Source organism: Atractosteus spatula, chromosome 12, assembly GCF_055471065.1.
Source record: "Atractosteus spatula isolate fAtrSpa1 chromosome 12, fAtrSpa1.hap1, whole genome shotgun sequence".
Lineage (NCBI taxonomy): Eukaryota > Metazoa > Chordata > Actinopteri > Semionotiformes > Lepisosteidae > Atractosteus > Atractosteus spatula.
The window spans coordinates 35,732,253-35,876,431 of record NC_142717.1 but is presented as its reverse complement, the minus strand read 5'-3'; the positions used below and the strand labels follow the sequence as shown (position 1 = coordinate 35,876,431).

The 144,179-nt window shown below is 37.5% G+C and overlaps 7 protein-coding genes across 14 annotated transcripts in view; 4 read left to right on the top strand and 3 right to left on the bottom strand.

Moving 5' to 3' along the window:
• deptor (DEP domain containing MTOR interacting protein) overlaps positions 1-38,110 on the bottom strand; it is a 51,218-nt gene extending 13,108 nt beyond the window's left edge. For 2 of the 4 annotated variants that reach the window (XM_088928735.1, XM_088928733.1), the window contains exons 1-7: positions 32,471-33,173; positions 32,012-32,113; positions 25,484-25,662; positions 22,875-22,998; positions 16,030-16,208; positions 9,698-9,880; positions 794-931 (exon numbers count right to left, since the gene is read on the bottom strand). In XM_088928735.1, coding sequence (XP_088784861.1) covers positions 794-931; positions 9,698-9,880; positions 16,030-16,208; positions 22,875-22,998; positions 25,484-25,662; positions 32,012-32,113; positions 32,471-32,478 — 913 coding nt within the window. In that variant the 5' untranslated portion in view covers positions 32,479-33,173. Of the gene's footprint in view, positions 1-793; positions 932-9,697; positions 9,881-16,029; positions 16,209-22,874; positions 22,999-25,483; positions 25,663-32,011; positions 32,114-32,470; positions 33,174-38,079 lie in introns of those variants that run through there. The other 2 variants (XM_088928737.1, XM_088928736.1) reach the window with 2 other exon arrangements.
• dscc1 (DNA replication and sister chromatid cohesion 1) lies at positions 34,896-47,593 on the top strand. Its single transcript, XM_088928738.1, has 9 exons — positions 34,896-35,065; positions 35,387-35,555; positions 37,504-37,638; positions 39,065-39,155; positions 39,609-39,747; positions 41,206-41,258; positions 43,778-43,935; positions 45,028-45,176; positions 47,365-47,593. Exons 1-9 carry the CDS (start codon positions 34,896-34,898, stop codon positions 47,474-47,476), a joined length of 1,176 nt encoding a protein of 391 aa, XP_088784864.1. The 3' UTR covers positions 47,477-47,593.
• Positions 47,594-50,158: 2,565 nt separating this feature from the next.
• Positions 50,159-80,423, top strand: taf2 (TAF2 RNA polymerase II, TATA box binding protein (TBP)-associated factor). 2 transcript variants are annotated; one of them, XM_088928732.1, is made up of 26 exons: positions 50,159-50,316; positions 50,553-50,606; positions 51,084-51,244; positions 51,513-51,631; positions 53,120-53,261; positions 54,443-54,674; positions 58,840-59,024; positions 59,557-59,670; positions 60,917-61,016; positions 61,117-61,202; positions 62,266-62,401; positions 62,626-62,780; positions 63,856-63,970; positions 64,069-64,178; positions 65,690-65,755; positions 66,744-66,996; positions 69,537-69,677; positions 69,934-70,044; positions 70,525-70,718; positions 71,973-72,112; positions 73,852-73,921; positions 74,186-74,295; positions 76,205-76,434; positions 76,791-76,907; positions 78,425-78,530; positions 78,971-80,423. In XM_088928732.1, exons 1-26 carry the CDS (start codon positions 50,263-50,265, stop codon positions 79,267-79,269), a joined length of 3,600 nt encoding a protein of 1,199 aa, XP_088784858.1. In that variant the 5' UTR covers positions 50,159-50,262; the 3' UTR covers positions 79,270-80,423. The 2 variants fall into 2 exon arrangements, with proteins under 2 accessions (XP_088784858.1, XP_088784857.1); XM_088928731.1 differs by having other exon boundaries at positions 76,791-76,955.
• A 4,886-nt stretch (positions 80,424-85,309) lies between these two features.
• On the top strand, positions 85,310-115,425 carry LOC148822963 (autotaxin-like). 4 transcript variants are annotated; one of them, XM_088928728.1, is made up of 26 exons: positions 85,310-85,485; positions 87,162-87,273; positions 88,547-88,702; positions 89,173-89,298; positions 89,791-89,851; positions 91,774-91,871; positions 92,322-92,401; positions 92,604-92,723; positions 93,317-93,372; positions 94,730-94,795; positions 95,847-95,919; positions 97,956-98,064; positions 98,440-98,565; positions 98,751-98,819; positions 99,505-99,536; positions 99,857-99,984; positions 103,279-103,363; positions 103,439-103,526; positions 103,641-103,810; positions 104,237-104,285; positions 106,062-106,201; positions 107,418-107,553; positions 108,714-108,791; positions 110,473-110,605; positions 112,765-112,918; positions 114,833-115,425. In XM_088928728.1, the coding sequence occupies exons 1-26, from the start codon at positions 85,468-85,470 to the stop codon at positions 115,001-115,003; spliced, it is 2,634 nt and encodes an 877-aa protein (XP_088784854.1). In that variant the 5' UTR covers positions 85,310-85,467; the 3' UTR covers positions 115,004-115,425. The 4 variants fall into 4 exon arrangements, with proteins under 4 accessions (XP_088784854.1, XP_088784856.1, XP_088784853.1 ...); XM_088928727.1 differs by lacking the exon at positions 85,310-85,485 and adding an exon at positions 86,838-86,916; XM_088928730.1 differs by lacking the exon at positions 98,751-98,819.
• Positions 115,426-117,468: 2,043 nt separating this feature from the next.
• Positions 117,469-138,556, top strand: LOC148822962 (venom phosphodiesterase CdcPDE). The gene is made up of 25 exons (XM_088929061.1): positions 117,469-117,553; positions 119,354-119,441; positions 121,358-121,498; positions 122,408-122,533; positions 123,001-123,061; positions 123,687-123,784; positions 125,010-125,089; positions 125,953-126,072; positions 126,770-126,879; positions 127,522-127,587; positions 128,332-128,404; positions 128,807-128,915; positions 130,424-130,546; positions 131,495-131,526; positions 131,643-131,770; positions 132,165-132,234; positions 132,515-132,602; positions 133,146-133,318; positions 133,675-133,720; positions 133,822-133,976; positions 135,697-135,832; positions 136,063-136,140; positions 136,911-137,043; positions 137,214-137,370; positions 137,535-138,556. The coding sequence occupies exons 1-25, from the start codon at positions 117,500-117,502 to the stop codon at positions 137,721-137,723; spliced, it is 2,634 nt and encodes an 877-aa protein (XP_088785187.1). The 5' UTR covers positions 117,469-117,499; the 3' UTR covers positions 137,724-138,556.
• A 1,466-nt stretch (positions 138,557-140,022) lies between these two features.
• LOC148822961 (uncharacterized) lies at positions 140,023-140,985 on the bottom strand. Its single transcript, XM_088928596.1, has one exon. The coding sequence runs from the start codon at positions 140,983-140,985 to the stop codon at positions 140,023-140,025; it is 963 nt and encodes a 320-aa protein (XP_088784722.1).
• Positions 140,986-142,168: 1,183 nt separating this feature from the next.
• LOC148822960 (CCN family member 3-like) overlaps positions 142,169-144,179 on the bottom strand; it is a 3,854-nt gene continuing 1,843 nt past the window's right edge. Inside the window, exons 4-5 of the mRNA XM_088929435.1 lie at positions 143,295-143,509; positions 142,169-142,462 (exon numbers count right to left, since the gene is read on the bottom strand). Coding sequence (XP_088785561.1) covers positions 142,169-142,462; positions 143,295-143,509 — 509 coding nt within the window. The remainder of the gene's footprint in view (positions 142,463-143,294; positions 143,510-144,179) is intronic.

Here is a 144,179-nt window from a genome sequence, read left to right as displayed (position 1 = left end):
TTGTTCTCCTTGACATTATTATACACATTTTTAGCTTGAAAAACAATGTTGTGCTAGAAACGGAACACTGGAAGATCTCCACAAGAGTTAAAGCCAGATCAGGGTATGTTTACAGGCCAGTGGTCTGCTTGGAAGAGGTAATGAGAAGCAGTGTGACAAAAAAAGGACACCTGCTCAAACAGTTAAGACTTTCATGGCAGCTACAAGTGATTTCTGAGAAGAACTTCAAGGGAAAAGAATATCTGTGTTTCTTCCCTTTTTTACTTATATCTTCCGTAGGAAGCCCAAAACTCCATGCCTGTTTTTTTTATTAGATCATACACACACTGGAGCTGCAATCCATTCTATGCAATGACTTTCTTGGTTGCATACGAGGCGCTGTACTTTTACTGCCAATGCTGTCTCTTTCTGGTAACGCAGCACGCAGGGGAATAAGATTTTTTTATTTATTTAAAATCACTTTATTGGCCAAATACAATTTCTTGTGTTAGGAATTTGTCTTTTCGCCTACCCCAACTTGCTCTCCATGAGACACACAGACAGGGAGAGAAGAGCTTGGGGTCAGAGCAAAGGGTCAGCCATTTATACGGCGCCCCTGGAGCAGTTGGGGTTAAGGGGCTGGCTCAGGGCCCCGCAGTAGGATTCCTCTGCCGTCTGCGGGATACGAACCAGCAACCTTCCAGCCACAGACGCAGATCCTTAGCCACAGTGCCACCGCTCCACCATAATGTCACTTCATAATGTCGCTTCAGCACAGCTCAAGAGACGGCAGCGGACCGGACGTGACTCGTACCTGACTTGGGATTGCAGAGCACAGGGGGGCTGCTGCTCAGGGTGGGGCTGCTGCTGTAATAGCCACTGCTGCCACAGCTGCTGCTCATGCTGCTCCTGCGCACGGCAGACACGATCTTGATCTCCTTGGTGGGGCTGACTGCCGGAGAAGGAACACTGCCATGGTTAGCGGTTTCCCCTTACGCATCATTTCTTGTGATTGGCGGATAAAGCCAGTTCTGGCTACAGCACTTATCCTGTTCATTGAGTACTTATGTCATTCACGGTTTTCATCTGTTAGGTTATGATTGCACAACATTACATTACTATTTAATTAATTCGAATAATTTCATTTATAGGGAGCTTTCCACCACCAAAGATCCAAAAGAGCTTTACATATAAAAAGGGACCCAACATCCATCAATGAAGAGCAGCACCTACCTGGGTGTCATATGGCAGCTATTACTATGTTTTCCAGCAGTCTCACTACATAGTAGATCAGGCTATGAAATGAGCATTTGCTTCACCAATTCAAGAGATTCAAAGGGGAACTCCAGACGCAATTTCTAAGACCTATTATTAAATCTTGGCAACAAAATGTATTCATTGATGATACAGAAAAAATATAAAAATTTTGCATTAAGCACAAATTTAAGAACTTTGTGAAAGTACTGTAAATCGGCATGTTGTCGCAAACTTGAATTCGGGTTCCCATTAATTGCGACGTGAAGTGGCCCTTCCTGCTCACTAGTTACTGTAATGACTAATGTATTTCTATGTAAGAGCAAATAATTACAGGTTGTGCGGCAGACATTTCTCCGCAGAAATGTTCCAATGTGATCTGCACACAGAGTTAACAAGTAAGTTGTATTTGTCAACAAAACCACCTTGAAATCAAATAAAAGTCATGCTCACAAGTCTGCTTGTTTACAATGTAACAAGGCTGCAAAACTTCACTGGAAGCTCTGTTGCTGAATAATTTGGAAATTTTGAAATGTAAATTTAACAATAAGGTTTACAAGTTACTGTGTACATTTTACTTTCATTGTGGTTTGAAATGCACTCATCAATGCTGATTCTTTCTAACCCCGAAATATAAAAATAACTTTGCAGTTCCCATTTAAGAGGATAAAGAGATCAATTTAGGTAGACAGTAGCCACGATCTACTTAATGATTCTGTCAAAGAAATGCAGAGCACAGTGTTCCTGGTCACCATACAGTGGGGCTTGTTTTAATAATAATAATAATAATAATAATTGCTTACACTTATATAGCGCTTTTCTGGACACTCCACTCAAAGCCCTTAAGATTCTGGGCCAGTAGGAAGAGTGCCACTACTACTGGTCCACCCACCAGTAGTAGTGCAGCAGTAACATAGCTTTCCTTATAAGTGACTCCAGTATTAACCAGGCACAGTCATGTTTAGCTTTTGAGATCTGTCGACACCTTGATTTTTTTTCATAAAAACTCCTTAATTTGCTCCTGAGCTGCTTTTAGTGGTGCTGTCTTAATCCACATGTAGCTACAGTATGAGAAACACGGGGACAAAGTGTATTGTTTTGAATACATTAGAATCTGTTCAGAATTCTATCCCACTGACTTTCACAAAATCCTTCACAACTGGAAGATTCAAAGGCTTTCATAAAGAATTCAGATAATACTGCTGTATTTTTGCCATATTCCTTCTGAAACCACATTCTGTTCCCTTTCTGTCTGTGGGTCATTCTGCTGTTTACATTTCTTTTTTCATATTCTTATATTTTAAATTTTTTGTTTGTGAAACAATTCTGTGGATGTTTTATCAGCAGGTTGATTAATGAAGACTTTCCTCATTTAAATATCTGTTATAATGAGAATCCCTTTATTTCTCCAAAAACTCCCAAACAATTCAGTCTTGAATCTACTGTATATGAATCCATTTATAAAGAAGAATTAGTATTGTATGAAACAATGCAAAATGCAAAAACAAAGAATACACATACGCCTACTTCCCTGTCACCAAGGAGTACCCTTAAGTACTTTCTTCTGCACTTTCAAATGTTATATGCTGTTAGGCAGTGTGGACATCAGGCCAACTTTTCTATTTAAAAACCATTTGGCAAATTAACACCAGATATAATATGGAACATTGTAGAGAGGGCACATGGTGAATTGCCAAGGAAGTTGTCAAAATGAGATAAAACAGGCAGTTCTTCAGCACTTGCCCATGGCTGATAGGGTCTTTGCCAACAGCTTGAGAATTATAGCAACTGTCCAACTTTGGCATTGATCCGACACACAGACAGTGCCCCAGTCAAGAAACTGGATGACAAAATATGAGAAATACCTGAACCCATGTACTTTTAGCGATGCACACATTTTATGGACTGTAACCAAACATCTTTCACCTGAAAGTTAGCAACAAGAAAAAGGGCTCAAGCAATGACTTGAACTGCATACCATCCATAACTGTACAGTGTTTAAGACAAACTGAGTGACAGTAAAGAAAAGGTCTGTCCAGTGGTGCTGCAATTATTCAAATATGAGCATAATCAAGCACTGGATTCATTTCAAAATGCAAACCTCTTGTTTGCATTTGTGACATAAACAACCCTAGTGTACTGGGTTGTGACATTACAATCCCACCCTCAGGACTTCACAATGCTGTCAAGACGCAAAAATAAAAACAGATTGCACAAACAGCAAAGTACTTCTGTAAGACAGAGCTGGCAAGAGCCAGAACATTGCATGGCAAGTCAAGAATCTGTTCACTGGCTGATCAACGATGACCGACTCTGTCACTTGTAATTGTAGTCCATGGTTGATGCTATGAGGACAAAGATAATCCACTTGAAGATGGTGTATTAACAGTCCACTGTTTTAGGTGTGCTTATTCCCATGTAGAAACTTATCTTTCACTGTATTTAGTTATCTCAATATATGAATTATTTCTCTACAACATACCCCTTTGCTATTCCAGGGATACTTTCTCTTCTGGGACAGATTTGAAAGAGGCTGTCTTAATAAAACCATGACAGTTCAAACCAGACTTTTATCTCCTTCTTCTCAGATGCCATTCCTTATCAATTAGAGAACACCCCGAGACAAAATAACGCTATTTTTTCCAAGTGACTGACTTTGAATCAACACTTGGCTTTGTATTACCAGATACTTTTATCAGTGAATATGTCATCATATACTGTACTCTCAAAATAAGTCTTAGACGGAAAGGTATTAAAATCTACTCAATATCAATCAAATTTAGAATACAGTAATGTCTTACTGACATTCTGGTCTGTTTTGCATTGTTGAGAGAGGAATGTGAAATGTCTGCTGGGGAAAAAATGTGTAATCAGCAAATAACAGTTTATCAGACACTAGCCTTTAGCAAAAACATAGCAAACTGGCAGCAACTTTAGTAGTTACTTTACAACTATTCTAAAAATATCACACACTAAAATTCAATTACACTACAGTTACAATTCTTACTTTAAAATTTAAAATGTAAACGTACAGTATGATTAAAAGTGAAGAAGCACTTACGATCTGTGCAAGGCCCCATGTTTCACTTTCAGTGATTGTTACCTGAGACAGCACCAACAATTTTGTTCTGCTCTCAGAAGGTCATGGTTACCTTTACCTTGTGCTGTTATCTAATGTAAATGTTAAACCATAAAGCAAACATTTCTCATTACAGTGAGAAAGTGGGAGGTTCTTTTCATTACTGTGCGGATATTATAAAGTACAAGATAACATCCTGTTGAAGAACGGTCAACTTTAATTACAGAAATAAAGTGTTTTCTACTTCCACTGAGATGTTACCCACTAGAAACGGGAACAAAAAAATGTATTCACAAAATTATTGTAACGATAATAATTCCTTATACTTCTAAAGCACTTTTCTGGAAACTCCACTCAAAGCGCTTTAAAGGTAATGGGGACTCCCCTCCACCACCACCAGTGTGCAGCCCTACCTGGATGATGCCACGGCAGCCATAGTGCACCAGTACACCCACCACACACCAGCTATCAGTGGGGAGGAGAGCAGAGTAATGAAGCCAATTCATAGATGGGGATTATTAGGAAGCCATGATTGGTAAAGGCCGATGGGAAATTTGGCCAGGACACCGAGGTAACACCCCTACTCTTTTCGAGAAATACCCTGGGATTTTTAATGACCACAGAGAGTTGGGACCTCGGTTTTATATCTCATTCGAAGGACAGCACCTTTTTACAGTATAGTGGCCCCGTCAGTATACTGGGGCATTAGGACCTAAATAGACTGCAGGGTGAGCGCCCCCTACTGGCCCCTCTAGCATGTCTTCCTGCAGCAACCTTAGTTTTTCCCAGGAGGACTCCCACCCAGGGAGGCTCCCAGGCTCACATCTGATTAGCTTCAGTGGGCTGCCAGTTGTAAGTTGCAGGGAGATATGGCCGCTAGCATACAGCTAAAAACTGTAAACTAAAGACTTTTAGTTTATATCTGTGGTATTTTAAAAAGTTTACTTTACTTCTGACTTTCTATGAACGTGTAAATATATACCTGCAATACCCCATTCTTCATTCACAACTGTTTAAATCAGACAAGAGGGAATAATGCAAGTCAGGCAGTATGAAAGCTGGACTTCATACAGTAGATGTGTTCACAAATGGTATTTACAATATGTGATCAGGATCAAAAGCAATACTTAACTGGAGTTTTCTAATGTCCAGTCACAAATGTTTCAAGCAATTTTATTAATTCATCACAGAAGTCCTAATTACTATAAAAGACAAAGGATTACATTGGATTACATTTAATTGGCACAAAAAAAACACACTGGGAAAGACAGATTCCTTGGAAAGTCTTGGAAAGCACAATAAAAGAAGCTAACTGCAAGGAATGCTTTGAATGTGACATGGTTATGTTTATTTGATTTGTTACAGCCTGGATTTTTTTGTTCGGATGGTTTTTAATCGATGTTCCCACCACAAACATAACACAGATTGGCCCTTTCGGATCCACATACCATTGAATTCTACAGAGTGTGCGTGTAACAGACGGGCATTTTCCTGTAGGGCATATATTTGGAGGTTATAGAGAGTTAAAAGCATTTTTACAATATTGCCAACATTCTGTTTTGTCATACATGTATCTAACCTCCTGTGGTAACATTTCGTAGCAGGTATTGTATCTTTTTTCATATTTGCAATGACAACTTGTTCTCAGATAAATATTGTTAATCTGTTGTTCAAAACGGAAGCCAACCTTGAAACTTTAGACTGTTAAAATGTACTGTATTACTGTATTATCCTTTTTATGGTGAATGAACAAAACGTGTGGCTCTAACCGTAGTCTAATAATCCTGAGGATGTTAACATTCTCTTCTGAAATGTCCTGGTTCCCATGGCATCTGACAATAGCAGCTCCAGCTATTTTTAAGCATTACTTCCAGAGACTTGCATTATGTTAAAACTCTCTTTATTGGAGCCATTTAGTGAGCTGACACAGAAGTTTAAGACTCTGGTTTATAACTAAGATCCCAGTTCCTTGTGTTAAGTCTCCTGGATAATGTGAAGTCTTCAGTACAGGCTATCTCTTGTTACTTGAATACGAATGTGCTCCTTGGAGCCTGAGAAATTGCTTCATTAAATTCAGATTAGGACTGCACATTAAAATCTGACAAGCACCTGCCAAAGGAATGACCATAACCCAAGGGAGATGACAACAGCAAGAGACTTTTAAAATAAGGTTAATGACTTTTTAACTTTTTCGTTTCTAGTTAATCAACCCTCTTCAAAGTTCAGTTCACATTCTTGCCTATACAGAAAATTGCTGCTGGATGAGAACAGTCTTAGAGCACTCTCATTAGCTGTCCCCTTATTTCTTTGTTTAACAACACTGAGAATAAAATAACAAACAAGCAGGGCAATCCTGAATCTCATTCTGGACATCACACAGAACCCAATACAAAACACATGTATTAGTTATAAATCAGTCCTTAAAGTTCCAAACAACACCTTTTCCTAATCCCTTCAAAACCTTTGTTTTTACAATCACTTAAGTGATTGGCCAAAGCCAAGGAAGGCCACCACATGTTCAAGTAACAAGATATTACCTCAGATTTGGGTTTGCATGTATAAAGTTTTTAAACTCCTGCCCGCGTCCTTGTCAGAATCACAGGATACATGAAGAGAGTCGTTAATTTTTTACAGCCTGGATTTTTTTGTTCGGATGGTTTTTAATCGATGTTCCCACCACAAACATAACACAGATTGGCCCTTTCGGATCCACATACCATTGAATTCTACAGATTGTGTGTGTAACAGACGGGCATTTTCCTGTAGGGCATATATTTGGAGGTTATAGAGAGTTAAAAGCATTTTTACAATATTGCCAACATTCTGTTTTGTCATACATGTATCTAACCTCCTGTGGTAACATTTCGTAGCAGGTATTGTATCTTTTTTCATATTTACAATGACAACTTGTTCTCAGATAAATATTGTTAATCTGTTGTTCAAAACAGAAGCATGAAGTGAGTCATTACTTTTTTTGAGCACTCCAGAGATACTCCTTTTATATCATGTTCAGAGTTGTTTGATAACCCTGGATGGGAGACCTCCTGGGAAAAACTAAGGTTGCTGCTGGAAGAAGTGTTAGTGGGGCCAGCAGGGGGCGCTCACCCTGCGGTCCAGGTGGGTCCTAATGCCCCAGTATAGTGACGGGGACACTATACTGTAAATAAGCGCCATCCTTCGGATGAGACGTAAAACCGAGGTCCTGACTCTCTGTGGTCACTAAAAATCCCAGGGTGTTTCTCAAAAAGAGTAGGGGTGTAATCCCGGCGTCCTGGCCAAATTTCCCATGCCTCCTAATAATCCCCCTCTATGAATTGGCTACATTACTTTGTTCTCCTCCCCCCCCCCCCCCACACTCTGACGGCAGGCGGAGCGACGCGCCAGTTGGAGTAAGTTACTGGCAACGTCAGCTCAAAGATTTGGTTCAAACCACCAAATGGAGACTGGTGTGCCAACAAGCGAACCCTGCTGATGCGGGATTAACGCTAGGAAAGAGAGAGAGAGCTGTTTGATAACACCTTAATTTGGATGTCATCTCTACGGCACATACAACTTACTACTTTCTTACTGAAACAATTCATTGAGTACCAGTAAATTACTAATACATTACATCACTAATACTATTCACGACATATTAACAAAATATGTAGAGTACACATTCGTTTTTTGTTAGAGGAATAAGTACCTAATTTGCCTTTATACAAGAGCTGCCCATCATTTGTTAAATGTTAGCATATTCTTAATAAATAACCATGACTCAGAAGTGATACCTGAAATAATGTGCTTCCAGCTTATGCAGATTTTCTATCACCAACAGTACAATACTATAAATAATATAAGTTTAACCAAACTATTAAAGTCTTTCTGCTATGTCTGCACATTCAATTTCTGTTTTAATTAATTTTAAAAAATCAAAATTTGAGAACAGTACTCCTTAGACATCACCATTCTATTTCAGACAAGGCTAGTGTCCTACATGTACTAAAACATACATTCTGTTATTTAGATTAATAAAGGAGTCCTTGAAAATAGTTGTAACACTATCTCAATTGAAATCAAACCATAGTTGACATAAACTCAAAGCCCATCACTATCAAATTACAATACAATACAGTAATAATATGAGGAAAATGCAGTCAAACCAAATGTTTTGTAATCAGAAAGGTAGTTATTTTAGGGAATGACTGACTGAAAAAAACTTGAATATGAAAGTCCTGAATATGTGTGTACAGCTGTTCAAATAAAAGAAGCAGTAAGAAAAACAATAGTAGGAGAAATAATTTCTCAATACCTCCTTTTATTAAATAAAAAATATTTGTATACTTGATATTCCCATTACTTACAGGGTAGTGGATGTCTTTGCATTTAGATTTATTATATAAACAGAGATAAATCAACCCTTTTCAAACTGGCACAACACTGTGAAGTCTGATCTATGCAATCAGCATATTACGAACAAGGACAAAAGTGAAAAATAAATTCAAGGGCATATGTTGACTGAGATAAGCTTATTCTCTCTAGCTTCAAATCTGGACAGTCAAAAATGAAACTTAACACGGTTTGCTGGCAGTAAATATATTTCAGATAATATTAAATGCTATCAAGTCTTTAAGCAGATAACCTATAACATTCTTTCTTGAAGACTGGAGTCAGGACAACATTAATCAGATCTAAAACATACAAAATAAATCCTAAATGCTTTGATACATTAATCTATCCTGACTATAGTATATAAACAGCTTCATATCTTCAGCTTCATGCTAGGCTGTTCTCATGGAGAGTTTATGACGGTGTGATTCAGCATCCTAGCAGGGTATGCATTTCAGTGAAAGTTGGTTCTACTTGATGATGATAACACTCCACTCTGGACACTCCACTCAAAGCGCTTTACAGGTAATGGGGATCCCCTCCACCACCACCAATGTGTAGCCCCACCTGGATGTTGCAACGGCAGCTACAGTGCACAATGATTGGTAAGGGCCAATGGGAAATTTCTTTTCGAGAAATGCCCTGGGATTTTTAATGTCTACATAGAGCATGTCCACAGGACCTCAGTTTTACGTCTCATCCGAAGGACGGCGCCTTTTTACAGTATAGTCCCCGTGACTATACAGGGACATTAGGACCTACATAGACTGCAGGGTGAGTGCCCCCTGCTGGCCCCACTAACACCTCTTCCAGCAGCAACCTTAGTTTGTCCCAGGAGGTCTCCCATCCAGGTACCAACCGGGCTCACACCTGCTTAGCTTCAGTGGGCTGACAGCTGTGAGTTGCAGGGTGATATGGCTGCTGGTTGCACACTTTCTCATCCTTCAATCATTCATTCACTCCTTCCAGCACTCAGCTAGGGAGAGCTGCCATCCCTGCAGAGAGCCCAGGGGTTACCTGAGAGGAAGCTGTTGTTGCCTGTGTCTTGATTCTGTTTGCGCAGACAGAAGGGGCTGTCGTGGCTCTCGGGTATGGACCGGCAGCTCTCGCTGAGCAGTTCCATCAGCCTCCTCCTCCTCCTGAAGTTCATCTTGAACTGGTACAGGAGGCCGCTGTCCACAAAGTGATGCTTGTTGGTCACTGCGGGGGCAACCAAACCGGAGTTACTATGCAGAAATTACTGGGAGCCTTTCCTGTATGTCCAGATTTTATTGCATTCATCTAAAAACAATCTAATTGAAATGTCTGAATTGCCAAATGACACATTCTTCCATTTTTATTTTTCAGTACTGATCATTAACGAGGAAAAAAAAACCTTAATATCCATTGTCCTCATCGAAACACTGAAGGAAAATGAAAACAATGAACATACTGTACAAGACAGCACAGTGTTGGGATGTGTACAGAAAGGCTTAAAATGTTAGCAAAGACGTATTCAGTTAAAACCATCATATGCTCAACTAATACCACATTTAAAATGTTGTTTTCAGTTTCAATCACCATATTATTTTGTATTTCTCATCAGAAACGACTCAGAATGACAATCACACAGGTTAATGCGACTGCATTTTTAGACTTTTTCGAGGGATTTCACACAAGGTTTAATAATCCTCAAATCTCTAACCAAGGGTCACTAATGAAATGAGCAACCTGGATGACAAGTGGAAATCAGTAGCAGACACATTTATCACCTTACAACCTGATGTTTTCAGATCACAGGAGCTAAGCAAAGCTAGGCCTGGCCAGTGCTGGAATAGAGACCTCCAAGCAATGCCAGCAATAGCTGCTGCTGTAAATCCAGTTGGTGTACCACTATGTCTCACTAGCATTAGCATAGTGATGAATGACACTGTGTTGTAGGAGGTGCAGTCGTATGGATGAGACGTCTCGAGTGCCATAGAGCTGAAGGTGAGATTTAGAAAATCAATTAGTTACTATATCAAGTAAACAAAGAAGATGAACAGAGTTGCCTACTCTTGTTGTTAACCCGACATTTTAAGATGGTGATGTGTAATTCCTTGTGTGCTCCTTTGTGTTCCCTAGCTCCACAAAAAAAGTGTAAATGCACATAATCTCTGTCTTCCATTTGTAATACAAATCCAGTCAGAATTAATAATAATAATTATAATAATAATTGCTTATACTTATAAGGCCCTTTTCTGGACACTCCACTCAAAGTGCTTTACAGCACTCCCCTCCACCACCACCAATGTGCAGCATCCACCTGTACCACCAGAACGCTCACCACACATCAGCTATTAGTGTGGAGGAGAACAGAGTGATGAATCCAATTCTTAGATGGGGATTATTAGGAGGCCATGATTGGTAAGGGCCAATGGGAAATTTGGCCATGACGCCGGGGTTACACCCCTACTCTTTTCAAGAAACGCCCTGGGATTTTTAATGACCACACAGAGTCAGGACCTCAGTTTTACGTCTCATCCGAAGGACGGCGCCTGTTCACAGTACAGTGTCCCTGTCACTATACTGGGGCATTAGGACCCACATGGACCGCAGAATGAGCGCCCCACTAATTGTTTTGTTTTCCACTAGGTAAATTAATCAGAAATCTTCTCCCTAATCCACTAGCACATGTCTTCGTCCTACTTTTATACCACTTTAAATCCCTAAAACATGAAGAATACAGGGTATTCTTTCTTACAGTTTGTGGTAATGGGATTTTCAGAATTTAATCTGTGATTAACGTAATCACGGGAGAACACGCAGGATTTGTTTTTTCCCCTCATTCCTATCTTATTATCACTAGAACTACACTCTGCAATATTCTGGTTAAACACCATAGTGAGGCCTTTGTAATATAAAATCAGTATGAGAAAGAATTTGCAAGGTATTAATTATTTATGTTAACTGTCATCTAGCATTACACCTTTTCCACAGTAACACGTTTTGTGGCCTAATAGCCTGAAATCAAGACACATTAAATCAGAATGTATTTTTCCTTTATTTTACCTTTACAGTACGTGTGTGTGCCCTACGATAGACTGGCATCCTACCCAGGATGTATCCTGCCTTGTGCCCATTGTTTGCAGGGATGGGCTCTGGCCCTCCTCGTGACCTTGTACTGGATAAGCAGATAAGAAAATGGATGGATGGATCTGAAATATAGTTTTATCTACTAAAATATGTTTTACTTTGAAAACTAACACAAACAGTATTTCTGCCCTGCCACCATATGAATACTTCACAATCTCTTAGTAACCTGAGGCTCTCAGCAAGTTTTTTGCACTTCAAGGACTCCGCAGAGGAAGAGAGAGAAGCTGATAACGTTTGCTATCAGTAAGTTTTCTTTACATTGCCTATTTCCTGAAAAGTTATCAAAAAATCACCTTTAGCTTGAGGATGACGACTCAGCATAAAACAGATTCAAATGTGTCTGCATCATGGAATGAAATTGTTGAAGAGTCTACACTCTTTGTCACGAATGTTAGAAGGGCATGCCGTGGAATGGCCAGGAGAGCAGTAGAGACCCTATGTGTAGCGGTGAAAGGGGCAACACAGAGGTTAGCCCAGGCTCAGGGGGTCGGACAATGTCGGTATAGAAACCTATGCCCTCAGGCCACTGACGTGGGGTGACCTGGTACTAGGCGGGTCTCAGGACATTCGAATTGTCAATGCTGAGCCAGGAGCAGAGCAGACACAGGAAGTAAATAGGCTACACAACAAGACACACCGGAAAGATATGAATAATCACAGGGAACTAGGAACAGGACAGAAGCAGATGGCCCTCTAGGTATACAGGGCATGACACTCTTGCCCTGCCATCACTTTCAAAAGGAGCACCACTACAGGTGTATTAAGACAAAGCGCTTTTAAAGATTTTTAATTTATCATACAACAGACCACTCTGGAAAAGTCAATTGTTTCTTCATAGCTCAGCTCACATTACAACTCCTTTGCTTTCTCACATCATCACATCACTGTTAATAACAGCTAATCCAATTCAGGGTCATGGTGGCCAGGCGGGCCCAAAGGCCATTCCATTGCTGGGCACACACATATATGAAGTGGATCTACAGTATAGTTTAAGACTATGGATTTTTAAAAATATTCAAAAATAAAATAAAGATTAGATCTTATGTGAGTGGCAGATAGAGACAACAAAGAGAGACTGAGTTTGAAAGTGGTATTAACTCCCTATCTGTATTTTGATGTTTTTGTAGTAAATGTGTTTTCTGAAGAAACAAAACGTGTTACTGGAACCCAACTACATGAAATATAACATCATGCAAACTAGTACTTAAGGATGTGGCCATATACTTCTCAAGACAGTTATACACTGTATTCCTTCTTCACCTTTAAAGCTTCATAGCTACAAGCAATTTATACATTATTTGCCAGTATAATTTAAAGGAAAAGCCATAGTGAAAAGTAATATATACACTACACAAAATGCATACTTCCTTCATGATGGGGATGCTATTAGATTCTCAACAAAACAAAGAATTACAATTTTATTTTTTGTTTTTTAAAGTAGGGTATGTGCATAGGTATTTGTATCACACACATTGCAGTGTCTCTGGACATACTAAAACACCTCTGTATAAATACTGGGAAATAAAATGGCATAGGGCAGGAAGGATCTCATAAATCACTAGATGGCAGTATTCTGCATTCAATCCTTTAATCATGGGACCCTTCATCATTAAATACTCTGCAGCAACCTTTAATAAGGAGAGGAGGTATGCATATGTCACCTCTGAATTCTTCATCACATTACTCTGCAATTAGTAGTAAGGGAAAATGCATCTTATAGAATATCACCCATTTTTTACAATGAGTTTTCAATCATTCTCAGTAAAGATGTTCTGCTCTTTCACTGGAGGAATGAACCTTTTTTTCAATAGATGCACTTGAAGCACTTCAATGGCTAGAAAGCTTTTGGTTCATCTAAATGAAAGGCACATATTCCTCAGTGAATGGGTCGCATTAGCGGTAAAAGTGCAAAGTGAAACGAGCTAAAGTCCTCTTTCTTTAGGCAGCAGTGCACTAAGCTCTGCACTGCTACAGTATATAAGTATATAAGAATTAAGGTCAAAACAAGTTTCACTCTTCGCTTTACAGAGCTACACGTTTAACTCCGTATCCTCTCACTTTGCTGGCCTCATCGATTGTTTCCCTACTCCATCTAGGAGATGTACGTGACGACACAACATCCACACTCATACTTAAGTCCATGAAGACGGCAATAAGCTACCCCTCCATTGGTGCAAAAAGCACATTTAATCCTTACAAAAAATCCTTGGTTTTTAATAAAACATGACACACTGGACGCTCCTGGAGTTCCGTCAGCATGCCCACAGTAATTAAAAATAGGTTGGTTTTGCTTAAAGTAATTTTGTACAAAATGGTGAATTTTTTGCACTGTACTTTGCTGTTAGTCAAGTAACAACACATATTTAAGACTAATGTCTTAAGCAATCTGTCCTCCTATTTTCTCAGAGTTTTTTACATACATTTCTAGAACGTTCAAGTTTTGGCACTGTTAAGAGCCTCAGAATGCACTTTTTAAATTGGTACCTACACATTAATATCTTATTTTTATCTTTCAAATCTTACTTTTTATGCTGTTTGTGTCAGTTTCTAAAATGTTCAATGTTGTCAAGTGTAAATTCTCATACAAATGGTATACCTTACATCTATTCATCCATTTTCTAACCGTTTTACCCAACACAGGGTCACAGAAGAGCTGGAGCCTAGCCTGGAAAGCAATGAGTGCAAGGCAGGGTACACCCTGGATGGGACGCCAGTTCATCACAAGGCACACACACTCACACTTTGGTAGAGTGAAGAATATAATAAATACAAACTCCATGCAGAGAGCACCCCAGGAACTGAACCCAGGGCCTCAGTGCTGTGAAGCAGCAATGCTAAGCTGCACAACCATGTTGCCTCTATATCTTACATGTGTTATCTAAAACACTTCTTCTGCAAAATATATCATTCTGAGAAATAGTTTTCATTAAACGTCTATTGATCCATTGAACTTTAACTAAAAAACTAAGGAAGCAGAAATCTGAGAGGGATTAATGAGTTTAAAAACATTAATAATTACTGGGTGAGCAACATGGAAACCACCAGGGCTGAGCTCACGTTCTTCAAGGATTAATAGCTGATTAACCTTTGTGGAGGTGGCCCATAGCGTAAAAGGAGGATTTTGCACACATCATCACACATACCCTGGCCATGGCGTAACTGTTGCTACAAGGTGAAGTTTGAAACTGGCTTTCCAAAATAAAGGGCATCATGTGGAACATTTAAAAAAAATGAATGAATTAAAAAGTTATTATCAGGACGATGGTAAAATCTTTTTTGCAGAAGGTGGACTGATGTTTTGATGAATGGACATGTCATTATGCCCATTAACATTTGTCATCAAAAGAAGTTCTGCACTGAAAAGTCTGAAGCTAGTAGTGTATGCGGCTACTTCTGGAAGCAGTACCTCTGTTACACATATTTTGCATGTGTTTCCAGTTGTGTCTTGTGGGAGTCCCATTCTACTCATAGGGCCTGGACAAGTGAAAGCCTCATCCAGGGTCATCCCACAAATGTTCAATGAGACTCACGTCTGTTGAATAGATCATCCACAGCATAAGTGACATTCTCATTTCATAAGCCAATGGCATGAGAATGCATGTTCAATGCTTGCTTCAATGTCTAGTTGGCAGGTTAGGATGAGCACATAGGAAGGACACAGTGTCAGGCCCGTAAATTTGTTCTGTAAAAACTAGACTAAACTATAATTCCTAGGTCTCCCAATCAATCAGTCTGTTCCAGACAATAATTAGTGTAATCTTCTGAATCTCAGTGTCATGCTTAATGATGTGCACCACGGTGATCAACTCAAAAACTTGATACATCGCTTAAAAGAATTTGGCTTCCTTATACATTGACAGCAGCAGGACACCGTACTGTGAGATGTAATGGTGCTTTCCAGTGTTTTTCTTTCTTGATTTTTACCAGGCTTGACATTCAATAAGCTGAAACACCTCATCAGCCACACCCTGTCAACTCACTGATAAGGCGGTTCACTACGATAGGCAACAGTTAAAGTCACCTGAGTGTAGTGTATACTGGATTCAGTTAATACAGCCACGTATTATTTTTTCTAAAAACACATGCATAAGAAGGGAAGAGTTCTGTGATGCTCTGTATAGACATTTGTAGTTAAGGATCCTTTCACCTGACTAGACCAAGGGCTGTAAAGGGTGGTGCCCTTGCATTGTCAGATCCCTGTGTGAAGGGTGCCAGGTGCCCAGGGCTGGCCTCACCATGCTGAATGATGCCATGTTCCAGCAATCGCCGGCCCAGCTGCTCCGCCTCCTCCCGAGTGGACGCCTCTCCCTCCTGGACCAGCCAGTCCACAAACTCGGAGGCCACCAGCGTCCGCTCAAACTTCACTCCTTCCTCCTCCCTCGTCTGCACCAAAGAGCTGTCTGTGGTCATCAGCCTGCCAGTAAAGAGAAGAACATGTAACGTCTTGTTTAAAAGTGGCCTGGAACTTCAGTGAATGTTGTCACAGCACCTACAGCTTCTATCAAGAGATTACTAGATGTCTTTACGGAAACTGTCTTATCAATTTTAATGAATGTATAAAAACCTGTAACGACAGTTACATTATTCCAAAAAATTAGCAGAAAAAGTGCATAAAGTACTTCAGTATTCATTGTAATTTAACAAGTAAAGGTTTATTCCATGCTAAAAGGAGACACAACATTTTGGCTGTGGAGCCTTCCTCTTCTTCTTCACACCTGATGAAGGCTCCACAACCGACACGTTGTGTCACTTTTCTTCTCTTTCCAGCAGGGAATAAGCCTTCACCTGTTCCTTTGCACCCTGCACATGCTTGACGCAGCTACCGACTTGAAATGATCATTTAACATACAGTATTATTTACCATAGCAAACTAGCACATTTGTGCTTGTGACATTGAAATAAAAAATCAATGTAATCTTGCCAAATGTAATATACAGGAATATAAATTCAACAGGTTTTGCCAGACAAACTTCATGATGCAGTTTCGAGAGGCCTTTAAGACCCTATGCTCATTGTGCTTTTTTTTTCAAAATCCATTACTCGTACCTGTACAACATTTAGCAATTTCCACATAATGCTTTCAAAACTACACTACATTTTTGCATCTCTCTGTTTCTGACACACATTTAGTTAAAACTGAAATCCTTATCTTTTCTGGTCAATAAAGTCTGCATAACACAACTACAGCACTCGAGCCCAGTGAAAGTCAAATCTGAATAATCACACATTCGATCTTTACCCTTTATGTGACCAAAATGGGGAAATGCAGTTTTATCTAATCTGAGTTCGCCGACTTTCACCAACTCCAGAGCACTGGTGTGACCTACAATAATTTAACCCTTTTTCCTGGCTGAGAGTCTTGGCAACATTTTGTTCTTGTCCTATCAGCTATAATCCCCAAGTAAAGAAGGATATTATTAGAGGAACTTAGTTTCTTTTCTTCATTATACAAAATAAATAGGAACAAGTAAAGATGGTCAAGAAGGCTCACACATGAAATGCTGTGTTTCTTTTCAGCATGGAATAAACCTTTACTTGTTCCTTTGCAGCCTACAAATCCTGACACAGCTACTTAATTGAACTAATACAAAATAAATATGTCAGAACACTTCTTAGAAAATTATAAAACTAATCATTGTATTTATGCATGTGTGTTTTTTTAAAAATAAAAGTACATACAGGTAGCTAAAATGTTTCTGGTGTGCTTTTGATTAATTGATCTGAATTGATTGATTAAAAAAGGTCATAACCAATTCAATGTTATAATTCCAGTAAGTAACTTTCAAATGAAATTCACATTTCTCTTCGTATATTGTTTACACGATCACCACATTCCTCAAGTCAATGGCACAGGTATTAACACAGAACTCCTGGCAATTTGTGTCACAGTTTCTAAGTGCTTTGACAGTAAATTATATATTTATAGTAGTTAAAAACAATACATTACAAGGCATTCTTTCCTGCACTACACTCTGTTACAAGATTAAAAGTAACTTAAAATTTCAATTATCCACATTCATAAATCAAAGATGAAAAAGGTAAACATGGTAAAAGGTAAAGTTACAAACTGCAAAAGACAGAAGAACGTAATACTAATAAATATTTGCTTACATTCAGATTTAATCAATTAAATAACATGGGACATAAAAATTGCATCAAGTCAATCAGAGCGTCATTACTGTAACATTTTAATAGCTGCATTGCCACTCTAAAACCTGAGTTCCTCAGATTTGACTAGCTAGGAGAGCAAGCCCTGGTCAGAACAGGCCTGGGAAAAAGAAACAGCAGGTTGCTGCTGTAAGCAATGCTGGTGCACTGGTGGTCCAGTAAGGCAGCACACTTCACCCTGGATGATGGTGGCTAGGGGCAGTATGGTGACAGTGATGCCCATATTGAGGTAGAGGTGCTTCTGATTACTTTGTCATGGAAAAATGTGCATTAAGATTATGGGTGGCCTGACTAAATTCCACAATGTGGCCTATCGAAAGTCCCACCTTAATTCAATGGTGGATGGTGGAAGGAATTTTCCACTCCACGTTATCTGCTATGCAGTGGGTTGGCACACAATGGCTACCACATGTCACCCAGGTGGTGGGTGAAGAGAATCCTCTCCTATATGTAAAACACTTTGAGACCCCTTGAAATGAAATACACTTCCTGATGCATTGAATTATTATTATTTGTTAGCCAAGGATCGGGATCAGGTTGTCTTCATAAAATCCCACAACCCAACACAAAGATAAGGATGTAAAACAACAGGCCAAGGTGCAAGGGTGTGGTCAGCTGTGCTGTAGTTTCTGTGACGGCCCAAAGGATTCTTCTGCTGTGTGACAACAACTGCTTTCTGCTTCTCTGGAGTTTTTAACACCCAAGAAATACACTAACAGTGGCTTAGATCCAGAGTAAAAGGATAAACGTACATTTTAAATCAATTAAAAATATAACCCTTACTCAACTGAAAAATTGTTCTGTTAAAATGCAGTCCAGCTCCTGTTCTGTTAAAATGCAGTCTCTTTCTCTCAGTCTAGCTCTGGCTGCAACAGATTAGCTGGCTGGATAAAAGTATGAAAGTTTTAATTACGCTGGTGTTTTGGCAGGCATAAGAGCCGGCAGAGGCTAGACGAGGATGTTCAAGAAAAGCACATGGCATTGCCAATACTTTACAGCTGCTTCCACCTCATCTTCATGACAGACAGTGGCAAATTCCAAACTCCACAATGGGTGGTTTGCATTCTGGGAAACATTATTAGTGACAACCAGAGACAAGGTCTCTAATTCTTTACTGCTATCTTTAGAGACATCAGATAGGAATGACTGCAATGATGAGTGCAACATAAACAAAGGCTTTAAAATATTTCCAATGAAGAAGAAGCAGTTGATCATAAACTATGTCATTGATGGCCTACTTGATCTGTATATTTATATGTTTAATAACCGTGTAAATTTTCATCACTGAGCACCTCAATTTGATTATTCGCTCTTGGTCATGAATTCTCTATATAAAATTTTTTTTTAAATGTGGAAAAAGAATCTTGACAGCCGTGCACACTGGCATGCATTCTCAAGAGCAGGCTTTTTATTACCCTGTCCTTTGAAACAAAGGCTTCACAGTACAGCTAGTCATAAATCACCGAGCGAGTGTTAGCATGTCATGAACTAACACTAGTTGCTTAGAGACCGTCTCATAATAACACGGCTTCTAACTTTCTGCTATGGCACCAGAAACCTTCTAACCTTTATGACAAACAAAAATCGACTATCACCACGAATGTGTTGGGGCGGAGCGGTGGCTCTGTGGGGGGCGGAGCAGTGGCTAAGGATCTGCGCCTGTGACTGGAAGGCTGTCGGTTCGTATCCCGTGGCCGGCAGAGGAATCCAACTCCGTTGGGCTCCTGAGCAAGGCCCTTAACCCCAGCTGCTCCAGGGGCGCTGTACAATGGCTGACCCTGCGCTCTGACACCAAGCTTCTTTCTGTCTGTGTGCCTGTGTCTCATGGAGAGCAAGCTGGGGTATGCGAAAAAGACAAATTCCTAATGCAAGAAATTGTATGTGGCTAATAAAGTGATCTGACCTGATCTTGATAGACTTGTAGTGTCAAAAAGTAAAAACTTTTTGAATCTGGAAAGAACAAAAAAATGCATCAACTATATGTCCTGTGTAAAAAAAACAAAACAGAATGCAGCATGAACAAAGATACAAATCACTATCTTACACATTCATCAATGCATCTACAGTGCTAGTACGCTACTGAATACTGATAAAAAAGCAGGATCCCAAGCAACTGACAGTGCTTGTTAGCCACTCACATAGTCATAGTCAGCATCAATTGCTAAAATTTCCAGATTTGGGAAGGAGGGTAAAAAAACTACAATAATTAAACAATGGGAGTTTCAGAAAGTTCTCTTCCTTCAGAACTATGGACTCTTTTCTGTATTATTTATTTTCCATGTGTTTGGAAGTGCATATCACTCCTCGGAGGCTTTCAAACACATGGAAAATAAAGGAAAGTCTTGGAATTGACATGCTTCTTTGACATGAACCACCTGCAGAGTTGTTGGGCGTTTGATTCCTCACAAGTTTCAGAGTACACAAGACTGAAGCACCGGTGCATCTCTCACTGACAGCACTACAAGCCTTCAGGTACTCAAGAATTCTGGGGAGTCACTGTTCAATAGAATGCTGAGAGACCAGGGTAATTCAATTTAACCCTATATACAGTAGATGATGTTCAATCAACCATGCTTCACCACTTGAGGAATCTTATTCACAGTGCGTTAGTGTTCTGGCTTGAACCCAAGACGTACAGTACGTATTATAGCGCTCAACCTGTGGTCCGAATAAGCACCTCAGCCTCGGAAAACCCTACTGACTTGATGCCAATGTGCCTGCCAATGCAGTCAGCTCCTAATGTATGGGACACAGTGGCTAACATTTCAGCAAGATCCATATACGGAGTTCCACACTGGCACTCAAACACTGATAAAGAAGACAAAATTCACAAGTGGACAAGAACAACTATATTTAGCCAGTGGTCGATGTGTTGATTTCTCAGTTACATAGTAGATCAGTTTTAGTAGTTTTGCTTTGTTGATGCCTTGGGGTTTTAGACTGAAAACTGATGGTTGTACAAAGAAACATCTGGGCTTCACGAAGTCTTAATGATTACAGTGCACAGTAAGTGCTTCTGAATGCATTTAAAGGATATGTTTACCTAATTTCTAAATTCTCACTTTGACAATGTGGAAAACATAGAAAAACACTAACATTTGTCAAAGATGACTAACAGCCAGTGTGACCGTCTGGTGTACTAAGAATATAAGGAAGTCAGAGATGGAAGGATAAATATGTATATGAAGAAGATGCATTGCATTCTGAGAAACAGGAGCTATTGAGCTACAGCAGACTGTTGATATTTATCACTGATTCCTCTTCTAGATCCAAAACCAAACTGTTATTTCAGCACTGAAGGGATTTTAGTAATTTTAGAGAAAGGAGACATACTGTACTTCCCTTGTAGCTAGTAATGTTTCATTTTGTAAATCCACTAGGCAGCTTTTGTCATTTGTGTCTTTTGTTTATGTGGATGTATGATTGTTATGGACCAGAATTGTTTTATTTAAATCATCCATTTAAAGGGTAAGATCACCTTTGGATAATGTAGTTTATGAAAATGCTTAAATTTACTTTTAAAAACATTTATATCGAAATGTATTTAGTGCTATAAGGCAGCTGGGAGAGAGGATTGGATGTACAATGTTAGACTCTAAGAAAACATTTGTACTGTATATAATAGTTTCTGTTTTGTGAATGCTTGCAGTTTTGTTCAATAAATATTTTTATTTACATTTTTGCTAATTAAGAATCTGTGAACCAAATTGTTCACAGAAGATTAGAGAGGCCACAAAACCTTTCTTTATATTGCCCGAGTAGGTGAAGTGGTGTTATTATTTGACATTTTTGGAAATGACTGTACTGATGCTGTCAGGCCGGACTATCTAACTTAAATATTTAACTTCCTGTATTACCTCTTACACCCCCCCACTTTACTATAAGGATATGAACTAAAAAGTATCCTTTTATACTATGGACTCCATAGTATGAAGCTGAACCAAAACAAAAATGTCCATAAAACTGAATATAATACTTACAAATGAGAAAGTCACATCATAAAAATAATACTGACTTTAATAATAATTTAAAAGTCGAAAGATTAATCAAACATGATAGACATATAATATACAGTGCAAATGTTTATAACTTAGATTACAGTGTTCTGGGTTTCACTACAATAATTATCAATCACCCGACTAATGTTACATTTAAGTGGATTTGCTCTTAAGAAATTTAAGTCTCCCAAAACACTGTAAACAGAGCTTCTTTCTGAATAATGAATGAGGTTTAATTTTTCTCAGTCCACCTAGTTAATGTTATGAAAAAAAAAGACTGGTATAGACATTGATACCATATTATATGGTATGGTATTCCAAAAACTGATTAGTTGCCAATAATAAAAAAATGAGTGTTAGTAAAATAAATATGACCGACTTAAAAAATAAAGTCATTTCAGTCTGTACTTTATATATTTTAGAAGTGCATGAAGGAACTATGAAGGGAAGAGGGCACATTTTGAAAAGCAATGCAAGAAAAAAATAAAAGATTCCTCACTTCATAGTTTTTGCTAATCGTGACTGAGGAGTGGAAAATATGCAGGCTACTATACTATCGTATAGTACCTACTATAAAAGCAAAACTTGGAACAAAAAATATGTTGTCAGACACGGTTAATGGAAATGTTGATACAGAAAATCAGACTGATTCAATCTACATCATTACAATGTTGCCATTATCTGTGGCTTATATTAGACATTTACAATGGATTTCAGGAATTTCAATTCTCTATATGCAGCATACCTGAATGTATTCATTTTACCCAAGGATGCTGATGCTGATAATAATAATAAGCATTATTATTATTATTAATAATAATAATAATATGTTGTTATTATAGTTGTGGACCCCACCTATTATTTGTTTTGATAGTCATCTTTGTAGTTGGCATTGAAAACCGAATATAACATACTTTTCATATAACCTCTGCCCTCGCATGAAAATCTTGGCTTCATTATCCAATGGGAAGGTTCCATCATCTTTCCTGAAACGGTAGAAGAGCTTTGCATCTTTGAATTCTTTGTGTTCATCACAGACTGCAAAAGAAAAACAAGACAAACTGTTTACATACTAAACACTACAGAGATTTCACTCAATATCCCTAAAATAATATGTTCCACATATTGTATTACTAAAAATATATACAGTATCTGTGCTATGCTATACTATAGCTCCTTTAAAGAGCCCACATCAATATTTTTAGTTCAATCTATTGCTAGCTTCAAAGTATGGAGACATTTCCCTCTTCCACAAATTTAAGAGAGCATGTAAATTTAAAATGATTCATGTTTTTTTCCACTAGTCATTATTTTCTAACCAGACAGTTTTTTTTAAACTCTCATACCCAACCAATGTGGAATCACCAATTGTAAGTTGTTCAGCTATGTAGCTAAACATCCTGTACAACTGAGGAGAGAACGACACAGGAACATGCACTGTTCAGGAGAGAGCAGACATATCTTCCGGTAAATACACGCTGCACATACAGCACATGTTCTAAAGTGTTTTAATTGTAAGCAGGCCGACTGGAGGAGCAACACGTCTCTCATCGACGTCACTGCAAGCCTGCAGGTGCCTAGCAGGAGTCGCTGTTGCTAAAAAAATCAAATAAATCTGATAAGACTTATCCCAACCCTACCCCTGACAGCATGCAGACAATTCTGCATGGCTTGGGGGGATCCTTGTCACAGTCTGATATTGACTGACAAAGTGCTTTTACTACTGTTAGAAGCATTCAAAATCCAAAAGACACATTCACAATGGCAAGCCAGCAGATTTAGTCAAAATGAACAGTGAAACACAAACCAGAGGGCACAGAATTGAATATCGAATCAAGAACAGGAGCACCTGGTTTACTAGTAGGAAGTGTGGAAAAGTCACCCCAGCCATATTATTGTTGAACCCGATACCCTGGTTTCTTTCTAGAAACAGCTGGATGAGATCCTTGGTCTGCCAACTAACAAATGGGTTAGATAGACCAAATGGTCTCCTTTCGTTTGTAACCTTTCTTATGTTCCTAACCGGTAGAGTAATTTGAGAGCACTGGTAAATACAGGCAGCACAAAAAAAACTCAAAGCAAATTAGCTCAAAGCAAAAACGGATTAGTGGAGCCACTAATCAAAGAAACACTGTGAACGCACTTGTCCAGACTGACACAGAGGTCACTCTAGCACAAAACTGGCTGTAGAACTAGCTCTGCACATGAAAGCCTGAAAATGCAGTTCAAGGGTATCTTAGTCTTCACACAATCTTCCTGAAAACATTTTTGCTGTAGTTAGGCCCATCAGCTAAACAATTAAATAATTCCTTAAGACTGCTAGCAAGCTGGAAATCATCATTGAGTAGGAGCAGTTGAGTGCTCAATGGAACAGTTATACCTCTAAAATCCAAGATCACATCAGTCACATACACCCAGAAGTGTCCCATCACAGGACATTCCCAAAACGTGTAAGTCAAGTATCGGTCATGCGTGCTCTACATCTATGATGTTAAGATTGATCTTCATCTGCAAACCCAGGTATAGTGCAGCATATGTTCTATGTATAAGTTAAAAATGGAACAAGTGGCATGCTAACATTTTTATAGACAGAAAAAATATTTTTTTGATGAAGAGAAAGTATAATTTCATATAGCATTGAATACAGGACAATCATCAAACATTGGGTGTCTAACCCTGGTCCTGGAGAACCTCTGTAAATTTTGAGGTCACATGGTTTTAAAGATTGACAACAACTGTGAGCTACTGATTAAATAAACAAGTAATCGGTTCAATTAAGAGAGGCCCGATCCTTATAGTGCATATATTTTGCATACAGATCTCCAATAGTTGTTATTTTTATACTTAATATAAATATAATAGTGTTAACAAATCAATGTGTCCATTTCAACCAACGCAAGTATTACTTTTTTATGCAGCCAAACAATTTCCATATTAAAAAACAATAATATGTGAAACTTTCTTTTTTTACTAGGCCAGGGCTCAACTTTTCTTGTTCTTTAGTTATGTATGAACTACTAAGAAATGATTGAATGGTTTTAAACTCAGCAAAGAGAACCGTAGATTTTAAAAATAAGATGTGTGGAGTCAGAGGACGTGTAAATCATATTTCATTTGTTCTATATGCTTTCTTTCAAAACTACAGAAACATCTGTGAAAGAAACCCAGTGTGTTCATTATGAAAGTCCATTGTAAAATTTACATTATATACATAGAAACTGAAGACTAACATAAAGCAATTCAGAAAATCACTAAGCTGCTTTGAATGCCCCTGGATGGTACAGACATTATGGTTGTAGGTTATACATATAATAATAAGCATATTATGTGGTATTATAAGGTTCAATATTTCTGCACATACAACAATTGATGCTAACAATACTGTATATTGTGCATTAGTAAGGATACCATCACAGCAACTCCAAAAGAATGTAAAAACAATGAAGAATTTGTACGTTTCTAGAAAATGGCACATGCTAAGAGCATTGCAACAGCTTTTCACAAAACTGTGAAGAACGCCTACCATGATGAATGATGCTCTGGTCCAGTAGTTTCTGCAAAATCTTGATGGCCATTTCTCTGTCAGATGCTTCCTTATGCTCCATCAGCCAGTCAATCAGCTCTTTAGCTACGAAACAGTTGGGGTAGGTCCTGAGATGGTGCCTGCGATCTTTAATAACCTTTCCCTCATGGAGGCGAAGCCTGAATGAAAAAAAAATACAACAAGTCACGTTAAACCGCAGCGTAATAAAATGAGAAATAATCAGATATACCATAGTTAGATAACAGTGTGTTTCCATACTGTGGTAATAGTTATTATAAAGGTGATCAGGTCCATAGGTTTTTTAAGGCAATGCTTCCGGGAAGTACATTTTGTATCTTTATAAAAATGCAGCTTGACTTCCTATGTTTATATGTTTAAGGTAAAAATAAAAAAGTCCAATTAGTTTACAGATGTTGGAGTAGTATCGCAGAACCTAATGACTTGTGTCAGTCACTGTTGAATTTTCTAAGGGGTTACGATCTCTGTGAACGGTATCATGTTGATTTCTCTTAAGCACTGTAATACTGGTAATCCTGGCCCTAAATCTGGGTAAACAACAGTTTGCATGTTGACACCCTTGTAAAAAATTAAGTACAACTATGAATAATGTTCCAAGCATAACTGAAAACTGATGGTATCTCCCTCTTGTAAAGAGAATTTACCCTTATTAATACTCTCTCTTTTCTATCCATGAACTGTTTTCAACAGTTCTTATTCACACATTACCTTGAATGCTTACTGTGTTCAATTTAAGAATTAATATTTAATATGGAACCTTTGGTAGTCTAAATATATCATAGAATTTCCTCTGGTGGTCAAAGATGCTAGCTGAGAGTGGTTTCATGTATTACAGCTATGCCTAATTTTATGTCCTATTTTAACATTTTCACAAAAGGTTGATTGTTCTCAAACAGCAACACTGGCAAACCGAATAGCTCAGCCAAGTGCTGCATATACAGTAAGTACAGTATATGCTCCTCCAAGGCAGTAACATCAACAGCTACTGTCTCAGTTGTCGCCCACCATGACCCAGAACCCACAGGCTACTGCATAATTTTCAACAGGATATTCTTAAAATAACCGTGCAGCAATGGACAGCTTCAATTCTTCAGTCTGTCCTCTGGACTTTCACCACACAACATACGCAAAGAAATGTAATACTAAATTCTGTATTCAAACGGCCCACAACTTTGTTTAAATTACTTCCTAAAATATTGCACGCATAATGTTAAGAACTAGTTGTTGTTTCAGAAACACAAACTTTCATACTCAGATCTGCCATCTTGAATTTCATCCATCTTTTTTCTAAGCACTCTATCCTATACAGGGTTGCAGGGGAATTGGAGTCTATCCTGGCAACTGGTGCAAAGCAGGATAAACCCTGGATGGGATGCCAGTTTATTGCAGGACCCTCACAGACACAGACACACTCAGACCAAGGTCATATTTCCCAGAAACCAATTAACCTGCCAGTGTAACTTTGGGTTTTGGGAAGAAACCAGAGCAAATGGCAGAAGCCCAGGTGAACACGGGGAGAACACACAAACTCCACACAGATAGCACCCCCAGGAATGCACCGACGCGCCGGTTGGAGTATTCTCGGTCGCAATTAATGGCAACGTCAGCTCAAAGATTTGGTTCAAACCACCAAATGGAGACGGGCGTGCCGACAAGCGGACCCTGCTGATGCGGGATTAACGCTAGGAAAGAGAGAGAATCATTTCCTGCACTTTTAAGAGAGGCTTTCGTCCCGTAGCGACATGCAAACAGGAGAAGATTCACTTCATCCACGGGGTCGTCCACAGCAGCTGTTTTGCGTCACCAGCCCCTCTACACAGCAGGTCAGGTGGAGAAGGGAGAATTGAATTCTCTTAACAGAATAAACTGCCAATAACACAGATATTTTTAGAAGCATACAGGAAATATTCCATTATCTGTCAATTTTAAAAAGGTTTATCTTCTAATTCTAATTAAAAGGTTAATTTTCGGAATTAGGAAAGGAAATAGTCTATTATGCATTTCAGGACATACATGGACAAAGCACAGATGTCCTCTAGTTAACATTCTACAACTTTCAGTGCTCCAGGTACGCGATCTTATGAATTTTAATTCATATCTCCAGACAGATACGGTGGCACAGTGGCACAGCTGTTAGCACTGCAGCCTAGCAGGGTGAATCCTGCCTTGCGCCCGTTGCTTGCAGGGCTAGGCTTAGACTCCCCTACAACCCTGACTTGGATAAAGCAGTTAAGCTTGGACGGATCTCACTACAGATGTGACAAATGCTACATGAAGTTAATCAGCCACAAACAGTTGATGAGCCAGGATCCAAAGTCAACATGTTTCATCAGGTGTTTGTAACTTAGAGACCTTGGGGAGTTCAATAAATATTAAACCAAGCAAGACTAACAAGTAGCTGTGGCAGAAAATGAACAAGGAGTGCATCACTTGTGTTACAATCTGTAATGTGGCTTGTTTAGGTTAAATACACAATAAAAGATCATCACAAGCTGAATTATCAGCTGAATTATGAAAAAAGTAAAAAAAGTCCAAAGTTTTTCTGGACACATTATTTTAGAAATTATTTTAAACAAGCAAAATGTTTGATTTGATTCATCCAATGTTAATTTCTTGTACACTGTTTGTGTACAAGGAAAGAAAAAATAATTTACTATATATTCAGCAAAAAGACAACCAAACGTTGGTTGCTATGACTGTAATGGCTGCTCATAATACAAATCATAAAACCATCAGCCCAGCTTGCTAAAATCAAAACACATTTTAGCAAGTAATATATTTCTATTTAGCGTTTTACACACACGTTATAGCATGTATACATTTGCTCAAGGAAACTGCTGTTAATTCTGTTGCGTTGCCTTTGTAGGTGGCTATCTTTCAAAAAATTTGGAAAAGAAAATAAACAGAAAAATGTAGCTAGCCTTTAACACACAGAAGACTAAAATTCTGCTCCAGCTGCTAAATATCGTGAGGTCCCTTGAGGTGTAGCAAATGTCTCGTGTAAAGAAAATTAGCTGACTGTGCTCTTACATGCCATCAACTATAAACAGATGCGCAAAAGGTCACATATGAGAGTAAGCTAAACAAATGTAAAGTTTTCTTTTAATTCAAATGTGACTTTTTAATGTTCCTTATCAGCTGTTGTTACCTACAGTATGTTGGTAATCATACATACTGTAATAATGTACTTTCTTGCAACAATATAATAGGGTATTTATATTAATACTAGTATAAACAACACCCCTGATTGGAAATCAGGAAATCAAAAAGCTAGTGAAAATGTACACGGAAATTTGGAAACCATTCTAAACAAAAGGGCCTCAAACTGTGTTTTTTCCTATGATATTGACCTAGTAGTTCAAAGCACTGGGACTAACTCCTACATGAAAAGCAAATATGTCATCAAATATTTTAATGGAAGATGCATTCTGTTCAAAAGGGACCGATGAACTTGGCAAGTCCAAAGTAAACATACAGTAAACTTTATACTACACGTTTTATGCTTAATTTTCTTCTATAAAGATGTGATAGTGACCTACTGACAAGCACCTCATTTTATGGGTGTTTAACTCTTCATGCCAGCAACACTCTTCAAAGTGTTAGCTGAGGCCTGGGTACAGCAGGTGGTGCTCCAGTTAATATCACCACTTAATTTGTCAAATCATTTCCATATTCTGTTTTCATTCTCTGCTGTTTTCAAGCAGGGATAACCACTCTCGCCTCCAAAAAATCAGGAAGTAAAATCCATTACTTTAAAGGAACATTTTAAGATATGGTTTGCAATAACTACTGTGCGATCCAGGTAAATTCCTCAGCCTCTCAATGATCTTTTACCTACAAATCGACTTCCATGACAAGCCCAGACACTTTCACACAGCCAGTTCGTATCTGGGGTTCTCTTCACAATCTCAACTCCACCCAGTCCTTGGCCACTGAACACTAAGCTTAGAATCAATCTGATGACCACGGGGAGCCAAGTCATTGTGTAATCTGAGAACAGATTTTTACTTTTCAAAAGTCTGCAATATGTTCCATCTGCCTATGACAATGAACAATGTACACAAAAAGAAAGGTTTTTCATGTAAAGAAAAGTGTTTTTTCCTATTTGCATGAGCTGTCCGAGAACATATGACACAATATACTGTATACTATATGTTACCTATGTATTATGGAACTTTAATCAACTTTCATTCACTGTACACAAAAATAAAAAAGATCAATTTAGCTTATACAACATATTTTTGACTCACAGGCTTATCCGCATGGAGATTAATTTAACAGATGTCAGAGACTCCAAACAGGCTCCAAAGGCAAATGACTTCACTTTCAGTTCTCAGTATATATTTTCATAAAAACTAAAGGTGGTAACAAACACTCAGACGTCTCCTTTCCTTAGTGTTATATGCTTGTTACTTCTAATTTTCCAAATTTTACAACTATGTTAATAGTTCATAGATCATAACAATACCAACAGATCAACATCAACAATAGATGTGTAATTTACTTTATATGGAAACTTCATAATCTGTTTTAATTACCTTTAAGAACTGGAAATTCCTGTAAATTATTGAATGTAATATTTGATTTCTTTATGACGGGCTGTTTGGCACTGTAAGGGATGCCCTCTATTATTTTTATATTTTTATCCAATTGCAAGTGTTTCTCTAAACAAAGGGTACAGATGAAAGGTCAAAGCTGTTGCAGCTTTACTTTCTCTGGGACTGTGCTTGGCAGCAAACGTCATCATTCCTAAATTAAATTCAAACCACGCTCTTCAGAAGCGCTAAGAAACTGTCTCTGTTGTAACCCGTGACATTGAGACAGCAATTAATTCACGGACGTTATTGGGCTTATTTTCCAATCTTCAGCAAACATAACCATGTTGTAGTTTGAAAACAAATTTTTTTTTATGTAATTAGCAGCATGGCCTTCAGCCAAATTAAAAAATGGAGAAAAGTTATAAAACAGCGTGTCCATTTTTCAGGAATCTAAAAAAAATACTTTAACATTGAATACTTTTTAATTGTCACTTGGCATTGGCATTTGGATTGGTGGCTATGGTTCAAAGGAATTTCTGGCTGAAGCCCACAATTGTATCTCTTATCCGCAGAAACACAGAAGGCAACACCAAGAAGAGGATAAGACAAGCTTTGCTTCCACTAGACTTCTTCTTTTAACTCTTTCACACTATCATTCCACACCTGCACACTGGACAAAGCTAGTCTGAGTGGTGTTTTCAAAGCTGGCGTTCGTAACCTTTATATTCAAAATGGGGTAACTTAATCACATTATTAAAAGTGCTTAAAGTTGCTTATTAAAGGAAATAATATGTTTTTTCTTATTTGAAGCACTTTTATGTGTGAAATTGTGCTAATAATTGCTGCCTCTTGTTCTGAACTTAAGATAATAATTGTTCAACTCCTTTATGTTTGCGTGCGGTTAGCCTGTTACCTATTATAACACTGCTCATCAATGGTTTAGATAAACGTGCCACAAGACTTCTCAAGTGGAAATATTAGCACCATGCTTCAATATCTATACATACAGTATATATCTATCCAGAGATAATATCTAAATATATATTAAACAGATCAAGGAACCAATAAACTTTGCAAGTCCAAAGTTAACATACAGTGAACTACTCCGCACATTTTATGCTAAATTTCTTTTTGTGATCTACTGACAAGCACCTCATTTTACAAGTGTTTAACTCTTCATGCCAGCGGCCTCTTCAGACTGTTAGCTGAAACTTGGTACAGTAACTGGGGTCTATGCCTGAATAATGGATAAAACCTGCTACATCTCCAGAACATGAAGAGCAGATTGAAGTGGCCCGAGTGCTTGGTCAGGAAACCCACCAGGCATGAAGATTTTCACCGAAGAACCACAAGGAACATCCCATTAATACACAGGGGAACTGCAGTCACAATTTCTCACATTGTCTTGGTGTCGGTAACAAAATAAATGAATTGACGGTATAGGAAAAAAAATGCACAAATTCAGAATTAAGCACATAATCGTGAACTTAATGAAATTACTGTATGGTCTCCATTTTGTCGCTAACCCCTGGTCTCTCCGAGAGCGAGAGTTTGGGTGAATAGTGATGCGAGGCAGCCCTTTGTGAATGTGCTGCAAACTCACACACCCGGATTCCCAACCTGAGCTCCTCAAGTCAGTATGCTGCTTTCCCTTCCGCTTATGCACGACAAGTGCCCTGTTCCCATTTCACAAAATAACAGGTGTTCTTTCAAGATGTGGCTTGTCACACGTTTGTGTGAATGTTTTGGGCCCGCACATCTCCCCAAAAAAACAAAAAACAAAACTACAATCGCCAGCTCCGGTCGTCGTGCAATGCAAAGTCGTACTTCACAGCGCACATGCGAGAGTTCAACAAAAGCAAAAACGGAAATGCTGTATCGTTTCAGTGGTTGAACCCACTGCGCTGCCTCGGCTCCTCGAGTCAAGCGCGCGCGGAAGAGCTCCTCCTACCTCAACTGCTCCCCGGTGACCAGAACCTCCGCCACGCGCTCCAGCTCTGCAGCTTTCTTCTGCATGGCGTGCTCGATACCTTCCATTTCTAGGGACCTGTTTCTAAGAAACGGGGTTAAAAAAATGTTACGCCAAAGAAGAGACAACTTCATCAAGATAAGACCTCAACATACATCACGCCAAATGTCTTTCAATACAAGCGTTGTTAACAAAAAGGCGTTCACGTTTTTAACATGCAGCACGGCAATTATTAATAGAAAAAACCTGCGTTTCCTTTAAATCTACCTTTGCGCTGTCGGTTGTCTTTATTAAAATTCTTTCGTCTATTAACGACTTAAGAAATGACATTAATGCTCTGGGGATTAAAGGCGCGGTCTAAATACAGCAAACTATGGTTATCAATGTTCTGTCAAAGACAGCTCCATTGTGTAAAAAAATTGTTTTAAATTAAACACTTACCTTAACATTCCAGGTATTGCTTCGATTTGAAAAGTGGAAGTACCCTACATATTGTATTCGTGAGGCAGGCTGAACTTTACAAAAGCGGAGATATTCATTTTTTAAATGTTCTTTAACATTACACGCAGAGCCACCTTAACCCATACATAGACGATCGCTTTAAATTAGCCACTTCACCCCACCTCTCAAACAGATCATTAACAATTTTATGTCTAAAAATAAAACGCAAAGCTTCAAATTATTACTGAATTGAAGAAGAAATCACCAGCCTAGCAGCCAGTGGATCTATGCGGACGGTAATAAAAGAGTAGCATTCCACAATCCATACGTCTGTCAGTACCCTCTTTTTCTCAACAGTTCGCTTTATACTAAGTGAATATTATTATAAAGCATACCGTTTTTTTGCGGATTCTAATTTTGCATTCGATACCACGACACTGTGCTGTGCAGACCTAACACCCCAACTGCTGCATTTCAAAACGGATCAGACTACATGCATTCCTGGGTGGTTACGCGATAAAACCGTTCGAAACCCAGGAATACACTTCGTCGGGTTATCAGACAGATGTCAAACGGACCGGTGTATCCTGTTGGCCACAGTTAATCCCATTCGCTGTCACATTCGCGTTTATTTACCAGCGCACTAGGTGAGGCACGTTTGAGTCTTTGTGGCGAGCCTGGCCACTAGGTAGGGTTGTCATTGGGGGGAGTTGTCAGAGGAGGCGGGGCGTGGAGTTGTTTTTCTCAGCAAACAGCCTCTTACGAAATGCGAGTCGATAGATTTAAGTTAATGCTTTATCTGAACAGGTGTCGGGACAAGAAAAGCAAACGCAAAATATTATAAACTTCTAATTTGACCGTTTTGGCATCACACTGACAAATATGACAGAAATTTTGATACCGGCCAAGGAGAGACCACCTTTTTTCCCCCAAAAATGTTCCTTTTTTAACTTCATTTTATGTGAAAACTAATTGATTTTCCATATTCACTATGGAAATAAAGAGTGGGATTTTTTTATCTAAAACTAATTCACAGTGCATAGAACAACTGCTCCTATTTTTTCCATATGTAACTTTGGCATGAGTACTGCAGCCGATGTCCTGGATAACTGGTGTGGGTTCTGACGCTTTGCCATTGCTCGGTCTCGGCACGCTGAAAAACAGATCGACTGGTAGCACTAGCTGGGGTGTCTGAACTGGGACAGATCGTGGTCGTCTTGTCAGTCTCTGTCTTTAGTCCCTGAGACACTGAACATACTGCCTAGATGCTACCGTCATCGCTCACTGTCTTTTCTGACTGTAGAATCTATGCAGGTCGGCGGGTTGCCGTGTACAGTTCCTTGGCGTGTTAGAGAGAGAACACGCTGCTGACAACTTGGTCATTAAAGATCCCAGGGGCATTGCTCATAAAGGGGTGTTAACCCCCGGTGTCCTGGCTAAATTACATTTTGGGTTTGTATGATCTAGCCATCCTGAAATTTCCCCTTTAATTCAACAGGTTAAGCAGTTTATCGTTTGTCCACCCGTTGGTGCACATTGGCGGCCACAGGTCCACATGTCAACAGGAGGGTTCTGCACGCCTCGAAATACGTTTTCTGTAGGTCACGGACGTCACCTCTCGGTCTTTTACCTGCAGTTACTGTTACGCCGCTGAGAATAGAAATCTGACATTACTTACAGACACGTTAAGATATGACATTTAAAGATGAGTAAGTACGCCTTTTAGTGGTTGGGTAATTCGAAGACAGAAAAAAACAATAGGTGATACAAAGAATAAATAATGATTTTCATGATGTTTCACCATTGCGTACCATTTTAAATGTTAAATATATGTATATGAAGATATGATAAATGCAAATCAAGACAAAAATGATTGCGAGCTTAAGTGTGTTGAACCTTATATTGTACTGGAAAAAGCAGGTGAAATGCAGCACTATTGCTTTGATATCTTCAAATCATTTACTATCACTTTTTCACTGGTAAATCTGTCAGAGGTGCATTCATATGCATTCATAGGTCATATGCAGTATATATTCACGAATATATGCACGGATTCTGAATACAAGCAACCATTCAGAGCGCAGAGCAGGAACAGCATGGACAAAAATCTTTCTTAATCATACATGAAAACGCATTATGTTGAAAAACACCCAGGCATACACGCAAGTCGGTAAACGAAAATGATGCGGACATACACTAACACTAATTACCAACGCATTTTTAACTGAAGAAGAGTACTGTGCTTGATTTACTAAATAGTACGTCACAGATGACGTAGTAGTTCCGTGTTTCTCATTGGTCAAGTATGTTGTCAATCAAATGTTCTGTGTACTTCCTGTTAGGAATGCGGGAAAATTTAACGGGGAAGACGTCTTTGGAGAGACATATTTTTTATGTACACAAAACTTTTAACGTATTCGTTAAAATGAGGACACCAGAGGAGGTGAATGCAACATTACAGATCGCTAAACTCAAAGAAGAAGACTTGCAGTCCGTAGTTCATTGTTTTTCTTTTGCGGAAAACGTTTCGTCTGAGGATTATTGTCTGATGGAATTAGACGAAACTCTGTGTAAGCACATTGAAGACGGCAAGAGGTAAGTTTTGCAAATATTTCGTACATTACTGTATGTATATTTGGATCTACAGTGTAGGCGGATATTTTAGACTGTGGAACAGCAATCCTGGACTGAATTGTGTTCATCATACTGTAAACGGCAGAATAAAATATATGAAACGAGATTAGCTTTCTAGTAAAAGGAGCCTTCTAGGGTTAATCACTTTAGTTGTGAACAAACGAATTCATATAAAGGGTACGTATTCATTATAATCCAAAGATCTATTGCCTTCTTATTTTTTATGTTTCAAGAGCTGTTTAAAATAAGCCCTGCACTAACGCAGTTGTTTCTGTTTTTCAGTCTTGTCATAAGAGGAGATAAGAATGAGCACGCTGTACTTTGCAGTGAAGACAAAACATACGACCTCAAGATAGCCGATACGTCCAACCTGCTTCTCTTTATTCCAGACTGCAAGACACCTGACCAGTTTCCAGAAGAAATAGGTAGCCAAAAGCTCATTCAGACTCAGGTATCTCTCGTGACCTTTTATTTTTCATCACAAACACAAGGTCTAATTTAGACTCCCTAATTATATGGTCATCATACATGCATGAATGCACTTCATGGTGATATTTAACAATTTCTGGGGCTCTATGGCACTCATTATCACAATGAGGGCACATGTTAGCATTTAGTCTATAGTCTATTTAATCTGTTAGGATTCCTGTCTCCAAACGTGCTGTGGAAACCCTAATCGCTCCTAACAATTTTTTTCACAAAAGGAATCATGAATTATATAGGAAGTTACTTGAATTGCCAACTGATATTTGCACACTGTGTTTTCTTTTTTTTTGCCCTTATTTAACTATTTAAAGTTCAGTCTCATGATTTAAGCAGAACGAATGATTGGTGAGGTCATAGATTACAGGAGTTCTCTGAAGCCAGCTGGCAGTGCACATTGCATTAATTTGTGCTATGCTGATAAAACTCGCTTGCTCACGTTATCACTTTCATTATAAAGATGATTTTAATAAAATCAAATAGCAATGAGAGTACACAAGAACATAATGGAATCCCATAATTGAGTCAACAGGAAAAGGCTGTTGAATTTGATTCCTTTTAAGAGCCGTTGTTGAGTATGTTGTTGTTTCAGCTCAGATTTGCAGTAAAAGAGCTACAAGACAAGGAAACCGGCTTCAAAAACCATGATCAAGAGCAAGAGATCAGTGGTCCATGAGTTCAGGTTGTTAATTTGCCCTGTTTAGCAAGTGTGTAAAGCTCAGGCTTCACTGAAGCACTATATAAAAATTGAATCACAGAGATGTAACTTAGTCTCCGCAATCTTAATGTGGAATGAGAGAAATGTGGGTGCTTTGTGATAACTGGAAAAATGCTTGCTGCACTCCAAAAGTGCACAGTAACTGCACAGCTCAGCCTTTACCACAGTCCTCTTTAACAGGTGAATTTCAGGTAATCTGACCCATACTGTCAAACAGTTGTTATTTTACTGAAGTTGTAAATTCAGAATGTTAAGCAATTACATCACTGAAAATGCCACAGGTGGGTCTTTTTTAAGAGCTTGTCCTATCTGGGATGAAGGTTTTATTTTTAGTGAAATTTGAAATATGAAAAATGTATGATCATCTAGGACAGTAGAAACATTTAACTGCCATCAAGTTCAGTAAACATAAAGTTGGATGGATATGGAAAAGAGATTTGAGTGTGAAACTATATTAGTGTGCGAGCTATGAACGAAGGAGAGATTCATTTTATGATGAAATGTGACCTTGTAGTCTTCTTCAGGTGTGAGGGAGAATGAAGATGAGAGTGTGAATATGATGCAAAACTGTGGATAAGTAGGACAATTAGTTGATAATTGAGAGCTGGGGGAAGGCGAAAACCTAGTTTAAGGATAATTTTGGCTTCTGATGTCCTTCTGGAGTCAGAGTCCTACAATCCCCATGACAGCACACATTAAGAAAGGTCTGTGTGATCACAGCAAGGAGAGGTACAATTAGGAGCTATCAGCTTGGAGAGGTCTATTTCTAACTTTTTGTTTTTAAAACAATCGGCCAGGTCTTCTTCCTGTTTCACCAATGTAAATGTCAGGGCCCTTTCTACAACAGATGCAGTGAACAAGTTTATTGGACAATCTGGCCTCTGGATGATCTTGAAATGGCCAAAAAGGCCAGAGTGTTATGGAAGACAGGGAAATAATACTGCTGTACAAATACGTAACTCCCATGGAAGCTCTAACAGGATTGGCATTGTTTTAATTGCAGTTTTATTGTAAAAAGGATATTTAGAGGCACATTACAATAAATGAATTTGTTGTGAGTACATGGATACAGACACTAGTCAAGGAACAATTCGATCTGACCTAATGTTGGTTCTGTTGGTCTTTAAAAGAGGTGTTTGGTTTAGTATAAAGGAATGGATGACATAATTCATCTTTTATTTTACTGCTCTGTCCTTAGATTTCAGGGTTTTCCAATTCCTACTGGGAGCTCAGGAGATGCCGCCCAAAGTTAAAGAAGCTGAAGAAACTTTTGATGGAGTATCCCTACGAAGGACCGGAAGGAGAACAGGAAGGCGAAGGTGCTAAAGAAAAGGTGCATTTTAAAAACAATCTTACCTCTCGCATGTGAGAAGTGTTTCTCTGGCAAAACTTAATTAATCCATCAGTGGTGAAGGCGTTTTGGTGCACCAGTTAGTCACACTCAGGCAATAATGCATTCTGATAACTAAGCTACCAGTTTCCAGACCACATTAGTGAATATGCTATTAAAACATAAGAGCCCACGGTGCTCTTTCTCAAGAACATACAGTGCTTGCCAGACGTTTTGGGACAGGAGAGTCAACACTGTTGTTTTTTTGCTTTACAAAAGCGGGTTTTGTACAAGCATGTTTTTGTGATCATGAGATTAATATGAATACATGCAGTGTAATATATTTTGGATAATTCCATGCATACATTTGATCATATTAGACTAAAAACATTTTGTGCTCAGCCCAGTGATTTGAAGTGATCGTACATATCGAGATGCACTTACCTCTAAATAATTTTCATAGTGCTTATGTCAGAATTTGGTTGCAGATCCCTTTGAGGCGATACCTGCTGCAGGCACTTGGAGTTGTTCTGCTCTTTTTGGATACTTCCCGCAATCTTTTGACTTAATTATTTCTTTCCTTCATCATTTAAAATGCTGCTCAATTGCACTAAAATCTGGAAATGAACTTGGCTGGTCCAGGATTTTTCAATGTTTATTTCTCATGATGAACTCCTTGGCTTCCTTGGCAGTATGTTTTGAGTTGTTGTTATTCTGTAGCATGGAGTGTTGTCCAATAAGTATGGAAGCATGTTTTCATTACGTAAAGCAGACGAAATGTTTCTGTAAACTTCAATGTTTCTGACCTACCATCAATATTATGAGTTACATCAGTAAAGACCAGTGAGGCTCTTTCCGGCCATGAAGTTGAAGTTTGCTTCCTGTTCCATTTTCAAGCGTCTTCTTAGCTTTGCGGTTTAGCAGGTCTGGTTGAGCAGCTACACATTGCTGTACCTAAGGTGATTTAGATGGTGTTGTTTGCTTTCCTTTGTATAAATATTATGTCTTATGGTTTAGAGGAGTTTCTTCTCGGAAATGCCAAAGAAACAGGATATCTACAGAATTGAATCAAAGGGTCATCGGACCTAAATTGTTTTTTCACTGCAGGGCGCTTTTTCCTTGGCCAGTTCCTGTAAAAGGTTTCACTTCCTTGTCCCCGAAAGAGGAATTGAAGTAAACACAGAAACATAAAACACGTTTCCTTTCCAAATCTACAATAATGCTTTGACAGAAGTCCCATGGAAAGTGTTTTTCCCTCTTTAAGGATTATGATTCCAAAGTATGGTTTCTCCAACGTTAAGATATGTCCAACCATTATTTTGCCTCCAGTATTTTAGGAGGCAAATAATCTGTTCAGTATGCAGTGCTTAATCTTATTTCATTATGTGAAGTACTATATGGTCTGCAATTAATTTTTTAACTGTTTCAGTATACAACAGAAGACTTGCAGGACAGAATTCAAGCAAGCACCAAAGAACTGTTTGCTCAGCTTCAGAATATTCATGCCTGCAACATAGGGGGTATGTATAGCTCAAATAAAGAAATCAAAAGACAATGTTTATCGTCATAACAGCACAAACTATTATTTAATTTCACAAATTTTTATCTTAAATGAGCGTTGTATGTCAACTGCTTTTTTAAAATTTAATTTCTTGTAACATGTCTCTCGGTGACCTTACTGTTATGGATACTCTATAGATATTCCAGTAGAAATAGTTTATTTCATAGGCCCAAGCAGATAGTGGGGGAAAAGAACACCATCACTGCACAGTAGGCCAACATTAAAGTCTAATTATCAATCATTTTATTTTTATTTGTTTAACTGACGCCTTTATCCAAGACTTCCATTTAAAAATTGACAGTGTCAGTGATGCAGATTGTCACTTTGTTAGAATGCGGATTGAGACTTGTTGCGTGACAGGTGGCTTGTTTAACCAGTTTTCCGTAATATTTCCTTTGCATGTCTTTGATAGGGTACTGGAGGATCTTGGATTCAGATTACGAAATTAAACTTTTGGGTCACGTTACACAGTTAGTGGACTCAGAATCGTGGTCCTTTAGCAAAGTGCCCTTGAGTGTCTGTCTGGAAGAGCTTGGACCTCTTGAACCACCGTAAGTACATGTAAAAATGTTCATGCGAAGTGATTTTTGTGAATATTTTTCAGGTCAGAGATACTTCAGGATTATAAAAAACATAAGTACTAAAAGTTCACTCAGTTGTTGACAAATATAAATATAATAAATGAAAGTGTTTTGAATGTTTTTAGTTTGTGCGTTGTGTGTATGAGTGCAGTCTTTTGACTTGTTGTTACAGCATTCAAGAGAACCCAGCATCTGAATTTTGCTGCAACCAGTGTTGCACTTTTAGCAAATCTAAAGCAAAATTAGGAAAACCTAAAGAACTAAAGCAGGAAGAAGTGACGATCTTTGTGTCGATCGTGTTTAGTGATAAATCTTTTTTTTTTGCCGTTCTGCAGAGAATTTTATCTTATCTTATTTTATCTTTAGAATTTTTGTCGTTCTGCAGAGCTGCTAAATCATGAATCATCCTTTTGAATGTTAAATTACCTTTGGCATTTTTAATGGCACTTTCAGTGTCGTTACATTTGTTCCTTAACACCTTTTCATCCTGAGACTGTCGCTGCCGAATGCCTCATTCAAATTGATTGCTCCATAGGAAATTCAGAGAGCAGCGCATGCAGATCAGTGCCTCAGAAGTCAGGAGACGGGGGAAAGGGAAAGCAGGCAGAATGCTAAAAACGACTAATAGAAATGCACTGCTTGCTGCATATGTGAGGGTTAAACAAATCTATAATTGTCTTTATCATATTTAACGTATTATCTAGGATTTTATATTTTTTAACAGTGTGGAAACCTTTTGGTTGAAAATTGATGTTTGTGGGTTGTTTTGACGTCTTTTTGGTTTTGGGCATCTGGCAACATTGTCTGTAAATTGCGGGACACTTTATCCTTGTTTGGCTTGTAGTTGTACATAGAATAAAGGGAGCTTCTTGTACTTTTACAGGTCATTAGTTTTCTCTGATGTTATTTCAGCGCTCTTGGTCTCAATACTTATTTTTCCTCTCTATAGTTCAATACAGAAGTAAACACTAGACACCATTGCTGTGGCCTGTGTTTATATTGTGTTCAATCCTAAGTTGCAGTATTACAAACTGATTTCTGCTTTTTTGTTTGCCATTAGTCAATGCTGAAAATCAAAATGTAGCAAAGTGTTTTAAATAACTTTTGATCCATTAGGCTACGTTTAATGCATTTGTAAGCTTTTATTGTCTAAAGTCAAAAATTTAATTACTCCTTTTCATTTTTTCTTGAAACCATCATGGTATAAATATAAAAGACAACAACGCAGAATGTCGTGACTTACTATCATTGTATGTAGCCAGCATTGAATAAGCAACAGTTTTAGCATCTTGCCTTATTTCCTCTGTAGAACATTTCAAGGTACAGTACATTCAATTACATGTACTTTATTAAATGCATAATCTTCTGGAAATGTCTGGTCTCTAGACACCTCTTCCTTTTTTATTGAATTTTTTCTTTCTGTTTTAGAGAGATGATAGAACATTGCCTGAACTGTTATGGGAGGCGCTACACGAATGAAGGTAAGGATTTGAGGTTGGATTTGATTTAAGCTGTAACAAACGTCTTCAATGAAAGTTCGGGAGGAATGATGTAAACCAAATCCCCCGTCATTTCTGCTCTTCTAACTTGTAATACTCTGTGATGTCAATTCCTGAAATGCTGTGAAAAGTAAGGCCCTCTCCACCCTCCTCCACCCCTTCTCCTCCTTTGCTCCTTTGTTTCTCTCAGTTTCACTCTGCATGAGGGTCCCAGTGGTTGGCTGTCAGCCAACCAGGTTAAGCCAAAACTCTTTATTTCAATCTTTTTTTCTCAGAAACATTCATAACTCATTTACTAATGGGATTTTGTTATTCCTCATGAAATCCCTGTTTTTAGAAAGCAGAGTGCAATAGGAATTCTGTGCTGATATGCTTATCAGATATATATGCTAAGCTTATTTGGATATAGACACAGATTGCTCTGTCTCAGAGGTGTCAGTCTTCACTGCATAAACACTTGTTGTGATGTCGAGTAGGTTTTTGGGGGGATTTTGAGGCACATGATTAAAAACACTATGTATGATGACACCACAGATCACCATTACCAATTAACATTACATTACCATTCTTCAAATGAAAGGTTACAAGTTTTCACTGTATTTTGAAAATTTGTCCATCCGTTTGATGAATTAAAGAACATTTGGGATTTCTTACTTCTAACAAAATATAGCAGCAGTTCAGCTAGTTGAGCTCTATGATGACGGGTTCGAGCCATGATCTTGTCACTTGTAACTGTAGTTCCCTGAGCTGCAGTGTACATTTGGCTGAGTGCCTCTGAGAACTGGGTGAGAGGAACTGGCCACTGCTTTCTTGGTTCTCAGTGACCCCAGGACTTGCAGGCACACGGTGGTGGTCAGTGTGGGCAAGTTTCCTCTCCATTGTGTGCTGAATGTCTTCTATGGGCAGTGTAGGCTATGATTTGTTCAAAGCTCTGAAAAAACACACAGCTTTTAACAAAAATAATTGAAGAGTTTAAAGTTTAAGAAATGTATTAGCACAAATATAAATACATTTTTTATGGACGGTTATAAGTTGTCTAAATGATTTTGATCATTATACATGCTTATAAAACAAGTAATTTTTATAGTTTTAGACATGTTTTATTACAGATCTCACATCTAAAGAAGTGTGATTTTAAAAGAAGGGAAGGCAAACATGGACAGTTCTTTAAGTTATAAGCATCCACATGCTTTATATTTGAGGAAAAAGGTTTAATTTGCTAATTTTAGCAAATCTTTGAGGAGAGGTTACGTTCATTAATATTAGAATACCTGGAATCCTTTAATTTCCATAGTTGCCCACCACCCCATGCTTGAAGTGTTGTTTGACATCTATTTATCCAAACATTTTCTAACTGCATCTTACAGTTCAGCATCGTCCCCATCTGCTGGGGAGGCTAGCAGTGTAAAACAGCCTGGTCGATACATTGCATTTAGAAGTAAAATTCTTAGATCTTTCCTGTTTTATAGAAATCTTTTGTCTCTTCCACATAATGTATGATATTGAATGAAAACATTATTTTCCTATGCATAACTATGAAGATATGCTTGTAGAGAATGATGAGGTGTAGTGATTAGCATGAACTTCCTCATTTCGGTTCACTGACCCGAGTACCTTCTTGTCCTGTTTCACTAAAAAGGGAAGTTCCCTGTGGCCTGTGGTGCTAAATTAGGAATTGTTGTAGGTTATTTCTCTGTTATGCTGCTCAGAGGGCTTTGAAATGAATTTCCTTCCTTTTTGTTACACAACACAAGTCTTTTGTATTGAAATAAAATATAATGCTTTACTATATTCTTGACATTCATGGAATTTACTCACATCTTAAAAATATGGTCCAGAAATTGTGATCACAAATTTCCAGAATTTGTGATCCAGAAAAAACACATTTAAAACATGCTCAGATGTTGATTTGTAATATTATTGGAGGTTTAGTAATCATTACATACTGTAGTCATCACAAACATCACACAGTAATAATTAAGCAAGTTAATACAGTTGTTGCTTTTTCATTTTAACACTGAAGCTCAGCTATTACTGTATCAGGTTTCCTGGTGGCAGTCATTTTTATTTGATGCTCAACTTATAATAATTAGATTTAACAATTCATTAAGAAAGACATTTTGCAGAGAAGAGTATGTTTGTAATTCTGTCCTCAGCATTGCACTGTTATAACATCTATTAAAATGAGTACTTGTTATGAGTGGACGTTAAACAGAACTTGTTTTGTAAACTATTTGATATTTTAATGCTTGGTATTTAACTATCTTGGAAATGTCCTATAAATTTCTGAATCTTAAGAAGGTTATGAATAGGAAAATAATTTAGCTTTGGTTTTCTTCGTTTAGTAATCTTGACTCCTAGCAAGTGAATGTGTAAGTGGGGGGTACTTTTGCAAGCCTTACTTTCATGAGATGGTGCCAAAATATCAATTTTGTGTTGCTGGAATGTTCACTGTTCATTGTACCTACCCAATGATATCTTGTTCTTGCTTGTTTTTTCAGCTGGTGAAATTCACTTCTCGCTAAATGAAGACGAAGTCTGCCGAGCGACTGCCCAGATGCTGTTGCAGAACGCAGTGAAGTTTAACCTCTCCGAGTTCCAGGAGGTGTGGCAGCAAAGTGTTCCTGAGGGCATGTTAACAAGTCTAGATCAATTAAAGGTAGATGTTAACGGACACCCTGGCAACTGGGTGTAGATCCAGACCTGAAAAAATGAATTTCTTGCGTTTATATCGAGCTTCCACTGCTCAGATATAGCACCCACCTGTGACACATGGGGCGGCCATAATGCACTGGCATCAGTACACAGTAGTATAGGGAAAGAACTGAGAAACGGCTTCATCAGTGTGATTAAGAGATAGCATTAGGAAGGCCAGATTGTACAAGCTCAAAGTAGTATTTACCCTTCAATACCAGGGTGCCAAATAAGATTGATTGATTGCATGCAATTGACCTCCTTACTTGTTTAGATTTTTCTGCACTCAGTCTTTGGTTTTGTTTTCTAAGTATATTGTTCCATCGACTTCATCAGAGCAGAAAGTTTTTCAGTATCTCCTCAGCTTCATAATTTATTAATTTATGCCTTATTTTGACTTCAACTATTTTAATAAGCAGCCAATTTATTGTGGACAGACACAGATGAGAAGGCCACTGCTTGAGTCCAGTTGGTTATATTTCTATGCAGCACACATGAACGAGGGCACTAATAAAACCCAGCAATTGGGGGGGGGAAAAAGTGCATATGAATTAAAAATCCCTAAGAGTGATTCAGGAATTGATTTGCCTGGGTTTAAGAACTTCACCAGAACAAAAACTAGAAGAGACAGTGTTCCCACTGTACAGGATTTGAGAACCACTGTCCCGTAGAACAGTGCCACCATACTGGGACATCGTTTTTATGGGAATTGTGGTCCATAGGCAATTCAACACCATTCGCAGCAGCAACCTTGTATTCCTTGGAGGCCTCTGAGTTTCGTTTTCCTTTCAATTTTCGAATGGAATTTCAAAATGGACATATGGGTTTACTCATCATTTCTAATAAAGTATCATTTCTAAATTTGTCTAAAGTATTTTAGGTTAATGAATCATGGAATAAGTTTTGTTTCATTCATAGTATAATAATACTCTAAAATAGTATATTAGTGTAGTTGTTAAAATTCAAAGTTCAATTTAAAAGGAGACATTTGTGAAACTCCTAATAAAAGAATATAAAAAGGGGGAATTAACACTCTTTCATTCATTGCTCTTTTCAGGGTTTAGCTCTTGTAGATCGTAACTCGAGACCAGAAACGATCTCTCTTCTGAGAGTCGAAGACTTGCCTGAGGAGACACAGGACAGGTTTAACTGCCTGTTCAGCCTGCGCGAAAAATGGACTGAAGCAGATATTGCCCCATATATAAAGTGAGTAAACTAAGATCACCTAGTTAACCTGGCTTCTATCCACCTTACCCTTGAAGGAAACCTGTCAGAAACTGTTAGGAACACCAAGAGCACTCTTGAGCATACTGACTCAAGTATCCACAATACAGTTGTAACTCATAATGAATGTGAAATGATCAGTAGGTAACGATTTTGGTGCCTCTTCCACTTTTGTCCGACAACCAGTTGGTTGGTCCTATTTATACCTGTTTGTACAGTGAAGTCTATGAGGGGATTTGGAAGCAATCATGTTAGAGACACAGATGTGGTTGGTGCACTGTATGATGATTCATTGAAGGGCTTATGTCCACTTCCCAGGAAACTTTAAATATCATCAAGTACATTTCATTTGCCTCATGATGAGCAATGATTTGTTATTGTCTGTATATTAATAGTCTGTGTCTTTCGTTGGGATGATATGTAAACATAATTATATTACTAAATGAGCGAGATGGGCCAAACGGCCTCCTCTCATTTGCAGACTGTTCTTATCTTCGTATAAACATACGTAGATTTATGTCAAGCTTATGCAATAACTGTGTTTCTGGGTTCCAGTTTGAATGAGAATGAAAAGTGCAGTTCTCAATTTTGAGTCTGCTGCCGATTATGAAACCTCCTTCCCATCTACTGCCATCCCCAGAAGATTTTTGTTTGGCAATAAATCATTAGTGGCTTGAGGAACTGGTTTAAAATTGATTTAATTTCTATTTCTATTTTGTTTCCTTGTTAAGCATTGGAGTCTAAGGCACTCTATAAATAAACTTGGTTTAAGTCAAGAGCTGAATGAAATTGGGAAGGAGACCTCAAATTACAATAGTAATCCAAGGATAATTCATTACATACACTACATATTGTGGCTTTCAAAGACTTGCAGCTCTGCTGGATCGCAGTATTCATTTGACCTGCCCACAGTTAGTGTGACAATATAATAATCATATGACCAGCTCATATTACCCACCTGAACTAGTACTCATATGATATTTCAATGAGCTAAGTGTATGTCTGATAAATACTAAGAGTATGGTACTAGAGTACATGGTTTGGTTTATTACTATTGTTTGTAATAAATGTATGTTTAAGGCAAATGATTTGTTATTTTGGAAGAGTAACTGCTATTACCCCCTCAACTATCTGTTGTATAAGTGATCCTGACTCTGCTTAAACACCTAACTGTGAAGAGAAAATTTCCATTCTTGCTTAGTGTATCTCTAGAATAGTACAGTACCTCGGCCGCAGTATCGATTAGTCAAGAAGGATGGTACTTTTATTTCTGGGTACAGTTCTGATCATGCCAGTACACTCGTGGAAATGCTAATAGTATGTATGGTTAAAAGACATAATCCTCCCTTATATGATAATTGAAGTACTAGTATGTTGGCTTTAAGTTGATCAGTATTATTTAAATTAACTTAAAGAAACAATAGTATCACAGGTTTTTGGTTATCAGTTAAAATAAATAACATGAATCCCTTTCTCTGCCTCCATAATAAGCATGCCCTTCATTTGACTGTAATGAAATGGGCACTTCTCTGATGAAGTCGTTTCCAGCCAGCCTGAACTGCAGACACAGAACCTGGAGTGTTCCACAAAAATACGACCACGCTGAGATGCGGAGTAGTGGGTGTTTGGGCAAGGAGGCAGGGAGAGGCTCACTCACCATCTAGATTTGTCCCACGATCCTAATCTGTTGTGCAGCTAATTTGAAAGCACAGTTTCAGCACAGTTTCATCCAGCTCTGCTCTTCTTTCATCCAAGATCCAATCACACATAGGCAAATTAGCGAATATTGAATTCGAAGATGTTGAGACTCTACTGTATTAATAAGTCATCCAAAACTGACCTTTGAATCTTAAACTGTAAATAAAAGCATGAAGTCCTAAAGGGTCTTAAATGATGGTATTGATATGTTTGCGATCATTTTTATAGTTTTTTATAGAGCAGAGAGCATGTGTCCTACACTGGGTCATTATATTCCCAGATCATGTCCGTTAACATTAAAATCCTCTCTGACACCTCACTTGAGTGCATATGAATTAACCAGATAATTGGTAAACATTTGCAATTTTATTTTGCAAGAAGTGTTTATATGTCATTTAATCATTGTATTGTAGGCTTGTCACGCTGAATACTCAACACTGTACATTTCATGGTTTCCTTTTCTCTCTGACAGGGATTTATGTGGTGAAAAGCAAACAACCGGAGCGCTGCTTACCAAATATGCTCGTTCTTCCATGCAAAATGGAGTGAAAGTCTACAATTCCAGACGACCAGTAGCTACATGAGCATCCCTGATACAGTTTGAAGGTCTCACATGTTCGGTGTACCACCCATTGAATATTCTCATTCTGAATGAGACATTTCTGACTGTAAAATGTGCACAGGCTATTCATTGCTTTAGCAGGTATTGCTCTCCTGGACTATTAAAAAAAAAAACTAAAAACACAGCATGTCTTTGAGGGTTTTTTTTGTTTTTTGTCTTGTATTTTTGGGTTGAGAATTGATCTTTTTTTTATTGGGCTTTTTTTACTTTTAGAGTGTGGCTGCCCTTTTGGTTTTAGAATGTGACTGTGTATCAGCATCTCCCATGCCCACTCAGGAAAGAGAAACATGCAGACACGGCCCTTTGACACGCCTTTCTGCACTGCAGTTGGTCATTTGGAATGCTGCTGACTCCACAGCGCCTGACAGGAGAGCTTGTACAGATTGGAATGGGACTGGTGGTACATTTCCCACTTGCATCACTCAAAATATCACTACTAAAATTCTTTTGATTGACCTTACTGGTTTCTGGCATAAGAAGATAGTAACACATTTTTTGCTGAATTTAGGACTGGGTTTGTTTAATATCGTAAAACCTTATGATGATATTTTGCTAGCCAGGTTCCACCTTAATCAATGGAAATGGACTCTTTTAAAATAATACTAGGGAAATGGTTGATGTATTATTTTTTCACTCAGAAATTAATCAAGGGGGAAACTGACAACACCCCAGGTTCCAGAAGGACAAAGTTATATAAATAACGTTAACAAAAAGGGGGCACTTAAGATAAATACTAGAGTGCTGAGTACTTTACCAATTGTACTTTAGGAAACAACATATTATTCATCAGCCATTAACTAACCTCCTCCAACAGTCACTTAACTATTAACTGGAAATTTGTCAGGATAGCACCCATAGAAAGGATGACGAAACAACCATTTACAGAACAATTAACACCAGTAAAGAGTAAACAATGTTGTTTATTTGGAATTTGCAACAATATTTTGTTATATGTTACAAGATGAAAAGAACTACCAATGAAAAAAGAAATCATGTGTCCACATAATCCCACAGCGTCCAATTTAAAAAAAACATAAAAGCTGCAAGCATCATGTCCAAAACATAAATTTAGTCTTCTTTTGCAGGCTTGGTCGTCCGTAATATACATGGAGGTATTGTACACCCAAGGGTACATGTTGCGAAGGTTTTAGATCATGGTATTTATACGTTTTCCATAAACATTTGAACGGCTTTTTAAAATAAAATGGTATTTTCCTCTAACTCAGCCCTCGAGAGGATCAGAACAGCATTAAAAGCGCACCCAGACACCCCATGATCTGAGAGGTACTTGACGGTTTGGTGACCCTTACATTCAAAGAGGTTGTTAATAGTGCTGCACTGCATTTAAATGTTTTCCTTCTTTTCATGGGGGTTCATGTGCACTGAACTAACGCATTTACTTCCACAGTTTGCAACTTGCCCTTGTATTGCGACACATTCACACAACACAGGAGTAGTCAAGAATAAAAATCACAGTCGAAAAAAGGTCGTATTTTCGTTATGTGAATACATTACGCTGTAACTACAGGAGGTGGGGGCTAAATCAGGAACTTTAAAGACATTTCACGTTAATGATTTTCCAAGTTTTTCGGTATCTCCGAATTCAAGAAATTAAAGCACCTTTCTGAATTGCAGTTATAAAAAATAATATTATTAATTTTGATACAATTGAAACTTTCAAAAGGGGTCGCTGCTCCCTCCTCTGGTTAAGACCTTGTGGAGTCTCGTAAGGTCAGGTATTTTTATTGTTCATACGTAGTAGCAGTTCTATATATTTTTTTTAAATGAAGGGATTGGTATTTCCATGCAATTGAATTACAACTGACACCGTAACAAAACTATAAAGGAGTATGACACGATAGATAAGTTGTATCGATTTACATTTAAGCTTGTACAAGTTTGATCATTGTAATCGTTGATCACTAATATTTCATATGTAGTTTCTTGATTCCTGTATCTTTACACACAATTTCGAAATATTAATAATAATTCATATTAAACAATAGGATTTAAAATACTTTACTACGCTGAAATGCTTTACATTAACTCAATCCCATGGTTCACCTTGTAGCACGAGCCTGACGTCATCCAAACACAAGCGCGTGCTGAGAGAATTTACAAAAGCGAAAAAAGAAATTTATGAAGTTATAGTTATGTATTATTTCAGATCAGAATTGGTTATTTTGAAATGAGTATTTTGAAATTAGTCACTGGAAAAAAGAGGCATTTTTTTGCGCGGTAGGTCAAAGGTTACAGACAAAATGGCTGATTACGAAGTTGAAGCGATCATTGTGTTGTGAGAGGTCTAGGAGGAAGGATAGATTTAACGAGAGTATAAACCAAGTTGCCTTATCAATTTATAAGGTTCTAAATACTGCCCAAAAGAAGTTTATACTGATTTTATTGTAAAAATAAACATGTACGCGTTTTAATAATGTCCTAATGCTCACTGTGCCACCTGTGTACAATGAGAGCAATTGGAGATACAGTGTGCGGTCATTTCTTTGTAGTTATTTGTTTTATTTCTGATGCTGCAAAATGTACAAAGCTTCGTATCCGAATGAGTCTCGGTGCGGATTTCGCACTTTGAATACGATACTGGCAGCATCGCTTAATTTCTAAAACCGCGTTTAATGTTCCGCGCGCCACACGGAAGAAATGCGACAGTGTTAAACGGTGTATAATGTTTCCGAGATAATATAAGCAACCTGAACCTTTTTTATCGATAGCATTTTTTAAAACTGCAGAATGAATAGGAAGAAAGGCGACAAGGGATTCGAAAGTCCACGACCATACAAATTATAAGTATCCAATTTATTATTATGGTGATGTTTAAATACTTGGTGTTTTGTTGTGCGTGTCTTGTTAATGACATTTAACTGGACAACTGTATCGTGTTGCATGTTTTTTAATTCAAATATTCGTGGAACTCGTTCACGTTATAGTTGTCACTGGGTTTGTAAATACATGGATGTTTCAGGAGTTGTTAAAAATATGTATTTTGTTTATTTTTATAGAAGTGTTTTTGTTTTTATACAACCCATCAGGTGGTCTGCATCAACAACATTAACTTTCAGCGAAAATCTGTCATTGTAAGTAGATCGATTTACTTTCACCATGCAGGGTTTGATCATTGACCATGTTGTTTAATAATGCAGTAACTCGTTTAAACACCGACTTCGTTTTTTTATAATGAGCTGTTTGCTTAAATACAGCTTTATTTTTAGTTGAAAATCTTAATACAGTTATTTAAGTGTTAGTAAGCATTAAAGAATGTATCCAGCTTGGCACGAACCTTCAAAATGCTGCAGATTCAGAAGAGACCGGTTAAAATCTTTAACACTAAGAGTTAGTTCTAATTTTATTTGCAAGTTGTGGAAAACTTTTTAAAATATATTACACATACAGTTACCATGCATTGCGTTGTCAGATGGTTTTTGCATTAAGTTGTGATCTCCGGTCAGTCATGCTTTTGTAAAGTTTTAGAGTTTTGTGTTTGGTGATCATTAAATTCACAGAGATTGTTACTATTCATGCACTAAATTTAAATCTTTTCCTTCTTTTCATAGGGCCATGTGGAGCTGACAATCTTTCCAACTGTGGCCAATCTAAACCGGATAAAGCTCAATAGCAAACAGTGCAGAATATACAGGGTACGAGTGAATGATCTCGAGGCTCCGTTTATCTACAATGACCCAACACTGGAAGTGTGTCACCATGAATCAAAACAGTAAGTGCTTTTTTTGGAGAATGGGGTTTACAAAAGTGAGAAGGCTGACTAATGAGAGTAAATCTTTTGGTTCCATTTTAATTATTCATTTGCTGTTAATTGTTCCACCAGTTTCACCAGGAATCTCAGGGAGTCAGCTTTTTGTTGGTCCCTTTTTCAGTTGAAGTGCCACCTCTGTGATATTTAGACTGCATGTAAAACATACGGAGAGACCCGCCATGCAAAATAGCTCCACTGTTGTTTTCCCCCACTGCTTACTGCATTCCAGGAGGAACTTGAATTACTTCTCCAGTGCCTATGCTGCAGCAGTCAGTGCTGTTGATCCTGATGGTGGGAATGGAGAGCTCTGCATCAAGGTCCCGTCGGAACTTTGGAAGCAAGGCGATGGTAAGATTAAAAACTATTTTTGTTTTCCTTGCATTCGTCAGACCCGTAGCCCAGAAAGCTGATTTTCCTGATTGTAGTGCTGGTACGAATACAGTAAGGAGTGAAACTCGTGCCTTGGTCTGGCTATCTAGCACACCAGCAAAGTCAGATTGGGTTCTAGAGTAATCGCCACATTCTGGATGGTTCTGGATGAAGAACTGTCTAGAACTAAAAGGTTCCTGTTCCACTCTGTCACAGATGTAGCCAGAGAGAAGCCTATCCCTACCTACAACACTTCGGTATTTTCTTGTAATGGAGAGCTTTTGGAAAGATTTGGTTTACGTGTGCTTGGATATTGCTGGTGTGACTGCAGAAATGTGACTGTATGACCCTCTACCATGTGGAAAACGGTACCGGAGCTTTCGGGCCCGGACTATCAGACTCAGAGACAGTTTTTACCCCCGCACTATCAAACTATTAAACTCCCAGCCTCTCTCGCCTACGATCTGAACCTCACAGTGCCTTCTTTCTTACCAAAAACTACTTGAAATCTACCTCTACCTCACATGTCAAGAAGCTCACTCCCCATAATTTTCTATCCTTTATTTCATTCTGTTGATGTATGATTTTGCACATTACCTGTTACCTGTTGTTGTTTTGCACACTGCCTGTTGTCTCTGTCTTTCTTTTCTTATACAATTGTATTGTTGTTTTTTGTACTACTTATTGTCTGAGCGCTAGCTAAATAGCATTTTGTTATACCATATACCTGTATATGAGTATAATGACAATGAACTTGAACTTGAAAAATCTATCAGACAAGGCTGGCTGGGGAGTGAGAGATCCTCAGATTTTACTTAGTTGCATTAATTTACAAAAGTAGCTAGTGTAGGTCATTGTCAGATGATTTTCTTTATCATATAAACTCGTTAGTCCCTTTTTTCTTTCTTTCGCTGTGTGTACTCTGATATTTGTAGTGTTGTTTTTTGATTTTTCTGTTTTGAAATTTAGACAAATTAAGTCTGTAGATCCATATGAACTTTCTACATAGCAAAATTAAAATTGCGCTAAACTGTCGAAACGTCTTCGCTTCAGGGGTTTGAAAGTAATGCGTAGTATAGAGCTGAGGGACCCCACATAGTCTAGGTTGGATTACTCGGGACTTCATATCTTCATAATACCAATTTATCACTTTACCCATTGTTTGGGAGAAAGATGTGTAGCAATGAGATTATCATAAATTTCAGCTTCTATGGTAGGGTGACATTTTAAGATGTTCACAGTTGGAGGGAAGAAAAACGACACTTGGACCAATATGGTTTTTGTCAATCATAAAATTTTCGAACTTGCAAAAGTAACAAAAAATAAACATTACCAATATTATAGCCTTCTGTGTAATACATTTTTATATAACATTAGTTTTGCTTAACACCTGATTGTAATCCTGTTTAACGTGTCAAAATCGTCTAAGAACAGGTGGTTCTGAAGCCCACTTTGCCTTAATTTCAGAAATGAAGGTGCTGAAAGTGTACATTGAGTTTTCCTTGGACCAGCCGAAAGGAGGGCTTCACTTTGTGGTGCCTGACGTGGAAGGCAGTTTGGCAGAGAGAGGAGCCCATGTCTTCTCATGTGGATACCAAAATTCTACAAGGTGAGGTTAATTTTGGCAACCAGACCACAGTTGCTTTTGACAACATTTATTTTTCAGAGTAGGATTCCCATAATGCATATTATTGGAACGCTTGTTTTCCATTGCTGTGAAAAATCAGAGAGCCTGTGACTGACAGTGTGAATCTCTATCTTTAAATCATCATACTGATCACTTACAGACCTGTCGCTTTTTGTCCATCACCAATTCAAGGAAATCCTTTTACAGCCTGTAAATAATCATCTATATTGTCATTAATGTGTTTTTCACAAAAGGACATGAAAGTCATCACTGGCTACCTTGCCAAACAGTGGGGAAAAATGTAAATGTAGTATAGTAAACCCTCGGTTTAATGGACTTGGGATTTAATGGACAAAATCTGCTAAAGGTGAATTATGTCTGTGAAATCTAACTAACGATGAAATACACAAATAAACAAAGTAAAAACCAATACTACGTACGTTTAAATTCAAGAATATCAGGGGTGTGCTATATGGGTAGTTCAGTTGCTTACAATTGGTGTGTTTTTTGTGTTTCTTATACTTTAGTGTATTTAAAGCACATGAAATAAAGATCTTCTTTATTTATGATATAAAAGGAGAGGGAAACATTTTCCTTGACTGTGTTAATTGCAGTTGTAAAAAAAAGTCAAACGATCCAGTAAACATACTGTATATATATTTCTCATATAGTATTGTGTTTTGGGGAAGACAAAATGTAATTCATGATTTAATTGACTTTCTGCAATTCCCCCTATAAGTCCTTTAAACCAAGGGTTTGCTGTATATGCTTTAATCACAAAGGGTGGAAAACTTCCAATGCTGTCAGTTAAGAATTAGGTTGTTGCTTAGATCCTTATAGAAAATCCAAATCACTTAAGAAATGTTTTTCTTCATTTTCCAGTTGTGGCAGGTTGTGTAATGAAAACTTATGGGTCTCCCACCAGAGGCCTCTGAAAATGGCCTCAAAAGATGGGATTTATAAATAGTTCACCTGGGTGTTAATCTTTTTGCCTGTGTTGTAAGATAGTTTTTTTACAAAGCCAGTAATTGCCTTTGAGCTTCAGTTTACATTGGTGTCTGTTCAGTGGAGTTTGTGTGAAGGTCCAGATCGTATTCTTGGTTCTCATGCTGGTGGGACATGGCTTCAGTTTATCTGAGGTTCCTGTTTTTTTTTTGTTTCAGGTTCTGGTTTCCCTGTGTGGATTCCTACTCTGAGCTCTGCACCTGGAAGCTTGAGTTCACAGTGGATGCCTCAATGGTAGCAGTGTCTTGTGGAGATCTGGTTGAAACGATCTACACTCATGACATGAGGAAGAAAACTTTCCACTACATGCTGCCGATCCCCACAGCAGCACCGAACATTTCCCTTGCTGTGGGGCCCTTTGAGATCCTTGTGGACCCATATATGCACGAGGTACTTCGATCAAGGATATTTAAAATGAGGTGTATCTAGTTTTAGATTTGACTTCTAACGTCCTTTTCTAATTCCCTGATGTTTTTTTGATTTTGAACAAGAAAAACAGGTTTCTGAAAACTTGCATGGGTATTTTAGTAACAATTTGTGAGCCTTAACTCGAGGTGCAGCTATGTGTACCGTCATGAAATTTTGGCCATTTGCCCTCAAATCTAGAGGCAGAGCATTGCAGGCATTTTAAAATACTGTACCATGCTACAAATATATTAATGAAGAGTATAACTGAAACTGATTTGCAGTCTGAAGGGCCTTACATTACTGTGTTATTCATCTGTTGCTATCAATTGATATACCAATGCCTTTCTTCAAAGTGCCTTACAAAGCACATGGAAGGGTACTGCAGCAGTGTCCCACCTAGGATGTGAATTCTCAAACCCTAGGGGTCTGTACCCCTAACAGCTACATTATACATACATTTGATGTTTTACCCATCAAAATGGACAGCTAACCACATAATCAGGCCCTAAGCTGACAAATAAAAAGAAAATTCTGATCAAATAACAAAATCAAGATTATTTCTTATTTTATATTTTGTCCCATTGCAAGGTAGTCCATACACTTTCAAATTTAAATGGTATTTATAACTATAGTCAGGACCCTACTTAATTTATCAATGAACTTGCAAATCTTGCAATCTTGTGCACCTACCACCATTTCTAGCAGTGTATCAGGACAGTCCACTGCAAGCTGTATTTTTACGTGTCACAAAATGTCAGAATTATGTAACAAACTCGGATTTTCATGGTGGCCTACATGTTTTTCTTCTTTTCCTATTAAAACTAAAACTAGGTTGGGATCTGTATCTCCTGGCTCCTGATTGGGAGATTCAGGGGTTCATTTGTGGAGCAATGATTTTTTATATTAAGAGAAGGTCAGTCTTCAAAGATAAGATCACTAGAAAAAAAAACTTTAAACCAAACATGTAAATGGGATATGTGTTGAAATTTATATACATCGGTATATAAGTTTTAAGTACATGTAATCTTTTTGGGGAGACTATAATTAAATTTTAAGGGAACGTAGTTTTAAAAAATATTTGAAGCACAGGTACTCTTCTATTGCTAACAGTGAGCCCAAATTTTGAGTAATTTCAGTACTCCAAGTTTTTAAAAAATGTTTTAAGTTTTGCAAAATAATATTAACGTATTTCCCTTTCATCTAATTGTTTTTATTTAACTGTTACTTCATTTAAAAAGCAATACCTTGGTACAGTTGAATTTCCCAATTATTAAAGAGATCTAATTACTTTTTGTGCATATAAAGTGAAATGGAAAGGGTATAATAAAAATAATTGTTCATTTCTAAACTTCACAAAAAAAACAAAACATAAGTAAATGCTTGCATATTTAACAAAGAATGGAAAGAAATGTAAAATATTAAATAAGTTAGGATACTGCCTAAAAATTGATACTTTCACCACTTCCATTAATTGCCAGTAGTGGGAGTAGTGTACCACAGATCCAAATGCATTCTGATTTAAGAAAAGGGAAAATCTAATAATATTCGCTGACTCTCATACATTATGTATTTGTCTTCCAAAATAAGCAACATAAATCATACACTAACTTAATGAGACGGCTCGAGAATTTCACTGTAATTTCATAAAGTGACAATCTCCCAGAGCTATTTTTATAATACAAAAAGTTATACGCTAAAACTAGGGGAAGTTTACCTTCATGTCATGAACTTTTAAACAGTAGTCTGTTATACTTCCAAGTTACTTGTTCTCAAGATAACTTTTTAAAATAAGTGGTTATATTACTTTTCAGAAGTAATGTATTATTTTACATTGTAATTGTACACGCACTGCTTAAATCACTATAACTGATGATTTTTAAAATTATTTTCCTCCACTTTTATGTTCATTTTTAAAAACAACTCCTTACACAGGTTTATTGTGAATGTAATGGATTAGGTTTTAAAAGTAATTTTCATCAACACTGATCATTAGAGAAACTTCAGCTAGTTTTAAAAAAATCACATTTTTCTAGGATTCAGAGAATTGACTGATTTCATAGTTAATAAGAACATATGGAGGGCTATGTATATGCTCATTTGGGTGCTAGTAGTGTAAAACTGTGTTCTTTGGAATACCAGATAATGAGCTTCAAAGGCATAGCCGTGCAGTGTGTTTTAGACACAACTGTGAAAAACAAATGCCTTTTTTCAGTTTCTGTTTGCTTCCTCTTGCATCCTTGTTTCCTCATTGGTTCTGAAGTTGACTTCTTGGTGGTCATTGTTAACTCCTTGCAAGATGTTTACCCTATTGTGTGGGGAACCCTGAGATATGAGCCTAATTTTAACAACAATAATAATAAACTTTATTTATATAGGGCCTTTAAAGGTGGCTTCTCAAAGTGCTTTACAGAATGACAACAACAACAGTAAAAAAATGTACATCAATGAGAATATACAATGAGAGGAGACAGTATTGAATACAGTAGGAGCAGAGGGGTAAAGAACAGAACCAGGCTCTTCTAAAGAAGAAGGTTCTGAGTCTAGGTTTGAAGGCGTTTAGAGAAGGTGACACTCTGATATCCTTGGGAATAGAGTTCCGGAGCTTTGGGGCATAACAGGAGAAGTCCCTATCACTCATAGAGTGTAGACGGGTTTGGGGGACAGATGGGAGGCTTGAATTAGAAGAATGAAGGTTGAAAGGTGGGAAGTAAGGTGATAGTAGCTCAGACAGGAACTGAGGTGCCAGGCCGTGCAGAGCCTTATAGGTGAGCATGAGGATTTTGAAGTCGACACAAAACTTGACAGGAAGCCAGTGCAAGGACTCCAGGATAGGAGTAATGTGATCACTTGCACTAGACTTCGTCAGTATTCTTGCTGCCGAATTTTGGCCATACTGGAGTTTGTTCAATGTGGATTTAGAAACCCCAGTGTGTAGAGTGTTACAGTACTCAATTCGGGAGCAGACAAATGTGTTGATCAGCTTTTTAGCCACGGTTAGCAATACAATAGGACATAATCTAGCGATATTTATGAGGTGAAAGAAAGATGTTTTGACAATATGTTGCGGGTCAAATATCAAGCCTGAATCAAATATCACTCCCCGGTTTTTCAATTTAGACTGAAATTCAAATACAGTGTCATCCACAGATAGGGTTACAGCATTGGCTTTAAAAGGTTGATGGAAGGTGTCAATAAGCATGACTTCAGTCTTGTCACAGTTTAGATGAAGGAAATTTTGGGTCATTCATGTTTTCATGTCGGAGACACAATTAGAAAAGAGACAGCCACATCAGTGTCAGGTTTGGTATGGATGTAGAATATACTGGAAAGTAGGGGGCCCAGTATTGAGCCCTGAGGAACACCAGACTTAACGAGTCCAATTTCAGACCTAAATCCACCAAGAGAGCGATCAGTGAGGTAAGAGTTTGAGAACATTTGAGAGCAGTATCAGAAACTCCAGATACAGTCTCAAGACGAGAAAGTAAGATATCATGGTTAACAGTGTTGAAAGCAGCACTAAGATCAAGAAGAATGAGGATAGAAATAGAACCAGAATCAGAAGCTATTAGAAGATCGTTAGCGACTTTGACCAGGGCAGTTTCTGTGCTGTCAGAAACCAGATTGTGTTCAAAGAAGTTATTTACAATGGCGTTGTTATTTAACTGAACTATAACACCATTTTCTAGACTTTTTGCAAGAAAGGGTAAGTTGGAGATGGGGTGAAAATTGTTTAGATTGTCTAGAGACATGTTTGTTTTTTTTGGCACGGGGGTAATAACGGAAGTTTTGAGGACGTATATTGTGGACAATGTGGCAAAGAGAAGTGAAACAGGACTGAAATAGGGTGGGAATGGAATCTAATATACAGGTGGTGGATTTCATATGTGAAACCAGTTTACTTGATGTAGAGTCAGAAGAGAGAAGTTAGAAATAAGGGAACCAGTAAATTTAGGCAAGCAGGAAGGAGGTATGGAAATGATATGTTTTCTGGAGAGAATGTGATGCTGGATGTTGTTGATCTTGAAGCTAAAGTTATCTAGAAATATGCTGCAAAGTTGCGAAGATGCAGGTAATTTTACTGAATAATTAATTTGAGGTGAATTATGTGCCAACAACAGTTGTGCAGCTTGTTCTTTGTTTTTTTCAGGTCACCCATTTCTGTTTGCCCCAGCTCTTACCATTGCTCAAACACTCCATGTCCTTCCTTCATGAGATCTTTGAATTCTTTGAGGAGATACTTACCTGTCGCTATCCGTACTCCTGCTTCAAGACTGTGTTTGTCGACGAGGCCTATGTCCAGGTGTCATCATATGCGTCTATGAGCATATTCAGGTATTTACCAGACAGGTGTGCTTTTAATGTCCGTGCTTGTTTGCTCTTGCTCTTGGCTCAGTTTCTTGATTTCAGTCAAATTATACAACCCAGCCAAAAAGAAGACTTGAAAAAATTATTGCTCCCCTTTGTAATCAAGTTAAAACCAGTTTCTGCCTCTACACTCCCCCCAAGTCTGGCACTGCCCTTGTTTTGCTAAAAATATTAGAAATCTGTTTTATTTTGAGTGTGTATTTGGTATTTCAGCTAATGTTGTATGTGGGATGGAGAAATTTGGTTATGTATTCTCCTTGAAAATACTGCAGTGTAATGATTTTCCTTTTGGTTTAATGAACAGGTGTTGAACAAAGCTGTCTTCAGTTTAGTGCCATATAGAGATACAGTTTTGTAAGGGACAGAAGCAAAGCAATAGAACACTATGGCAACGTGTGTTCTCATCTGTTAATGGCTTGTTTTTGCCTTTTTACATTTATTGATGCTGACCTTGTTTTGAAACCCAGTGCTTGTTTTTCATGTTTCCCCCTGCTTTCAGTACAAATCTTCTGCACAGTGCAATGATTATAGACCAGACCCCCCTGACCAGACGCTGTTTAGCTCAAGCCTTGGCCCAGCAGTTTTTTGGCTGCTTTATATCCCGAATGTCCTGGTGAGTAATTTGAGACACAGTGTAAACCAGCTTGAGCAAGAAATTAGGACTGGGAATGCACACTAGAAATTTAGGCATGGAACTTTATGTCTTTGGGCACGTAACCCTTTCTATGGAAGGTTTTCAAGTGTTTGAACTCAATAGTTGGCAGTTTTGATGTTTGTTATTTGTGTGATTTTTACCTGTACGTAATATGGTAGTTCAAATAATTCAATGTTCAAAATCAAGACTAACATCATCATATTGGTCTGTGGTCTGGCTTTTTGGATATTACTTGTAATATGCTGTAATTTCATAAGAGAACTCTTATCCAAATGTTTGATCATTGAACAATAGACATGTTGTCTTTTGTGTGTTTTAAAACTTGAATCAGATGTATGAGCTTGCCTGTTTATACTGATCGAGCACCAGCTGGCTGATTGAATGCTGTTGCTTTTTGTATTGGGCCCATTCACATGTTTAACATTAATTATGCGGTTTGAATCCCCTGATGTCTGCAATTAAAATTAGTACCATGGAGGTCTAAGGAGCAGGGTTTCTGCTGTGTAGAAAGTGTAGAAAGACGTTTAGTTATTGTAACTGAAGTGTAGAAATTATTTTGAGAGTTCCTTTCAAAAGAATTAAACCTTGTTTAAGGATTGAAACTTTGCTAAGATTTCATTTGGTTAACTACAGTATCTCTTCTTCAAGTCTCTCAGTTTAAATTTTAGGTTAGTAACGTAAAAAGAATAGCTGGCCACACAAGACTGTAATTTCAGAGGTATCTAAATGTCATTAATTAGTCTTGGTAACAGCTCTGTTTTTAATCAGTTTTTATCTGTGTTTTTCATATGACTTGAATTGTGTTGATTCCCCATAAAGTTGTCCATAGGGGTTTAATTGTGGCCCCACAAATGTGTGATTATATAACAGCTGTTCTGGAGGCCTTTTAACTCTTAATATACTTTTTCCAAGCGTAAGTGATGGAAAGTCATGCAAGGTATTCTCATTGCAATCTCAGATTGACCAGTGAAAGTTTCCTGAATCTTTAATTTCTTAATGATATATAATATGCCTATATCTTAATGATATATAATAATGTATTGCTAACCATAGTATATTAGGGATGTTGTTGTTTTCTTTTTCAAAAACACAATTGATAATGAATTTATGAAGTGTGAAAAGTAGATATGTTTCCTGATTGTGGCTGAAGTTAAAGTTCTGTATATAAAAGAAGGCCTAATTGTTTTTTGTATGTGTTCTAAAGGTCTGATGAATGGGTTCTCAAGGGGATCTCGGGATACATTTATGGTCTGTACCTGAAGAAGACTTTTGGTGTGAATGAGTACCGACACTGGATCAAAGAGGTTGGTGCGCATTATGACATTATTACCATAGGCTACGTTACTATGTTACTAGACTTTTCGACAGTCTTGACGTATAATCTGTTTTTAATTTGATTTGAAGGAGCTAGACAAAATTGTGGAGTACGAGTTGAAGACTGGCGGGGTTTTACTGCATCCAGCATTTTGTGCTGGCAAAGAGAAGGATAAGTAAGTCTCTTACACATTTCACAAGAAATCATTAAGCCCTTTATCCAGACAGTCCTTAGCTTGAATTAATACGCTTCCTTATAAGAGGATTTATCATGTATGGATGTGAAATAATAAATAAAGAATTTAAGAATTTTAAAATTAATAGACTGGAGTATCAGCGACTTATCTACATGTAAATGCATTTGTAAGTGCTTTTCAGTTCAGTATTGTTTTAGAAAGTCAAGAAAATTATAAGAAAATGTAAAAAATATTTCTAATGCACAAAGAGAACACAATATTAAAACAAATAGATATAGATAGAAAACATGTAAATGAGAAAATGTAAATGAAGTATTCAAGCTGTCTTTTTGAATGACTGTTTATATGTGTTCTTAACACATTTTGACAGTTGTAACTGAATTACCAAACGCTGAGCACCTTTGCTGTTACATGGATCAATACTATTTACAGAATCAAAAAAACAACTTGCTTAATATTTACAATATACTCAGCTGGCTATTGATGTAAAACATAGACTTTTTTCATTGTGCCTCAGAGTCTTTATATCTTTTCAGGGTGCTTATTTTGATTTGAGTCTTGAGGTTTGAGTGCAGTAGTAAAAATCTTTTCTTATATAGTTATGGATCTTTCATAAACACCTGGCCACTTCTGCTGTTTGTGCCAAATCAAAACTTTTCAGTACCTAACCTGGACAGGTTATTTTACATTCAAATCCATCTGTCTTAATATAAAGATCTATGTTCATTTTCACATATTTTATTTCGACCTGCACAGATTTGTTTCCTAATGTCTGAAAAGGTTTGCTTCTGCTTTAATTTCTATATACTTGGGATCTCTTAAAAAATAAAAGCCAACTCAAATTCAAATTAAACTGTTTATGTTGAAGTAATGTGCCTCCTGGATTTTTAGGTGAAACATTTTAAAAAATAGGTGGTGCTGAATTTTTACCACAAAATCAGGATATCAAGGCTTAGTGGTATTGTTTGTGCAGTCCCCTGACTTGTGGCTTAGTTGAGATCTGTATTTTTTAACTATACTATAATGACTTTGAATTTTGCAGTCCCAGTCCACACCTGCATTTCTCAATAAAACACCCCCACACTTTGTCCTGGGAGTACTATAAGATGTTCCAGTGTAAAGCACACCTTGTCATGAGGCTGATAGAAAACAGAATCAGCATGGAGTTCATGTTACAGGTGAGTATAGCAGTGACCTCTGTCTTGACAAATACTACTTTGACATTTGAGAACTGCTAAATTAAGTGTTTGAATCATTGGAGGAAAAAGACATTTTCTTAGGACGACAACAGGCCAATGACTGTACTTTTTATATTGGTACAAAATGTTCCCTGTTTTTTGGGGGAGGGTTTTGTTTGTATTTTTAAACTTAGGTTAACTAATTCTAAAATCTTATTTTGAAGGTTTTCAACAAACTTCTCAGTTTGGCCAGCACTGCATCATCTCAGAAGTTCCAGTCTCACATGTGGAGTCAGATGCTGGTGTCAACATCAGGATTTCTGAAATCTATTTCTAATGTCTCTGGGAAGGACATTGGGCCATTGATAAAGCAATGGGTGTATCCTTTTTAAATCTTGAGACTGGTTCATCACGCAACAAGCACAGAGTACAATTCAGCCAACAAACCTCAGTTTCATTCTCCTGATCTTAGTCCAGTCATCTATGTACCACGCTCCTTTTGTTGTTCCAAAACCATTTTTATATGATTCAGTCTCCCTTGTGAGCCCAGTTAAGTAAAAAGCTGCACTTAATGTTTTTCAAAGGATAGTAATTTCTCATTCATTTTTTTATTGAACATTACTCTAAAGAATTTGTCTTAAGTTGGTTCCAAAATGTTATTCATGTAATAGTCACATTTCAATAAAAGCCCAAATGTTTTAAGTTTCTTTAGAATGTATTTAAAGGCAGTATTTTAATTGAAATTGCATCCATATTGGCAGAAGCAATGAAAATTGAAAAAAAAAACAGGGTCTTAATAGATTAAAATCTGAATTTGTAGCAGGCATGCAAAATTCAATGCTCTGCATAGCAAGCCTATAGCTTACAGTGGTGCTAGAAACTTCAACTCCGTGATGTTGGTGGGCTTTCTTGCATGAACTCCCTGCTTCAGGTCCTGACACAACATTTCTATTGGATTAAGGACTTTGACTTGGCCATTCCAAAATGTGAAATTTCTTCTACTTCAACCATTCTTTGGTAGACTGACTGGTGTGTTTAGGGTCTTTGTCTTGCTGCAAGACCCACCTTCTGTTGAGCTTCAGTTCATGGACGGATACCCTGACATTCTCCTCTAGAATTTGCTGGTACAATCCAGAATTCAGAATTCCGTCAATGATGGCAAGCCGTCCTGGTCCCGTGGCAGCAAAACAGCCCTTCTAGGAAGTTAGAAAGGGGAACATTGCTTCTAAGAATTTTCAAGTTTCTGCATGTGAGGCCTTCAGGCCAGAGGCCATGATGTTTTCATTATGCTTTGCTTATATGTTTAGCACCAATAACGTGTTTGGAGTTTTTCATCCCATATGTTAACTATTTTATGAAAATGTACATTAGATATTCTAGAATATAATTTTCATTGGAAGTGGTTCTGCAGGCTTTGGAAAAAATCCCGCATTATCCTTAATTAACTGACTCAGAGATCAGAGTGCAGTTGTGAAGTTTTTTGGCAGCTTTGCATTCAATAGGAAACGAAATGTGCTTGAATTAGAAATAAAGCAGGACTATACATCATCAGGCACTCAAAAATACGTGGTAAGATTTTTTTAATTAAAAAAATGATTTTTTAGAAATAATACTTTCTTGTGGCATGTGAATGGATTTTCCTCTTACAATTACATGTCTCTTTCAAGGGCCCCATTAAAGTGACAGTGCAGGAACTGGACGGATCCTTCAACCACACGTTACAGATCGAAGAAAACAGCCTGAAACATGATATCCCATGTCATTCCAAGAGCAGAAGGTAAAAGCAGTCAATCCTTCGCTTTTAGGTTGCTAGTATTATTTATGGTAAGGCTTTATGGCTAGGCTTCCTGTGTAATGTCAATTTTCCTGGTTTTATGAATACTTAAAATGTTACTATAATACTGATATACTATAATGTGAATACTTTTGTTAGCCCCCAAAAGATCTAGAATGTTCATGTTAAAAAATCATTTACTGGATTATTATTACTTTCTCTAATGTTTCTTGAGCCGCTGAACAGACTTCCATGACAAGGTCTGTGGTATATGTTCTAACACGATTTGCTTTCACGAAGAACAAATCTGTTATGGCTCTGAACTGACAGGCACATGTTTACATAAGTGAATTGTTAACATCTGCTCCAAGGATAAGGGTATTGTTAGGACACGTTTAATTGAAAATAGGTCCCCCAGTCATTTTGTAAAATTATTGTATCATATTAAACCATTTGGGGATCATGATCAGTAAAAATATCTAAAATATTGAAAGGTTACATGAACCCTTTAAGGCTTTACTATATTTTGTAAAGAAAATGTGTGTTTAATCTATAATTCAGATAATTCCTCTGTTACTATTATTGAATATTCTGTCCCGGAATGCTTCACTTACACTTCTATGAAACAGTAAGTGATATAAGCTAAACATGCCTATTTCACCCTTAAGATGTTCTTATGCCATGGAATATGACAACATATATTTACATCATCACTGACATCAAGTGGTATAACAATATAGAAAAGTGGTACAATACAGACTGTACTTTTTTAGTTTATGATGATGCTATGACAGCGAACCTAGCACTTTATAGACTGTTTTTCTTAATTCGTGACCCAATAAATTGCTGCTGCAAGGTTTTGGTGGACCAGTAGATGGAACTCTTGTCCCTAGTCCAGAATTTCCAAACCAATGGCCACATATACTTATATACCAGGGATACAGTACTGAAGGAAGTCTCCTCTTTTGGATGACACTTTAAACCAAAATATTATCTACTTCCCATAGAATTGTAAATCTAGAATTTAAATGCTGCAGTTCTGGCTAAATTTGACTTTTGGCTTTCACGGTCCTGCCACCCTAAATTTGTCCCTTAATACAATCTAATCAAGAAGATTTGTTAAGCCACATCTCCGTCTCCATAACATGTTGACAGTCCTCCAAAATAACACTGATGTAAAATTATATAACTTGTCTGTAGTGATCAACTGTAGTATTTTAGGTGATGTGTGTATTATGCTGACTGACCTTTAGTTACAGGTTCAGTTTGGTCCCCTCTTTTATGTATGGCATTATGTTGGTAATCCTGGTAACTTATTTCATTTTTTCTTTTTTCTAATTTGTTTAATAGCTTAGGGTCTGCTGTTCCAAAGATTTCAATGTTCACTTGTTTATTATCAGTACCAACAGGCATGTCTTGTTTCAGTTTCTAAAGTCTTTGTCAGTGAAACACTTGGGAGTACAATCAGAGTGTTTTTTTGTGTCTAAAAGTATTAAAGGTTTTTATCATTTTAGAAACAAGAAAAAGAAGATCCCACTGATGAATGGAGAAGAAGTGGACATGGACTTGTCTGCAATGGAGTAAGTTGTTTGTAGTCTTAGCACAGGGTCCTCTGGGAGGGCCCCAAAAACTGGCTAACACATATTTTTGTCTTGATGGATTCTCTTAAACTAACCTGTATAAATGAATTGAAGCAGGTTAAGGAAAAAAAAGGCAAGCTTAATTTTTCAGGCTTATTATTTTCTACAGAAAACAGAGCAGCACAGGCAAGGGCAGGGTCAGGACGGCTCTCTGGCTATTGTGCCTCAACTCTGACATAGGGAGAGGAGCATCTGCCTGGTGAGAATGGATTAAGAGTCACCTGGTCTCTCCTTAGCAGGATTCTGGTTTCTGTTGTCGTTTGATATGCAGGGTTCTGGTCTTAAAAATGAGATGTAGGAGTTTTATTTGAAGGTAAGGTTCAGTAGATATGAAAGGGATGACTACAATAATGCATTGTAGCGTGTATCTTCTGTATGTGTTCCACATCTGAAGTATCTTTGCAGGAATAAGATTGATTTATAATAAGATTCCAGGCTGCAACCTTCTGAAAGATGAGCTTTAAGATAATTTGTAAAAAAAAAAAGTCATGGAAGATACTGCTTGGAAGAGCTCGGTTGACTTTACTTATTGCATTTGATCATTTTTTTAAAGAATTCTCTGTCAAAGGTGATCTCAGCCTGCTGATAGATGTAAAAAAGTAGTTAATAAACATTGGTTAGTATTGTTAATATTGAAGCAAAACATCAACCCACTTTCCAGTCTGAAAAAAGCAGGACTAGTATTTGATCAAAGAAGGCTCTGAAGCCTCTGTCTCCTCTGAGGAGACAACAGAAGCCTTTGTCCAACAAGGTTTCATCAAACATAAATTTGTAATTTGTGATTCTTATCATTTTTGTATTTGACCTGGATGAGAAACATCAAACCTTAGTTTTACTGATTGTCAACATTTTGGAAAAATAGCTTAAAAACCAAATCATATATAATAGCGTGGAAGAACTGAAATGCACTTTTCTTTCAAATTCGCAGTGCAGACTCCCCTCTGCTGTGGATAAGGATAGACCCAGACATGTCGATTTTAAGAAAGGTAGAGTTTGAACAGGCTGACTTCATGTGGCAATACCAGTTGCGTTATGAAAGAGATGTTGTGGCTCAGGAAGAAGCCATTTCAGCCCTGGAGAAATTCCCTACCCCAGCATCCCGACTAGCCCTCACAGACATTCTGGAACAAGAGCAGTGCTTCTACAAGGTCAGGATGCAGGCTTGCTTCTGCCTTGCCAAGGTAAGATATTTCATTATGATACTTCTACCCATCCTTGCATTGCCTGTGGTGACTAATTTTGATGTGAAGACAAAAAAGAATGAAAGACCGTGGTTTTAATTAATAATAATAATAATAATAATTGCTTACACTTATATAGCGCTTTTCTGGACACTCCACTCAAAGCGCTTTACAGGTAATGGGGACTCCCCTCCACCACCACCAATGTGCAGCCCCACCTGGATGATGCGACGGCAGCCATAGTGTGCCAGAACGTTCACCACACATCAGCTATCAGTGGGGAGGAGAGCAGAGTAATGAAGCCAATTCATAGATAGGGGTTATTAGGAGGCCATGATTGGTAAGGGCCAATGGGAAATTTGGCCACGATTTTGTACGATGTGAGCACTAGCACAACAGTAATGTAGTTTAAAAGATTTTCACATGGCTTGATTCATTCACCCACCATCACCAGCATCTGTGATGGTGTGCAGCATTACTTTGTTAAAAATGTCTCCCATGATATTTTTTGTAAATGATTTGTCTAAATCAGGAATTTTTTATTTTTACGGCAATACTATACAGTATGTCAAGCTTTTTTTCAAACAGTAGGAAAGATTAATTTTGCTTCAAAAGGGTTTATAAAATGTCTGCCAGTTTCCTCAACCCCAGCATATTCCTAATTGAAAGGCTGTGTTCATTTAAGTTGTTCTCTAAGTGTATATCCGTAATTCCTTGTCTATTGAAAGCACAGTTTGCTCACTGCAAAAGTAGAACAGGTGGAAGGGTTCAGAAAGTTTAAAACAGTTTGCACTACTGAACTTTTGTTTTTCTACTTTCAAGGACAACATCCTACATATATATAGTATAAGTGAGAGGCATATTCAGGCTCCTAATGAGCAAATGGATACATGCCAGCTGCTTGTTTTACTAAATTAACAGCGGTAAGACTTCAAAAGTAGTCAGGGATTCTAATTATCTTGTTTCTAGCCTTATTGTTCTGGACAGTCCTAGAACAAAAAAACTGTTCTTTGGAATTCTTTTTATTACCAGCCTGCACTCTGTATGTGGCACTCAGTATCTGAATATGTTATTTTCTTTATAATTGAAATGGAAAGGTTGACTAGCACTACGGTTTTAAAGACAAGGCTTTCAAATATCTGTTGCCTTAGAGAAGCAATTTTTTCTAAATTAAAAACTTGGCCAATCTACCTGTAGCTGAGAGACAATCCTTTAAAAGCTAAGAGAGAACCCCAAAAGATTTAAAATGTTGATGGAATATGCTCTTTGTAATGCTTTGGCTTTATGGTGGTTTTACAGTTCTTTACTAATGCTGGCTAGCAACCTTGCTGAACTATTGATTGAAAATGTTTGTTAACTAAATCTAAACTGTATTGTTTACATTTAAAGAATTACTAGTGCAAGGCTTTTAAAGGTAGTCTCAGTTTAGAGTCTAACTCATCATACAAAAACAGCATTAAAAATGTAAGGAATAAATGTTTTCCAAGTATGCCTACTTTGAATTTTGAACTGATAAGCAAAGTTTGAAAATGGCGAAGTTGAAGGTGTAGTGTGCTTTTCTTCTACCCTAAACACAAACCAGCTGTAGATGAAACAAACTTTTATCTTAACATTTGATAGTCAGTGTAAAGTTCTTTCATTTGCTGTTCCATCACTGCTCATTATCTCTCAAGAGCTCTGTCTCATCGGAAAACAATGGGACAGTAATGGGAAGTGTGCGCAACTTGACATTTTATCAGGAGAACATTTTCAGTTATCTGTACAACCAGAGATAAAGGTAATACATTTCATGTGGGGTTTTTTTGTAAGTGGAAGACACCCAAAGCAGCTTTAAATAGGAGAGCACACAGATTGTTTCTTTAGACTGCGATTCCTTTTCACTTTTTTATTATGTCAGTTAAAGGATAAAACAGGTTTCTCACATAATATCATTCTGAAATTTATCAGTGATAATGGAAAATACATACACAAGAGTCACAGGCTTGATCCACTCAGCTGAGTCTTCTTCTATTCTGATGATATTGCATGCCATAAGTGTTTTATTAGACACTACTTTAGTTCATAGCCTGTATACTTCTGATTGTGTGGGCTGAATGGAACTGTATTACTCAGGCGCTGTTGCCAAACTTTTAATCAGTTAATTGGACATTTGCCCAAATAAAAATGCTTAGATGTAGCTCTCTACAGGAGCAGCAAACTGAAAATGGATGGATGAAGATATGCTGCGTATAGCATGTTGTTAAGTCAATGGAAAAGGCTTAGATCTGCATGTCTGTGTGGTTTTGGTCTTTAGGGGAGCAGTCTAAAATTGAACAAGGGTACAAGAACAAACTGAAAAGTCATGAATTGTTTTAGTGAGGATGGGCAGAACAATTGTTGACTTACAAGCCACTCTTACCTGTTAGAATCTATGTATTAAAAGTCTGGGCTTGTGTAAATATAGCAGTTGGTCCTGTTTCAGATGAATAATTTAACACCCAATGTGTTATGTATTGCAAAATGGTGAGTAATATGCTCAGGTTTTTCATTACTCATTACAGATTGCCAATGCAATGGTGAGCACCTGGACAGGACCTCCTGCAATGAAGTCTCTCTTCACCAGGATGTTTTGCTGTAAGAGTTGTCCAAACATTGTGAAGACTAACAACTTCATGAACTTCCAGAGCTACTTCCTACAGAAGGTATTTTTTATTATTTGTGTGTAATATTGTCCTTTGGTCTCAATGTTTTAAGCCTTTAATCAGTTCATTTATTTGTACAGCCTGCCTTGGTGTGCTTGATCTGTTTATCACTATGTACTTTTGTGAAATTCAAAAACATCAAATTCAAACAAGTCAAGCTTTTCCTGAACATTATTGCTTAATACATTAATACATGATTTACACTTGCATTGTGTCTGTATGCTTTCTAAAACTTTACATTTCTACCTGATTTTAGACTATGCCTGTTGCCATGGCTTTGCTCAGAGATGTCCACAGCCTATGTCCAAAGGAGGTTTTGAACTTTATTTTAGACCTCATTAAGTACAATGACAACCGGAAGAATAAGGTGAGGAAAGTCGTTTTCAACATTACGGTCTTTGCTTCCATGCTTTGCTTCTTTTAAAAAGTGTACTAATCACACCAGTGGAATGAACTTTATATCCCTGCCCCACACAAAGACACACTATGAAGAAAAGTACATTACACAACAATAAAAAACAATATGATTCATTAGTCAGATGACCACAATGGTTGTTGTTCTTGCCTAGAGTTTTGAATGCATTTTTAAAAATAAATTAGGTTCAAGTTTGAAAACAGGAATTTGTCGGTTGGATGGGTAGTATTTTCCACACTAGTTTAAGCAGGTCTTATGGGCAAATTATAGAAATCAGGGAAGGCATCTAGCAAGAAAACACTACAAACAATAGTAAAATTAAACAGTCTTTGGAATGTAGAATTACACAGCACGGTCTTGGCTTATCAAATGACATATTGACAAATGAGCATAAAGTACTAATTGCTTTAATTTCCTTTTTGCTCTCCTCAGTTTTCTGATAATTACTACCGTGCTGAGCTTATCGATGCCCTTGCCAACTCCCTGACTCCAGCCATCAGTATCAATAATGAAGTGCGTACTGTGGACAACCTGAATGCTGATGTCCGCCTTATTCTAGAGGAGATTACACGCTTCCTTAACATGGAGAAGCTGCTTCCTAGTTACAGGAACACCATCACTGTTAGGTAACAACATTCTGCTGATCTTTTTTAAATCAAACAAAGTATGAGTGTGCATTGGTTGGGGCACATCTCCACGTGCTTTGGGGATTTGATGGGATGAAATCAGAAGAGACACGTCTAGGCACACAGCGCCAGTCACTAGAAACTTTGTCAATGAATTTCGCCATAGGTGTCTTCATTTGTGTACAGATGCAGGTTTTTGGGAAACACGGATATAATCTTTGCTTTGAAGCAACGTTTCTTGAGGAACACAGAAAATACCACTACAAATTGTTGTGCAGGACGTAGTTTGTCCTTTGGCAAAAACAATTCTGTAAGGATTTCTCTAATTAACAAAATTGCTACTAGTTACCTGTTGTCAGATTGATGTTTCCATAAAAGATGGTCAGTGAAAACCGTTTCTTTATAAGTTATTGAAACCGAAAATACAAGTGCAACATTAAAATTTACATGAGAATATATGTTCTTTAAAAATGATATTCTCTAAAAAGCATTCTAAAAATGCTTTTCATGGTGGCATGCTGATACCAGTTTGTTCTTACTTCTGTTTTCTATTTATCCCCACATGAGATTCTACATAAATGATATTTAGTGTCTTTGTCAGTCCCGGAAGACTGGATTGTGGTGTGTTTTTATATTGCAAAAGCAGCTGTGCCTTTTTCATAAGTGGATTCCAGTGTGTCGTCAGCTTGCTGTGCAGTTTTAACTACCATAGCTGGTCCATTTAAGAGTTTTTCTTGCTCCATTAGAAATGTTGGTTGCTGAACTAGTTGAGACTGGAAATTAAAGGAAAAGAAGTGCAAATGTTAGTCACAAAAGTGCATGCTCAGTATTTGCTGTTCCAGTTATACACCACACAGTTTCACAACCATTGCAGTAATAACCCCAAATTTGTCCTGAAAGTTCTGAAACCTTCTGTTTATGACAAAACAGTTGACACAGTAACTAAAAAAAATAACATATGCCTACACTTCTATTTGCCAAGGCACATGAGTCTAGTTCGCCTCTGCTAACACACATCATACAGTGTTTAAAAGGCTGTCCCTGTCCCAGTAAACTTTTGTTTTTGTCTTATTTAAAGGGATCAAAAGATGCCAATCCTAATTATTAAACTACTTTTTATTTTCTTGACATTATTGTAAATGTAACAAAACAATAACTTGAATGCATCTCTCCACATAGAAAAACATTGCTAATGCATTGAAGAACGGTATTGTTTCGTACTTATTCATTTGTTATGCATTGGCTTGTGTCCAGTTGCCTGAGAGCCATCAGAATGTTGCAGAAGAATGGACACATTCCCAGCGATCCGTCTCTTTTTAAGTCATATGCTGAGTATGGGCACTTTGTGGATGTACGTCTTGCGGCTTTGGAGGCTGTTGTTGACTACACACAAGGTATTGTCCTATCTCTTGGCTGTTCCTTAATATTGCAGAACAAAAAATGATTATGGAATTTCATATGTGTCAAAACCGTGATAGACTGATGTCCCGTCCAGTGTGCACCCCATCTCGTCCCCATTGCTTGCCGGGATACGCTCTGGCTCCCCAGCGACCCTATTTTGGATAAAGTGGTTAACAAATGGATATTCGTGGATATATGTCAAAATACTTCTTTAAGAGAATAAATCTACAAAATATCTCAAATAGTGTGCCTAAATGAAAAGAATCATGGAGCCAAGTAACGAGATTGCTGGACGCCTCTTGAAATTATAATAATTTTTGTTTTTCTTCCTGAAACTTTCAGATGCTTATAAAATCCAACCCCTGGATGAAAACCTGTAAAAAGATTAGTTAATGCCTATAGGAATATAGTAGGGTGAAAACCATGCCAATATGATTGGGGGGCCATATTGGACTTTTCATAGAATTATGTTAATTTTCAGATATTCTATTGAAACTGATTTCAATACATGGTGCATTACAATTATTTTGGGATAGGTCTGTCACTTGGTTAGGTTCCAATTTTGGATTTTTCAAAACACATTCAGAAGCCTACTCGAAACCACTTGGCCATTTGAAACACAATTTAGTTTACTTAGTCCTACATAGATTCTTTCTCAAACACCTTTATTTTTAACACCATTTTCTAAATTGCAACTTATATTACAATAGAATGTTGTACGATCATGAATCATCACCGATGCACAACAGTTTATTGAATGTTAAATTTGTAATTAAAATTACATATCATATTAAAGTTGCATATCACTATTAATTTGTCTCTTTCTAGTAAATAATCAGAGATGATTATTTGTAATGCACAAAGTAGAATAAAAAATCCTTGATACCATCTAGTGCAGTGTTGTACGTGGTATAATCTTCTGAGAGTTTCCTCAGCCTTAGGCTTTAGGTTCTACAGAACCTTTCTGGAAGAACCTTTTGTTAGACTATTTGGCAAAATGAAAAAAAAACAAAATGGAAAATCAAGCCTTGTTTTTCAACTTGAAGAGCAGCCTGCTTGTATCTCTGCAGTATACTTTCTAATAAATATTTAATTTCTCTTTTCTTTCATTATTGAAACTTGGCTGTTCTGTCCTGCTTTACAATGTAATTAGAAGCGTTTCAACTAACAGATGTGCAGTAAATTTGTACAAAAGGAGCTTTTGTTTAAGGAGTTTTTATCTATCTCAGTGATGCAGTGAAATGTATTGCAGTGAGGTTTCTAAATCCAATGACCATGAACAAAGCGTGAACATACAGTTAGCAAGAAAAAAAATCCAGTAACATCTACTGATAACACTAACAACTCACCTGTTTTAAAAGTCATAACTCCCCCAGTACTTAAGTTCATTGTGTGTTGTTCTAAAAGTTTTTTTCTAACTCTTAACAGTGTTTCTTCTAACTTTTTTTTAATTCTGAATGTGTACAATTGCTGTACAGCTTTGCTCAGAATGTACTTTTTTGCTTTTTCCAGCTAAATGGCACCATTTCTTTAAAGATGAGCAGCTCTTCCCTTTCCCAGAAATGTCAAATCATCCAACGAACAGTGGCACGTTTTAGGATTTCTGCTGGACTGCTAATATAAACCTCATTAATCAAATTCATGGTCGTTGTGCAAATTAGAATCTTCTCAAAGAATCCTTTATGCTGGAGCAAAAACACTTAATGTTTCTTTATATGCTGTTTATTGATAGTTGACAGGAGTTCCGAGGAACTTCAGTGGCTGCTCAACATGGTTCAGAATGATCCTGTGCACTACATCAGGTCAGATTTGCAGTTGGACATTGCATTTTCTCCACCATTACATGTGGTTTCTTTTGTTGTATGTAGGTGTTACATTTTGGGCTTTCACTCTCAAAAATACGGTTGATGGAAAGTAATTTTTCTTGTGAATCGTTTATAGATCTGATTTTTTTATAATTTAATTATGAACATGTACCCTGTCTATTATTGATGTCTCTGTCAATAGGAAACCTGAGTATATTGATCACATTATCAGTTACTCTTAAAAATTAACTTTTGTTTCAGGCATAAGATCTTAAGTATGCTGGCAAAAAATCCACCATTTACAAAAAACACAGAGTCTCCCCTTTGCAATGAGGCTCTCGTTGATCAGCTTTGGAAGCTTATGAATTCTGGTAAGTCACTTTCAGCCTAATCAAAAGAAGTGCTTAAGTAGCTGTGCTTACCTGTGAAGGTGTGTTGCCAACAGAGTTCGGATATAGGAGGTCCTAGTTTATGTGCCTGTATTAATGGATACTATTTTTAGTAACTTTGAATAGTGTCAGTTAAATAACTAGTTGTAAAAACAGAGTGTACAAAAACCCTTATAGCATGTTAAAATTCCTTCATGTTATTCACAAACAAATGTATTTCCTTCAAGAATACCCTAGATAACAGCACATAAGCTGTTATGCAGTAGGGACAGTTGATGTATATATGGTGATTGGCCAAAAACCAGGGAAAGATTTCTCTAAAGTGAGCACTCCTCACACCTGAAGAAGGCTCCACGGCCAAAACGTTGTGTTTTCTTTCTTCTTTTTTTCAGCATGGAATAAACCTATTACTTGTTCCTTTGTAAAATATAGTTATATTAATGCTTAAAGAATTGCAGTTCATTGGTCAAATACACCGTTTCTTTTGTGGTCCACATTTTTTTTCTGGTTTGTAGAATTCACCCTTCTTCCACAATAACAGCAAATGCAAACTATTCTTTGTTTCTGTATAGTTGATGTGTGATAACAAGCAGTTTTGATGTATCGATATGTTTTTATATATTTAATGTATAAAAGTCATAAGAATATCTATGGACCCTTTGTTGTCTTTTTCTTATTGACCAATTCTGCTACTGTAAACAGTCCACTCTTTTCACATTTTGTTGTGTGTAGACTGTTTCATATCCAGTCTGAGCAAAGAGGCCTTAGGATCACCCTAGACGTACCAAATTAAATATCACCCTTCATGAGAAAAAACAGCACTTTATGACCTGGTTTTGATTACTGGACGCATTTCTTTGAAACATGAGAAAATTAGCTCTTTCACAACATTTGGCACGTTTTGAAAGATTTATGTAACCAACTGCTTCATGGTTTTTCAATGTCTTCTTTTAGTGAAGACTTGTTTCTTTCTTATTACATCGTAAATGTTAATGTGTTAGAGTTTACCGCTATACTCTGATGTCTGCAGGAACTCCTGGCAACCAAGACTGGCTTCTTTTGCCAGACTAAATGAAATCAGGTCTTTGTGGTACATGTTCAAAGGCTATTGATAATGCTCTCATTTGTTTTTCCACGGTTAAACCTGACATCCAGGAAATAAGACTGCTTTATATTTTTATGAATTTCCTCATAACCATAAAATTAGGCTGAAACTGTCATTTAACATGATAAAACATTTAAAGATTATCTTTCCCAAGAGGCAGAGAGACTTTATATTTTCAGCAGCTGCATTACCACCTTGAAGCCCTATATAGCCAGATCACAAAAGCTTAGCAAAGCTGGGTCAGGTTGCCTGTCTAAGAGCTGGATGGCACTCTTCTTTCTAAGCCAGAATCTTCAAATCGATACCCCAGTGTGGTGACTGGGAACACAGTTTTGTAAGTCCTGTCCTTCAGATGGATGAGATGTGCAACCAACATCCTGACTCCTTATTTACTAAAGATCCCATGGCAATCCCACTTTTTCAAAATTTGAAATTTCACACTGGGTGTCTACAATCTGGCCTCACGAAAAATCTTCCTTAATTCAGTTGGAGAAACAATTTCTGATTTCCTCATGTTATAAAAAAGTACCAAATGCACACTTATTTCATGAAGAATTAATAATCTGAAGTAATGGAAAATACATGTTATTCAAGAAGCAAACTTTGAGAGCCATGTGGTTGAAATAGAATGAACAGTAACAAGGTTTTTGTGTAGTATTAAAATTATGATTACTGAAAATTTATTATCATTGAGATTATTTAAAATCCCAATGATACGGAGACACCATGGTTTGGGGGATTTTACACAAGATTGTATTTAGTGTTCAGTGTTCTTTGTATTTCCAGGTACCTGCCATGACTGGAGGCTACGCTGTGATGCAGTGAACCTATATTACACTCTCTTTGGCCTCAGCAGACCTTCATGCTTGCCTCTGCCTGAGCTGGGGTTGGTTCTCAATCTGAAGGAAAAGAAAGCTGTTCTTAATCCCACCATCAAACCTGAGATAGCAGCAGGCAACCTGGAGCAAGGGAACAATGCAAATATTCATGGACCCATCATGGGCTTCCCTAGCAGTGTAAGGACATGGTATTAATTATAAATCTCCATTGTCCATAAGCAGTATACTTTACAATTATGAACAGTAACATGCTCTGTATCCACATGTGCACTTTTTGAAGCCATTTTCATGCAAACATTTGGAATCAGAATCTGGGATATTAAGTCCAGAGTCTTATAATATTGACATACATTAGTCAATTTTTGACTGCAGTTTTGCTTTTTTATTAATTATTTATTAACATTGTCCTCATTCGTTAGGAATTTAACTCTCAGAATGCCTACAACTTCCCCCGTTGCTTGGTTTTCTATTGTTGAACTAATGGCAAAGAGGAGGACAGTAACACCTAGTGGGTTTTCCTTTGTTCTTCACAGCAAGAGGATGAGCACCCAGCTATTGAACTGCCACTCAATGCACCAACTCCTCCAGTCGGACAGGGGTTGAAGAGAAAAGCAGAGACACCTCTAGGATCCCCGCTGGAGCCTGGTCAGGTACTGGAGAAGGATGACGACAGCAGTAAAGTCAAATTAAAAATCAGAGTAAGGAGAATCTTCAGAAATGCAGACACATGATGTCATTCTGCTGGGTTAATACCCAGCACTGGGTCTCAGCAGTCTTGTTGTACTTTTTATCTATAAAGTCACATCAGAGACCTACAGAACAACTGGACTTCATTCTCAGTCATGTTCTAGTTTTGTGAAGTATTACTTAAAGACATGGCATGTATCATTATTTTGACAGAGCCATTTTCTAGTGCTGATCATCTAAAACCAGATTTTCTCCATGTGTGTCTTTGCTTCATTTCACAGATGGCAGACATACAGAATATAAGAAATAATTAGTGACAGCAATCTTAGTTTCCATTAAGTACTTTATATAGAAAGATTTAGTTGATTTGATTTTCTAATTCAAATCCAGGAAAATGTTACAAATGTTTAAATTTGATATATATGCCAATTACTAACAAACAGTAAACCTGTTAAGCCCTAAGCATAAATAGCATAAAACTCTTACCTGAAAAGCTGTATGATAAAATCATAGTTGCATACCTGCAAGATCTAATAGAGAACTTGCAAAATGTCCTTGAATCTTTTTTACAGGTATTCTCCAGTGCTCAAACCCAGTTACATGACAGAATTAAGATAAATCAGTTACGTAATCCAGAGTTAATCAGCTTTTCCCATTTAACCCTGATAAAAAAACGATGAGTGTAAATAAAAATTAAGACTTTGTTTGGCCAAATTAGCCACTCCTTTCTTTAAAACTGAAGTGACAAATGAAGATACTCAAACCAAGAATGCTGTCGTTCCATCCAGTTTTACTCAAAATCACAGAATCTGGAATATAAAACTTGATGACAGCATTAATAGTTTTGCACACAACTGGATTTCTGTGATATTCTTGGTGTATGAGCATAGTGCATCATCTGTTAAGGTTTCATAGACTTAATAAAAATCTTGTCATACATGGATTAAAAGCATAATGAAAGATAGGAATACACGTGTTTCTTGCCACTTTCATGAGTGGCAGAATGTCAGATGTCATTGTTTTTGTGCAGCTTCCAGGCATTATTAGTTAATATATAGTAAACATTCCTCTGTAATTAAAAAAAATTTTTTGAAAATAATTTTTTAAATCTCAATTATTTAGTTGGCAGTTTATTTTGTCTCCATTTTACAAATTTTTAAATTGCAGGCTACAAATATGTCCCTTGCCTTTAAATCAGGTTTAAATTTGTTTACATTTTCTGTCACTGGTAATATTTGTAACACTGGGCAGCTGATAATGGCTAACCTATGGATTTTCAGAAAGCAGGACTGGTTGTAAACATTTTTGCTGCTGTTTGTTGTAGTTCTTCATGTTTCCCTTGTTTGACATTTAAGAGAGTTGGAGTGATTTCATGATGTTATCATCCTTGCAAAAATTAGTGTGCTAAAATTGCTTTTCTTCTTAAGATATTTTCCTTAAAAATGATAAGTGGTGAAATAACTGATTTCTTCTTTTACAGTTCTCAAATTCGCAGGAGGAGGAAGATATTGATATGGATACAGTCCATGACAGCCAGGCTTTTATCTATCATCATTTAAATATGCTTGAAAGGCCATCTACACCAGGTAAGAGACAACAAAGAAATGTATACATTTATGGGCAAATCAGCTTGTGCTTTAGTGTATTTGAGATGGTCACGAAAAATAAACAATTCTCCAAAAGTATTGGGACATCAAAGTCAGAACAGTGATTCTGCAATTTGTGTTTGTGATAATGGGAGATATGTTAATAATAAACATAATACATGTTTTATTCTTGGGTAATTCCAAGCATTTGGTCATACTGGAAAAAAACTTTGTGTCCAATCCAGAGTTTTCAAGTGACATATATATTGGGACATGTTTATGTTAAGTAAATTTCAAAGTGTCGAAGTTGGTATTAATTTAGGGTACTTCATCTGCGTGTTTGATTAGCCATTTTTACAGGACACCCAGTAATCACACTAGCCTGTTTTTGACAAAAGTACCTCTCTGTTGAAATCATTGTTCTCATGTGCCTGACACAGGGAAAGAACCACCTTGTGTGGAACAAACCATCCTGTCCATGCCAGCGACTCCCCTCTCCATGTTTGGCAAAGAAACCAATTCTTCCTCCAAGCACAGCGACCACCACCACCACCACCACCATCACCATGAGCACAAGAAGAAGAAGAAGAAGCACAAACACAAACACAAGCACAAGCACAAGCATGAGAGCAAGGACAAGGATAAGGACAAAGAGAAAGACAGGGAAAGGGACACCCATACCTTTATGAACAGCCCTGCTAGCGGTCGGTCAATATGCTCGCCTTCCCTCTCTGACTGAGTTCACAGGGGAATCTCATAGTAGATCTTCCCTCGGCTGCCCTTGCAGGAGGTAGGTTTCACCAAGGGCTTCTGTGTTCTGATCGCCCTCAACCGAATGTTCAGATGGCTGTGCTTCATTTAGGGCAGTGAAACTCTGGTGATTCCTTCAGTTTTGCTTTATTTAATTTCTGACTGCACAAAGCAAATCATTTCCAACACGACTTCGCCGGATTATGGGCACCCTGCTGGACATCGTGTTCACCATGAGGACCATTAAAGCTGATATAAATCTTATAACAGTTGAGAAATGGGAACGTTTGGCAAGTTATTTTACTAGGGAACCTATTCCATTGGCAAAACCCAGCCACTTTCACTTTCAGACAGCTGCTTCCCTTTTCAGTCTTTTTTTAAACTTTCCCTCTACAGGGAGCTTTGAATCTTGGGAAAGTAATTTCATTTGGAAAGCTAATTTAATTAAAAGTGCAAAGTATTTTTTAGAATTATTTTCATATACGTATTATTTTGTGTTGTCAAGGGTGTACCATTAAGACAAATCCCTGGCCTCCACTGATATTTCAGCTACTCCAAAAGAAGTACATCTTTTCATTTTTAAAATTGGTAATTGTGTTAATGGACCTACATTTAAAATTAAATTAAAATAAGAGCCTTCTTATGTTTAGGCAGCTTGACTGTACCATGGTGGTTAACAGTTTGATTCTGGAAATAACATGATGTTACTGATTTAAAGAAACTGTAGTGGTCACCTTAGCAGTATTCTCTGAAAAAATGCAAGAACATGCTGTACCTGTAAATGCAATGTAGCATTGATAAAGGAGTCATTATCATTTTTCTACAGTTCTGTATGGTATTTTGCAGCATTTTTGCAATGATGTAAAATTGGGAGCGTACCTTTTCCCCTTTTACTAAATCAAATTTCATTATGACCTTTTATGATATTGTTTGTCTTTTTTCATAGCCATGTCACTCTTTTTATTGTGTAAATTCATTTATGGTAAGTTTAGTAGTTTTACATTGCTTTGACCAAAATTGTCAGAAATAAAAAACTACCAAAGCAAACAAAGTTAATAATGTAAGTATTCTTTATTGCCATGTGTGTAACTTTTAACTGAAACCGCAAAATCCAGTATCTTAACAAATAAAGCATTTAATAGTGTGTTCTTTGTTTTTTTCAAATGGTCAAAAACATCTTCCAAAATGAAAACTATCAGATATCAATCTTGCAGGATTTCTAAATATGTAAATTATTTCTGTATCAACAAGTACCAGTCGACCAATCTAATACTGAGACACATCAGTGGGACACTCGGCCCTTAGCAGTGCAGTCCACAGTGGAAGGAATTGATTCTACAGACTTCATGACAATGCTTGATCAAGCCAGAGGCAACTGCATATTTCTACATGCTTTACAACTGTCACCTACAAAACTATTTTGGAAACTGGTATGGAATAGGGTGGTACAGTGGCGCAGTCGTTAGCATTGCTGTTATGTCTGTGTGGAGTTTGCATGTCCCCCCCCCCCCCCCCCCCAGCTCTGGGTTTCCTCCCACAGTCCAAAAACATTCTGGTAGGTTAATTGGTTTCTGGGAAAAACTGGCCCTGGTGCGACATGTGTGACTGTGTATGCCCTAAGGTGGACTGGCATCCTGTATCCTGCCTTGCTCCTCTTGCTTGCCAGGATAGGCTCTGACATCTCCACAATCCTGTATTGGATGAAGTGGTTAGAAGATGGATGGATGATATCGGATATCAAATAAATAAATAATATATAATAAAACGAGCATTTAATAATAATAAGAAGAAGAATTGCTTACACTTATATAGCGCTTTTCTGGACACTTCACTCAAAGCGCTTTAAAGTTAATGGGGACTCCCCTCCACCACCACCAATGTGCAGCATCCATCTAAGTATTTGTATTAAATCTTCCATCCATTTAAAAGTAAAATTACATTTAGGGAAAATCTAAGTTAATTTAAACTGCCTGTTGTCAACTATGACATATTAAACATGTAAACAAAATGTATAATTCTGTTTTGTCAACAAGCACAAAATATTACATTTTATGCTGGTGGTATAAAAAAGTTACCACATGAAAAATATGCTAAGCAGTTCAGTTCTGCAGTTGTTTCCCTTTAAAAAGTACAACCACAGGCAAGAAATGTTGGTTTCTTTATTTGTAACCACTGATACAACCCCAAAAACATTCAAACTTTTGCGTAATTTATAGGCACACAGAAATATACCTCAGTGCTTAACAGTAGAAGAGTGTACCCACTTCTGATCATTAAAAAGGTACCTAATTGTCCCATTTATTGGGATTTGTATGAGAAGCTAACCAGCTGGTTTGAATTTGAACCCAGTTAAAAACAGACTTTCCTTTATACCGTATGTATAGCAAAAGTTACTCATTACTCCTGCTTATTACAATTGACTGAGTCCTGGCAAAGTAGCCTACAGTATTGAGCGTTGTCAGTCACAGGATCCTTCAACCGCTGTAGAATGTATACTGTTGCTCATACAAACATGATTTGCCTTTTATCACTAAGCCTGAAACATATGGACGAAATATTTAAAGATCAAGTAGGAGGATTCTGTAATACATTGTTATATACATCTTAATGATCTGCTTTAACCACTGCATTTAATTAACATACATATTTTTTTCATTATAATTCTGACGGGATTTTGAACTTCTACAATTGAACGTCCACAACACTCGCTTTCAAGACGTCAGCTTTCAGATAACTGCATTCTGGAGCAAGCAACTATAGCAAATATATGTCAACCATTTCAAATCTCAGATATCAAACAAGGCATGGTAACATATCGGAGGCAGAAGCATTGCATGTGTGGACTAAAGTATGTGTTTTACTACCTTGTGATTATGGGGTTTTCCATTTTGATTACATCGGTAAATAATTTGATTAAATCAATAATTAAAAAAATGATTATACTGTAAAAATGTAAATTTTGCCAATGCTGTAATGTTTTATCATTTTGCCAGACCATTTCTGCAATTGATTTCTTGTCTTCATTCATATTTTAAAAAAAAAACTGAAGTTAAACAAATTAGGGGATAAAGTGTTTGAAAAACCCCAGACTTGCACATTTAATTAAAATAGGTGGAGAGACTTAATTCACATGCAAAATCAGTGCTTGTTGTTGTGCATTATCATGAGTTAAAGGCTCCATGTATGGACTGAAAACAGTTAAGCACTTCTACAGTTAGTAGAAAATACCAATCTTCTCATTTAAAATTAAAACTGCATCTCCTTGAATTGTATGAAATGGGAAGTACTGTAGAAAACAAAACAAAAACTAGAACAATGCGCTTGTTTTTAGTTTAAATTTGTCATGCAATGCAATTATATTGAAGCATTGTCTCTTCCCTCTGAGCAGAAATATTTATTATCGATACATAAGGAATTCATAAGGTACCCCAGCTAAGGTTATCAGGGAACTTACTGTATATGCTGCTTATGACTGTAGTGCATTTAAAATAGTATAAAATATTGTGGAACATGTTCTCACACAGGTGGCACAGTAGCATAGTGGTTAGCATTGCTGTCTCCTTATGCCGAGGTCCTGGGCTCAGTTTCAAACCTGGGGTACTATATGTGTGGAGTTTGTATGTTCTCCCTGTGTTCGTGTGGGTTTCCTCGGGGGGCTCAGGTTTCTTCCAACAGTCTGAAATCATACTGATAGGTTAATTGGCTTCTAGGAATATTGTCTCTGGTGTGTGTCGGAGTGTGCCCTGCGATAGACTGGCATCCCATCCAGTGTGTATCCCGCTTGGCACCCGTCCTGCGAGCATGGATTGGATTGACGCATGGATTCTCTTACACCTTCACCGACTATGGGAATATGTTAAGTATCGTCCCTCTTGTGCGTCTACCAAACCTCACTACTTGACGCAGCTATATTCAGACATGAGAAGTACCCTGTTTTAAGAAAGGGGGCTGATACCTGGTCTCGCTCTAGGAAAATAATAATAATAATAATAATAATTGCTTACACTTATATAGCGCTTTTTCTGGACACTCCACTCAAAGCGCTTTACAGGTAATGGAGACTCCCCTCAACCACCACCAATGTGCAGCCCCACCTGGATGGTGCGACGGCAGCCATAGTGCACCAGAATGCTCACCACACATCGGCTATTAGTGGGGAGGAGAGCAGAGTAATGAAGCCAATTCGCAGACGGGGATTATTAGGAGGCCATGATTGGTAAGGGCCAATGGGAATTTTGGCCAGGACACCAGGGTTACACCCCTACTCTTTTTGAGAAAACGCCCTGGGATTTTTAATGACCACAGAGAGTCAGGACCTCGGTTTTACGTCTCATCCGAAGGATCGTGCCTGTTTACAGTATAGTGTCCCTGTCACTATACTGGGGCATTAGGACCCACATAGACCGCCGGGTGAGCGCCCCCTGCTGGCCCCACTAACACCTCTTCCAGCAGTAACCTTAGTTTTTCCCAGGAGGTCTCCCATGCAGGTACTGACCAGGCTCAGACCTGCGTAGCTTCAGTGGGCTGCCAGCTGTGAGTTGCAGGGTGATATGGCTGCTGGCATGACTGATGACACAGAAGAGTCCAAGTTTGTTTAAACACAAGAGCCCATTCAGCTGTGTTACTGTTGTGTGCAGATTTCTGCCTGCAGAATATGTTTCATACATCCCTAGTTTTGCATCTATGGCTTTCTAGAATTCAAATGTTTAAAAGAGGCAGATGTGACCTCTACTGCACATTAAGCACATTATCATTTACTAGAAAATGTTCCCGGGATTTACAGGAAACGGTCTGTTTCTTGTAAGAGTGCTGAGTTGCTGTGAAGTATCCCCTGTCTGGTAGAAATGGCACTATATACAGTATTTTGGTGCCAAGCATAATTTCCAGTGTAATGACCTACTTTCCCATTTTATATGCTAATGATGTTTTTGTGTTTTTTTTCTGTTCACAACAGACATATTTTACATCACTTCGGTATACAATTGTATATATAAAATATTAAGAAGAGGAAACAGAAAGGTACAGAATACGAAAGTAAGAGTTTGTTTTATTTTATTCAATTAAATTCTGAAATGACTTTAACTAAGCCGGATTTGTACATGAAACACTTGTTGAAACCATTTGTAAACTTTCCAGCAAAGGCTACAGAATTCACCTACTTGAGAGAGAGGATTATGCACAATTACCTACATTTGACATATGTTCTCATCATGCATCTCTCAAAGGGGGTTTGCACTGCCCATAATACCACTCTGTGGGACAAATCCATCGCATCAGGACACAAGACACTCGCTAGGACAGATATGTCATGCTTATTTCTGTGTTTTACAGATTAATTATGCATTTACATAAATTCACACGGATTAATGGAGATCATATTCTTGTAGCGGAATCATGATGTCCAAAAACACAAACTGATATAAGTGCCTGTGCTTTGGACAGAATTTTTTATTCAACTGGGACTGTACAACTCTGATCATGAATTACTCTACTAACGACTTTCTAGTCATACATACATGCATGTACACATGCATATGATTCAAAGAGATGTCCCAACCACTGCCATTATTTTTATAATTGATAGTTTCATTTTTCCTAGCTTGTGTATGTAAATATGTCCTGAAAATACGTAAGAACTGGATTTAAATTCTGTATTATGTTTAAATATAATGCAAACAGACATTGTTTAAACATTGTTAAGCAGTTTGCGTTGGATATACGTTAACTACAGCGTATCTTCACCAGTGAACATGTATGTTCAAGTACAGATTAGAGAGTAGTAATGTATTAATCTAGATCTGAATGTCTCCTTCGCCTGAAACGCCCTGAAATACATACAAATAAGCAAAACAAAAGGAACATTCTGATAATCACTGTCTTTTTCACATATAAATCACTACATAAACATTTCCCAGCATGTTCTATTTAAGAAGTAAGAGATCTACAGCTCGGCTTTTTTTTTACCTTTCTGGAAAACATCTCTACTTAAAGGACATCTGCCAATAGAGCCATTGTCCCCAAGGACAGTTGTCACCATTACTTCATCTGCATTGGTTAACGCTGAAAGCAAACTGAATAATGCAAACAAACTGAAGCCCCCACACTTAGCGCACTGCACAAGCGAGAAGTCCAGGGGAGTCCGATTCAATAAAGGGTCAGATCAGGAACAAACAACGTATTTTGAAACATGTTATTTGGAAAACTGGTACGGTAAGATTATGGCTCTCTTTCCCCCTTTTCTCACAGCAGACTTAAAATAAGCATTTATGAAACAGCATGTTGCGTTCGTGACTTGATTAAGAGAAGTCTACAAACCCGAGTTTTAAAGTTTGACTAATTATGTTTACCTTCTAAAGCGTTTAACCACTCGAATGCTGCAGTCGAGCCTGACGACGACCGAACCACAGAAAAAAAAAACAATGAACGATTTGAGCGACGAGCATGTTTCGTTAACTCAGTGACCCTGGAAATAAGTTTGATAAAGCTGGGAAAATCTGGTTTACCAGCTGCTGCTGCTTCCACTTGTTTTGCGATTCACTGCAACAGAGACCAAAAAAAAATAATCGATGCATTTCTAATGCTGGTTTGATATTCATCCTGTGAAGAGTCAGTGTTTTAAAGTAGGGTGGAGAAAAGCACGGAAGTGGGGATGTTTACATTTATGGGGTCCGTGTAGGCAGGTAGATCACGATTTTTACGGTATTCATTTAAATTACGAGTTTAAACATATTGCAACAGAGATAAAAGTATTAAATTAAAAGACTCTTCCTACACCCACCGCAGCCGTTTTTTGTCTTCAGTTTGGTAAATCTAGTGCGAAAGTCTGTCCTTATTCCTTTATTCTTGTGCATTTAACTAAAATGTCGGATTAGCCTATATAAAACATTTATCACGACGATAAACCTTGGTGGCCCTCTGTATATAAATTCAAATGTTTGACCAATTCAGTTGGGTCGACAACTGACCTTTTGGAGCTTGTTTACTTCAGGGTTTGTACACAGGGCTGAGGGTAGCTCCCCGACCACTGTATTCATTGTCTCTGACTAATGTGAAACAATTTATATGCGATTTTATGTTCATGTTTCTGTTGATTTTAGACAGCTTGATTTAGGTGCAAACTGGTATTAAATACAGCCCCACTTGTTCTTTTTGGTGGTCTTTATTTTACTTGATCAGTAGTGGTTAATTGGAAGAGACAGAAACAGTATTTATATGTAGATATTAAATATGTATTTTATTGAGAACCTGATGCTCTCAGAAAAACATATACTTCGTGCCATTTTAGTTATGCTTTAAAATATTTCTCACTTAAACATACCTTTTAATTTGTCTGTACAGTAAAATGATACAGGCTTTACTACGCACGAATCTGGTGGTTAACAGTCTTTTACTTTTAAACCATGTCCCAGATTAATTTCATCCAATCAAATTTCTGACTTCCTTTTGGGAATAAAATGAAATTACCTTCTGGACAAATCAAAGACGTCTGACAAGCTGACCAGGTGGGGGATCTGTTGTAATTACAAAAATCAGCCGGCAGCAACAGCGCTTTACACTTGCCCTCATAGCAGGAGTGCATGCAACACGCTTTAACAAACCTGTCAAAATGCGAAAACGCAATATTGTCATGAAACAGGTAGGACTGACAAAAAAAAAATATTTTCGTGGAGAATTATTGAAGTTTGTTTCTAACTTCTGCACTGGATTATTTAAAATGAAAATGACACCAAGAACCGCTTTTCTGTTCATTCAGTTCCTGAATAGATTTACCTGAAAGTAGTCATTAGGGTTGTTGGTATTTTTATATGTCATAAATAACACGCTCAAAACAACTGCGAAGGCGTTCGTGTAACCGGTTCTTTTTTTTCTTCTTTTCCTCAGGTACTGTGTGTCTTCTCCCTCGTTCTTGGAGCCAACGTTGGTCTGGGATATGTTTATAGTCGCCAGCGACGATCGGGGGAATGGGATGAGGGACCACCAGACCCCGAATCTAGTAAGTGAAAATCTGTGAAATTATTATTTTTGATTTCTTTGTTTTCCCTCCAGTCAGTGCCTTCTAAATCTTTTCATCTTTGTGATTGTCTGTAGTTCTATGCGGCATCTCTTGACGCTGCTTGAAACTGACAAACACAGCGGGATGTTTCCTTTCTAATCTCAGTTTACGTCCGATCCATTTATCGGGGGGTTCTGCAATATGCAGAAAGGCGGACCCATTAACAACTCATTCTGTGTTCCCCATGTTGCTGTGCTTTGCATTAGGAAAGCAGGCTACAGACGCACGTGGAATACGAATACTCCATGGCTTCAGTGAAAGACCTCTTTTATTGAAGCCATTAAATACGGAATTGCGCGACGGAAAAACATAGTTTAAGCAAACATATAATGTAAATTAGAAGCGTAATAGCTTGAGAGATAAACAGTTATGAGTAACGGTCGGCAAAATAAAAAAAAATGAAAACTGTAAATAAGCCTTTTATTTTTTGGTTCACAAAAAACTAGTCACACGGTAGTGTATTTTGGAAGCCTTCTATGTATATTGGCTGGAAAGTAAACTCTTTGGTCGACTATACTGATGCCACTTTAAACACGTCAAAAGTTTATAGAGAAATGCAGATCACTGACTGTAGGTCTGGTTAGCTTTAATCAGCAAATTGTTTTTTGTAATTCCGTTTTCTACATGCATATTTAGATAGACATATAGCAGTGTTGTACAGTGTTGTTGGTCATTTTGTACAAATCAACATACTCTACTATATATATATAACTGTCATCACTTTGCTTCCTTTTGTATTTTAATTTCAGTTAAGGATCATCTGAAGGCATTATAGATGAAAAAGGTCATGAGCAAGCACAGATAAAGCCTATATGCATTTCTGTTTCGTGCTGTACATTTAAACGTACATTCACTGCACAACCTTGTTTATAGAGGTGAGATACTGTGTCCAAGGTCACACGAAGTAATATTACAATGTAAACTAAGACTCGTTTTGTGGGGAGGTGCTGAATAAGCTTTAATGGGCTCTCTGTGATGACCAGTTGGATTCAGCTGAAAAAGGTACTGGTGACAAACTCTGTAACCTTGTTCTAGGCTTTGCAGTGATTTTTTTTTCTCTTTTGGCTTTTTTGCCCTGTAGCAGTTATACCAGACAAATCCTGCTGAAACTATCGGAAGGCACTTTCCCAGATGCACTTTTCCAGCTGCAGTTTGCAGTCTGTGCTAAGACGGTGGCCTCCAGCAGATGTTTAAGTGTTGTTACTGGTAATAGCTCTTTCAGATTCCCCGTGGGTAAGCACCTCGGGATCATGCAAAGGAAGATGCTTTGAACTACAAGAGGCTGAACCTCCTGGCTGCCGCTGTGACAACTTATGCAAAACCTACAACAGCTGTTGCACTGATTTTGATGATCTTTGCTTAAGGACAGGTAACTCACTGTGACGCCTGTGTCTGTTCTCTTCCAGTTGGTTATTGTTTTTTCTACTTTCTGCTGGTAATGGCAGGGCAATCGGTTCCTGGAGTTCATTTTCCAGTCCAGATTTTATTTTCAGCCCAACCTGTTGTTTTTTTTTCTTGATCTGGTTGGGTTAATTTAACCACTGTTTATAGGAGAAACGTTTCTCCTATTTTGTTCTTGGTAGAGATGAACTGGGTGATTTTTTTTTTTTGCGTGGTTAGAGCTAAATCATGTGTCTAAGCTGTTGAATTCATATGTCTGTTTATTTGCAGATTAAAACATCAAGCTGCAGCTCATTTTGTGCTATGTTGCCGCAACTTACTCTTTTAATAAAACCTGTATGTGCTTAATCTTTGTGAAGTAAGTGAGGTGGTACAATGCTTTATTATGGACTGTTTTCCTTTTTTTCCATATACTGAATATTTGGTATTTGATTATAGCTCAAGGCTTTGAATGCAGTAAAGAGCGCTGTGGAGAGACGCGCAATGAAGAAAACGCCTGTCATTGCTCTGAGGACTGCCTGGCCAAAGGGGACTGCTGCACCAACTACAAAGCACTTTGCAAAGGTCTGAGGCTCTCGTTTATCTTCTCGTAAAGTCTGAAGGAAAACAAAATCGGTGTTTATCATTCCCACTTCTCCTGGGTTTTATCTCTATTTTAAACATGCTTAAATAATCCTGAAGGCTTATAACCTTCTTGCTCTAGACTGGAATTGATGAAACCTGTTTAACCTTTGAAAATGAGCGCAAGTCCTTTTTATCATTGGAAAGGGAGGGAACTTCCAGTTAGGTCTTGGATCTTGACCTGAGGTCATCTCGGAGATTTTCTGTCTTCAAAGAGCTGTTTTGGGGGGTATGGATTTGGTAGGCATCTATACATTATTTCCTTAATTGTTGTTTAATGTAAGCAGAAGTATCCAAATCTTTTTTGCTCAGTGTGGTGAGTTTATTGATTTTTTTTTGTTTTAAATCATGAATTGGATTTTTCCTTGAAACTGTGCAGTGCTCTCCGCGTGGCAGCACTGGTGTGAGTGACTGATGTGGGTTTCTCTGTGTCAGGGGAAACTCCATGGGTGCAGGATGAATGCGAGGAGATCAAAACCCCAGAATGTCCTGCCGGGTGAGTCACACGACGTCCCTTCACCGCAGCGCTTTGGTTTATCATTTTTGTGAGCAACTATGAGGAGTCTGTAACATGAGTTCGGGAGGAGTGACCTCCAGCCAAATTCCCCTTCATCCCTTTTCCTCTTAGGGATAGAAGCCCCTTTCTTTCTTCTTCCTCCTTTCTGCATCCCTCCTCCGCTCCATCTCCACCTCTGCACTCCCACCGGTTCATTTCACTCTGCATGGGGGTTCGAACTTCCTCGACCTATGGCCAAGTGGGTGGCCCTCAGCCAAGCGTGTTAAGCCAAAACTTTTTTCCGTAACTCATCCATTTATATTCAGCATGGTTTTTTTTCTGCTATGGTGTAGTTGTTCCTCATGAACAGCCATGGTGATCTGAATTATATGACACCAAAAAACCATGCGAGCCAGGTATATAGAAGAGGTGTCATTCTGTTGTTTTTTTTTAATCCAAAGACCTGCATAGTTCTTGTAATTTAGCCCTCCTGTCAGTGATAATGGTATTGTGGGATCTGAATGAGGAGGTTAGTGATGTGTCACAGTTTTCTTGGCTTCCCTGCGTCACTTAAAAGTGAAAGTTTGAAATTATCCCCAATTGAGTGACTCCCTCTAAGAAGATTTGTAAAACTATTGGCCATTTAAAGTGGAGAGTGACTCTGCCCCATCAGTTCTACGTCTCCGAAACGTTAAATTCGTGATGAATTAGGCATCTAGAAATAGAAAATGAAATTGTAATTTCTAAGAAGCTCCTTTTTCTTGTGTGTCTGGATGGACTAGTCAGTCATGCTGTAATATGTTATGAACTTTACCTTTACCTTGGTGACATTGTTTGTGCTTAGGTGTAGGAAAGGAATAAATTAAATGCATCTCCTGTCTGCTAATTATAATTCTTTCAGAAAATACCTTATATGTACCTTGGCTATGCTTCATAGTAGTCGTTTCACTGTCAAATGCATTATGAAGTGTTTGGATTCTACTTCTGTTGAGAACAGTATACATTTTGTTGCATATTGTTTCTATAAATTTAATTTATTATTACATTTTACAAAAATACATTTTTTCATGTATTGAAAATCTGGATTTTTTTACAGTTTTGTTTTTGCAGTTTATCTGTGATGTATGTTTGCATGCAACTTTTGATAATGTTCATTGCTGTTTCTGAACTTGTTACATTTTAACCATCTGATTCTTGGACCTCAAACAAATTTTCTTTCTGGTTGTGTGGGAAGAGGCAGGCGTAGGTGGGTTTAACAGTTACCAGTGACCTCTGCTTGTCTTGCTTAAAAACATTTCTACTTTTCTTTGTGAATATTCATTCTATTATCAAACCTTTAATCATTTTATAGCTAGATGTTTCTCATTAATGACAGTCCCTGTTTGTTTACTTGTTTGTGGGATGTACATTGTCTGTAACAATAGATTTATAAATATACCTGCAGTAAATGAAGTGCTTTTGAAGACCTCCTAAGGTTAAAATTGCCACCTGTACCGGTATGTCACCAGTAAAAATCATATGCTGTTTATAGGCAGAATGTCGTAAAGCATTCACTTTACTGCTGGTGATAATTTTAACCAAATGAAGCACCACAGAATTATGTCATTTTAATCAGGACCCTCTTTGTTTTTAGCATTTAATTTTTGTGTCAAATATACAGACTGTATACATATATGCTCTCTCAAAATCAAAAAAAAATTATTTGAGGTGAAATGCCAATTTTGCTGATTGCTGACTGTCCTGCGTTAGTCACTGTTTTCATTTAAAATATTGTATTTCAGGGTGCCAGTAACAATATTTCCAAAAGGCTAAAATCAAAAGAGTGAAGTAAATGGGGGCGGGGGAGGATTAGGGAAGTGTTTTAAAAGAAATTCCCCCTATGTTTTACTGATTTTTCACTGCTGGTGTTTTTCTTGGTTCAGTTTTGTTCGTCCTCCTCTGATCCTGGTCTCTGTGGATGGCTTCCGAGCCTCATATATGAAGAAGGGAAACACCGTCATCCCCAACATCGATAAACTGAGTAAGATTATGCAAGAGCTGGAAAGACTCACCAGGTTTCTGTAAAAGTGGAGACAAGCACACAGATTGTAAAACTATACAGTGATGCTGTAATTGCTTCACCTCACCCTTGATAATATCTTCAAAATGGTACAATTGTAAAGTTGAAAAATGGCTTTTCAAAAGTTAAACGTTATGCATAGATGAGGCTGGGAGTGACTGATGGATCACAACAGTGATCCTATAACATCTCTGTTAAAAGCAGCAATTTGAACAAAAATTGTAGGTCACTCTCTGAAGTTTCATATGGCCTTGAAATTGTTACAGTCCAGTATTTTGTATCAAGCAGTTTGTGTTTTAACATGAATTGTTATTCAACACTATTTAAAATATCTGGGGAAAAAAAGTTTTGAAGATATTAAATGTTCTTACATTTGAGTATTATGAAAAGAAAATGTTTTTTTTTTTCTAGGAACATGTGGTACTCATGCACCCTATATGAGACCAATGTACCCCACAAAAACCTATCCCAACTTATATACTCTTGCAACGGTAAGTGGTTTTGTAAAGAGTCTATACACAGTTTCTTTTCTCCTGTAAATACAGAGCTGTTTCCTTGTTTTTTTTCATTGGGTTCTTCCAGTAAGTTTGTCTCCTGCACTGCCCGTAGCGTCAGGATAAATCTTTTTAGCTGATTTCAAGAAATGTCTTGTTAGTATCTGAAATATAAAGCTTAGGTCTTTGTATTTTGAAGGGCCTTTATCCTGAATCCCATGGAATTATTGGCAACTCCATGCATGACCCTGTGTTTGATGCCAACTTTAACTTTAGAGGTCGAGAGAAACTGAATCATCGCTGGTGGGGAGGTCAACCAGTAAGTTTTGTTCCTTTCTTTAAATGGCCCTGAGCCATTACAGAAAAGAAGCCTTGCACATCTGTGAACAATTTGTACTGAAATTGCCTGACAGCTGGCTCTGCTGCTGTGTCTTTAATGTAACTTTGTTTGAGTTGGCTTTGCATGAGAAAATAATAAACTATTGCATTTATAAATGAGAATTTAAGAGATAACTTTAGTAGATAATAAATGAAGCATCAGCATAAACTGCCTGCTGATGATTTAGCTGTGCTTGTGCTTTGCAGTTTTTGCATACGGAAGGATTACATTGACTAGATTTAAGCAGCGTAAGCAAAATTAGTTTTCCAAATTTGTGACTGTATTTGTACACTGTTAGGAACTAGAACAAGAATAATGAGAATAATGATTCTGTATCTTCAATTGCAGCATACATTGAATTAATTGTAGTTCAAATGCATATGTAGCATATCGTCATCGTTTTTTTGTGAGAAAATACCCTTGTATTTATGCTTTGAAGTAGCTGCTTTATTAGATTTTCAACTTTTTTTTGCAGAATGTTTCCCTTTGACTATGGCGTCTGCTTGTGTTTGAATGATTATGGTTCTTTTTAGATCTGGATCACTTCAGTCAAGCAAGGGGTAAAGGCTGGCACTTTCTTCTGGCCTGTGTGAGTCACCAAGTTCTTGTCAAGTGTTTTTCTTATCAAGGTTACAAGTAACTTTCCTTGAATGGAATTGTTTTATGTATCCTGTATTCTGAACGTTGTCATTATCTTTAAATGCTTTAAAGAGAATTTAAAATAACAGCCCGTTGCTTTCCCTGTGCTTTCCCATTTTGAGATTGACTTGAAAATAAGAGAGGAGAACTTGAAGATAGAAAATTGTGTGAAGTGGGATTAACATTTGTACTGTATGCGTGGGGTGTGTCTCTGAACTCGGCAGTAAGATGCCTCTTGAATTATAGAATGATGGTAATTTAAAATTTGTGTTAGCAATACAAGTTATAGTGGCTTTTTTATTTACAAATGGTTATGTGACAGGAAGAAGGGGATTTGAGACGCTATTGATCTAGTTTCAGGGAGGGCTTCCAAAGTAACAAGGAAGGTGGCTCCCCACAGAGATTTTGTGAGACACCCCCTGTCAGTTAGGCCTCACTGCTGGACTGAGAGACCATGTGACAGACATGTGTGCCAGTTGAACTTGCAGCTGCTAGCACCCCATGATTTGGAAAGTGATGTTGTGAGAGGCCTAGAGTTTCAAAGAGTTGGAAAAGGGGAAGATCTGACAAATCCTTTCTCTTCAACCTCTGAGGTTCATTGTAATTTCCTTAATCAAACGGACTTCAAGGTTTCTGTTACAGAATGTTTGCCCTTTTAAAATTGAAGGCTTAGGATTGATTCATGAAAAGGGTACTGTCACCTCATTTCACTTTGGAAAAACAAGAAAGGAAGGTTTCAACTAAGAGTAAGAAAGCCTTTGGATGTGTAATTAACCACAGTTTGTCTTGAGAAGCTTATTAAAGTTCAAACATTGTAAAACTACAGGGAAATAAAATTGCTCAAGAATCACAAGACATGCATCATTGATCTTTTTAGTTGCTGGGTCTTTAATTTGGTTGGAAAAAAAAACATTTGTAAAATGGAAATCATGCTTGGAACGAATGTATGACTTTGACGTGTTAATATTAAATGCCAAGTATTTGAAATAGAATAAAAAGAAGAAGGGAAAGTGTTTTCTTTAAAGCTGTGATATAAAGTAAATTGGGAGAGCTAATTGAAGCTGTTCTTTTAAAAGCTTAGAATAGTCTGTACTTCTTTGAAGTGCCATTGAAACATTTACCAGTATTTTATGGGTAATTCGATTTTTGTGGTCAATTACAAAACAAATATAAATGTTACATGAGAAGGTGATCTTCAGTCTGAATTCGGGATTCTCTTCTTGCAGTTTAGTGTTTTTTTTTATTTCAAGAAAGTTGGATTATTTCCACCCATGACAAAAATATGTGCCTTTCTTTTGTTGTTGCAGAGTAATTCCTTTGGAACGGAGAGTCCTGACTATTCTGCACTGGCTCCACCTTCCTGATAGTGAAAGGTGATCATTTCATTTTGCTGTCAAAAAACATATCTTGTAGAGTTTGTCTACAGTTTTAAACTGAACGTTTTTAAAGAGGAACATGAAAATATATGTGAATATCTTTACTTGAATTTCATTTTTTCTCGGTAAAGGGTGTTATATTCTTAGGAATAAGCTAGGTTAATCACCCCCTTTCTGCAGCATCTGTTACTGTGGATCATTTTCTGTCTTCAGTCTTACCGATAAGATACAAATCTCAATTTGAATTGTACACTTCAGAGATTACAGAGTATTTTTGCCATGTTTAGTTGTATTTTCATTTAATTGTATTCTGTTGGTGGCGTATTAGCATTACAGGTTATATTGTCATATTATCTTCAAATTGAAGTTTACTTCTGAACAAATTCCTCGAGTATGAATATATAGAACTCAGGCAAGAAAACGTTTTCAAGAGCTGAAGAGCGAAATTCTAAAAATTCAGATATTTTAGTCTTGTGTAAAGTGAAGGTGTTTGCTTCCCCAACTGGCCCATCTGTTAGTTTTAGGTCAGTTGTTAATGTGAGTTTAAATCTAATCAGACATTCCCACAGAAAGTATTATATAGGATAAGGAATGTCAGCCAATACATAACGTAATGATATGAATGATGTAAGCTTTCTTTTTATTGGTCTCATAGTTCCCTTCACAAGAGCAGGAGGTAACTAATCTAGATTTATATTAAAATGGGAAATCATCCCTCCTTAATAATTTCCATCATTCCATTTTTTAACTCAATTCTCCTTTGTGTTGTTTCTGTAGTATAGGAGTTGAATTGTGTACTGGTGTACATTGACTGCCTGTAGCTGGGCCAATCATGAGATTGGGGGGCTCATTTATGGATCTTTCTTATAAAGGCTTGGGATCTTCTATGAAGCCTAATAAAAGATAATTACAGCTCAGTCAGTAGAATCTGTCTGTGACAGGTTGTTAAAGTAAAGATACTTTCCTTGAACTGTTATATAAAAGGATTTATAAAGTAAATACTGCAAGTGTTATACTTAATGAAACAATATGTCATGTGTAATTTCAGGCCATATGTCTATGCTTTCCACTCTGAGCAACCAGATATCTTTGGCCACAGACTCGGACCTTTAAGCAGTGAGGTGAGATTTTTAATTTAAGAAGAGCAGGGGAGGAAAAAAAACTGAACGTCCTCCTGATGTTCAGGCCTCCCATATGTGAAACAACTGCTGCACACTGCGCTAATACAGAGCAGATGTGTTTAATAGAAAACAGCTTTCTGTGTTCAAGAAGGGTCTGTATTCGATTTCCTAAGCTCAAGGCTGGAAAGTCAAAAGAAAACAGTTGAAAAAACAAACTTCAGGAGGATCAAGAGCTATGTTCAATGAAGGAAAACACTGAATGTACAACTAATTTTTTAATATAAAAATCATTCTACCATGCTGTTCTTTGGGCTCTGTTCGAGCTTTAAGTTCTTTAATGCTAAGAATTCAGCTGAAGCTCCTGAAACCTCTAAAAATTTAACTTTAACTAAACCTCTAAAATTTAAGAGCATATAGATACATAGCACTTTTGCATTCAGATGTTTGCTCATATATTGCATACCCCTCAATGCTGACAATCAGTACTGTTGCAATTAACAATAATGAAATGGTCAAGATGTGAGAAATTCTTGTACTCTGCTACATCCAGAAATATTCTGTGGACAGCAAAGACTTTTCATAAGTATTTGCACAAGGAGAACACATCTGAAAATGTACTCCCCAAGACATGCTTAATTACATTGAGTCTCTTAGGGTGGTACAGTACTGTGAAGGGTCACACTGCTGTGTTCTTCAGTGCTCACTTCCAGCCTGGGACACCTAGTGTGTGTTCTCCCAATGTTTTTTTGCACCAGGTGCTCCAGTTCTTTCCCCTCAGCCCAGAGGCATGCTGGGTAGGTTAATTGGAATGTCTAGTGCCTCTCTACCGATACTCAGTATCAGTTGACATTCATACATTTTAGATGGTTGTATGAAGCTATGAAGATCTCCTTAGGTTTAAGAAGCTAAACCAGGTTGAACCTGGTCACTGTGGGAATGGAAGATCTCCAGAGAAAACTAGGTTTCTGCTGTAAGGGGTATTGGTAGACCTGTAGGTGGCGCTATTCCCTTTGGATCAGAATTTGCAAATCAATATCCCAGTATGGTGGTGAGGGTCCCAAGCTGTAAGGCAATACTGTCCTATGGAAGAGATGTTAAGACAAGATCCAGACTATTTGATCCCATGCACTTTTTTCGTAATAGTAGGGCTGTTAACCCCATTCTTCTAGATAAATACTACTTTGGGCTTGTGCAACGTAGTCTCCCTGAAGTTTGATTGGTAAAGTCTCGCTTTTCCATTGCATCTGCTTTGTAGTACAGCTGCTGGGACAGATGAGTGCAGCTGCATGTCACCCATGTGGGTGCTGCACTTCACTTGTTCAGTGGTGGATGAGTGGATTCTCTCAACTTTGCAGATGAGACGTATTCCCTAAATTCAAGGAATTATTAGTACAATTATTTATAGTAAATTCATGGGTAAATAAAGTAACATCAGTCCAAAGAGCACTTATACTTATTTGCTTATTTTATTTAACTTATTTTACTTTAACGTATTTCTATTACTTATTACATGTAAGTATGGTGTAATATATAAAATAAGGTACATTCATTAAATATTACTCTTTATCCCTCTGACATTTGTTTGTTCAGCTGTCTTTTTTGACATTTCCTGCCTTGAGGTTAGAAAATGAATTACAGACCCCGAACAGGGAAAGCTGTTTTCTATAAAATGCTTCTTGTGTGCGCTTGTGTCTGTACACTGCGATAGACAGGCATCCCAACCAGGGTCCTGTCTTGTATCCTGGTTCTAATAATCTGGGGTGAAACAACCTTATCATGAATAAATGGCTCTCTGCTAATGGATGAATGGCAGACTGTGCTAAACCTTTGTGTATTATCCAAGGTAATTTACATTGCTGCACACATGTACTGGTTTCACTGAGGACTGATTGCTTTTTACAGGATAATACCTGCTTTTTTGTAAAAAAAAAAAACCCAAGCTCTTCTTTTATGCCTGGGAAAAGTCCAGTCAGGCTGTGCTAATCTGTGTGCCATTTGTAAATGATAAACACCCTGTGTACTCTTTCTTTGCACAGTTGAATAACCCTCTGAAAGAGATTGACAGAGTTGTTGGGCAGCTGATGGACGGCTTGAAGCAGATGAAACTGCACCGCTGCGTCAATGTTATCCTCGTTGGAGATCACGGTATTCTCTCTCTGGCAGAAAGGAACTTTACTTTAGAACTTCTTTTTCCATTAACCCAGTCTGTTCTGCCACATGATCATGCAAATGAATCCAGTGATTATAGTGCTAATCTTGGTGAGGGGTAGTATTGCATATATTGTGTATAAATGTATACAAATCCTTGTTTTAAGGTCTAATTTTCCATTGCTAAGAGTGTTTTGCAATGATTTCCCCTATATAATACCTATACATGTTGCTGGCTGCTGTTTTTGACTCCACTCTTCTTCTGGCATGTTCTCTTATACTCTTGGTGTTCAAGCAAATGCATCAAGATTTGTAAGAAGTGGATAGTATGCTTAGTTTAATTACTGCATATTTATGCTTTTTTTTACATAGGAATGGAAGAAGCCAATTGCGACAGAACTGAATTCTTAAGTTCTTACCTCCCTAATGTGGATGATATTATTTTGATACCAGGATCTTTAGGCAGAATTCGCTCAAGATCACCCAACAATTCCAAATGTGAGTTATAAAATGTAATGCTGCAGGAATTTCAAACCTAACTTGTTAATCACCTGTGCTTTTGGATTGCGTTTTATTCTGTTCAGATTTCTTGCGTCAGGGTTTGTCGTGCCACAAGAATCTGAGCTCTCTTGCAGGAAATACCGTTTTGATTTCTTTTGTTTTTTTCCTCCTGATTACTGAAGTTAAAGTGAAGCGTTTCGGCAAACGTCCCTCAGGGCTGCTCAGGAGGACCCTTGCAAACATGCTAAAAGGCAATTTCTCTTTCTTGGCTCAATTGTCAATTTCAGCATAAGTCTAATTGTTATATAATAATGCTCTATTTTTAATGAATAAAATTGTTTGCAAAAGTGTTTTAGCCATGATGTTTGGTAAGTGCTTATCGAGAAAAGGGTGCAGTCATCAGGTTAGATGGAAATGGTCTGAGTCACTATTTTCATTTTCTGTATAGTCTTGGCCATCTATGTGGAACACATTAATGTTAATAGACTTATTAATTTATCTAACGGCATTTGAACCTGTGATGAATAATTGTACATGCATCTATAAGCACTCTATAACATGGAGAATATAGGTTAATGACAAGTGAAAGCACTATTTCAGAGTTTATCCTACATGTCGAGTAGCACTGGGTGTTGTCTATGGTGTTTAATTTCTAACTGTAGAGCACTATGGAATGGATCTGCTGTTTACAGTGCAGTAATTACCACAGCAATATCAACAGAACATAACTGCATTTTAGCAACTTATTGAATGATCTAGAAATTAAAATGTATAGTTTTGGAGTTTTTTGGGACTGGTGATATTTTTGGAACTGGTAGTATTTTCCTTGTGCAATAGAGGCAGTGTTCTAATTTATTTAACTTACCTAAAATATAAATTACTTTCAAATATATGTGCTCATGTAAATCTTTAACATCTTTCTTATTTCATTTTCAGATGACCCTAAAGCAATTGTAGCTAATCTAACAGTGAGTACACTTTTCTATGGCGTTCTGCCATCTGAAATGGAATGCCACTTATTTCTCACTTCGGTAGTCAATAGTAACATTAAAAGTTTATGCTTCCAGTTAAAGCATTGACATTGGATAACTAGGTGATATACATTATTCAGCATTTATGTAATGCACGGAGAACAAGCCGCCACATTTGTTTTAACCTGATGGTGAGCAGTTTCACATTATTGTGGATGAAGGCCAAATGTCCAACTGACCTGCACAGTTTGAACATAGAGGTTTATGGTCGAGTTACATCAGTCGCATCTAGGCTAACTAATATTTTGTGTCTTCAGTGTAAGAAAGCAGACCAGCACTTTAAGCCTTACCTGAAGCAGCACCTCCCTAAGCGCTTGCACTACGCCAACAATCGAAGAATTGAAGACATCCATTTGCTTGTGGAAAGGAAGTGGCATGTTGCAAGGTAATGGCGTCTTGTGGAGCCAATAAGCCATTCCAAAATGTTTTTTAAGCGTAGAGCGAGCACCGATTAGCTCCTGGGAAAGACCCTTTAGTTTAATGTGTTCGGACCCAAACAAGGTGGCAGTTTCTTGCTTTGAAGAATTGCAGCCATGACGTCAAAACAAGTCAATGGGCGGGAAAATAACTGAGGGGGAAAATCAGGAATTCAAGAAGAAGTTGTCTCTACTGGGAGGTTCTCATATTTTACTTGGCAAACGAGAAACAAAAATGAAAGACATGTTTCAAGTCTTGCTGCAAAGATACAGTCTAATCACCGGTACCAGCCGAATGAACTGAAAGACACTTTTTTTTACTTATCAACAAGCTAAGTATCCTCCTGTAGGTAGCAGACGTATGCAGCACCATTTAAAAAGGTTTAGATCAAGTCAGTTTGCTGAACTTCAGGCAGTGCCTCACTTGAAAACTGTGTACTTGCAGCTTTAAGGTGAGAGCGAAGTCAGATTTGAACTTGTTTCAGTGTAGGTCCGTGTGCATGGAGTCCGTAGACATGCTTAATAAAACTTAAAACAAGTATGTCAAAACCAGATATTTTTACACTTTAGGATGTGCATTTAGTCCTTTGTGCTCCTCAATGTTAATTGGAGTTCTCTGAAACTGATCAAAAATGATAACCTTGACAGTTTCCAACAGACACTTTCCTTAATATATAATGTTTAGGAACAGGTAACGGCCTTATTCCATGCTGAAAAGAAAGCAAACGCAACATTTAGGCTGTGAAGCCTTCTTCAGCTGTGAGCCTTCTTCCCTCACACCTGAAGAAGGCTTCACAGCCGAAGTTGTTTCCTTTCATTTCTTTTCAGCATGGAATAAAGCTGTTACCTGTTCCTTTGCAGCCTACGCATATTGATGCAGCTCCCTACTTGAAATACATAATGTTTACTATGGTCACAGGTCTTGGATATCTTATGGATATCCCATAAAGTCATCTTGGTTGTTAAGAAAAATACAGATATAATGCAGATATTGCTGAGTTATAACATAATGATAAATACTTTTAATATTTTTCATTCATTTGTTTGGTGAGTGATCTAAATCCTCTAAAGTAAACACAAATCTGTATTTTTCCTAGATAATCAGAAAGGTAGAATGATGAAAAGGTCTTCCAAACAGAAAAGCTATTTATTTCAAGATACTGTTTGAAAATATGCTCTCTGAATGAGGCTTACAGTATAGTGCCTCGGGGATAGGCTGTGCTCCATGATTGCTAGAAATTGATTGGCAGGTAACTTCTCTCGCACTCAGCAGAGATATGTTGGAATCAAGCATTAAAAATCATCTGGAGCCATGCAGTCACTTGGATTATTCCCTCAGGTAATGAATGGCATGCAAAAAACAATGCATCAAACTTGGGTGAAACAAGACTTTTTGAAATGCTTGAAAAGTCTATTCTGATTGGCATGAAGTAACTTTTTTTCTTTTTCCTTTAACTTGGTTCTTTGCATTAAAATTCACATTGCCAAGAGGTCCAGGATCCAGCCTCCAAGATCACAAAAAAAAAATCATGTCACTTTCAAAACTTTTATATCATACAAGGTGTATGCACTACACCATTCTGTCTCAAAACTTGTACTATACTGTATTCCACAAAAGGCGAGCAGTTCCCAGCCTGTAGTGTGCGGCTTTCTGGCGGTCTGTGAATCTACTGCAGGGAGTCTGCAGAAAATAAAAACATGATAGGGCATTGGATTTGAGATTAAAACTGTTGTCAGTCCCACTTGTCATGCCTGTCGGTGAAATTGGAGAAACATCACCAGTCTCCTACCTGAGTTATTCAATATATGTATGTTCATGCACTTACATGTGCTTTGTAATTGTATTTGTTGAGGTAATGAATAAGAATTTAATAAATGCCAATTATGCTTTTCTATTATGTTAGATTTTCATATATAATGATGGAGTATTGAAAACTGAACAGGGGACTGCAAACTCAAAAGGCTGGGAACTACTGCTTTAGACAATTTGTTTTATTAAAATGTGCTGCAGGGGCACTCGTTTTAAATGATTGCTTTATACAATAAAATTAATTCAGTGAAAGGTATGCAATTGCATTTTAACCTCAATAGCATAAAAAGAAAATGCATCCAATTGGAATGTGCAAATTAAAAGTGATCAGTTTTGCAGTGTGACCATTTTTGTTTTCCTGCAATAGAGATAAAGTTCAGAATCTGGTTTCTTGGATGCTGGGATATGATTTAACTGAAATGTGATTGCGCACCTGAATCTTTTTTTTTTGCCTAGTGTGCATGCTGTAACAGTTGGGTGTCCATGTGAATTCTATACGGGATTAGAGACTAATCATTTTATTGACTTTACAATCGGAGAACTTGGTGTTTTTGCTGTTTCTTTCAATACTATTATCGGTGTTTCTAAATTGGGTAAAAATAACAGAAACTCTTTCCATAAACATTACATTATTATTTAGAAAGGAGCCACACTGTTTCATGTAATTTCCCTGTTAATGTTTTTTAAGAAAAAAAGAAGCGTTTTGATATTATTTTTTGTACTTGTGGCTGCTTTAGCAAGAATTGTATGTAATTAGGTATCATCATAAAAAAAATAAGGAAAATATCTGAAAAAGAATGGTTTAAACTCAACATTCAATAGCTAGCCAATAGATATCCATGCTAGCCTTTTACCTTTTGAATAATGTATTACTATCTAAATGATTCTGCTATATAAATATTGTTTTGTCAACCAAATATTCCAACACATGTATCTTCTGCAAACCTCTGGGCTGATTGTGAGGATGTTGCAAGGGAAAGCAACACTGTAGTACAATGCTCAGAAGTTGCTGCTACATCACTGCGCACACAGTCCTCAATATATTGATGTCTGTTCCTTTACCGTTTTCTTTAAAAAAAAAAACAGTTAAGGTGGCAAGCGGAAATTGAGAAGAGTGCAAATGAACATTAAAAAAGCAAAAGGCACACGGGAAGCTTACCTAGAAATAAGAAAATCTTCTAGTATCATTTGCATTCACTCACAGCTGGTTTGAGGCTAGGCAAATTATTCGCCACATAAAACCAGTCTGGTGTGATGTGTGGATCTACAGTGCTGTAATGCTCCTGCCACTAAGGCTACATCTAGGAGATTTCCTGTCCTTTGTGTTAACAGGTGCAGGTTATCAATAAATGGAGATGAGCAATAGGACTGGGATCTCCAACAGTTGGAAAAGTGGCCAGAGTAATGATTTCTTATAACTCCTAGCTAACATTCAAGTCTTATATTTGTCTAGGAAACCTGCTGAAGGAAAAAAGCACCCTGGGAAATGTGCTTTCTATGGAGACCATGGCTATGACAACAAGATCAACAGCATGCAGGTATGTGGCTCTTGAATCGAACCTCCTATTTATTCAGCTGTTGCTATTATTACTAAATAAGTTTTTTTTTTTCAGACCATCTTTTTGGCCTATGGACCTACATTTAAATACAAGACAAAGGTTCCACCATTTGAAAACATTGAACTCTACAATGTCATGTGTGGTAAGTTTTAGGTTTATTTAAGTCGCAGGGGCATCTCTTTTTTTTTTTTTCCTTAGGCAGGAACTTTTTAAAGAAAAAGAAATAAAACTGGGAAAATGGTTTTCTTTCCTTTAGACCTTCTAGGTTTGAAGCCTGCTCCCAACAATGGGACCCATGGGAGTCTGAACCATCTCTTGAAAAATCCCCCATTTAAACCCACCATGCCAGAAGAAGTAGCCAAGCCTTCACATCTGACACCTGCTTCCTCAGTAACGGATGACTTGGGGTGCACTTGTGATCTGAAGGTTAGTCAAATCCCAAGGTACTGCAAGATATATATATATAGATTTTTTTGCCCGTTTTCCAATGTCATCATGACCAGATACTTTTAAACCTTCTCAAGGTGTCTTCGCACAGTTGTTTCAAAGTTTTTGTCTCCACTTAAATTTGCTCCAGATAAGCCACAGCACATTTAATAAAGTGTAGAAGAAAAAACGTTTTTCCCTTTCTGTAGTTTGTTGCTAGATTTAATTTTAATTGGGAGTTTCAAAACATTTATTTAATGGGCTTGAACCTGTGCCCCCCAGTTTATATAGCTCAACCTTTCTTGATTTTTTTTTTTTAGGTGAAAACATTTTCTCTAACAAAGTTTATTCCTGAGCAAAAATCCCCCAAGAGCAACTTGTACATTGCAATACACACTTAAGTTAGTATTGATCTCTGTATTGCAGAACAAAGGAGATGAACTGAACCAACGCCTGCTAAGCAAAGGATCAGAAGGTAAAATATCTGAGTTTTTTTTCTCATTGCTGGTTTCTTCTGTTACTGTGTTTAAACTGAACTTCCGTAATAGACTGCTCTCAGATCACTGTTCTGAAACACGGAGGTTTATAATTGGCTTGTTACAGAAGGTAGAGATTCTCATATTCTGTTATACTTAAACTTGAAATACAGCCATAATGAAGGTCAAGGTGACCATAATATGGGTGCTGGTACAAACAGAACTGTGGTGTAGAGGGCAACTTGTTTATCTCTGCAGCGTGCGTCACCTTCACCGTAAAAGATGCACAGTTTTGGATTACATTATATTTATTTAAAAAGGTTGATCATTTACTGCTCGCAAAAAATAGATATCTCAATAAGTTTGCAAAACCAATCTGTCCACATGAATGCATACAGATACATTGAGTTCATTTGAGCTACCTCACATCTGAAGTGTAGAGATTGATAGGTATATATGGCAAAGATAAGAGATCAATTTTAGAGCTGCTAAGCCACAAAGAAATATGATGTAATTTAAGTATTTAACAGGTAAGCGTATAAAAAAATAGGAAACGTTGCTTTGTCAATTTTAGTGCTTCCTCATTACATTTTATCCTTTTAATTAATCAAAGTTGAATGACACAAATGGATGTTAATGATAACCTCAGCCACAAAATGTGGTTATTTTTAATGCAGTGCTTATTTAAATCTGGTGGAGGAAGAGGTGTTTGTTCATTGTTGGGTACTGTTAAAGTACTTTCCCAATTTGGCGACCAGTAGTAAGGTTATTGAGTATATCACTCTTCCACAGAGCCTCCAAACATTTTAAAGCCTGTGTCCTATAGCCATATTCAATGTTGTGCACAAGGAAGTTTTGTGAAGCATATGGAGAGCAAAGCAATGCATATCTCTGTTAGTTGGAAATTGGAGGCTTGGCAGAAGCTTCTTTAAAGGACTAAAAAGATGGAAGTCACTGAGCGCACAATCAGGACAGTGAAGCAGGTGGTACACAGTCTCCCATCAATACTGCCATAAACATGGCTGTGACAGGGAGTGTTTGTGGCCTGGTATTATTTTTAAGCAAGCTGGTGCCCTAGTGCAGAAACCTATGGATGACAAATGATGGCACTGACTTACAGATGGTGTCATGTCTTTTGTACATAGAAATCTAATTGTACAACACACTTCAGTGATGGAGTGGGTTGGCGCAGTCTAAGATGTCTTTAATCTGACACTTAGCACTCACATGGGCTCGTAACCTCACAGACAAATTAATAGCAGTGCTGTACCTTAAAACCATCTGTGTAATGTATTTTTCCTTAGTAAGAGTTATTTAATGAAATGTCCTTCTAATACAAAATAGAGCACATTCATGATGCTTCTGGTGCTTTAAGGAGCTGCTGACCTTGTACTTGTAGTTCAGATTTCCCTGGAGTTTTCCAACAGCTCTCCATCTCTTGCTTTTTTTTTTTGCTAATGCGTGGTGACCCTGATTAAAAGTAACTGCATTCTTTGTACTTTTGAGATCTGTACAACACAAAAAATGTTTTGAAAACAGAAGTGGATATGAAGTGGAGTGCCGATATTGTTTTGGGTAGAGGTTTTGTTACTTAATGTGAAAAGTAAATGAACCAGTCAACAACATGAATAAAACTCTTGATTATTCAAATTCTGTTTTGAAATCAAATAACACCATACTACATCTGAGGATCTTGCTGGTTGGATGTGTTAAGTCTGATTTATAGTGAATTTTTTTTAAGTAATATGGTGACAAAAGAGGACTTTCTTTTATAGATGGCAAACATCTCCTATATGGTCGACCTGCTGTGCTTTTCCGTACAAAATACAGCATTCTTCACCACAGCGACTATGTCAGCGGTTATAGTGAAGCCTTATCCATGGCTCTGTGGACATCATACACAGTCCCTAAGCAGGTACATAATGCAGTATTGTGGTCATCATTGTGTTAAAGTTGTCTCATGTTCCCTCACTGATTTTGAGAGCTGGGATGAAGCAGACTTGACAGTTTTAAACCTGAATTATGCAAAAGGAATAATTTCTTCCAGAAAACTGCGTTTTGGGTACATTTTCTTTGTCTTTAGAAGATGTTTTGTGTTTTAGTTTTTTTCCATCTATATTAGAATAGTTTGTTGAGTGGAAAAATAGGCTTTAAAGTTTAAATACTTGTATCGTTTTCAATAAAGAGAAGAAAGGTTAAAAACATTTATGGTCACATCCATAACTTAATCCCAGTGCTCTAGAGCAAAGACTTTAATTTATCATTTCAAAACTGTAACAAAACAACTTGGCAGCTTTGTCTGCTGCCATAGTGAGATGTAACATAACCCTGATGTTTTAGTGAGATGTAAAATAAAGTTTTTCTTAGCTCCTAACAATGCCATACTAATTGTTAGAACCACTAGAGTTCATATCTAAACTGTATTAGCAGCTACCTGGAGTTGATTGGCATATTTTCATTTGCAGTTATTTTAAGGTAAATAATCTGAAATACAGTAAGTATAACTTTTGTGGAATGCTTCATATAAAACACAATCATATTAATCCTTATGAACTGTTTGTCTTCTGATTTTATCATTTTGAAAATACTTTCACTCTGTGACTGTTTTAGAATTTGAATTTTGTAATTAGCATTATGTATAGATATATATGTAATATACTCACTTTATATTACATATATATCAAATTTGAAGAAAAAGTCTTTTAAAAGATAAAAACATCCTGTTCTTAAAAATCGGTGCCCTATCAAATCTGCACAGATTCACTGGCCACCTTAAAACCTTTTTTATTGTCGTCCCATATTGTCATCTTTTACTTATGTATACATCTATATACATATTTCCCAGTCTGTACACTGACACTGTTACAGTTTGAAATGTGCACACATGAAATGGTTATTGTTGTCATTCCTGAATAAAATTATGATAATGATATGATATTTGAATATTTTAGAGGTATTTTGTTTCAGATATACCAAGAGGCATTCAAAACACGATTCTATTGATTTCAATACACTTTTGTTGCGTTTTTACCACTTCTCAGTACATGCTAATGAGGACATGCTGCTTTTTATGAGACGTTTTCCCACAATAAAGTGCTTATTTTCCTCCTTTCCTCTTGTTTTTTTTCCAGATGGATGCATTACAGTTTCCGGAGTCGCTGTGCAGCGACGTGAGGCCTGATATTCGCATCCCGGCAGCCAACAGTCAGTCCTGCTCTGGATACAAGGCGGATAAACAGATATCCTATGGATTCCTCTTCCCTCCACGTAAGTGGGAAAAGGATCATTCCAAAACGTCCAATGACCTAAACAGTTAAGAGTTCTGCTGCTGTTCTGTGCTCATCGTTGTACCAGATATTGTGACACTGTCGGTAATATGGCCACCACGCAGATTGTTCTTATTCTTCCTAGCTGTATTTCTGAGAAAAGATTGTGATGCTTTTTTCAGACCAAAATGTTCAGATGTTTTGTTTTAGGCATGCAGACGTCTAAATTAGCATTTCTATAACATGCAATCCTCAACAAGCATGAGATATAATGGAGTATATTATGTTAAATGTTTGTCCTCTTATGCAATATGCAGACCAACTGGTAGTCAGTACTCAAGGACTCGGGTCATTCTAATAGATCTTTCATATATGATTTAAGTGCTTACTAAAGCATTATAGGGAGACGTAAGATGTGATCGTGTTAAAAGCTTTATTTTTTAAATTGTTCAAAAGCTTCTAGTTAATATATTCTAAGAGGGGACATTAAAGAAGTGCCTGACCCTAACAGCCAAGTGTCTCAACAGAATGGTTAGGTAATGTCTGCACACACTACAGTATGCCTAAATATACATCGACAAATTTGTTTTTTTAACACATTCCATGTATTGAGAAAGAATCTAATACTGGGTTTTCTAATTTATAGAAAAGAGGAGGTCTGCATTAAAACAATTATCACTTAGCAGAGCTGTAACATGCAAAGGAAAGGTAAAGGTTGTTTCCATGCTGAAAGGTTAAGAAAAGAAACACTATGTTTCAGCTGTAGCGTCTTCTTCAGGTGTTTGCATTTCTTTACCTTTCAGCATGGAACGAACCTATCATGTAATGTAAGAATGTTTTATAACCTTTCTCTACTGCTTATTTCATGATACCTTTCATTTGTGACTGTATGTAGGCTTGGTATTCTCGTTCCTGTAAAGATTTTCCATTCCGTCTTAAACTTTTATTCATGATGATAGAATAGTAATTGGCATTCAAATTTAGTTTAGGTGGTTTCAGCACTAATTTAAATAGACCATCTTTCTCAATGTGTAAAACATAAATACCGACAGAATGCTTTCCTCATCCTCTTTCCCGCGTTTTCCAGAGCACACTAAGGCTGTATGAGGTATAGTTAACAATGAAAATAACTAACAAAAGTTGTCCTTTATTTATTGATAGAACTGGCTTCCTCACCTGAAGCAAGATATGATGCACTCCTCATTACAAATACTGTTCCAATGTACCCTGCCTTTAAAAGTGAGTATATTTTTCATTCTGGCTCAAAGAAAGAATTCTAAATGAGTCTTTAAAAACAATAATGGGAACTATTTATTCTCGAGTTGTGCAAGTACCATGTAAAAACATTTCTAATCTCTGCCTATAACCTACAACACAGCGCTGGGGCCCTGGGTTGAATTCCTGAGGTGCTATGTGCATGTTTGTATGTTCTCCTCATGTTCTGCTTTCCTTCCACAGTCCAAGGCCATACTGGTAGGTTAATTGACTTCTGGAAAAACTGGACTTGGTGTGTGTGTGTCTGTGCTTGCTTTTTCATAGTGTTGTAGATGGAAATGAGGCATTAACATAGATATCTAGGTATTAAGGAAAACCTTTTGCCTTTTTCAGTGTCCCATCTTATATTTATAGTTTTTACTGCCTGCTAGGTGGTTGCTTAGTCTTGCAGTTAATTATGAGTTTATCTTCATTTGTATTACAGTAGCAAATGCAAACCTTTTTAGGGTATTGACCTTTTAGTTTATTATTCACTTAACTGTGGTTTATATGTGTGTGGTTCCCAGGAAATTGTGTTTTATAGGCAGTAAACACGGACAAAAAGCTAAGCAATGGAAAAATGTTCGTTTTTTTTCTCTTGTTTTTCAGAAAAGCATCACAGGGTGTCTCAAATCATATGATTCCAAATCCATGAGAGAACTAGTGTATAAGCTTTGCCGCTGTTCTTTAGAGTGGCTGGTACCATTTATCTCCTGCAGTGGAAATTGATTCAGCATGTTGCAGGGAGAAAACAATTAATGCATTGAGGGATGAACTGAGTTCACTGGGCCTATTAATCCATGTATATCATGGCTGAAATTCGTTTTTTTCCCCACTGTTTGTTAAATAAGATGGATAGTTAAGTGGTTCCAGGTTGCACGAAGCACAGGACCATAGAACTGCTGGTGATGTTGAAGGAAGTTGATGTAGTGCTCAAATTAACAAAAATAATTTAGTTTTTTTGGTCAGAAATCAAGGATATCTTACAGTATGTTTATGCGCCGAATCAGAGGTATCTGCAGCCTTGTTTTTTTGGGGGGAATACTCTTTAATCTCTTCTCTCATAAGGACCCGTTAAGAAAATTAGTTAAAACAGTGGAAAAAAAATAATGAATTTCTATCCTTGAGGACTCTGGGCATCCCTGCACATAGTGAGAAGCTACATTATTATAAAGACATTTTTTCTCATATTAAGTCTTTGAAATTAAATATGATCCATTTTTAAATAATGTAACGCAGTAGTGTGGTGATATTTCAAGTTAGGGTGTGTGTCAGAGAAAAATTGACTACAGTGCTATCCAGTTCTCAGAGAAGTACAGATTATAACAAGCTGTACTAATTTTTGTAGCAGCAGTTTCTTCTGCAGTAGTTTTTTTTTGTACAGGGACCATTGCTGGCTTTTCATCTGCTAATAATTATATCTGTTTAACAAATCCAGCCACGAGTACAAAATGTCTCGGGACTTGTTAATGTTGCTTTGAAGACCGACGGCCTGCAGAGTGGCACAAGGCTACAAGCACATGACTTTCTTGAAGGATGTTTTGCATTTAAATGCATTTGTTGATGTTGGCTTTCATGCATCTTGGTTTAATGAGTGATAGCATTTGGCCATCTGGAAAGCGTTCACCTTCATTGAGTTTATTTTTCTGTTTTTTCCTTACCACAGAGATCTGGAACCACTTCCAGAAGACGCTTGTGAAACGCTACGCAAGCGAGAGAAATGGAGTGAATGTCATAAGTGGCCCAATCTTCGACTATGACTACGATGGCCTCCGTGACACAGCTGAAAAGCTGAAGCAGTAAGGACTCAACTTAGTTTAACATTATTTTTTGTCTTTCATGTATATATCATTACACAGTACTTGTTTTACATTTGTTGTCCATTGAATAACTCCTACTATATCAGCTGATATTTCAGGTGTATTCATTGTCACATTCTAGGTTTTAATTCCAAAATTGCTTTTTTATTATACTGTACACCTCCATTTACACAGATGAAATGGTAATATGGTGTCGTCTTTTCAATCATTTAGTAAGCAAGAAAATAAACTAGCAAATATCATGTCTTATTATTCCCATCTTAAACGCTAGCCATCTTCTATTTAGAAATAGTGCTTCTAAGTAGCAGCACTATTTTTATATTTCGGGGTTGGAAAGAATCATTGTAAATCGCCAGGCATTGATGAGGGCATTTCAATCCACAATAAATGTAAAATATACACAGTATTGTCTAAAACCCTCCAATTTACATCACTAAATAGACAAACATTATAGGTATGTGCAGCACCATATTGCTGTCATTGTCTGCGATTCTCCAAGAGGCAACGAAACATCTGATGAGGTGAAGCAAACCTTTTACATTGTACAGGCTTGTGAATACATCTCTAAGCGACCATAAAGTACTTTCTCAAAGGTTAACGATTTTGTGCTTAATTTGGAATTTATAAAATTTGGTGATACTGTTAATTCATTTATTTTGTTACTGAGATTTAATAACCAGTCTGGAAAATTGCAATTGCAGTTCGCCTTTAACGCTGATAAAAATAAAAAAAATATTTAAGTATTAATGCTGCCGCAAAACACAGCTGATGTTGTGTATGCTTTACTATTGCCAATTCACTAACTCATGTTTCTAAAATTATGTTTTCTCTGACCTTATCCTCTTTTCTTAGTAGCTGATTTTTAGAATACAAAAATCAAGCTGAGTAGGTTGTTCCATATACCTACAACCATTTGTGTAAAGAGGGATGTTTCTGACTTAACGCAACAATCAGCATGATCTTACCACATCTCCTTCAATATATGCCTGCAGTACCTGGCAGATTGTACATTCAGTGCCTTGTCAGAAGTAGACACCCACAGTGTAGTCTATATGCAAACAGACGCACAATCCACACTTACTCTAAGCTAGCTTTGTCCATTTTATTTTCTTGCATTCGTATTTCAGTTTCTGCTGACACGTCTAGTTTATAGTCTGCTGGTTTACTTTCTCTGAGTCTTGGGCTGAGAAAAGCCTTACTTTAGATAGCCTTTTATAAAAGGTAAATGACACTAACGTACTTTGCACTTCATCAAAATTACTTCACAATTACTTCTTCTACCCACAAGCAGTGCGATTGGCGAACACAGTTGGCCATTTGACCACACCTACACCATCTACCTCATAATTTTGTTTATTGCACATCTGCAGTCATTGTTTACATTGGAACTGTTTACTTGTACATTGCCTACTGTTTGTTTGTATATTGTCTTGATGCACTGTCTGCACTTTGTGTTTTACACTTTTTTAACAATTGAGAGACGTTCTATAAGTAAGAATGTCATTGTACCAGTACATGTACCAGTTGCATAAGGCAATAAAGTTCAAGTTCAATGAAATGTTATGGAGCTCACACCTCAGAATGTGTGCTGACCACTGTCGCTAGCCATAGTGCTGAAAAGCATGTTTTTGTCCAGTGATCAGTAATGATGGCACAAGCATATCAGATTGTGATAATTTAAGGCAACAAGGATCTTTAAGAGTGACCTGGCTATTATTTGGATTCTTAAAATATATATTCACTTAAAGATGAAGGCTCCCAGATTTGTGTTTCGCAGTATAAATTAATGTAATGTTTTTTTCTTGTAATAATGTATTTACAGTATTCATTTGTTTAAATTTTGATTATTATTCTGTTTCTTAAAATATAACTTTAGTGCCACCAGATTGCTGAAAAATGTTTTTTGAGTGATGGTCATAAATGCAGAAGTTTTTTTGTATTAATTGGTAGAGAAGAGAGGGAGTGAGTCATGGTCACACTTTCACAATGGTCAATCAGTTAAATTAATTGACCTAATTTGTGAGATGGATACCTTAAAACAGTTGTTTTTTTTAAATACCAATATAAAGTAATCCATATTCTTTTCATATACATATTTACGTATCAGAATGTGAGGTTTATCTTTTTGTTTGTTGTAGGTATGTGAGTGGAGCAATGGCCATTCCTACTCACTTCTACAGTATCATTACCAGCTGTCTGGACTACACCCAGGCAGTGGATAAGTGTGATGGCCCTCTCAGCGTCTTCTCCTTCATTTTTCCACACAGACCTGATAACGACGAAAGCTGTAACGTAAGTTCTCTTGGGTTGAAAGTGTGATAACCTTCATTGTAATCACAGACTTGGTTTTGTTTTGGCTTTAAACTTAATGTTCACTTTTTTTTCTTTTTTGTATTCATATTTCTGATTCAAATCACATCTCATTAGTATTGTTTTAGTGAAAAGGGCTTCACTTGCTGATTAACCTCAGTCTGGGAGGATCCTTTTCTGTCACGGTCAAGACATGCTGCCAACTGGTTTTAGCCATTCTCCCTCACCAGTCGGTTGGTGTCCAGTTATCAGTCCATTTACCACTGCAATGACTGTACTGACCCAGGAGAACTAAATGCAACATGCTTGTCTATGGTAACATACCACTATTATACAGCTCTAGTTATCTGATGTTCCTCCTGGGACATGTCTTTTGAAACAAGACATATGAATATGAAGAGATACTGTACCATAGAGATAAGGGAATAAAGAAGGGCGGTTGGGACTAAATGAAAATGTTACTAGAAATTTCAGTAGCGCCTCCTCAACTATTTATGAAGAGCAATAAATCAAGGCTGAAATTGCCTTCTGCATTTGTTTTTTATTCCAAAAGGCTAGTGGCTCTGGACTCTTCCTCTACTGTTTTAACACATTTAAACAGTTTACAGCAACCCAAGAAAAAAAGTATAATTGACATTTAATCTGATTGATGTCTATTACTGCTTTCGAAAGATTTTACGTTCTGGAATGCATTTATTTCTGCTTTCACTATACTATAGAACTTTATTTTTCTACTATTTATCTAATGGGCACTGATATTTTCTCAGTTTAAGAAAACTACATCACGTATCAGAGCAGTAAAGAGTTTGCAAAAATCGATGAGCTGATTTACATGTTTTTATTAACAATGAACAGGCCTCAGCGTAAATTGATCAATGAGCTGACATACTATGTATTGATGGGGGAATGTCATATCCATAATTAATCCGTAATTACCAGATCACCACAGGGCTGTGTTTTGTCCACCTTACTGTACATTTTCTATACTAATGATTGTAAAAGCGAACACACAAATAGACATCTCATTAAGTTTGCTGACGACATAGCCCTGGTCACCTTATTAAAGGACCCCAAAAAACATCATCCATTCTAAATTGCAGTTAAATGTTTTAAAAACAAAGGAGCTGGGCATTGATTTTAGAAAAAATGAAACACCCCTCCAAGCTACTGTAATTAATGGTCAGACTATGGTAATTGCTAATGACTACAAGTACTTGGGACTGGACATGGACAAAAGCCTGAGTTGGGACAAATGTTGTGACACCATGTATAAAAAATGACAATAGAGACTCTCCTTTCTAAGGAAACTAAGCAATTTCAAAGTAGACGGAACCATCCTAGTACTTTTCTACAAGGCTTTTATTGAAAGTGTAGTACCATACTGTCTCACTGGCTGGTTTGATAACATTAGTACCATTGATTGTAACAGGCGGGAAAAACTAGTCAAAATAAGTAGCAAATTAATTGGGGCAAATCACATCACCTTAAATTTCCTCTACAAACAAGAGGGTGGCAAAGAAAGCAATGTGTATTATGGATTGTGTCTCTCGCCCCCACCATTGCGAGTTCACACTTCTCCCGTCTGGGGGACGCCTCTGTGTGCCTAGGTGTAATACTAATAGACACAGGAAATCTTTCATCCCCACTGTAATATCTCTTTCAAACAATGTATTGTAACCTTCCTCTCTTATCTTACGGTAACACTGTTTCACTGACCTGTTCGTTGGTAAAATTTTGTCTGTCATTGTGTTATTTAGGTTATTTCCCCAATGGGACAATAAAGCTTGAATGGAATTGTCTGTGAATCTATGATAGCAGCAACTGAGAAGTTACAGTGTTAAGACTTAAGCAATGTGAAAACTCTGTTTTTTCTTTAAACTCTGTTTTTCTTTTCAGAGCTCTGAAGACGAATCAAAGTGGGTTGAAGATCTCATGAAGATGCACACTGCACGTGTGAGAGATATCGAAATTCTGACAGGGCTGGACTTTTATCGCAAGACTAGCAGAAGTTACATAGAAATTCTTTCCTTAAAAACTTACTTACATACATACGAGAGTGAGATATAAAGAGAGAGAGATCTGGTTGGTACATCTTTAATGCACAGGTGTATATTTTTATACTGTTTCATATTTATTATTCCTGAAAGTTTTTAATGGCTGTTAGTACCCTAATCTTACGTAACAAATCAGCTTTGTTCTTAAGTAAAAAGCATGGATGGATCGTTTATTTTGAATTATTGTTTGTGATTTTCAGTTAGATTACAGTGTGTTTTGTGTAAAATGTCTGAACATTGGCTTTTTTAGCCCAAATGTTTTGAGCGGTGCTACAGGAGTGGGAGTTTATAATCCTGCAACTCTGAATCCTGTACTGTATACTAAAATGAACTTGTAATATTGCGTCTATATATGTACTACTAACCGTGTGATTGACATATTTATTCCTTATAGACCAATGAAATCGCAGCATAATAAACAGTGTTTTTACTTAATAAGATGATGCCAGTTTCATGATTTCAGAAATATTTTACTCCCTGATGGGCATTCCTAATCAAATGCATGGTGTACAGTAACTGAAGACCTAAATGTTGAAGTGATCTGTAGGCCTGAGATCTAGAGCAAAGGCTGAATTTCCTCCAGTGTTTTCAGACATTAGAATGTTTAGGTAGAGTGAGAATCTAGTAGCAATTCTTGAAGTTAGTTGGACTAAAGTCTTTAATTGATAAGTAATCAAAATGTGGCAATTCCTGTGACTTCCTGTGTTTCATGTGGTTGGTTTTGTGATGGTATGTCTTTACGGGTAATAAATGTGAATATTATAAAGACTGGTAAAGGTATTAATCCAGTTTTATCTAATCCATGCAATGTAATGATTCTTGATCAGCATAACATCTGTTTTTTATAATTCTGAAAATTGCATTTTCAGAATTAGACGGAAGTTATAAAAACAGCCTTCAACATAATTATTAAATTACCTGAAGATATAACATCACACTTTTGTTTTACACCTAGTTTATGTTTCCTTAAACTGTTATATTAACTTAACAATAGATTTTACAGAGACCCTGTTGGGATCTTGTCTGATTTAAATTTAACTGACTTTTTCTACAGCTGTTGAACTTCTGAGAGACTTAGTACAATTAAACAGCATAGTTTTTAGCGACTGATCAAGTCCTACCAACCAAATAATTATCAGTAGAAAATCCAATCCTTTTTGGGGAAAAAAAAGTTCAAATTCCACCAAAACATATTGATTTTATTTCTGATTCCACACCTGTGGTTTGCGCAGTTTGTTTAAAATGTCTTTGGATCAGGAGCCTGTTTGTGTTGGTGTTCAATATTTTATCTCTTCTTCCATCTTATTCAAACTCTTGCTTCAGCAGGATTGCTTTGGTGCTTAGATATGGACTTTTTTGTTACCTTACGATTTTATCTTAATAGAAATATTGTGAAAGAATATGGGGCAAGGTACTGAAAAGAGCCCAGGGCAGATTAAGGGTCTTGAATATCTGCTCTTGATAACCTTACTATACAATCTTGTAACTCTTTTATGTTCAGTAGCTATGGTTCCTTTAAGCATCGTGGGTGGTGTCCTGAGTGTGAGATGTCCCTAAATTTGAGTCTCTTTTGTTATTCCGAGTGTCCCTCAGAATATGTAAATGTGAGGAGGCAGCCCCTTTTGCCTTTTAGAAGGAGATAAGGATGAGGCTTTGGTGGAGAAGGGTTCTGTCTAGTAGATAAGAGCCTTAGTGACCGAAGGAGCTGTGGCTGCCAGAGAGCTTGATGCCTGAGAAGAATTTTTTTTTCTCTGGTGTGCGAACAGGAATCCTGACTGCTTTAAAGGTAAAATTAAGAAATTGAATGAATGTGTGTGGTTAAAATGCTCAGTAAGTAAAGTAACCCAACCCTTTACACTGGGCAATAATGAACAGTGTTATTAGGACTCCCAGAATGGATTAGGGTTATAATTTTCTGTTTCTGAACCCCAAAAAATAACAAACTAAATATTTGGACAATCTTCTTACGCAAGAGAACAAGCCAGGCCAGAAAGGCCACTAGAACATTTACTAGTGTTTTAAGGTACAGCTGATTTAAAATCACCATGTCTTGATTTTCTAAAGGTCTCTGGTTTTAAAGGTTAAAGTTCTTGGGTTTAAACATTTTAAAGTTCTCTATTAGCCATGCAGTTGTCAATATTGCAAAATGTATTTTTGGCATAAATATGATTGTGAAAAAGATCTTTTGTGGCCCTTGAGAATTAATTAAATCATAATAATGTTTTTATCATGTTTTATCATTTACTTCAGAAACAGTGGTTAAAAAACACTTAGACATCAGATCAATGTAATTAGAGCTGCTCATTCTGTTAATCTTTAACATGAAAAAATGCTTTTCTTCCTACCTTTACATATTATGAAATGTCCATAAAAGCTACTTTCCTCAACAGATGTTACTTTGCTCTCTTATTTGCCCTTTGGTGATCCTTATATACAGTTCCATAGGTCAGTGCTTCTGCAGTTCATTCCTTGAGCAGCCTCAAAAAAGCATTAACAGTAACACACAAGCATGGTAACTACAATGGGACTGCAATTGTCTTCAAGCAAGAAGAAAATCATAGTTGTAAGTATTGAGATTTTGCTTTTATGCTGTGCTTTGTGATGTTTGTGCACATTTTTGAGTGTGTAAAATAGGACATTACACGTTGCCACATCAATACTTGTCTAATGAAATTCTAAATTCCTATTGGTAACAAACTGTCATTGATTGTTTTTGAAGAACCTAGTCATTTCTTTTTTAAATGAACTCAGAACTGACAGTATTGTTACCTTGTTTCTCAACAGGACTCGTCACTATTCAAATGTTGCAGATTTAAAAGGCACTTACATTTTAACAAACACACATAAATCTTGGCCAGTGGCAGTAAATATATTCTAGTGGGGCCATCTTTGTCTGCAATCTGTATTTCCTTTAACATTGAAATTACTTTAGTTTGGGTAAGCGCATCTGTTTTTACTGAATGTTAAGTACTGAATAAGAGTTTTCTTTACTGCGAAAATCAAAAGCAAATGCGCATGATCTTTTTGCATTTGAGCATGTCTTCCACTTGTTAACGAATCTTTTTTAAATACAAAAAGAGATGCACTCATCCAAGGTCAATTGAACATGTTTGTGTAAATGTCCAAAAGATGTGGGCAAGCCAGGTGAAAGGTTTGGTGACACTGAGTACACACTGGGCCTCTACAACTTGCTTATCTAGACTGACAGCAAAACTAGAGGCCATCTGTTGAGGAAGCAGACCCAAGTGTAAAGTTCGTCTTACTGTGAAGGGCTTTGTTCTACATTAAAAATGTAAATTGCAAGAGCTGTGCTAGAAAATAACTGAGTCACACACAAAAAATCCATTATTTAACATAGATTGGGTTTTGATCAATACAGTGTAGATCCCGTCTCAGTATAGTAGTCCCACACATCTGATAGCATTTCATATACTTGTTTTCTCAGAAATGCCTTTTGTTTTTGTGGTTAGCTGCACCAGAATTCAATGTAAAATTTAGATCTGTGTAAAATGACACGGACTCTAGGCTGTCAGCCTCAAGTGAAACCTACAGAAATAATGTCTCTAATAATACCATGCGAAACAGCATTACAACTTCCAATTACAACTTGCTGGGAAGGTGAAATTAAAATTACAAAAGATAAGACATTTGTAAGATAATGTATTTATGGGTTGCAAATTGCTTAGCAACAAAGATATTAAAGCACAATTACTGCGTAGTAGTAATGTCCTTCAAATGGAGTGTACCCATTTTTATTGCACTGTGTGTAAAGCATTCGCACTATACATTCTGAGAATTACTTAGTAAGAACTTGATGAAGGATAACGGCTTGCTAAATGATTTATGAGTATTTGGACATAACTGCAAATGTTCTGATGAAATGAACCTTCAACCTTTTCAATGTTCAAATTATAGTAATAAAATGATCAAATTTAGAATTATCTGTGACTTAAGACTTCTTTTAAAAATTACTGCCTGCTTCTGCTAGATCTCCTCTTAAATCTTAGTCGTTTAATCAAAAACCGAGTTGTTAGTAATAGGTGGAAATGGTATTTGTTTCTTGCTAAAATACTTCAGATGAAAAATATGTTTATTTTTCAAACTCAGCCCTTCATCATAGAGTTCCAACAAACACCATATTTAAGTCGGAAAATGTTTAACGCAGTATGAAAAAGACGTGTATAGTTGTGTGCGCACTGCAGAATAAAACTGCGGAAACAACAACTGACGCAGTAGAAGTATATATCTCCTTACTAGTTTCCCAGTTGTACTGCTTTATACGTAAAGGGAGGACATGTTATGTTGCTGCTAAAATAATAAAATTAATGTAACCTATATTAAATCCCAATGTTTGCTGCTTCAGATCAGCGCTTTAGCAGTCGCCATTGTGACAATCATATTAGGACTTGGTCTGGGACTTGGGCTACAGCTACAAGAATGTCGCAACAAAGGTAAGACTTCGCGTATTGGTCTCAGGAAAGAATTACATGTTATTGTAAATTGTAACAGTGCGAAAGTAGGAGGAGCCACGGCGAACGTCGACGCCCCGTTTGAAGGGTTGGAGGCGCCGGTGTGTGAGGCTAGCGAAAACCAAGGGGGGAAAGCACCGCTTGAAACAGCGGCGTCCAGGCTGGGCGGTTTCTATTAACCGGGTCCAGCCTGGGGGGGAAGAACCGCTTGGAACAGCGATTTGCAGTCTGGATTATCCCTATTTAGCGGGATCCACACTGGAAGAAAAGGAGAGCGAGGCCAAAACAAAAAGAAACTCAACAGGAGAAAAAGAAAATTAAAAATGAAGCAACAACGCGACCTTAACAATCTCTCCTTGCAGGGGTGCCTCGAGGGGCAGTTTTCACAGTTTTCAGTGTGTCTGAACACGCCCCCCACAGCTGCGGGTCGTCTTTAATTAGCCAGGACAGCTATGGTTGTTAAGACAACGCGTCGTCATTAAGCTACAGCTCCGCCTTCGCACTGAACACCTCCCCGCGCTTTGCGAAAATAAAGAGTCACAAAGACGGGAGATAACAAAACTAGCGCAAGGAAACACAAGGGGTTAGAAATAGAAGATGCAAGGAGCAGATACAGATACCAATTGCATAAAGGCCTTTCTTTCTTCTGGGGTGGTGGAGTAACCTTAAGTCTCAATCATTAAAATCTCTTTATTTCTTAATTTCACATTTGATTCCTGTAACAGTGGCTCTCAAAATTTCAACCTTCTGGAACTTTAAGCACCTGGACCCTCTGGAGATCAAGGTGTGCTTATAGAGTTAGTATTGGATACAGTGCTGTTCCTGCTTGCCTCTGGACATTACTAGCTGGCAGTATATAATGAGCTGCTTTGACAGAACACAGCGAACAAAACCTTAGTAAGTTAGGAAGAGACGGAACCAAATTCAGTTTCTTTACATTTCTTGGCATCATCTGCAGAAGAGTATGTCTGAAAGGCTGAGTGCACAAACAGTTTAAAATAGCATAATCAATCAGGTATTTCAACCAGCCTAAGTAAGAAAGAACTAATTTAGAAGGAAAGATATGAAACTCAGGGATGCTTGGGACTATGGCTGAGAAAATGTCCTGGTGCTGCCAGGAATGAGTAGTCTTGAGCCAGCCTTATTTATACTGTTCCCTGATCGCATCACATAAGCTCCTGTGACACCTTTGATTTTGCAACATTGTCATTGTCAGAGCTGCATTCCCCCTTTAATTAAGGCTAGCCCTTATCTAATCACTGTTGAGGTTTTAACAAAACAATGTCAGATGTTTGACAAGACAGTTGCATGTGTGAATGATCCTCCTTCAGTGCTAGTTTAAGCATGTAGCCTTAAATTGACTTAAAACAATGTCTCAAATTTAAATACGGTTAGTTGCACAAAATTTCTAATGAATTTGGCAGTTGCTTTCATCCAAAGCAACTTACTTACCTCCGTGTATTGTGCTAGAGCAATTCAAGTGCAGTACTGTACCTAATTCAAGGATACAGCAGTGCCTCGCATGGAATTTGAGCCCTTCCAGTTATGAGTTCAAAATGTTACAAAGACAGGAGATAACAATGCTGCCCTGTTCAATATACATGTCTAAAAAACATTTTGTGGTTGCAATGCAGAGTCGATTGGCTTAAGCTTTCTCTCTGGGCACCAATTTCTGCAATCATTAGTATAGTTTACAGTGGAATTATAAATGCCGGTCAGCCTTTACAAGCAAGTTTCAAGCAGCAAAGTTAATTTTTCATCCCACTGTGAAAAACAAGCTTTCTGTCTTTTATTTTTCTTGAAACAAGTGTTGTTGTTTTGTGCTGCAGCTCATATCTTGTTTTGAGCTTTTTCACATAGTTGCCTAGATGTTTTTGTAACATGACGTTCTTCTTCAGAGTCCGGTGGAGTCCCAACATCCTGCAGGAACCGCTGCTATGAGCCTCCAGAAGAAGAATCAAAGGGATGCCGCTGTGATAAATTATGTGTTAGCAGCGACAACTGCTGCTATGACTTTAAAGACATTTGTCTCCAGCCCAGTAAGCTGTTTGAACTTCATTTTTTTTTAAAAAAGGTTTCAAACAAAGCTTACCCTTTTGGCCTTTTTAAAGTCTGTGTTCCCTGTGGCAAACTGCCCACTGCACTCATAATAGATTAACTGGATGAGTAATTTGCTGAGAGGGAAAATCGGAGCCTCTAAGGTTTAAAAAGTCACAAACGCCACTAAAACGCTCTGTTTTTAACTTGTAGAATTAAAATGTTTTACGGTACTGCACATTCTATCCTATGTAGTGGGGTGTTTATTTTTGTGGCAGCTGTAGAATGTTGATATCCCTATACTAATTAACACTGCAATCAGGAAGCTGGCTCACATGTCCATTGCATTCTGAAGAATTACTACATTTTGGTAGCAGGCAGAATTTAGGTGCATGACAATTGTTCTTTATTTTGCCCTAAAAATATGGATTGATGACAACGTGAGTGGTATGATATTTAGTCTGGCATCTTCATTTTTGAAAGTATCCATTAAATAAAGCAAAAATGCAGATTATAAAGGATGTTATCGGAACTATAATTGTTGTTATAGTTTTATTTTAGGCACCTGTACATCAAATACTCTTACTATTGAAATACAGCTTCTTGAGTGCTAGTAAATGACAAATACATGCTTTGTTAGTGCATTTACTCATTCACTACAGATAGAGCTCAATTCTAAATTTTTTGTGCAAATGAAAGTAACCTAATTTAAATCTTTTGGAGCTTTATCGTTTAACTTCTTTAAAAATGGGGTATGAGTAGGAGGCAACTGAAAAATACAGACAACATAAACGTATTTGAGGTTAATACACTGGGAATGTGTATGTTTAATTAGAGATAACTGTAGGATCAGTTTTGACCAGTTCAATTTCCCTGTTTTCTTTGATGTGTGGAAATATTGTTTTTTTCAGCTGAGCAGTGGGAGTGTAACAAAGCCCGCTGTGGTGAGAAAAGGCTGCCAAATAGTAACTGTCACTGTTCCGATGACTGCCTGACTGTAGGGGATTGCTGTACGAATTACAAGAGTGTCTGTCAAGGTAAAGTATTAACTGATTTCCATCCATCGCAGGCACACACAGGCACACACACACACACACACCAGGCCAAACCTTCCCAGAAGCCAGTTAACCTACCAGAATACCTTCGGTCTGTGGGTGGAAACCAGAGCACCCAGAGGTCCCACTGGGTAGAGACCCCGTGGCAGACCCAGGACACGCTGGAGGGATTATATCTCTCAGGTGGCTTGGAAGCACCTGGGGATCCCTCAGGAGGAGGAATCTGGAGTCTGTTGCTGGGGACTGGGAAGTCTGGGCTGATCTACTCAGCTTGCTGCAACCGCAACCCTCACCAGGAAAAGCAGAGTGAAAATGGATGGATGGAGGTCTGGAATTGAACCCAGGGCCCTAAAGGTGGAATACTTACCACTGTGCCACCATGCCACCCTAATAACTGATTTATAACCCACAAATATTTGTTGAACTACTGTATGGTTCTGTTTTGACAGGTGAAACGCAATGGGTCGAGGATGTCTGTGAAGACATAGCTGTTCCTAATTGTCCCTCAAGGTAACGTAAGCTCAATGCATAGATCTGCCTTGTGACCTGCAGCCTGACCAGTTAGTATAGGCTTAAAAAAAATCTGGTAGAGAACACATTTCAAAACAACAAGGAAATAAAACATAATAATGACTATCCATCCTTTATCAGGTGGGTCTGAACCCTGGATGACATGCCAGTCCAGAGCTCGGCACATGCACACAGTAATCATTTACAGATCCTAATTAACCTAGCCAGCAAGTCTTTGGAAGGTAGGGAGTACCTGGCAGAGACCCATACAAAGTTCACAAACTCCACACAGACTGAAGGCAACCCAGTCGGGCATCAGACCTAGGACCCAAGCGCTGTGAGGCAGCAGTGCTAACCATCATGCAACCATACCAACCCTGATTAATCTTGTTCATAAAATGATCTGCGACAGGAGGAATTACAGTACAGCGTGAGATCCTGGGTGATGTGTGTAAATATAATACGCACAAAAAGCACATTGTGCCCTTCCCCTAGAGACTCCACCAACAAAGCATTTGGGATAACGTTTTGCAAATTACAGAAGCGCCTGGCGTTTCTCTGTGCTCCTGACCTAAGCAGTAGCATTCTGATCACTTCTTGATTTCTTCCTTTCTTTGTAATTCAGCTTTACAAGGCAGCCCCTGCTTCTTATCTCTTTGGATGGATTCCGAGCCGAATATCTTCAAACCTGGAAAAAGCTTATTCCAGTCATCGACAAGCTCAGTAAGTAAGGACTTAGAAACGGATTAATCTCCAGCCTTGAAGCATCCAAACTGGGTATTTCTTGTGTCTTACATGGCCTAGTACTTCCTCTACTTCCTATTAGTAGTAGATGATCGTAGGCAGTGACCTCAAACTCTTTTCTGGAGGGTATAGTGTTTTTGGGTTTCTGTCTTTTACAGTCAATTAACTTAATTAAATGTACAGTTACCTATAAATCACGAATCAGAAATGAATCATTGAATGTTATACATAATTACAGATATCACTTATACCAAGTTCTTGGTGGTTTACCATAAACACACAATTGCTTTTTTATAATTGGACCAACAAATATACAGTATATGAGGACTCAAATTTGCTAGTCTGTAACTTTGATTTTTTTTCATTTAAAATAGCCAATTAACTTTTTTATTTATACAATAATATCCACCCAGACTCGTATTGACAATTGCATCTTATAGCAGTGACCCTTATACACGGGGAGAATGAGGCAGTGTAAATCTGTCTTCACTGCAACCTTGCAAATCCACAGAGCCAGCTGTCCTTTGCCAGACTACAAGGCCTGCAGTGACAAACAGGCATTTTCAGAGTTGAGTGCAGGAGGAGCACATTCCCTCACTCAACCACAAGGCTGCTGGAGACAAAGGCACCTTTATCAAGGGTGTCCATGGGGGAGCCTCTGCTTTTTCATATCTCTCCTATGGATATTTGTTCTTTATAGTAAAGGAGTAAACAGAAAATAAATGAGACCTACATATACTTTACAAGAATTGTAAAGATAAACTGTAATTAATATCTGCAACTTAATCACCTCAACTTATCACTACATTATGTGTGGAGCAGAGGTTAGGGTTCTGGACTTGTAACTAGAAGGTTGTGGACTGAAATCTCAAGTGACACACTGCTCTTCTGCCCCTTAGCAAGGTTCACCACTCAGAATGCTACAGCAAATTGTCCACCTATATAGATGGGTGCAAATATATGCTGCCTTGTGTAAAAGCATCAGCCCACTAAATTAGCAATTAAAATATGGTTTTCAGTTTTCTTTGTAACAAATTGGGCTTTATACATTGGATCAGTGCCTTCAAATTCAAACTGGACGCCAGTGTGGTGTGCACTAAAATCCAGAACAAAGGAAGTGCCTTGGTGCATTTGATTCAGTCATGGAAATAAGTTTATTGTTTGTAAAAACACTTGTAAAATGTCCATTTGTTTTGTTTTTCAGAAACCTGTGGGACTCATGCTCCTTACATGCAGGCAGTATTTCCAAGCAAGACGTTTCCCAATCATTACAGCATTGTCACTGTGAGTCAGGTGTTCACTGCAAACACTGGGGGGGCTGGGTGTGTTTTCCCTGGAGCCTTTGTATAGACGGGTCTCGCCAGTGAAGCAAAAGGCTTCCACAAGTCTGCAAATGTTATGCTGAACAATGCATTCTTTTCCATTCATGTGTCCAGTCAGGGTTCTTCCTTCAACTAAAACGTGTTCCTCAGAACATGAATAGTTTGCCCCCCCCCAACAAAAATGTAAATCCTTCCTGATCAGGCTTCTTAACACCCTCCTTGTCTTTCTCATGCTAGATGGCTCAAAAAGCAGGTGTGCCTTCCTGTCCTGAAATACCTGAGGCGGGTGTTTTACTCCAAATGTATTGCATCCCTTTAATTGCTGTTTTCCAGCCTCTCAAGGGCTTCTGGGACTTGTAGTGATATGCTCTTTAAACTGCTCCTCCGTATAGTATTTCCATTTGCTTGAGTTTTATATTAGGGAACTGTTTTTCCTAAGACACTACTTCCATTCCATTACTGACTAGTCTCAGGCTTGCTTAGCTTCTAAGAAAGAGGTGGACACAACACTGCTGCCAAAGGGGCTTCATCAATAAATGAAAACTGACCCCCAGATAAATTCACTGACTCAAAACATGATAAAAAAAGGATAAGATAAAGTCATCTTATCAAACCACGTGTAACGTGTTAAGCACAGCACATTTAGTTCCTTTTGCACTCCTGTCCTTGGGAAAAACATCTGTGATACTTGGCCTTTGCCTTGAACTTCACAAAGAAAAAGTGTACATCTGTGTTCTGTTTGACACTGGATGCTCAGTCCACTGTTCTATTATGTGGACAGGTATCAATGTCTCCTATTGTTACTAATGTACTGATTCCTCAAAGGGCCTGTATGCAGAATCGCATGGACTGGTAGACAACAACATGTATGATCCCATCATTAATGCCTCGTTCAGCCTCAGTAACAGTGAGAAATCCAATCCCCAGTGGTACCTTGGACAGCCTGTAAGTTCTGCTAGACTTCATTTTTATACTTTGTGTGCAGTTTGGAAGGTGTGTTGTGGTTTGTGAGATATTCTTTAAATAAGAAATAGTCAGTGCAAAGGGCAGTTGGGTAATTCATTGTAAAGGACAGTTGGGTAATGTAATGTTGAACAAATTTAGGTTCACCCTTTCTTTTCCTCTAGTATACTAAAATAGGTGTATTCAGCAGAAACAGTAACAAATGCTTGTTTATTGGGAATAACAACACCAAAAAATTAAGTGTATTGTAAGGTTTGCAGAGCGTTTTAGTCACAGTAAATTTGGTTTAACCTGTTTGGTTGAGGACCAACCTCCTGGCCAGAGGATGAGGAGGCTGAGACCCCCATGTAGCGTGAGGAGTGACCGAGGGGAAGCTGCAGAGGTGGAGATGGGTGGAGGAGGGATGCAGGAGACATATGCGAGGGAGAAAAGGAGTTAACGCCTATTATTTATAGGTTTTTGTGTGAATCAGGAATGATCACAAATTACTGACAGTGGAGGTTAGTTGAACTTGGCTGTCATCATTCCACTGAAACATTTGTTACAAACTCAGTTTAAAGGAGGGATTTCAAGAATCCATAGATATATCTCACAGCAGATGTCATCCTTCATGTTTCTTAGTATTTCGCCCCATTTCATATGTATTGCAGTTGTTGAAACCAATTTGTTTTGGTATTAGATCTGGCTAACAGCAATGTACCAGGGACTAAAGTCTGGGACCTTTTTCTGGCCTGGATCAGATGTCAAAATCAATGGAACTTTTCCTGATATATATCAGGAATATGATGGGTAAGATCACCTTCACCTTCATGGAATGATCAGTTACAGTTTAAAGGGACGTGTTATGTAAGTGCACAAAAAAACACTCTGTAATTCAGTACAGAAAAGATAATATATTTCAATTAGTATTAATAGTGCCATGCTGTTGGTAATCACACCCCACAGTGCCGGAAGGCTTTGTGTTAAATTGAACTCTACATCACATCTTATTGTGGTATCTCCCTTTAATGGAGATGGTGGTCACTTTTCACCTGAGTCCACCTCCCTTTGAACTAGAAGGTAAAATCCCGATCTGAAACTGTCGATTTTTCTCTGTATCCCTCAAGATTGAGACATTATATTTTTGTTCAGTCTCTCTGCACAATATACTGGTGAAACAGTGTTGTACGGTGTATTGTAGAATTCAAACTGCAACAGATATTACTCAGTTTAAAGATTTTGTTCTGTTGTCTTTGGACAATTAATGACATGATCAGGAGAAAAAAATGTTGATTTCTGAACTTAATGCTGTTGAAATCGCATTTCTCTGCAGTACACTGTGCCACCTTTTTATTCCTTTGCATCTGTTACTGTGATCGAACTTCCATGTCATTCCTTTGTTCTGTGGTCTTATTTACTAATTATTTTCCATTTCCTTGCACATTGTTACAGAAAAGTGCCTTTTGAAAAAAGAGTTTTCACACTGTTACAATGGCTACGCTTACCAGCAGAAAAGAGGTAATGTAATATTTCATACATTTCAAATGAACGAGAGATCATTTAAATGCTGTCCTATGACCTTTGCTATAGAAATATTTGCGTTTTTATTTAGGTACAGATCTGCCAAGACATTTTAACGTATATGAATAGCATTATAACACCAGATGGCAATGCAAAAGGTACAGCAGAGCAACATTAATAGAATCTGCAGAATGATAGATAGAATTTGATAGAATCTGCAGTAATGTGCATGTTAAAATGAGGTTAAAAATGGTTAAGTATAAATATGTCAGTAAAAACAATCTGTAACATTTTGTTACAGCAAAGCATAATTTATGTTTACAATACAGTGCACTGTTCTACTTCTGAGTATTACCATTATGTGTCTTTTAGTAAGCACAGAACAGAAATGATTTACTTCACTTAATAAATATGAAGTTATTTGGATTCTGTGGATTTACCCCTTTATTCACTACCTAAACACAATATTTCATAGCAAAAACATTTTAAAGGTCCAGGAATTTAAAATGGAGATGTCTAGATGCTCTTCTGCTGCTTAACCAAGAACTGTGCATTGTAAGACCATATTTCATGCTACTTTATATAGCATACATATAAAGTGCTCCCTTCTGCAGTTAGGATATTATAATTTATATTTAATGTATATTATACTATATATACTTGAGTATAATCTACGGTGAAATTGAGTCATAATGTTACTTGTTAAAGACATTTTAATTAATTTTTTTCTTTGTTTTTCAGGCCAGATTTATTTACTTTGTACCTCCAGGAACCAGATAGTTCAGGACACAACTTCGGGCCTGTCAGTGGTGCGGTAAGGCTTGATCTGTTCATTATAGGAGCTTAATTCATTGGCTCCCATGCATTTCACGCATTTGTTTAAGTTATGGAGTGGAAAAGTATAGACCTTACCAACAACCTGATTTCTTTAAGTATACCCATAATTAAGAAAATACATCAGCTTAGTTAATTGAAAGCCCTGCATGTCAATAAAAATCTTAAATAAGTCTCAACAGGCTGGTTCATTATGATTTAAATCTGTCTGACGATGGATACATTTGTATTTGCTACGTAGAATGTGATTGGATTTATCCAGGAATATAAATTTGCCAAAAAACAAACACATTTTAACACACGATGTTGCTGAGGAATGCCACATCAAACAGAATAAAATACACTGTAGTAATACCTCTTTTCAATTTTAAATGTCTTACAGGTGCTTGAAGCTCTGATGGAAGTAGACAGAATCATTGGACAGCTGATGGACGGTCTTAAACAACTGCACCTACATCAATGCGTTAATATCATTGTAGTTGCTGATCATGGTAAGCAATATATGCTCTAATGTCATTTCCATGGAATTGGGAAAGTTACTGCTTGTGACTTTATCACAAGGTGGCATTGTGGCACAGTGGTTAGCATTGCTGCCTTACTTCGCTGGGGTCCTGGGTTCGATTCTTTGTATGCTATCTGTGTAGAGTTTGTATTTTCTTCCCTGTGTTCATGTGGGGTTCCTCCGGGTGCTCCAGTTTCCTCCCACGGTCCCAAGACGTACTGGTAGGTTAATTGGCTCCTGTAAAAACTGGCCCTGGTGTGAGTGTGTGTGTGCCACACGATGGACTGCCTTCCCCCCCAGAGTGTGTCAGGCTTGGCGCCCTTTGCTTGCTGGACCGGGCTCCGGCTCCCTCTCGACCCTCAATTTGAGTGGTTAGAGTGGTTAGAAAATAGACGCTGACAGTGTCTCAGGGCTGGGATTCAAAGCCAGGGAGCTGAGCTCTACAAGGCAGCAATGTTAACTGCTGCAACACCATGCCACCCAACATAACATTCTTGAAATTCTACAGTTCTGACTATATAGACAGTTCCTCCCCCACATTGTCTAGAAGGTGTAAATGATGTGCTGACATTAACACCTAAGTCTTTTTCATATTTCACTATCTCCCTTGTTTTCAGCTAGCAATGATTGCCATAAATGCTTGCTGAAGTTGTACTACACAACATTCTAAAAGACATTTAACTACGTGTACTTGTGATGAAGGGCTGAGTCGTGCTGAAATACTCAGGCTTATTTGGGCTCCCTTGAATCCTTGCACACCTGTACATACACACACTTTTGCATGCATTGTTTCACCTCATCGACATCACCTGTTTCATTACCCTGGAACACAGGACCTAATTAGTACTATACTCATCTTCTTGGCTATTATTGTTTTGGATTCGATGCTGTCTTTTGCTTTTGCCCTTTTGTGTTTGTATCTCTTGTATATTACCTATTGTTATTGTGGATCCACAGTAATTTTTCACAATAGTTGTTTCTCACCTCCTGGCTGTTCCACCATTTTTTATCCTTCCCCGTTTAAAGGAGGGGTGGATCTGGAGGTGGGTTGTAGTGTATTTAACCTGTCATTCATGGTGTAGTGGTCAGTCTGTGTTTACCTCTGGTTGTGGATGTGACTTAAACCTAAAAACTCTGCAAAGCTATAGTTTTGTCTGTTTATACTTATTATGTACAGTCTGTTTTTCTTTCCCCTTTTCTATGACTTCTGTCAATTCCCCTTGGCTTACAGCAGGGTGTTTTAGTTACAACACTAGTGTTCCTTTTGCCCTTTTCATGTCTTTATTTAAGATATTTTCTTAGAGCTTATTGTACGCTGTGGAGTTTGTAATTTTATTTTGTCACATGAAAAAAAAGAGAAAAGCTCATTCAACAAATGAATCATGGTAGATGTTTTGTGGATCCAAAAATAGTAATAATAAGACTTATTTGCAGGTGATTAATAGCTGTTTGATTGTTACTAGAAATTGAAAACTGAGTCTCTCTGTCGATACATAGGAATGGAAGAAACGAGTTGTCAGCGAATGGAGTTTCTTCAAGATTTTACCGGGAATTTAAACCAGCTGTATGTATATCAGGGTGCATTTGGAAGAATACGTGCACGAAACCCTCAACAAATCAGTGAGTTTCAAAGCCTTTCACTATTGTTAAGAATAATAAACACAACACAATGATAACATGGGTATGTATATGTCAAGAGACCTGCATTTGACTATTTCTTTCTAGCTTTAATATTTATTTTGTCAGTGTCTTCATTTCTTCTGGTCATTAAAAAGATTTAGTTTTAGGATTTTAGTCAGGGCTGTGCAATTGTGGTCCAGGATGGCTTGTAAATCTGCATGTTATCTAGGGCTCCTCAGAGCAGCAGCACCTGAAGCTTGGAGAAGTGGCTACTCTGCTCAGATAGGCCAGTAATGACCAGAATAATTTAAGAGCTGGACAAACCTGATTTAAGTCATTGGATTTAAAAATGTTATTTGTGTTATTTTTAACAAATATACTGTGTGTTGTTATTTTAAAATATATTATTAGTTTTAGTCTATAAAAGAGCATCAAGAAAACATGAGTGTATGGTTACCACCGTATAAGTATATGTCTATATATATGTATTTCCTTTTTTGAAAATACAAAACAAAAAGTTCAAGTACAGAAATAAAACAAACATCAGTGGAAAAAATAGACCGAAAAACAATCCGTGCAATTGAGGTTGAAGCAAGTTATCATTATAAATGACATCTGTATGGTGTTTCCGTGGATTCTCTGCAGTACAATATTGGTCAGGCTGTCTTTGCTGGAATAAACACGATTGTTTTAAAGAAGACCTTTGGACATAGCTAGCCATCAGTGCTTAGCCAGGATCTCCAGTTTTAGATTTACACTTCTGTCGGTTTCTAGTACTGTATAACTTTTAGATAATGTCCTGCTATTTTTATCTGAAAGTAAACCCCACACACATTTCTGAAAAGATTCCTAGTACTGGACAGCTTTTCTATTCTATTGATATTCATACCATTCTATTGCTATTATTCATAACAATGTGCCTTGAACTGTTTTTATTTTCATTTGCAGTTGACTCAGCAGGGTTAGTGGCAAACCTAACAGTAAGTAATTAAGATATGGCTTCCATATATCTCTACCTGTGTATAAAATCCTGATTCTGGATGATATATACATACAGGTCTGTAATAAAGCCTTTGTCATCTTCTGTACTAACTAGTGCAAGAAACCAAACCAGCGGATTAAGCCCTTCCTCAAAGCCCATTTGCCAAAGAGGTTTCACTATGCTAACAGCATTCGCATTGAAGATGTGAATGTGTTGGTAGACATAAAGTGGCTGTTTGCAAGGTAATTCATGTTCCTTTCTTGTCTATAAGATACATCTGAGTTTCTTGATGCAACTCTCGCATGTTTCATGTATCCATGTAGATAGAATTGATTTCATATCTTGTGAAACAAGGCATTTATTGGTGAAAAAAGAAAGGGGCTGCCTTCAACAGTCCTGTTAATCACCTGCGTTTGTCAAGATATACTGTATAAGCTGTCATTCATTTGATACAGTTCTGTCTGAACTCACTAAATATTTGCGTGCGATGCCAATTCAAGCACAAATAATATACAGTGTAATAGACTAAGAAAGGCTGGACATGTTTAGTACATGGAAGGAAAACTTTAAAATTTCATAAATATCTCAGAGTATCGCTTTGAATATTGATGCTAAAAGGTGCATTTTGATCTGCAGGTCCCAAGGCTCTTATACCAACTGTGATGGAGGGACCCATGGATATGATAACGACTATAATAGTATGCATGTAAGCACTCCAGAAAAATATTCTTTGATTTGATTTTTAATAGATTGCTCAAAAATAGTTGATAATCTAAAACTGTCTAGAACCTAGTTGGCAAAAAGTAAATGCGAATGTCTAATGAATAGATCCCATCTCCGAGTATGTATAAATATTTCAAATTGTCAGCCATGACTGTAAGAATATTCAAGAGTAAAATACTTTCTGTGATATCCTTAATGTATAAGACCACGTAAGTATTTACTACTTGCATTTCTAAGTATCGGGTTTTCAATTTCTTTTTCAGGCTATATTTCTTGGATATGGACCCCAGTTTCTGTATAAAACTCAGGTTGAGCCATTTCCCAACACTGAGCTTTATAACCTAATGTGTGGTAAGTATTTATTTATGAATCAGTGCACACTTCCATTTCATGTGTATACCTGTAGAGATTATTTAAAGTTTCAAAAATACTCAGATTACCCACACAACCTGAGAGGAATGTATCATGTCAGAAAAATTAAAAAATAAAAAGATACTTGCAATATATTTTTATCTGTTTGGTTTGTATTAATTGTAAACCGATAAATTAACTATAGATCATAACTAATACAATTTTAGATTGTAACAAGGCGGTAAAAGAAAAAACAATCCACAACCTGTTACTGTAATAGACAGAAAAAAGGGTTTTGGAAAAATGAAAACATATTTTAATGATGTGGGAAAATAAGGTGACATAATGTGTAAAAATAATACAAGCAAAGTTTCAATACTTTTTGGTGTTAAATATTCATGAAATAATTTTATTTCTAACATGAAATCATTTAGGGGACATTTTAGAAACGAACGCTTAAAATCTGAATGAAATTATCTGTTGCTTTTATCTGTTAGGATAGGATTTAAAAAGCTATTTTTTCTTTCTTGGTTTTCTTTCTAGATTTGTTGCAAATTTCTCCTGCTCCTAACAATGGCACCCATGGTAGTCTGAACCACCTTCTGAGAAAGCCAAAGTACACTCCTGAGTTCCCACAAGAGGTGACCAGACAAGAAGAGTGTCCTCTCACCTCTCTAACACCTGAAGACAACCTGAACTGCACTTGCACTGCCATGGTAATCTGGTCTTTCTTGTAGTGAAGTGGAGAGACGAGACAGGTTTCCAGCTAGAAGCCCAAATCAGAATGTCAGTTGTCACAAGGCACAAAATGTCAGCTGCACACTTTCATATACAGCCTAACAAGAAGTCGCTTTATTGAGATTTTCACACTTATTCACATTTGGAATCTTGTCTTATGCTTTTGTTGACCAAGGCACAGGTTACATAGTCTAGAAGGTAATATTGAATTCTGTCTTAGATGAAGAATCATACTGCACTGAATCTATGATGTTTATAACCAATACCTGACTGAACAATTTGAAATCTTTGATAGCTACTTTATGGACATAATAGGCTTTCTTGTCTTTTCTAGGGTTCATTGAATCCTAATGATAGACTAAACCTGACAGCCTCTGAAGGTAATGTTAAGCCTTTGTTACTAGAACTTTAAAATTGTGGGAATTCTAAGAACCTATCAGTTTCTCCACCTTTCTAACCCCATCTTTGAAACCTCTTACAGTGGCTGCCTGTGAAGAAAAACACATGCCATTCGGGAGACCCAGAATGCTCCGTTTCGATGAAAAATACTGCCTGCTTCATCAGCAGGGTTATGTAAATGCCTACAGCAAGAAGTTCTTCATGCCTGTCTGGTCGTCATTCACTGTGATAAAGCCTGTAAGAATCATTTCATTTTTTTCATTTGTTTCATTCTGCCTGCAGCACTGATGTACTTCTTAAACCGATGTTCAGTACAATACAGAACTGAAATGTACAGTACTGTACAATACAAATACTAGTCACTGGTCTGCATACATTTTCTTTTTCCAGAGTATTCATACCCATGTTTGTTATAAAATTTAAAACAATCTGGCAAACATAACAGCAATAGTGTTAATCAAGACAACTTTAGAAAGTTTTTAAAGAAAGATTTCATTGACCAGTTGGACCATATGAGAAATATTGTTCTGCTGGGCTGTCAGAACATTAAGCCAACTAACCAACAGATTGTATCACCATACATGACAATACAATGCATCTAGAAAATAAATTTTTTTAAAATTACATCTTTTCTTCATGAGGCTGTACAGTTACTGTACAGTTACCCTTTATTTCATTATATACTTAGAGTCTAAAACAAAAATATTTAAGGAAATAAAAGTGTATTATTTAGAAAAACCTTACATATAATGTCAATTGTAATTTAGTATCTTTTATTTCTGTACAACATCTGTCTGGAAGAACATATGACCAGCAAAATAGACAAATGCTCCCTGTTAAAAAGGGGACAGGGATTCTTATATCTGATTGTGACCTCCGAATTCAAGACAGGGGAATGTTGCACTGCAGATGTGATCCATTTCTCTAGGCACTGTTGTAGGATGAGCTGGCAGAGTTTATCTGGAGGTTTTGTTGTCTGTGGTGGTTTCACAATGTTTTTTATTCCAGTGAAATACGTAAGTAAACTTACGGTGGTAGAATGTACCAGGACATTGGGAGTATTAATTCATGGAAAACTGATTTTTGATGAGGTTTCACAATTTGAGAAATTATATGTTATCATTATTAGAAATTCAGTAGCAATCAAGCTAAGATAAATGCCCAGTTCACCCTGTAGACATGTGCTGAATGGAAGCTTGCAATTTCTATCCGTTTGCAGCTGTAGAGCTCTTGGATCCTGAGTTAAGGAATGTTATAGGTTGTGCTGAATTTTAATTTGTTGGAATTTGTTTTTAAATTATCGTCTGTTCGACTTGCTCGGTTTATTACAGCTATGGTAATTACAAGGGCTTGCTTTTTTCTCAATTTAAATTTAGAAAAATAGTTTTACTGCGCCATCTCATGGACATATACAGTCATTATTTTCTTTAGCAACAATTTATTGAACCATCATATAAGGATGTACAGTATATAAGCATACATGATAACATAAGTTTTGATATCACTGTTTTTTTCAATTAAACATCTATAACCAAGAAGAAGAAGAAGAAGAAGAAGAAGAAGAAGAATGTCTTAACCATCTGCTATTTATTTCTGTTTCTTTTGGAATTAATTTAAAAAACCTTTCTCACACATATGTACTATACTTGTTTTAAATCAGTCTAAAAATCATTTTACACTAGACCCGTTTCAAAATAACCAAACCAGAGGCCCCACCTTTTAGGCCCTGAATTCTACAGTCACACATATTTCTAAGTAATTTTGTCCAGGTAGATAATTTAAATGACACACTAACTGTACAAGAGAATGCAACCATGCTTATTTTAAGAACAGGTGTGTTAAGAAGGTTAAGAAGGGTTTACACATGAAGATACTTTGAGCCATTCCTAAGGAACTCTTGGTGTCAAATCTGCTTCTCTTTGGAAATTTTATCTTTTTCTCTTTTAATTTATTTCAGCAAAATCTGGATCCCCTGCCTCCTGTCATACCTGACTGTTTCAGAGCTGATGTCCGAATTCCAGCCAATATGAGCTCCAGGTGTGAATACTTCTCTGGAGCAGTCAACATCACAGAAGCGCATCTGTACCCACCAAGTACGTTTAGGCTTTGTTTTTGTCATGACATTTTCATACAAAAGTTCTTTCGAAAGGGATTTGCAGTCAAAATGTGGGGAGAATTTCCAACTATGCCTCTGTCTTTGAGAGATGTTTTCTCCGTCTGAATCCAGAAACATTTTTTATTCATATTAGTAAATAGGTAATGGATGTATTTGAAAAGATCTTTACATTGTCTTCCATTCCACTGTCATCTTTTCTCATTTTAGATCTCAACAGTACCACAGACGAGCAATATGATGGTTTACTGATGAGCAATGTTGTCCCTGTGTACCCAGCTTTTAAAAGTAAGTGCAAGTTCAATAAACAGTTCTCCTAACCATAATGGTGACAAAAACATAGCAATATTGTAAAGTAAGCTCAAAAGCAGAGGTTATTGGAAGTCTCTGCTTTTGGAAGTCTCTGTGTTAAAATCACCTTTTTTGCTTGTTTCATCTGACAGATATTTTTGAACTTTACAATTGAATGTTCTGTATAACAGCATGCAAGATCTCATAAACTAAGTAAGGCAGGGCCAGGACAACACTGAAAAGGGAAACAGGTTTCTACTCTGGAAAACTAGCAGTTGCAGCAAGTAGTACAGTAGGTAGCACTCTACCTTTCCCATCCAGAATTTCTAAACCAGTACCTCTGTATTGTCACCAGGGGCACTGTACTGTAGGAGATATCATCCCTTTGGTAAGACTTTAAACTAAGGCCCTGACTCTATACTGATGAAAGGTCCAATGACATTGCTCCTTTGCATTGAGTATGTAAGGATATTAACCCTGGTCTCTTGGTTAAATTCCACCTGAGCTTCCACAATATGGCCTCCCTAAACTTTCCTGTTAATTTAACTAATGAAACACTTTTTCATTTAATTTCACATCAGTGCCAGTTGCAACTGCTAGTGTATTAAGGCTGCCATACTTCAGTGGATGCTGCTCTTCAATAGTAGATAGAGCAGTTCCTCTGCTTTAGGATCTTTTTGGATGAAAAGCACTATGTAAATGCAAGGAATTCTTCTCCTTGTACACTAGAGTTGTAATACTGATAATCTTTTTTTTTTACTGTCTAGGAATCTGGCTTTATTTTCATAGTGTGCTCCTGAAGAAATATGCCTTCCAGTTCAATGGTGTAAATGTGATGTTGGGTCCTGTGTTTGACTATAACTATGATGGACGTTTTGACACTCCGGATGAAATTGAACAGTAAGTTGATCAGTTAGTAGTATATATAAAGGACAAGGAACATGTCTTACATAGAAAATACTTCTTCCTGCTGTCTAGATAAATCATAGACAGAAAGAGTGTGAGTTTTAAATGTACTGCAGTCAGAAAAAAATGACAATCAACCTTTACTAACATATTATTCTTTTTAGGCATGTCCCTGGAACAAGTATACCAATTCCCACACATTATTTTGTAGTCCTGACAAGCTGTGAGAATGCATCTCAGCCAGTTCTCAGCTGTAACAAGCCATTACAGGCTGTCTCTTTCCTCATTCCACACAGACCAGACAACAGTGAGGTTTGCAATGTAAGTATATACCATTCCTCATGAATTTACAACCTGAGTCTGAGATTTCTTACAGCAATTTCATTATTACTGTACGAAAACACATTGCTAGTTAAACAGATAGTATTTAGAAGTGTATGTTGTTATGACATTCATGATTTCTCCATAATCTCCACCCTCTCCAGAATGATGAAGATGAATCTAAATGGGTAGAGGACTTGATATGGTTTCATCAAAGTAAGGTCAAAGATGTGGAGTGGATCACTGGACTGGACTTCTATCAGGACAGTAAGAGGCCGATTTCAGAGCTGCTGAGGATCAAGACACGACCCACCTCAGCCATCCACAGAGTGAACAACACTCCGGAGCCTTAATATTTTTTGTAGAATTCAGCTAAATGGAATCTTAAAAATGTTCTGAACCTGTGCATATATTTGATAGGTTTTACTGGGATTTGTATGAATTGTGATTCATTTTTATTTATTCTGAAAAACAAGAACACAATAAGATGTGGAAGGCCACAATAATACGTAATTTGTTACTTTCAGATCAGTTCAAACTTTCAGCAGGAATACAAGAGAACACATGAAAGATTGCAAAGAAAAAGAGGCTAGTTGGCCCACTTTGGTGGCTAGTTTATTGATCTTATCCAATCTGGCTTATTCAAGTCAGCAACATCCTTTGTGTCCCCTGTACTCAGTCCTAAGGAGTCTTTATTCACTTCATTCATTTTCACATGAGCCCTAGGACTATCCTTTTGTCTATTGCACTGCAAGCACTCTTCTGGGAGGCTTTCCAGTAGTTTCGCTTTTAGGTTCTTGCATCAAATCACACCACAATATCCTCTGATCAAGACCACAGAGCCGAAGCCCCTTGAACCTCTCAGTTAGATACCTTTGAGCCCTGTCACCAATTCTAGTGCCTTCCTTTCTATTGATTATATAACAGTAATACCCTTTTTTCTAATGTGGTGGCCAAAATTGTCAGCCTTAATCTAAATGTAGGTATTATTATATCATATTTAAATTTAATGTGAAATCATACCTTCTTTTCTTGCTTCCCCATTTTATCTATAAGAGGATATTGACAATGCTTCTGCAACACCTATATTCTGCGCACATTTTAAGATGAATGCCTTCCATTTTTACTTTCTTTTTAGCAGAATCATAAAATAAACAAACGCTGCACTGCTGTTCAGTTATTTTTGTGTTCCACGTATCCATGTTTTAATTAAAGTGGATTTCCAACACATGTTTGGATGAATTTTTGAACTAATATTTGATGCACATATGAAGTGAAGATCTAAATTCAGTTTTAATATTATATGATTTTATATTATAATATTCTATAACCACAGATGGTTATTCTCCTCCAGGAAATGACAGAACCTTGGGTGGCGTTTAATGCATTGGTTAAAGAGATCTGTAAGTGCTGGACTGTTGTGCAAAACTGTTTTTAAAGTAATTTTGTTCCACAGCAACACCATATTTTAATATTCAGAAATATTAAAATACACAGTCATGAACTTGTATTCATGAATTTGGACAAAACCTCAATTTTTAGCATATTTACAAAAGACATAACGTTTATTTAAATCTGTTTTTTATTCTTACTTTAGTTAGAATAACCATGACAAACAAGTTCTTCATTCTAACAAAACCTTTTGAACCACTTTCCCAAACAGCTAATTTTAAGAAATGAATAATAAAATATGGAGTGAACGTTTATGCTGAAATAGCATTAATACATTAGTCTTAAGAAAGGGCTGATACCCTACTTCTTGTGTTCTTGTTTGTGCACGTTCTCCTTGAGTGAACTCCAGTTGAATTATGCCAGACAGTACAATAAACTACTTCAAACAATTTTATTAATTGAATTAATACACTTTCTGTCAGGCTCTTTAAACTTTCAGGTCTCCAATTCAAGAGATGTCCCAGTGGTCCTTTTAATCAGGAGTAACTACAAAAGAAAAAAAAGGTTTAACAGATATGGTATATCAGAGTTGGAACATTCAGTATTGATGAGAAGAGTTTAATACCACTTTCTGGTATTATACTAAAGTGTGGGTCTCCAGCCCTGATCTTCAAGAATGTCAATACAACATATCAATACATATGTAATCATTGCATCAAAGACCTGGTACAGCTGAACTGTGATAAACTTATTAGGTTATTAATGTGAATGAATTAAACTCAGAACTCACTTTAGTACTCGGGAGGACAAGGACCAATATTTGCCTTTACCGAATAAATTATTTTCTCAGACAGTAACTGACAAGTACTTCTAAAATTCTAAAAACAATGCCAATGCCCCTTTTTTGTGCAAAACTGTGTTAACACTATGTATCAAGTCTGAGAAATATCTAAAATAATACCTATTCTATTCACCAAAATAAGTGTTTAATAGACTGGAATCAGCAGGTTAACTAGTCTTGTACATGGGGTACCAACTAGTTTAGTACACTGAGAATAACTACTTTTGTGTATTGTGTACTAATGTATCTTGTATATTGTGTAATGAATAGCTTTTTACGCTCTACTTGATAGTTTAATAAGTTCTGTACTAACTAGCTTTGTACATTGTGTATGTGGTGACAGTTTTGTAATCTACAGGCCATCAGGCAGTAATTAGTGCTTTAGAATCTGGCTTACCTGTATTTCTATCCTCGTTTGCTCAGCAGCTACAGTATGAGGAGTGCCAGGTTCCTTCAGCCACCACCTCTCCATTTTCTGTCATCTCCCATTTAGCCTCAAAGCGCTGGTCCCCTTGCCCCTCGCCAAACTCCCAAAGCTCCACGTACAGCTGCTCATTGGGCTCGTACAGCTGCTCATCGGGCTCGTACAGCAGGAGCTCTTCATGGCTCTCTGCGCTGATGAAGTACCCTTCGCTGTTCAGGGCGGCTCCGGGCTGCGCTGCGAAGGCACAGGCCTCTTCCGTCTGCAGAGGGTGACCGTAGGGATGGACATTCCACGGAACATCCATCACAAACTGATCCCCTGAACCTCCGGGCTCATTAAATCTCCCGTTCCACTCTTCCCAGAATTCCTCTTTGGTCATTAGAGGGCCTGATGGCTGAGGCTCCCCTGGATGCCACATGCCCGTCGTCGGGCGCATCTCTAAGGGAGTGGGGGGCTGGATCTGCCATGGGAAATAGGGCCACTGATTCTCTGATGGGTAGGTCTCCGGATTGCCCCACATTCCTATCCCTGTGGCCAGCTCTGTGGGCCAGTAGGGCTGGAAATTCCCAGAACAATATGACGGCTGTTCCTGAGCTGTACTCACTCCAGAAAACCATGAGGGCCGTGGTGTCTGGGGGGAAGAAGGTTCAGATTCTCTAATTTTCTCCTCTTTATTTTCTGGCTTCTCACTTCCTGGCTCTTTCCAATCCTCCATTTTCTTTTCCAATTTTTCATTCCCATTTTCACTTGAACTCTTATGGATGTCTTCCATCTTGTCCTTGCTCTTCTCATTTCTCCCTGCACTTGTCTCCGTTTTGTCTACAGTTTGAGCCACTCTCTTTTTTCTGCCATTCTTCTTCCTAGGTTCTTTTGCCTCTCCTCTGTCCTCTTTTCTTCCACAGCAGAGGAGAAAACATAAAATCCCCCAGCAGGTGGGTTTCTTTTTATTTTTCTTCATTTTCAGAGCTCGAATGAGCTCCTTCAAGAGATTGTGCTGAATCTCTTTGACTGTTGTTACTAGCGTTAGTTACTAACACCACAGGTGGATCACTATTTTATGTCACTTTGGAACATATTGTCACATCATTCTCAGAATGACATCATAATGCCCTGTTTATAACCACTGTTACCATGTGTGGGCATTCTTTTCATAATAGGTACTGTACAGCAATGCTAGCATAGCAGAACGTGAGAAATCCATCTATCCATGCAATGTTAACCACTGTATCCAATACAGGGTTGCAGGAGAGCCAAAGCCTATCCAGGCAAGCAATGGGCATAAGGCAGGATAGACCCTGGATGGGACACAGGGACACAAACGCCTTCTTCAACCACCTACTCTGCATAAGTTTTAAATAATTACCAATGACTTTACAATGATTAAATTTATGCAAGACAATTTAAATATTTGAACGCTAAGTTAAATAATGTTCTAGAGACCATTATTCCTTTTATATAATTTTCTAAAGTTTGTTCCACAGTGTCACTTAAAGCCATGGTTTTCTGTGAAACCAAACTTAAACACACAAACATGTTTTCACATCTTAGTGTTTTTATAGTCTCTGCAGTGTACTTGGAGCATGAAGAGTAATGACAGAATGGTACAAATCTTCCAATGATTACCAGCATTTCATATAAAAAATACACTTTTAATATACGTATAACTTGTGCTCCCAATTCCAATAAAATGTTGAGTCCATTTAAAAAAAAAACAGTGTATATACACACAGTATCTATTTACACAAGGTTTCCAAATAAAATCAAAACATTACAAAAAACACCAAAATAATATATACAGCAAATATTTACAGTCATTGAGATATGTAATGGTTTCACACTAAACTGTCAAATCTCAGAAAAGCAGGTTGCTGCTGCTGTAAGAGGTGTCGTGACCAGCAGGAGGCGCTCTTTCCCCCTGGATCAATTACAAACTCAAGCATTTTTAGGTATAGAAAAAGTAATTTACATTGTAGGAAAATCCCCACATTGTCTGTTGGGTCAGGATTTGGGCTACTGTATTTGTGAAGGTATTTTCTGAAAATTTGTTTCCCTACATTAACAGGTGAACATGTCCCCCATGCGCACATTAACATCCACAAACCATGTTACTTCCACCTTAAGGCCGCTGGTCACATTTCTTTCTACATCTTCAAACCACTGAACGTGGGATCGGCCGTGTGGTACAGGGCATTGTCCCTGGGGCAGTGGCTATGACAGACGCAGCTGTTGATGAACATCATGGGCTTCTTCACGACTTCACCGCGTGGACACTGGAACTCCACCTGGATAGTCCTGGCGCTGTGGGGAGTGCAGCACCTACCGTCACTGCACCCTCCGCAGTACCTGGGCCTGTAGGCATGGGTGCTGGTGCAGTTCATGAAGGTGAAGTGGGTCGGCTTCAGGGCCCTTTTCGTTCGCAAGCACCTCTTTCCTTTCTAACGCAGGGAAAAGAAGAGATAAAAAGAGAAGAGAAAAGATTAAAATGAGCAAAATCACTTTTCTGTCACGGTTCTCAGACATAACAAAAATGCATGATGGGGTTTTATAGCGACACCCCATGGTTGTTAAGAACTACGCGAGGTAAAATTGCCCTTTAAAAATTGACACTGGGGATGAACCTTACTTTACTTCTTTTGGAATCATTAAATGTTATGCCCTGCTTTGGTTTTGTCTTGGTAAAGCAGAGACTAGTAACAAAATCCTAAAAAATGGTGCACAGTACGTGATACCTTTTACTGCCTATAAAAGGCGTATTTAATCTCATCTTCACTAAATACGAAACCAAACAGCCTGGAGATATAAAATTAAACTGCCTTACTGGATGGTTGTTCTGGTAGGCAGCCCCTCCAAGGTAAATCTAACCCAGCTCACCCTTCCTCTCGATGTGGTACAGCATTTGTAATTTAAACAAAACGTTTCTCGTCGTGCACGATCTATTCCAAGCCATTTATCCCTACTTGAGCCTTTCGCTTGCCACTGGACGACACCTCCTCCTCACACTAATAAAACCCAAAGACTGACCATAGGAAACTACCTTCTCCTATCACAAAGCAACATTTCACAGGTGACATTAGTCGTTCTGCCTGTATTCGGACAGTCTGTAGTTCAGTCTATACGAGCTTCAGAGTGGAAAGACTAATTCATCGTATTGCGAAAAATTAGCGACATGGAGCTTGTGCATCAAAGTTAAAGGGCTTTTGCAAGCTGAATTAAGATGCAGTACCATCACTTTTTACACTAGTAAAACGCAGGATTGACAAGCGATACCTTCGCGGTGTCGCTTCGCTCCTGTTCGCCGCAGGGTCTGACGAGACAGAGGCGGCTCTGCTTCACCATCTCGCAGCGTCGGTTCCGATTCGTGACCCGCGTAGAGACACCCATCCCGCAGGTCCGTGAGCAGGCCCCCCACTCTGTGGTCTGCTCGATGCAGTTGAGACCGGGGTCTAAAATGTCAATTCCAGCCGTTCCCTCCTGCCTGTAAGCTAAAGTTACATTTAAAAGCAAAGAAAATGGTTAAAAATGTCTGTGTTTAATCTATATAAAAACAGTTACAGGCTTGCAGGTTCAGTTGCTAGACGTTGCTTGTATGTCGCCTGCTTCTTTTTATGCTTTGGATAATGGTTAGGATGTTAGGGAAAGCCCCTTTCTAACCTAAAGATGAAAACGTCTCTATTTCAATTAAAACTGTGGTTTGTGATCCTACTGTTGCAGGTATTGCTGGCAGTAGACAGTTCATCTGTATTTATATTGAGTTTTTCAAAGCTTTTTCACTCAATTAAAATTTGCTGAAAGTTGATATATAAAGTATAAACATGCTAATCAAACTCGAGGCACTACAGGTGGGTTTTTATCAACAGTGCTTGGAAAATTGTCTCATTAGTGTATTTCTTGAGGTACTGTATCTGTTGCAAAGGGGATTAGGTCTGACAGCCCAAAGTGAGGTTTTTATTTCAGCTTGTTGGAGCTGCTGGAACAGATCTTTTGGGAAATAGTTGAAGCAGTACTCTAAACAGTAATGACTTTAGTGACACTGCCACAAATCAGAGAGGGACTTAGAGCCAAACACTGATTTTCAGAGTGAAAGAGTGAAGTTTCGACATAAACAAACAAATGAAAACCATAAAGAAAAAAAGCATCGAAAAAATACTTATT

What these genes read in the sequence shown, in the direction of transcription:
- dscc1 (XM_088928738.1), top strand. Translation starts at nt 34,896, where the DNA reads ATGAGGACACCAGAGGAGGTGAATGCAACATTACAGATCGCTAAACTC. An exon ending in GCGAAGGTGCTAAAGAAAAG is followed by an intron (nt 37,639 to 39,064) that starts GTGCATTTTAAA and finishes TAACTGTTTCAG; the next exon opens with TATACAACAGAAGACTTGCA. An exon ending in CAAGTCTAGATCAATTAAAG is followed by an intron (nt 43,936 to 45,027) that starts GTAGATGTTAAC and finishes TGCTCTTTTCAG; the next exon opens with GGTTTAGCTCTTGTAGATCG.
- taf2 (XM_088928731.1), top strand. Translation starts at nt 50,263, where the DNA reads ATGAATAGGAAGAAAGGCGACAAGGGATTCGAAAGTCCACGACCATAC. An exon ending in GTCCACGACCATACAAATTA is followed by an intron (nt 50,317 to 50,552) that starts TAAGTATCCAAT and finishes TGTTTTTATACA; the next exon opens with ACCCATCAGGTGGTCTGCAT. An exon ending in GATCCTGTGCACTACATCAG is followed by an intron (nt 73,922 to 74,185) that starts GTCAGATTTGCA and finishes CTTTTGTTTCAG; the next exon opens with GCATAAGATCTTAAGTATGC.
- LOC148822963 (XM_088928727.1), top strand. Translation starts at nt 86,887, where the DNA reads ATGCGAAAACGCAATATTGTCATGAAACAG. An exon ending in CACCTTCCTGATAGTGAAAG is followed by an intron (nt 94,796 to 95,846) that starts GTGATCATTTCA and finishes GTGTAATTTCAG; the next exon opens with GCCATATGTCTATGCTTTCC. An exon ending in ACAAGATCAACAGCATGCAG is followed by an intron (nt 103,364 to 103,438) that starts GTATGTGGCTCT and finishes TTTTTTTTTCAG; the next exon opens with ACCATCTTTTTGGCCTATGG.
- LOC148822962 (XM_088929061.1), top strand. Translation starts at nt 117,500, where the DNA reads ATGGTAACTACAATGGGACTGCAATTGTCTTCAAGCAAGAAGAAAATC. An exon ending in CGCTTACCAGCAGAAAAGAG is followed by an intron (nt 127,588 to 128,331) that starts GTAATGTAATAT and finishes TTTGTTTTTCAG; the next exon opens with GCCAGATTTATTTACTTTGT. An exon ending in ACGACTATAATAGTATGCAT is followed by an intron (nt 132,235 to 132,514) that starts GTAAGCACTCCA and finishes TTTCTTTTTCAG; the next exon opens with GCTATATTTCTTGGATATGG.
- LOC148822961 (XM_088928596.1), bottom strand. Translation starts at nt 140,985, where the DNA reads ATGAAGAAAAATAAAAAGAAACCCACCTGCTGGGGGATTTTATGTTTT.